At 53.2% G+C, this 121,896-nt stretch overlaps 2 protein-coding genes across 4 annotated transcripts; one reads left to right on the forward strand and one right to left on the reverse strand.

The window, feature by feature from the left end:
- The first annotated feature begins 25,916 nt into the window (after nt 1–25,916).
- ZCCHC24 (zinc finger CCHC-type containing 24) lies at nt 25,917–86,431 on the forward strand. Of its 2 annotated transcripts, XM_082853909.1 has the most exons (4): nt 25,917–26,319; nt 38,531–38,731; nt 75,541–75,705; nt 83,770–86,431. In XM_082853909.1, the coding sequence occupies exons 1-4, from the start codon at nt 26,074–26,076 to the stop codon at nt 83,881–83,883; spliced, it is 726 nt and encodes a 241-aa protein (XP_082710035.1). In that variant the 5' UTR covers nt 25,917–26,073; the 3' UTR covers nt 83,884–86,431. The 2 variants fall into 2 exon arrangements, with proteins under 2 accessions (XP_082710035.1, XP_082710036.1); XM_082853910.1 differs by lacking the exons at nt 75,541–75,705; nt 83,770–86,431 and adding an exon at nt 59,377–60,246.
- Nucleotides 86,432–92,608: 6,177 nt separating this feature from the next.
- PPIF (peptidylprolyl isomerase F) lies at nt 92,609–105,322 on the reverse strand. Of its 2 annotated transcripts, none has more exons than XM_082854688.1 (7): nt 105,099–105,322; nt 103,820–103,850; nt 103,182–103,270; nt 101,322–101,418; nt 100,706–100,781; nt 99,262–99,388; nt 92,609–92,767 (listed from the first exon to the last, which is right to left on the reverse strand). In XM_082854688.1, the coding sequence occupies exons 1-7, from the start codon at nt 105,285–105,287 to the stop codon at nt 92,624–92,626; spliced, it is 753 nt and encodes a 250-aa protein (XP_082710814.1). In that variant the 5' UTR covers nt 105,288–105,322; the 3' UTR covers nt 92,609–92,623. The 2 variants fall into 2 exon arrangements, with proteins under 2 accessions (XP_082710814.1, XP_082710815.1); XM_082854689.1 differs by lacking the exon at nt 92,609–92,767 and adding an exon at nt 95,555–95,765.
- Between the last annotated feature and the right edge of the window lie 16,574 nt (nt 105,323–121,896).

Below are 121,896 nucleotides of genomic sequence, written 5' to 3' on the forward strand. Positions count from 1 at the left end.
CAGAAATAGGTCTGAAGCTGCTGCGGTGGTCTTCCAGAGCCTGCTCATCAGTGTTGAAGAAGTAAAAAGGCCAAAGAGACAGTTACCGCCAAGGAGCCGAGAGACTGGGCGCTCTTGGTACTTCTTGAATTCGTCTACGGAAGGACATCTTGATTGATTCTAGTTTTTGGCAACTACGAATAAGGTTGCTATAAACATTTGTGTGTAGGTTTTTGTGTGGACATAAGTTTTCAACTCATTTAAGTGAATACCAAGGAGCACCATCTCTGGATTAGATGGCAAGCCTACACTTAGCTTTGTAAGAAATTCCAGACTGTCTTCCAAAGTGGCTGTACCATTTTGCATTTCCACTAGCAATAAACGAGAGTTCCTGTTACTCCACATCCTCACCAGCATTTGGTGTTGTCAGTGTTTTGGCTTTTAGATAATTCCTGGTACCTCGTTATTTTAATTTGTTAATTCCTAATGACATATAATGTTGAGCGTCTTTTCATATGTTTATTTGCCATCGTATATCTTCTTTGAGGAGGTATCTGTTCAGATCTTTTGTCTATTTTTTGGTTTATTTGTTGGTTTTCTTTCTTTTTTTTGGTTGGTTTTCTTATTGTTCAGTTTTACGAGTTCTTTGTATATTTGAGATACAAGTCTCTATCAGATGTGTGTTTGGCAAATATTTTCTCCCAGTCTTTGATGTGCCTTTTCCTTCTCTTAAGGTACTGAGCTTTTATTATTATTATTATATGTTTAACGTCTAATAGCTCGTTTTTGTTCTCTGGATCTTCTTTTTAATAGTTCCTTCTTTTTGTTTCATGTATGGAATAATTCTTCTCATCTCTCTGAAAATATTCGTGATAGTTTTTCCTGAAGTGTTCCTCTCCGCGCAAGCCTCTGTTTCTCCCAGGTTGCTTTTATTTCTTAGTAGAGGCTCTCCCCAAAACAACAGGTGATTCTTGTCTGTGTTCTTGTCTGAGGAAGACACCAAAATCTGACTGTACACTCTGTGTATGTTTGTGTTTTGGAGGTAGGGGTGTGTGCTTGGTGACTGTGGGCTTCTCTGTAGGGTAATCAGGCCAACATTTTTTTTTTTTTTTTTTTTTTTTGGTGGTACACGGCCCTCTCACTGCTGTGGCCTCTCCTGCTGTGGAGCACAGGCTCCGGACGCGCAGGCTCAGCGGCCATGGCTCACGGGCCCAGCCGCTGCACAGCATGTGGGATCCTCCCAGACTGGGGCACGAACCCGCGACCCCTGCATCGGCAGGCAGACTCTCAACCACTGAGCCACCAGGGAAGCTCTAGGCCAACATTTTGTTGAGAAGCCTGCCTACCCAGTCCTTGCTGGACCTTGTAAACATGGCTACTAGTCGTTTTGGATTTGAGTGGGGGAAGAAGACCGGCAGTTTCACCATCTAGTAAGTAAACTTCCATTTCATCCCTATTTTTAACACTCTACACCCATCTGTGTCTGCTGTCTTCCTGTCTGGATATCCTTATTTTATCTTCTCCAGATAGTGAAGCTTCAGGCTTCTACTGAGGTGCAGAACAGACAGTCCCCCACCTGTGTAGTGAGGGAGGGAATGGATCTGGGGTTAAACTGCTTCTTAGACTTTTTTGGGCATAATACCTTGAGTTTATTCCAAAGGAAAATTTTCATTTTCCCCAAGTGTTTTAACAGTCTACAAGAATAATATCTAATGTCTTTTCATGTTATTTGTAGGCTTAAATTTTAAAATCAGAAGTGGTGATACTAGACAAGATGTAATTTACACTAATTTCTAATAATCTTCTTTTAATGAGAATTTGATATTATTATTTTGTCACCCTAAAATGAGATTTTACTAAAATGTATACTTTTCTATCACTTGTTCATCCAAAGATCCAGATTTTTACCTTCAATCTGTACCTATAATGAATAAACTTGAACAAAAACTTCTATCAGAAAGTATTTCTATATATTTTATTTTTAAATTAATTGTTATTGGAGTATAGTTGATTTACAATGTTGTGTTAGTTTCTGCTATACAGCAAAGTGAATCGGTTATGCATATACATATATCCACTCTTTTTTATATTCTATTCCCATATAGGTCATTACAGAGTATTGAGTAATGTTCCCTGTGCTATACAGTAGGTTCTTATTAGTTATCCATTTTATATATAGTAGTGTGTATATGTCAATCCCAATCTCCCAGTTTATTCCTCCTCCTTTCTTTCCCCCTCTCTATATTTTAGTTGAGTAGATTCTTCAAGGCGTTCTAGGTTCTAGCTAGCATTATCTAGCCTTTATTGTTTCTATGGATTTAAAAAATAAAGTTTCTATTTAGTTTTCATGTCTCCTTAGGCTCCTCTTAGGTATGACCATTTCTCAAACCTTTCATGTTTTTTAAAATTATCTTTACAATTTTGAGAAATACTGTTCAGGTACCTTGTAGAATGTCCTTCAACTGGAATCTTTTTGATGTTTCTCTAGTGATTAGACTTGGGTTATGTGTTCTTGAGAGAAAGACCACAGAGGCAGAGCACCATTCTCATCATATTATATCAAAAGGACATGATGCCAACATGGCTTATCACCGATGATATTAACTTTGACCACCTGACTGGGGTACTGACTGTCAGGTTTCTCCCTTCTAAAGTGACTCTTTTCACCAGCTCCCAATACTGTCATCTTCGGAAGGAAGTCACTACGCACAACCCATATTTAAGGACTGGGGTGTTAGGTTCTACCTCCTTGAGGGCAGGGTATCTACATAAATTATTTGGAGTTCTTCTGTACAGGAGATTTGACTAGTCTCCTCTGCTTGTTTATTTAATCATCATTTATATCAGTATGGGCATTTATTTTATACTTTGAGTTATAAATCAACACTACTTTATTTAGTTGCTCAAACTGTTCCAACTTTGGCTGTTAGGAGCTTTTCCAGTTGGTGCCCTTGTCCTTGGACAAGGTGCCCTTGGTGCCCTCACCATTGCGTGTGCGTTATGTATGTGCGAGCACTTTCTTACTTTTCCATCCCAGGCTTCTTTGTATATTTCCTGCCCCAGTTCTAGAACCAGCCATTTTTGCGAGGAGTCCTGGTTCCTTTTATTGGAGAGAGGTATTAGAAACCAAGATCTGGGCGCTGGGTATGTTCATTGATACTGGGATGTGGTAGCTTCTAGGCTTGCTCAGCTGACAGAGCAAAAATTGTATGTGTGGACACTAAACCATATATATATACATATCTATAAATAGTTCTATCTGTCACCATCTGTATGGTATCTATACTAAGTGAAATATAAATTCCTACTGTTACCTCCCACTCGAATCCATTAAGAAATGGATCATCCTAGCCTCTTCTTCTTACTTGTTTGTAACCTCCCACTCAAACGGTGAGAAACCAGTCTCCATGCATTTACCGAATTATTCACTTCCACTGCACATGTATAGCAGTATCAGAACTGTTAACCTGTGAACTCATGGGAAAGCGTTAGAGCGCAACTAGAATAGAGTGATTATGTACAGTTTCTTTTGCCTTTAGTCTTGGTTCATTTCCAAAGTTACTTAGGTCAGCAACTTCTCCCCACCCCCCTCCCGCCCTGGCCCCTTTCAGTCAGGCTCATTTATACATTTGCAATAGACTTAGATTGTTTTGTCCATTAGACATTCCATCCTGGGGTCTGATGACCTCCTAAGTGATTTTTTAAAAATTTTGCATATGTTAAGTTTCACTGTGCTATAAAGTTCTATGGGTTTTGACAAACGCACCATTACATTACCTACAAGACAGTTTCAAAGTCCTTAAAAAAATCCCCAGTGGTTTACCAATTCATCCCTCCCCTGCTTCCTGGCAATTACTTTCTCTATAGCTTTGCCTTTTTTAGAATGTCATATATTTGGAATCTTACAGTATGCAGCCTTTTCAAACTGGCTTCTTCCCCCTAGCAATATGCATTTAAGATTCACCCGTGTGGAAATTCCCTGACAGTACAGTGGTTAGGACTTCATGCGTTCACTGCCGAGGGCCCGGGTTCAATCCCTAGCCTGGGAACTAAGCTCCCACAAGCTGCACAATGTGGCCAAAAAAAAAAAAAAAAAAAAAAAAATTCATCCATGTCTTTTCACAGCTTCATAGCTCATTTCTTTTTATCATTGAATAATATTCAATTGTATGGATATACAATTTTGTGTGTTTGTTTATCCATTCGCCTATAGAAGGGCATCTTAGTTGCTTCCAGTTTTGGGCAATTATGAATAAAGCTGCTGTAAACATTTGTGTGAGGGTTTTTGTGTTGGTGTAAGTTTTCAAATCAGTTGGATAATTAAACAGACTTTTAACCGATCATTCCTCTTTTTGGCTTCACCTTCACACCCACTTCCAGAGGAAAGGGATGTCTTCTGTTTCCAAGCCTGTGAGGGGTTCTGCAATGTAGATCGACTTGCTTCTTGGCTTCCTACCTGCCCGTTGGTGATTCCGTTCCCTCTGGTCTGCTAAGTCATTTACACTCTCTCGTCAGCTTTCCACCCTGGAAAATTATGTTGCATAATCCCCTCTCCTTGTCCTATTATTTTTGTGGGTTTATATCTTGACCTTTTTATTGTCATTTTAGTGGGACGGAGTGAACACTCATGTCAATGTTCAACCCACCAGTTTCGGCCAGAAGTATCCCCCCTTCTTTTCTCAGAGGCAGAGATTTGATCTCCGTGGGGATGTAAAGTCAGGGCTGCTGTGACTCCAGTCCTGTGGGAAGACCCTCTGCTCCCAAACTCTCTCCCAGTGCCCGTCCAGTCAGGGCCTCAGTCCCAACCCCCTGCCCTTAACGATCCCGACCTCAGGGCTTTGAAGGCCCGAACCTGTCGGGAAGGGAGGAGAATTGGCTCAACATTCTGAGCTGGAGGCCTCAGAGCAAGGTCATGTGTGGATAGGCTCAGCCTGGGAAGATGACACAAATGGTGGGACAGGAGGAAAGGGCAAAGAGAGCGAGACCCCACGAACAGACTGGAACCCAAACATTTTCTAGTCCCTGTTTGGTACGTCCACCCTCACCTCCCTAACAAACAATGCCTTACAGCGAACCTTCAGGGGGACGTGACAGAGGTGATGAAGCCAACAAAGAAGGGAAGTCAGGGTTACAGTGAAGCAATTACATACTTGGTCATTGAACAGTCACCTCCCTCTGCCCAGCCTCTGATATCCTTCACCCTGATCTCTTTTCTCTCTACCTAGAGTGACTTCTTCCTTGGTGATTCCATCCCCTCAGAGCCCTCGCTCATAGCCAGGATCCTAAGGCCTCCCCCATGTCATAGCTCCAGCCACAGTCCCCTTCCCGAACTCCAGCTGAGTCGAGATGCCTTGCCCTGGACGTACCATGGCTATCACAGCCATGTATACCCTGTGCCATGCTTTCCCTCTTCCTTTCAGAGCCCATCATCTGTTTTGGGTTTCCTAAAGGTTCCTCCAAGTTTCTGGTTCACTTCTATATCTTCTTCTTATTTCTGAAAACTGTGATGTATTTATTTCGTAGCTTTTAAATATCTTTGCAATCGTTTTTTAGGTCTTGGGGTGAAGGGCTATGTGACATGAAACTTGAAAGAACAGTTATCTCCTTTGCTGGAGTTCGTCTTTGAAGGGTCCCATGGTATTCCTTCAGCCCCGAAACCATCTTAAGATGGGTGAAAGTCTGCCTTCTTTGGAAAAAGATGTTTCCCAACCTCTTATGAGAGCAAAGTTCAGGGTCTCACAAGCACTCGGAAGTTTTTCTTACTTTATTTTATCTCTCATTCTTTCTCCTACATCATCTCTTATCTTTCAGAGGGGTTAAGAACAGCTTCTCAGCTCTCTGGTTTCCCTTTTGGAAAATGCACTGGAGGTTTTGTTACCATGGGAAGAATGGGATGAAAATCTGGTTCCTGGGATGACTCCATAGCTATTTAACCAATTACCAGGGGTTTATGCAACGTTCTCACTCTCCCCAGGCCAGTGTCAGTAAAGCTTTACTGCCTATGGGTAGAGCCCAGACGCCTCATCCTGTAATGAAAACCGTTCAACGTTTGTGGCATTTCCCTTATCTTGGGGCTGAAAAGAGTCAGTAGAGGTTAAGAGTATGGGCTCTGCATTCAGACCGCCTGGGTTCCCATCTGACTCTGCCACATACTTACTGTGTGACCTTGGGAAAGTTACTCCACCTCTCTGTGCCTCAATTTCCTTCTCTGCAAAGTGGTGAGTGATGGTAATACTAGTATGTGCCTCATAGAGTTTTTGAGAAGACTAACTGTATTTACAAGTGAAAAGGGCTCAGAACAGTGCCTGGTGCTGAGAAAGAGCTGTCAGCTACTATTATTACCTCCCTGAATCCCAAGGTAGACCCTCTCCAATCAGTCTGAACAACGCCCTGTTCTCCTCCCCCACTCTGAACTTCTGTTCACTAGTGTCTTCAAGGGCACAGAATAAATTCTCTTTCTTCTCTGTTCTCTCTTTCTCCTTCTTTTCCTGCTTCTATTATCAGTTATACCTATGATTTACTGACCATTTGCTACAGACTAGCTACTTTTCAAGTGTTATTTTTTCAGAACTCACAATAACCCTGAAAGGCTCCTATTTTATGGATAAGAAAACTGAGCCTTAGAGAGGGGAAGTAAGTGCCTCATCCACTTAAATGCTAAGTGGCAGAGATGCGAGTTTAACTACGTCCATCTCCTCCGTCTCCCATGGCAGGTTGTCTCTCCCTGCCTCATTATCAAACGTTCATTGTCCATCACCCCAATCTGCAAGGCCATGCTTGAGGTTATCCACGTTGTGAATCACATCGCTCACCATGCTTTCAGTTGCAAGCAATAGAAAACCAACTCCAGGCGGCTTAAACTAGAAAGGGAATGTGTTGTTCACAAAAATGAAATGTCTAGAGGGAAGGCAGACTTCAGGCACGGTGGATTCAACAGCTCATCAGTGTTCCCAAGGACCCACTTTTCATTGTCCTGCCTTCTTCCATGTCTTGGTCTCATCCTAACACTGGCTCCCGTGTAGCCTCAGGATGGCTGTCAGCAACAATCCAGGTGCCTTAAGCTAGATCCCTTCTCCCAGCCCCACCCCCGGCCCCAGATCCTGAGATGAGAATGTGAGAATAAGTAGTTTATTTGGGAAGATATCCCAGGAAACACTAGTAGACAGAGAAGGGAAATAGTCCATAAAAGGTTATCAAGAAAATTATCTTTGGAAAACTAGAGTGCAATCCTACTGAGGAATTTTGGGGAACTATATATCAGAGTTACCCCACCGAGTGGACCAGCTACTCTGGCCTGTCTTGGGAGCAGGCAGAGGGGGCTCCAGCAGCCAGAAAAAGTTTCCGGCTGAAAAAAAACAGAAATCAAGAGCTGGCAATGGGCTATGGGACAGGAGATACGGGGAGGGCATGGTGTGCACCTGTTACATTGGGTGTGTGCTGCTTCAGTCATGCCCACGGGGACAGGGAGGGATCCTTCCCACAGCCATCACATGGTAGTCCTGGGCTGCCCTCCAGTTTGTCCTGCTGAGGTCCCATGCCCACCCCTGAACCAAAACCTGTGTCTGGGGGAACACTCTGCCCTGGTTGCTTTCATCTTCAGTCCCTGCCTGCCCAGTAACCCATCACTCTGGCAAGAGACGGGGTCATGCTGATTGGCTGAGGCAAAGCAAGGCCTCTTCCCAGTGCTGGGGGTAGGGTCAGTCCCACCAGAACTGCATGGCAGCTGCTCTGGAACGCTGGGAGAGTGGGAAGGATGCTGGGAAGCAAACGGCAATGTTCATCACAGAAGCATTCCCTAGAACAAAAGGAATGGAATGGAAATAAAGCTTGGAGGAGGAGGAGTACTGCTTGAGTTCAGGGCTGGGGGAGGACTTTGAAAGTCACATAGCCTGGATAGGGAGGGTGGGAGGGAGGGAGACGTAAGAGGGAAGAGATATGGGAACATATGTATATGTATAACTGATTCACTTTGTTATAAAGCAGAAACTAACACACCATTGTAAAGCAATTATACTCCAATAAAGATGTAAACCCCCCCCCAAAAAAAAACCCAAGAAAGTCACATAGCCTAATCCACCGGCGTGGCTGCAATTCCCTCCTCGTCTCTCCTCCATTCAAGCTCAGCTGGTACACCTCTAACCACAGGAGCCCGCTCACTCACAGAGTCTCTCGTCCCGTCGGGTGGGAATCTTCCTTTCTCTGTCGTCTCTGGTGTTTCCAGGACACATCTGCTGCTTCTGCCCGAAATCTGAGCCCTACAGGGACGTGTAGGCAGTGATTGCGTTTCCCTCAAGACTTCCCTGGAACAAAGTGACCACTTCCAGGTCTGTCAGCTCAGAGATGGGCTCCAACATCTGGAGTCGGGGGCTGGGGGAGGCCCTGGAGGCAGGCATCTTGGGGCTGGTGGAGCATCAGATGAGTTTCTTTCCTGGAAGCATCAGCCAGTCTCCCGGTCAGCCACAGTTTACTGCTCAGAAACCAATGGCTTCAGTCACAGGAAGGTGCCCCAGTTCCCTCACGGATGTGTTTATTTGGAGGATGTGGCTTCCCAGACACACACATACTCCGCCTGCCTTCCGCCCCTGCAGCTCCCACAGGAGCTTCGACGTGCCTAGCGACAGCCACATGCTCTGTGACTGTAGTTCCTGAGGTCTGGGCTTCTTCCATCTGGCCGCACACATCCAGGCTCCACACCCAGCCCCGGCCCTGACCCCCCGCACCATCTCAGAGGTCTGCAAAGGGTGAGGCAGTACACGACAACGGGAGGAGTCTGAGCTGGAATCAGAAGCCCTGCAAGGAATCCTGCTCCACTAGGATGGGTGACTTTGCCTTTCAGAGCCACGGTTCCCCTTATCTGAAAAGCAGGGAAAGGAACTCATTTGCGGAGGTGCTCTTGGCATGTGAAAGTACTGGGCATGTGCTAGATTCGTACCAGGCACGTGTACTAGGGTGCTTTATTGGTGAGGGCTTCCCTGGATGCGCCTCTGATTATCAGAATCTGTTGAGATGGTTCCCGATGCCTTGTTCTAGTGACTTTGCAGCTTTGAAGACACCAGACGATAACTCTTCCATCATGGAAATACTCCTCAACTCCTACCTTCCTCCAAGATGCTCTCACATATTGCTCAGATAGGTTAGTGGTCTTATCCTCTCCTAATCTCCAACTCTTATGGACCCTATAGAGGACCTTGTAGTTCTGGATCCCTTCCTCTTCTTGGGAGCCATGCCCACCCCATTCCCATGTCTATAGAGGGAGCACCTTGCTGGATTATTACCCATCCTCTGGGTTTCCACTGACCTCAGGAGCTTCCCATGACCTAAACTCGACCAAACAGAATTCTTCTCTGAGATTCTTTTTTTTTTTTTTTTTAATATATTTATTTTTGGCTTCTCTGGGTCTTCGCTGCTGCGTGCGGGCTTTCTCTAGTGGCGGTGAGCGGGGGCTACTCTTCGTTGCGGAGAGCGGGCTTCTCACTGTGGTGGCTTCTCTTGTTGCGGAGCACGGGCTCTAGGTGCGCAAGCTTCAGTAGTTGTGGCACACGGGCTCAGTAGTTGTGGCTCGTGGGCTCTAAAGGTCAGGCTCAGTGGTTGTGGCTCACGGGCTTAGTTGCTCTGCAGCATGTGGCATCTTCCCGGACCAGGGCTCGAACCCGAGTCCCCTGCACTGGCAGGGGAATTCTTAGCTACTGTGCCACCAGGGAAGTCCCTTCTCTGAGATTCTTCAGGTTGGAAGCCGACGAATCCTTCCTTCTCCAAGGAGGAGCTGCTTGCAGCCACATGGAAAACACCAGCTTGCAGTAAGGAAGCAAAGCCGACACCCAGAGAGAAACAGAACAAAAGTGATCTTCGGCCCTGTCTGTCCTACTGCGTAGTGGTGCAGACCATCCTTAAGATACAAGAGAAACGGCCCATTTCCCCCAGCCTCTTCTGAGGTACAGCTAATTGGACTGTGGGTGAACACCTTTGACCTGGGGGAATCAATCCAGAAGCTGGATTCAGTCCTATCAGATTGTGTCTCCTAGAATTGGAGCATGCCGTGTCGGGGTCAGATATTAGCCAGCGCTGAGCTCTTCAGGGGTAGAGCCTTCAGGAGCAGTCATGAGGATTCGTACATAAATAGAGACGAAGAGCATCCCCCGGGGGCTGAGGAGCCTGGAGCAGAGACAGGAGGGAGGCTGGGAGAGTGGCTGCTTTAGTTCCAGACAACTTTCCCTTCCTGTTTTCACACCTTGTGAGTCCTGCACTGCCTGGCCTCAGGCATCACGAGCTATTCCTGCATTTACCAGGCAAATCTTCCCCTGTGCCAGAGCTACTTTGAAAGGGCTCCTGTTCCATGCCCCTAGCTGTCCTTCTTTCAACACAGCCCAAGATGGAGGCAACACACCAGAGTCTGTTCACCCCTAGGGAGCGCTGGAGAACGGATCCCTACAGGACTTGAAAATTTACACCGGGTCTTTTTTTTTTAATTGAGGTGTAATTCACGTACACAAATTCACCCTTTTAAAGTGTACAGTTTAGTGTTTTTTAGTGTATTCACAGAGTTGTGCAACCATCACCCCTATCTGATTCCAGAGCATTTTCATCACCGCAATAAGAAACCCCATACCCCTTAGCAATCATTCCCGGTTCTCCCCACTCTCTCCCCAGTCCCTGGCAACCCCTAAACTGCTTTCTCCCTACATGTAGAATTCCCTGTCCTGGACGTTTCATATAAAATGGGATCATACAAAATGAATTCTTTTGTGTATGGCTTTTTTCACTTAGCAGAGTGTTTTCAAGGTTTATGCTGTAGCATGCAGCAGTACTTCATTCCATCTTATGGCTGAATAATATTCACTTTTTTTAAATTCATTCATCAGTTGATGGACATTTTGGTTGTTTCCACCTTTTGCCTCTTGTGAGTAGCGCTACTATTAACATGTCTGTACAAGTATTTGTTTGAGTACCTGTTTTCAACACTTTGGGGTATATAGCTAGGAGCGGAATTTCTCCGTCCACGTGGTAATTCTACGTTTGACTCTTTGAGGAACTGTTTTCTACAGCAGCTGCACCATTTTACGTTCCCACCACCAACTTCTCCATATCCTCACCAACACTTGCTATTTGCATTTTTTTAAAAAAAGAAATAGCCACCCTGGGCTTCCCTGGTGGTGCAGTGGTTGAGAGTCCGCCTGCCGATGCAGGGGACACGGGTTCGTGCCCCGGTCCGGGAAGATCCCACGTGCCGCGGAGCGGCTGGGCCCGTGAGCCATGGCCACTGGGCCTGCACGTCCGGAGCCTGTGCTCCGCAACGGGAGAGGCCACAGCAGTGAGAGGCCCGCGTACCGCAAAAAAAAAAAAAAAAAAAAAAAAAAAAAAAAAAAAATTCCATCTTAGTGTCTGTGAAGTGGTATTTCATTGTGGTTTTAATTTGCATTTCCCTAATGACTAATGATATTGAGCATCTTCTCACGTGCTTAATGGCCATTTGTATAACTTCTTTGGAGAAATATGTATTCAGATCCTTTGCCCATTTTGGAAAAAAAAAGGGTTGTCTTTTTATTAACGAGTTGTAATAGTTCTTTATATATCCTGAATACAAATTCCTTATTAAATAATAAGACTTGCAAATATTTTCTCCCATTCTGTTGGTTGTCCTTTCACTTTATTTTATTTACTTCTTTTTAAAATTTTACTTTGTGCACAAAAAATTTAATTTTGATGAAGTCCAAATTTTCTATTTTTTTCTTTTGTTGCTTATACTTTTGGTGGCATATCTAACATATACTCAGCATAAGTTCAGGTTCTCTCCATCTGTGGAGTTCTGAATTCTGCCTGAGGTTTGCAAATGTCTTTTCTGTCACTCGTGTCTTAAACAAGTCTATCTGTCTCAGATTACAAATTCCCAGGGGCAGTGACCAACTCTGAAAAACAAGTCCACACTGTGAAATTAATTAAAGCTTTAATGATGATCATGATAATGACCCAGGGGGTCAGTGAGCCCTCCCTTGAGTCTGACCTCTTATTCAAGAACAAATCCATTTCCCCTTCACAGGTTCTGAGGAGGACTGATGTGAAGGCTCCGGAGAAAAGGGAGCCCCTCGGACACAGTGCAGGGGTCAGGAGTGGCTGACCTGCTTGGAGCCTGCCCACTGGAAGCAAGAGTTTCCACTAAGCCTGGCTTTCCACCAAACCAAGGGCAGGGTTTGCTCTGGGATGATGGCGGGGGCTGGGAGTTGGCTGGGTCTCTCTCACTCCAAGAGAGAAAACTGTGCCGCCTGGGCAAGATCAAGTGTCCGACCCTGTCAGCTCTGGCTAAGGGGAGTCACGGATGAGAAGGGCAGACGCAGGGACCTGAGCAGGGTGGCTGCTTGGCCCCTGGTCTGCAGAGGCATCTCTGTGGGCTCTAGCTGTTTTAGGTCGGCCGACTTGGAGCTGACCCCTGTGGGAAGCTTGTGCCTGGGGATCTTCCTAGGCCGTGCCACAGCAAGCCAACCATGAACGAGACACACTCTGCCAGCGGACATGGACCACAGCTGACCCGCCTCAGATTCCGGGCTGCCCACACCCGTGGGCTTGGCAGAACTCACTAGCACATTGCGATCTGGAGTCATCTAGAGGACTCCTACCGTGTGCCTGTGTCAGGACCTCAGCACCGGGCCTGGCACACTGTGTGTGGGTGTTTGGGTCGAGAGTCCAATATCTCTGCTAAGCTCAGAGGCCCTGGGAAGAGCCACCATCATCTCCTGCCTGGATCACTATGGTGGCTTCCAACCAGCGTCTATGCTTCCACGGTCACTTGCTTCTAGTGAAAGTCGGATCTTGTCACTCCACTCAGAACCCTCCAGTGCCTCTGCATGTCGCACCCAATGAAAGCCACGATCCTTACAATGACCCACAAGGCTCTGCATGGGACCCCGTTTCCTCTCGAAACCTTATCACTGTCTACCTTCCTTCTTGCTCTCCTGGGTCCTGCTCTGTGTCCCTTGAACATGGCCAGCCTAGTCCCACCTTGAAGCCTTTGAACTCTTGTTTCCTCTCCCTGGAATGCATTTCCTTCTGATACCCCAAAGTTCTACCTCCTCATTTCATTCAGGTCCTCGCTTGTCACCTCCTCAGAGGGGCTGACCCTGACTGCCCCATGGAAAACTTCGACAGCTAACTTTTCTTATTCTCCTTTCCTCCTTTATTTTTTTTTCTCCTTAGCACTTACGCTTTTTAATGTACTATTTATTTTAATTGCTTACATGTGGTGATGGTTAATTTTGGGTGTCTGTTTGGGCACCCAGATACCTGGCCATACATTATGAGATGAGATGACCATCCAGAAGCACCCTCCAGGGGCTGAATTAAGCAGATTGCCCTCCTCCTTCATCCAGTCCATTGAAGTCCTGAAGAGCATAAAAAGCTGAGTTAGAAAGAATTCTCTCTCTCCGTCTGACCATTTTCTAGCTGGGACGTTGGTCTGCTGCCTTCGGACTCAGACTGCGACCAGAACTTACATCATAGGTTCTCCTGGCTCTTAGAACTTTGGATTTAGACTGGAATTGGATCATCACCTCTCCTGGGTCTCCAGCTTGCCATACAGATTTGGGAATTTTCAGCCTCCATAACCAAGGGAGCCAATCCCTTACAATAAACTTCTCTCTATATGTAGATATTGATGATACACATATAGACGATATAGATATAGACATCTCCCATAGTTCTGTTATTAGTGTAATACAGACTAATACACTCGGCTACTGTCTAAATCCCTCCACTAAACTGCTAGATTGCTGAGAGTAAAGATTTTTGTTTGTTTTGTTGACTGTTTATCCCCAGTGCCTAGAACAGTGCCTGCACGGAGCAGGTGCTTAGTAAAGTCTTGGTGAATGAATAGCTCCTCTCTGGTCTCGTGCTTGCTGGAACCCCACCCTCACCCCAGTCTATGCCCTACATTGTAGCCAAGGCGTCCTGTCAGAAGCACATGCTCAATGAGGCCATTTCCTCCACCAAGAATTTAGTGGCCTCAGACTATGTGATTGTGTGAGGTTCACCAGCATCTCTTGCCAGTCCAGGCCAGTCCAGAGAAGGCTGATGATGGATGAATCCACACTGGAAAATTTCGGGGCGAGTGAGATACCAGGCCCATGGGACCAGTGGGACGCTGACAAGAGTGATTGACAAGATGCACTAAGACATGTAAGGTGGGTGGGGGAAAGGAGAAAAGATGGGAGTAAGTGGAAGGAGAGGAGTTACGGTCAAAGAGAGATGCTTGCGTTTTCCACGTCAGAAGTAAGATGGTTCCGAGTGACATGGCCAGAATATGGCCAGGGGAAGCGTGAGGACTGCAGTGCAGTGGAAGTGATGGTCCCTGGAGATGAGGCAGACAAACAACTAAGAGGGCAGGGTGATGATGGGTCACAGATAATTTGTTGCCCACTTTTGAAAGTGAAAGGAGGCATTATTAATTTACAATCCACACAGGAATGACTGGCAGGAGACTGGACTTTTGTGAGCAAACTGAAATGTAGAGTCGTCCTAATGCTTCGCCACTTGGGCTGATGGCGGGCCTCAGGATGGAGAAGAAAAATCAGTGCCCTAGTATGATGTCATGAGGGACCGATGGGACATGCAGGCCGTTGAGGGTAGAGTGGGGGAACGTGGCATGGCCCATGCCAAGAAGCTCATTGAATGGGGGCTTTACAAGAGGTGGGGAAGCCTGGGTGGGAAGCTTTCCTGGGGAGGGTGAAGAACACAGACCCCACCTCCAGACCTGGTGGGCGGTTTTAAGCTCCAGGATGAGATTTACTTAACCTTGTACGCAAGTCACACTTTTTGGGGACTTTCCCAAGCATTTTTTTCTTTTTTTTTCTTTTAGTCTCATAACTTTCTTGAGAGTTATCTCTTGTGTTTCCTGTTTTCAGAAAGTGAAACCAATGCAGAGTGTGATTTAGGTGACTGACCCAAGGCAAATTGAGGAAAGCCCTGAAGTAGGGTTGCCAGATAAGATATCGGAGGACCCTGAGTTAAATTCGAATTTCAGGTGAACAACGAATTTTTTTTTAGTATAAGTATGTCCCAAATATTGCGTGGGACATACTTACACTAAAAAAAAAAAGTATTGTTTATTTGAAGTTCAGATTTCGGCAAACTTGTTTGTTGTTTGTTTTATTTTGCTAAATCTGGCAATCCAGCAGTAAGGGGAGTGGGTCTGAGTGGCTATATGCATCAGAGAGCATTTTTATTGGCTCAGGAGGCTGGGAGGGCAGGGCTGAGCAAGGCTGAGAGAAGCATGTCCGCTAGAGGAGGGAGGACATTGAGGGGAAGGGGCTCGAAACTGGCTGAGGCAGCCTGTGGACAGAAGGACCAATGGGCTAAGTAAGAAGACCTTTCTGCTCATGACTGCGGACACATGCTCAAGATCAGATAGAACCTCAGAGCCCATAAAGGATGCTCACAACTACTTGTTTTAATTGGATCCTCTCAGCCCTGGGAAGTAGGCACAGCATAGATCCCTATGTCCAAAGCACTGACAAGGAAGCTGAGGTTCAGGGAGTTTTCGTTCAGGTTCTGGAGTCAGGGCCCACAAAGGAAGGGGCCTTAGGGAAAGGCACGAGCTCACACGGGGTGGGTGGGGCAAGCCCTAACACCCACCCAGCAGGCCCTGGGGAGCACGGTGTTTTCCTCCCAGTAAGGGGGCAGCTGGGGCACAGTGGAAAGGGGATCGGCCTGAGAGGGCCATCACTGGGGAGGAAGGGAGAGGCCGGGAGAAGAAAAATGACCAAAGCTCAGGATCTACTAGTAAATGATTAGCCTTCATCAGAACACAGAAACTGTGGACCGTTATTATAAAATAATGAAATGAAATAAAATACAGCAAAAATAAAACACAAGAAAGCAACATAAAATAATGAAACTAAAAGGGATAAAGGCGCCAAACCCTCTGGTAAAGGTCCAAGAGAGCTGGAGTTCCTACAGGCCCAGGCATGAGGTAGTCTCAAGGACAAAACCTTTGGCTACAGACTGGGGAGCTCAGGGCAGCAGGGCACAGTGGTGTCAGGTGGCCAGGGCTGCACACCTCACTCCACTCACCCCCTCAGTGACCTTATGGCATCTCTTATCTCTTTGGGCCTCACTTTCCGCTGACGGGCTCAGGGAGAACATCAAGCTAGTTTCCAATTGTTAGGAGACATGGAGTACTGCTCCCACATGCTGGGGTCAGTGCATTCACTCGCCAACATGAATTGATGCCCTACTGTGTGCCGGGCAGTATGCCGTGTGCTGGGCAAAGTCCCTGTCTGCATCCTGGGGTGTGTGTATGTGTGTGTGTGTGTGTGTGTGTGCGGGGCTGGAGGCAGGGGAGACCCACAATAAATATGTGAACAAATGAGTAGGGAGGCAACGTCTGAGTTGAAGCCTGCATGATCTGTGCAGCCAGGTAAATATTTGGGGCTGAATGGTCCAGGCAGTGGAGATGGCTAGTGCAAATACCCCAAGGGGCAAACAAGCTGAGGGTCATAGAAGAGTAAGAAGAAGGCCGGTGGCCAGAAAGAGAGTGCAGGAAATGAGAGAGAGGGCAGATTCTGCAGCGCTTGTGGACAGGATCAGGGCTCTGGGCTTTTTCCGAGTGTGGTGGAAGCTATTGGAGAATTTTGAACAGTAGTGTAATAGCAGCTGATAGGTGTTTTAAATAGTGGCTTAAGAAATACATGTTACATGAGGAGGGAGGGTAAGCTGGGACGAAGTGAGAGAGTGGCATGGACATATATACACTACCAAATGTAAAATCGATAGCTAGTGGGAAGCAGCCGCATCGCACAGGGAGATCAGCTCGGTGCTTTGTGACCACCTAGAGAGGTGGGTTAGGGAGGGCGGGAGGGAGACGCAAGAGGGAGGGGATATGGGGATATATGTATACATATGGCTGATTCACTTTTTTATACAGCAGAAACTAACACAACATGGTAAAGCAACTATACTCCAATAAGGATGTTTAAAAAAAAAAAAAAGAAATACACGTTGAGGACATTGTGCTAAGTGAAATAAGCCAGGCTCAGGAGGACAGATGCTACATGCTACCACTTATACGAGGCAGCTAACATAGATTCATCGAAGCAGAGACTAGAATGATGGTTGCCAGGGGCTGGGAGGAGGTATTGGTTAAAGGGTACAAAGTTTCAGGTATACAAGATATGTCCTAGAGATCTACGGCACAGCTTAGTGGCTATAGTTAACAATATTGCATTGTTCACTCAAAAATTTGCTAAGACGGTAGACCTTAGCAAAGGGTAGAAGGCTCTTTTCTTTAAATTTAATTTTATTTATTTTTGGCTGCGTTGGCTGTTCGTTGCTGCGTGCGGGCTTTCTTTAGTGCGGCGAGCAGGGGTTACTCATCGTTGCAGTGTGCGAGCTTCTCATTGCGGTGACTTCTCTTGTTGCGGAGCCCGGGCTCTAGGCACGTGGGCTTCAGTAGTTGTGGCTTGCAGGCTCTAGAGCACAGGTTCAGTAGTTGTGGCGCACGGGCCTAGTTGCTCTGCAGCATATGGGATCTTCCCGGAGCAGGGCTCAAACCTGTGTCCCCGGGGTTGGCAGGCAGATTCTTAACCACTGCACCACCAGGGAAGTCCCTAAGTGTTCTTATCACAAAAAAAAGAAAAAAGAAAAAGAAAGAAATACGTATCATGTATTTCTGGTTATATCATGACCAGGTACACCAGGTATATATACCAGTGTATGTTTCTTATGAATGAAACAAAAGTATCACAAAACAATATTTTGTGCAATGTTTTTGATAACAGCAAAAGGTAATCAAATAATTAGGATGTGATGAGCTGTAAGTATTTATTACCTGTGTTTTATTATGTTATTTAATTGTAATATTAAACAATTTAATTTTTAGTAATGTCTGTGGGTTTTGTTTTGTTTTTTTTGGTGTGATATGCGGGCCTCTCACTGTAGCAGCCTCTCCCGTTGCGGAGCACAGGCTCCGGACGCGCAGGCTCAGCGACCATGGCTCACGGGCCCAGCCGCTCTGCGGCATGTGGGATCCTCCCAGACCGGGGCACGAACCAGTGTCCCCTGCATGGGCAGGCGGACTCTCAACCACTGCGCCACCAGGGAAGCCTGTAATGACGTGTTTAACAACTGACTGACAGAATCCCTAAACATGGAGCAGTTGGCTCTGGTGAGCCGGTGTAAGCTGGTCTCTGCACACCGCCGCCTAGGAGCCTTCTGGGCTCTGACAGTCTGAAGGTCCAAGGTTAGAAGGAGCTAGGAGCCCGCTGAGGCCACTCAAGGTGGGCACTGAGCCCACCCCCGACTCCTCAGCCCCACGAGGAATCTTGGCCTGAATCACAGTCTCTGGAAGGAGAGAGAGGAAGGAGTGCAGGAGAGAAGGACTCCAACCAGGCAGGCAAGTGGCAGGAAAGGCTGGCGGCATCAGTGTTATTGTGGGAGCTGTTTTTCTCTGTCTTATCAATGGCAGAGACCAGGGAGAACAATACCCCTGACTAAATATCACTTCATGAGCCAACAGGAAAACCCCCCAAGCGTGGGTCAGATGAGCTGGCTGATCTGGGTGGGCCTGGAATCCTTTCCCAGCCCTGAACTCTCAGGGTCTGCCTGCTTCTGCTTTCCGTATCCCAGTGTGCTGATTACACACGCTGACTCCTCTCAGCCTCTTGTTTTTTTGAAATGGAGTGAACTGCCAGGTCCTGAAGACTTGGGAAGGAGTAGCTGCCTGTCCGTCGCTGTGCAGACCATGGCAGAGCAAGGCCAGACTTCCTGCTCCTTGGCTTCGTGTGTCCTGCATGAACACCACCCATTCTCCCTGTTGGCCTCACTTTGGGAGCCGTGTAGGCACTGAGAATATCACCTCCCTTCAGCGGATTTGGAAACGGAGGTCAGGGAGGTCAGGGAGCCTGCCACAGTGTCAGAAGAACTAATGGCGCACACTTTTGGCAAAATAAAAAAGTCTGAAATCAAGTGTTGCAGAGAGTGTGGACCCATAGGACCTCTTCTGCTGGAAAACATTTAGCAATATCATGTAAAGGTGAACGCTGACGGATCCTGCAGTGCAGCAAATGCACGTACACCAGAGATACTCTTGCAAAGGTAGGTCGGGAGGAGTCCCGCCTGCACTGTTGCAAGAGCCATCAACAGGAGAATTGTTGAGTAAACTGTACTGTAGTCACACAATGGAACAGAGCACAGCCATCTGAATGAATGGGTGACAGTGGCACTCCTCAATGTGATTACCATTTAGCGGTACTATATTAGGTGAAATAAGCACGTCACAAAGATTTCAAACAGTATGATATTCTTTAAATAAAGTTAAACAATAAATCAAATATATATATATTTAGAATATATATATACATATACGAGACAAAACTCTATAAATAGGAAATCAAGGGAATTATTCTACACGCTGATTATCTCTGATTGGGGGAGCCTGGGGGATTGGCTAAGGGTCGACCTCAAAGGTAGATAGAAGATATTGTCAAGGTCCAGGTTTTGCTCTGACCAGCTTGTTCCTAGGGACTTATTATATTAATAAGCAAACAATTAAATAAAAAATAATATTACGGATGGGGATTATGGTTAACACCCTCTGTGTGCGTAGGCTGAGGAAGAAGGGGGAGGTTGGCGCTGGAAATCAGAAGACTTGGCTGCTGCCGTCACATAGTTTTTCAGGCGGACAACTCAAAAGTCACAGACGCAGAAGCCAGGTGATTTTCCTCTTCTAGGTGGCAGTTTTCCTATCGGTAAAATGAGGTTTGGGGACCGGATCATCTTTGAGCGCCTCTCTTAGCTGAGCTAGAGCAGGCTCTGCGGCTATAACAAATAATCCCCCACCCGCACCTCCTTCTCAGAGGCTGAACACCAGAAGGTTTGTTTCTAGCCCCCAACACAGTCTGAGAGGTCCTCCTCGTCAGCTGTCCTGCGATGTGGATACAGGGATCTGGCCTCTTCTGTCCTGGAATCTTTCACTTCCCACCAGCAGAATGGGAGAGAGAAAATATGGAGAACCCTCACCGACACTTGCTGCCTCACCAGAGACATGCTGTTTCTTCTCACCTTCCTGTCACCGAGAACAAGTCCCGTGGCCCCAGCCCAACTGCAAGGGAGGCTGGGAAAAGGAGGGAGGGCATGGATGCGCAGGGAACAGTGACTTTCCCTGCCAGAGCCCCCCGAGTTTCTGCAATCCTCTGAGCCTCTGAGACGTTCCAGGCCAGATTTGACAGTCTCCTGTCTCTGAGTCTACAAACCACAAAGGCTTTCTGAGTTTATTCGTTCATTCCTTAAGTAAACAGTGGGGCTGCTCTGATCCAGCACTGGGTCAGGCAAAGGAGCTCGTCAGTGGCGGTGCTGTGAGGAAGGGGGTGAGAAGGAAGGACTGACCTTCTCACGGTATTATGATGTCATGATACCACGCGAACACTGATAGTCAAGAATAAAACAGAAAACATCTAGTGGGTGTGTGTGAGGGTGGAGGTGGGGGTCGTGGTTACAAAAGGCTTCTTGGAGAAAGTCATTTTTTCGACAGAGTCTTGAAGGGTAAGAGGAGTCTGCTGGGAAGGCTGAAAGAGGGGCTCTTCCTGGTAAGGGAACAGCATGTGCAAAGGCACGGAGGTGAGGAAGGCCTTGCAAGAGTGGGGAAAGGTCAGTGGTTTCGTTTGGTCAGAGGGCAGGGCACACGTGTGGTGTAGGGGTTGGAGGGTAGGTTGAAACTACAATTAAGGTAGAAAGGTAATCGGGAGTCAGAGGTCAAAAGGGCCTTGAATGTTGTGCCCAGTGAGTGTTTGGACCTTATCCACTGGGCAACCATGGAAAGATTCTAAGGAGACAAGGAAGGCCAAAGGCCCCTGGAGGGGCCATTTCAAACCCTCCCAGAGTCTCCATTAGCCAGTTTCCCTTCCATCCTTTGATGTGGACAAGACTTTTCCCAAGACAATGTACAGAGCTCTGCACACTTATCTCTGGGTGAGTGTCTTAACCCCCATCTTCCAACCAGAGGCCCCACAAGCCTACATACATACAAATCAAAGAGCCACTCCCACCTGTGCCCCACAAAAGGACACGCTCACATTTCAATCACTGGTCCCGAGTGACCAGGTATCTTCCTTCTAGCCCTGAAGGCCTGGGGTCTCTCCACGGGGTTGGGGTGGCTAACAGACTATTGGTAAAATGTACACAGCTTGTTTTTTAAAGAAAAGTGGATGCGGAATTGGAAGGAGAGGAGGAAAGTCACTGCTGCCATGGTCCCTATGTGAGGAAGGCCCCTTCTCTGCCCCACCACTTTTCTGAAGGCCGTTCCTTGGGGAGCAGGGGGTCTGCTAGACCTGCCCCTATGACTCCCAGGGATCGGCGGTGCAGGGGCGTCTGCCAGCTTGCCCCAGGCTGAGAACCCTAGGCGTCCGATATCCAGGCCGGTACTCCTCACGCCCACTTCAAGGAGCCTAGCCTTGAAACCGAGCAAGTGCTCTCTGAGGCCTTCTAGGGGCCAGGGCTGTCAGGTGCCCAATTCTTTCCTGCGTCTTGGGATTCAAGCAACCATGGAAAGATTTTACACACGAGGAAACTTCAGCAGAGGATATTCAACTTGCCACTGTCACACAGCGAGGAAGGGGGCAGACTCCAAAGGCCTAGGCACTGTGCGCTGCTCTGAACCTATATGCAGTGGCCGGCTGAGTTCAATGTTCATGGCTCTCCCCACCTTGTGTGGTTCTCTTCTGGTCTGTGAGTGGGGCCCGGAGTGGTCAGGCTGTCTCTCTGGTTTTCCCTTTGGAGCACCGCACAACGATATCTGGGGTTGGTAGGTGCCAAAATCTAGTTAGCATTTACTTAGTCCTATGCCCTGACAACAAGGGGGCTGCATCCACGGGAAGAAGGGGTACCGCAAGCCCACTGGGGTTGAGGGTAGCCTCTTTCTAATTCTGCACAAAGTCCTCATATAGGTCAGAGAGTTCTTTGGGAGGGTGGATATAAGGGATGGCAAATCGTTTTCATCTCCTGGGCCAGCGGCACCCTTAGTGGCAACGCAGAGCGCTGTGTGGAGGTGGAGTCTGGCATCCCGTCTGGGAAGGAGTTCTGCGCTCAGTGATTTCTCTCCCGGGTTGGGGGATGGGGCAGTGGCGTGTGCAGGGAGAGTATTTGCCATTTTGCTATCACTGCTGTAAACTGACACCTTCTGTGTCAACACACAGCCCAAAGGAGCCCAGGGCCCAGCCCTGGCCCAGAGGAGAGGCAAACGTCAGCCTTCCCAGTACGTATCTGCTGTTTTAATTCCTGACGCACTGGCATGCAGGCAGGTTCAAGAGGGTTAGGGGTTCCTTTGCATTACAAATCACCACGAGATGTTTTTCAGTGAAATGAGCAGCAAAAATTTGCACAGGATTGTGAAGTCCCATCTTCTTCTACTCCTCTTTGCCGGCCTTTCAAGCCCAAATTGAAGGCTGATTCCCCCCACCCCATGAAGACCCCTGCTTGCTCTCCTTTCCAAAGTTTCTCCTGCTCTGAGCTCAGAGCTCTTGGTCTGAAACTCCACCAAACACCTATCAGAACTGTTGCCTGGGCAACTTCAGCTGCAGACACTTCCCTACATATTCCCTCGTCCTCCAACCACCAGTCCAGGAAAGTTGAATATTGCTCTTACTGAAATTATTAATACCACACTTCCTTCCCGCATGATGGCTTATTCCCAGCTAGCAAAGCACCTTCCTGTTTGCATCCTCATTTGACCCCATCAGTCACTAACTGAGAAAATTGAGGTTTATAGAGAGGGCCGAGACTTGCCCAAAGCCACCCACCCAGGTTGCTTTCCTCCAAATCCTGTCTTCTCTCCATTGTCCCATTCTGGAGACCACAGGGTGGATGGAGTCCCCAGAAAGGGCAGGGGACAGGGATCCAAACCTCACCTGAGAGTTCCCTCCTACCTGTGGTTCTGAGGACAGTGTATAGGCCAGAGCGGCCATACAGGAGACTGCCAGACCAGGGCCAAGGAAGGGAGAGCTAGATGTAGATTGGATTAGGAGCAGGTGGCTTAGACATCAGGCTTCCTGGGTGACCCTGGGCCACTCCCTTTCCTTCTCTGGGCCATGGTGTGTCCTTCTCTGGGCCATGGTGTGTCCTCCTCTGTAACGTGAAGGCTTGAGATAGGACCTCTGACATTTTGAAAGCAAGGCTTCTCAATGTGTACATGATGGGCAGTGGGGAGGCACAGAGTTTGGGCCTGGACCAGTCTTCTTATCCTGGGACCCAGGACTCTGATACCCACCTGGTCACCCTCACCCATCACCTCCCATCCCACGGGATGTGCTGTCTCAGGGACCTGAGGGGCTGGTGAGGGGCCCAATCAGCTGCTATCCAGGCAAACTGCCTGTCAGCTGCTCAAATTTATTGATCACTAACTGGATACAGAGCCCATGTGTCGAGCAGGTGTGCTGTGGGCAAGGGGAGGGGGAAAAGTACAAAAGCAAAGAAGTCATTCAGGCTTCAATGGGGAGCATAATTTGGCCATCTCTCCATCCAACCATTGACCTAGCAAACATTTTTGGATCGTCTGCTATCTATGTACCAGGCCCTGCGTAGGAACTATGGGGCAGGGATAAGGCGGGTTTGGGGTGAAAAGACCAGTGGTCACCAGGTAGGACAAGCAACCTCACAGCATCAGATCACTCTTAAGGACAGGGAACCCCAGACCAGGTGTCAGACTCATAGTCTCAGGCTGAGAACCATGGCAGAAGGGTTTTGTGTGGCTAGCACTTTGGTTTTCCACATGCCCCATCACTACCTGTCTATTGCCTTATACCTTGTGGTACCTGCTTGGCCCCTAAAGCAATTTGAATTTGCAAACCATACTAGGGAAAAATACCAGCACTTCAACATAACAGGACTACCCTCGTCCAGAAGGAGAGTGGGGGCCAAAGACAGAGAATTCTGGGCTGGTGCTGGGAGACTTGGGGTCTCCTCTGGGCTCCCCAACTTCCTGTGCAGTTGGAAGATGTCCCCTCTCTGACCAGCAATTTTCTCTGTGAAATTTAGGCAAAGTCTAGATCGTTGGTTCCAAATCCTATCCAGCCCCCCACCTTGGAACCTTAAAGATAGTATCGGAGTTCCAGAGATGACCCCAAATGTTTCCAAAGTAAATGGCTATAACAGTTATTCCTAACAAGTGTGTACCTTCTTTTTAAACAAATAGGTTTAAAATATAAAGAGTACTGTAGAGATGTGTCTCGGATGAATAAAAATATTAAGATATGATTGGCGTGTGCGCTATCATTTGTCCTAATAATCACAAATTGTTGGATAGACAAAATCTTTGAAAACCTGATCAAATGAGACAGAAGACAATCCAAGGCGTACTTGCTCGGTGACATGGTTGGAAAGGGTAGCACTTGGTTATCATTGAAGTCCTTTCAGGTCCAAGCATCCACGGATGTGTGCCGATGCCAGTCGTGGGAGAAATCTTCATGGCGGGGATGGCAGAGAGCTGACCCTTATGGAATATCTTCTGATTACTAAACTCAAACTGGTAAGCTCACAAACATGCCCAGAGGTAGGACAGTGACCCTCCGCATCTTACAGAAGAGAAAACAGGTTTATTCGCAGAGGTCAGGCGCCACGCCAAGGCCACTCATCTGGAAGGTAGCCGAGCTGGCACCTGAACGCCAGGGGGAATGGCTCCAGAGCCAGGTTTGAGGTTGGAGAGGCGACTCCGGCCCCCTCCGGGCGCCTCGCCGCTAGGTTCCTGGCGCTGGCGCAGTGCAGGTGCCCGAAGACTCCCCCAGTCTGAGAGGGTGAAGTCCCCCTGGAGCTTCGGGGTGTGTTGGGCGCAGGCGGAGGCTGAGGCGGGGGCTCCCCTCAGTCCCCTCAGCCTAGGGACTAGGCTCCCCTAGTCCCATACTTGGACTAGCTGGGCCGTCCTGGGGTGGTGAGTGGCAGTCGTCTTCCCCAGATCCCCCAGACCCATCTAGGGTCCTGGCGACCCGCAGAAACACCGGGGCGGCCTGGGGCGGGGGGTCCGGGCTGAGGAAAAGGGCGAGAAGTGAGGCGGACCCAGAGCAGAAATAGGAGAAGAGAGAGGGGGAGGGGGAACGAGGGAAGGGGGCGGGGAGTCCTTCCTGGGACAGGAACCCAGGCCCCCCTTGGCTGAGCCGACCTGCAAAGCGATTCTGCAGATGGAAGGAATTAAGTGGGAGGGGGAGGGTCCTTCGATGATAGCGAGGAGAGGGAGGGAGATGTGTGTGTATGTGTGTGTGTGTGTGTGTGTGTGTGTGTGCGCGCGCGCGTGTCTCTGGGCCTGAGAGGGGAAGGAGAGGGAGACACATCAGACTAGACGCAAGTAGAAAAGATGAGAGGCAGAGACAGAGACAGAGTCGGAGACAGATCCATAGAGAAAGACGACGAAACCGACAGACAGACGACGGAACCGACAGACACAGGAGATGTTAGTCTGAGAGAAAGGATAGAGTATGTGGAAGGTAGGAAAATAGGGGAAAAAACAGTGAAAATGAAATAACTGGAAAGGATTTGTAAAGAAAGAGAGACAGAAGAGAGCTGAGAGCAAGGCGAGGCGGGATTGATCAGGCCCGGGCAGCACTGAGCTCCTGTAGGGTGGGGGAGCTGGGTTGGCCGCACGGAGGGGGCGGGGCCTGCTAGGGGGCCGCCCAATGGGCGGGCCCGCACCGTCCTACATATGTAGATGAGCTCTCTTTCCCCGCCCACCCCGCCCCCACACTCTATATTCAATGAGACAGCCAATAGAGAGCGAGGACGGCTCCAGGAGGGGCGGGGCCTCGGAGAACCCCACCCCGGGAGCGGCCGCTGAAGGGGTCAGAATTGAGGCAGATAGCGGTTCGTGGGGCGGGGCGGGCGGATCGGAGGGGGCGGGCCCAAAAGTTTCCTGCCCAACTTTCGCTGCCTCCTTCCTCCGCCCGCGCGCTCTGCGGCTGCAGTTGGGGGGAGGCGGCGGCGGCGGCGGCGGCGGCTGTGGGCTGAGCGCGGGGTCCAGGCGATCGCCGTCGGGGCTCGGGCGGCGGCAGTGGGCGCAGGCTCCCCGGTGCCCGCCCCTCCGCTCCGGGGGGGCGCGAGCGGGCGGCCGGGGGGGGCCGGCACCATCGCCGCAAAATGAGCCTGCTGTCGGCCATCGACACGAGCGCCGCCTCGGTGTACCAGCCGGCCCAGCTGCTCAACTGGGTCTACCTGTCGCTGCAGGACACGCACCAGGCGAGCGCCTTCGATGCCTTCCGGCCCGAGCCGCCCGCCGGCGCCGCGCCCCCAGAGCTGGCCTTCGGCAAGGGCCGCCCAGAGCAGCTGGGCTCGCCCCTGCACTCCAGCTATCTCAACAGCTTCTTCCAGCTGCAGCGCGGAGAGGTGGGTGCCCCTGCGCGCCCCCGCCCTCAGTCGACCGTGCCGGGCCTTTTCGTATCTGCCCGGCTCTTCCTGGCCTGGCCCAGGCCCGGCTCCGTATTGCCCGGCCCTGCTTGGCTTGGCTTCGCTCAGCTCTGCCAAACTCGCCGCCCGAAGTCCCCGGGGCGCCGGGAGCGCGTCACCTCCCAGCTGAGCCCGGCCCGGAGCTGCTCAGGCGCGGGCGGGGCCCTCCTGCCCTCTCTCCCAGCCCGGGGCGCCCTGCTCCAAGGCGACTGGGGGGGCCCGGCTGGGAGGGTGGGTTCCGGATTCTCTCCAGACAGCCGGGGCGCGGCCTGTGCAGGGAGCCCCTTCCAAGTGTCCTTCCCACGCCCAACCCCATCCCCCTCTCGGCCACCGCTGGCTGGGACGGAGAGTGTGGATTCTGCTTCGAGTTCCTCCGGAGGGGCCTAAAATCTTTTCTCCTCCGACTTCGGTGGTTCCCGATCCGAAGGGCACCCTGGAGAGCAGTGACTAGCCCGGAGAATTTTTCTTCTCTTCTCACACAGAGACCCCCAGATACATCCTCCAGCCGCTCGCCCTCCCCCAGCCACATAGGAAGTGGTTTTTGAGGGCCTGACCCCACAGACTGCGCTGTCCCCCGCCCTCCCAGCCTGGAAGGAAATGAAAGGGAAATCCTCTTGAGCTCTTGGGAGGGGGGCTAGATAGGGGGAGAGGTTCCAGCTGCCCAGTGCCTTCTCCAGAAACCTGGGCCGGCTGCTGTTGCAAAGTCTGCCTGTTGGGTGGATTCAGTTACAGAATCGGAGGGGCAGTGCATCTTCCCCCAGCTAGATAAATACACAGATTGCCAGGACCTCCCAGCCCCTTTGAGAGGTCTTCAGAGCCTTCCCGAATACCACCCTCTCTGGCTTCAGCTGGACTCCTCCCGGGCCCCACTCCCACTTACTCCTGCCTCATTTGGGAACTGCAGACACCCTTCTGTGGCCTTCACTCACTCTCCTTCTGGCAGCTCTCTCTGCAAAAGTGCAGGGGGAAGGGGCAGGGGAGAGGACACACACGAGGGGCACTTTCCTTCTAGACCTGGGCACACCAGTTAGTTTCGGGAGAGTCAGAACACTTGACAGTTTGTGGGAGAAGGCCTGTGTGTACACCAGTGTGCTGGGGATGGAGGTGGGGAAGACAGAGGGTCGCCCTTTCTGGCCCCATAATGTGTTGCCCTCTGCCATTATTGACTAGGGGAGACATGGACATGTAAATCGCTCGCCTGAGGCCTAGAGATGGGCCAATGGCAGACCAGCAGAGAGGAGGGCTGGTTGACCTGTGTTGGGCTAGTCAGGCATTGCTGGGGGAGATGAGTCTGGAAAGCACTCTTTGGTGCCAGGCGAGAGCACCTGTATGCCAGAGCTCTTCGTAAACTGTAGAGCACTCTCTCCGCGTGAGGAATTGTTCTTGGCTGGGAATCTTCTTTCTTGTAGGAGTCTTTGCCGCCTCTTCAGGGAATGGCTTCTGTGACCAGGGGCTTTGCAGGACGGTGCCTGGGTCTTGTCAGTTGTTTGTTCTCTTACCAAACATTTGTTGAGCTCTGTGTGGCCCCCTGGGGATTCTGCCAGAGTCTCGCGGGAGCCCCAGGTTAGAAGACAGACCCATGTGAAGGGTGGGTGGTTTCATGGGGGTCCTGTGGGAGCTCAAAGGCAGGAGGGTGACCAGGACTCACGGGTCAAGTGAGAGTCCCCTAATCAGCCTCTACTGGCTTCCCTCTGTTCCCACCCTACGGTGGCTTTGTCCCACCATGTGGGTCTCTGCTAAGATGGCCTGGGAGTTTGGGGCCATCAGGAGTCCCCTGTGGGGGTAGGCTGTTGTGCCTCCTCTTGGAAATTTCTGGCATCCAGGATCCCACCCAAGTCTCAGTGAGACCTGCCTTTTGTCACTTCACTGCTGTTTACCTCGATGTCCTCATGAAGAGGCACATTCCTTTGCTGGGGCCACTGTAGAAGGAGCTGCTAAAGGTTATCTAGAGCAGTGGTGGAAGAAAGTCTCTCACGATCTGACTTTGGAGGAACCCTCGTCTCTGTCTGGGCCTCAGTTTACCTATCTGTAAAATGTAGTCTCTGCTCTCCCCCAGGGTGATGTGTATGGGCTTTGAGAGCTGTACAGGAGAGGATGTGCCTACAGACAGGCTGGGTTAGGGAGGTAAGAGGGGCTTCCTTGCAGGGGCCGGAGGGCTGGGCCTGTTGACTTCCGGAAGACTCTCTTGGCTTCAGACTCACTCGCTCTCACCCCCCACCCGCTTTGCCTCCTAAACCCTCTTGAAGCCCCAGCTGTGCTCCTGGGGACAGGCCTTTCCTGTGTCCAGGGCTTAGCTGGTGACCTAATATGGCTCCAGAATAGCAACTGGTTGAGAGAACAAGAAAAAATACCCCCCACCTGAATGCCACCAAGGGGCTTGTTGGGCAGGAAGCAAGTCGTGTGTGGGCTGGAGGGGACTCTACGAAGGGACCCAGGGGCCCAGGAGCGTCGCCATTCTGTGCAAAGCCTGGCAGGCCCGGTGGCAGTGCCTGCGGATGTGACTTGCATGCTGACCGCTGACCACGGCCTGTCTGCACCGGTCCCTCTGCCAAGGGCCCACCCCCTCCTGCACCACCCCAGGCTGCTCCCACCACAATAGCAAAACACCATGAATGCAGCTGGGCTTTGGGCGGGGGGAGGTGTGAGGACATGGGGGCACAGAAGCCCATTGTGCCCCGGAACCTCAGCTCTGGAAGCTGAAGAAAAGCCAAGGGTTCTGAGTGGAGCACTGGCCCTGGGAGCAGAGGGGGAGATGGAAGAGTTCATGGGCAAAGTGCAGGAGCGGACCCCAGGAGGCGACTCGGATGCCTGTGGGGACCTCTCGGTTTCTCAGTCTGTGGTAAGGCTGCCAGGCCGGAGCACACACAGGTACTCGGCGCAGTTTTTTAAAAGGCCTCTGGGTCTAGAAACCGGGCCCTGTGAACCCCTGTTTCAACCCCTGATCTGTGGCAACAACTATATGTCTTTGGAGGGAAACTTGTGAGGCCCTTGGCTAAGGAAGCCAGATCTTAGAGGGAGTTGGGGGTGGGTGGCTTGGGGGGGGGGGTCTTCCCTGCCAGGCTTTGTTTGGAATTTAAATTCACAGCAGTGTGGGGACTGTGGGACTCCACCTCCAGAAAAGTAGAGTTACCCCATGTTGAGCATTAGCTCTCAGGAACCTCAGAGGGATGCCGAGAGCCCCTCCCGGGTAGTCCCTGTACCCCCTCAAAGGAGATGTAGCTGTCCCACTCCAGGTCAGATGCTTAAGGCAACTGTTTTCCTTCCCTCTTCCTCCAGGGCCAGATGTGGCTTGAAGATGTGGCCCTACTGTCAAGTGATACTTTGTGGAGGTTGGGGGAAGGGCTTTGGGGTCAGATACATTTGGGAAACTTAGCATACTGTCCTTCCCTTGGAAACACACCATGCTAACACAGTAAAGGCTCTGAGAAGTCCTGCAGCACAAAACCTGCTCACCTTTCTTCTTCAACCCAACATTTCGCATACCTATTTGACTGGATTACATTTTTGGCACAGAACACGTGCCAGTGTTCTGAACATCTCCAGGCTCAGAGAATGCTCTGTCAAAGCAGACCTCTTTCTTCAAACCGTAGGAGGCTCTCCCTGGAGCTGTTAACCCAGTTGCCCTCCTGGGTCCCAGTGCTATCTTCTGTAGCACTGAGGACACCCTCCTCTTTGCAGCTCTGGTCTCATTGGAGATTTGAGAACAGCAGCAAAGGTCTCACGAGGCTTACCGGACAGGGCTTCAGGCTCCGGCACACGCAGGGCTGTTAGAAGCCATAGAGGGGTGACCACAGTGTCCTGCTTTAAAAGGTTCCCAGGTATTAGGGACTGTGCTCTCCCCAGGTGCGGCTGAGCTGAGAGGCTGCCTGGAAGTGTAGAACGAAGCCACCTATCTACTCGAGGGTGGGAGTTTGCCTCGCTGGGGCTGAGTGGGCTTCAGGAACTGAAATTTGTTCCCAGCGGCCTTTGTGGTCTGTGTGGGGTGGTGGGGGGCAGCCCCAGGGCCTGGGAGGAATGGCCATTCCAACCCAGCTGGGAGCTTGGGAGGATGCCCAGCTCCCTCTGGCCAGCCCTGGAAAGCTGAGCTCTGAGTCAGGCAAGGGGGACCATCGTTCGACGGCCTGTTGGCTGAGGTGGTCTGACCCTCCCTCCATCAAATTAAGTTGACTGGGCGGGCCTAGACTCAGAGGGGAGACCACACCTCGTGGACCGTCTGAGTCAGGTGGGAGGGAGGAAAGCAGGCAGCATTAGTAATAAGGAATTAGCAGCGGCCGAGAGCCAGGCACTGTCAGCACCAAGAGAAGGGCCCCGTGGAGAAGGCGGCCCTCAAGTAGCGTCTCTTACTCCTGGTGGTGCTTTATTCTTGGCATCTTTTTCTTCGCGGCTCCCATTTTACAGAAGAGAAAACAGGCCTGACAAGTCACCCAGCGAGACAGTGGCAGAGCTAGATCCAGCAGTCTTCTCCATCCCAACTACAGTCATCTCTGTGGCTCGTCCAGCTGGTGCAGTTGGCTTTCGCCTGGATCATTCACTGGACGCCAGTGCAGGGCAAGCAGTAACCAGGGTGTTCTGTCAAGCCTCAGTGTCTTGGATGTTTTGTCCCCGATCTCAAACCTTCTGAGGAGTGATAGGCATTGGTCATGGGTTCTGGGTTTCCTGTCATGTCCTTGCTCCAGGATGGGGCTCTGTGGGATGTGAATCCAATGGTGGCCTGGCTTGGGAGAGACAAAGGAGATGGACACTGAGCACTTCCTAGCACTCCTGTCTCACAGCATCCACTGTGTGCCGCAAACCCATTGTGCAGATGGGGAAACTAAGGCTCTTCAAGAGGAGGAAGATAGTTAGGGACATCTCAGGATGCTTGGTCTGTCATATAAGTGTGTGTGTGCACATGTGTGTATGTGTATGTGTGTATGGTGGTGATGTATAATCTTTTTATTTATTTATTTGTTTATTTTTGGCTGTGTCAGGTCTTAGTTGCAGCATGCGGGATCTTTTTTTTTGCGGTACGCCGGCCTCTCACCGCTGCGGCCTTTCCCGTTGCGGAGCACAGGCCCCGGATGCGCAGGCCCAGTGGCCACGGCTCACGGGCTCAGCCGCTCCGCGGCACGCGGGATCTTCCCGAACCAGGGCACAAACCCGTGTCCCCTGCATCGGCAGGCGGACTCCCAACCACTGCACCACCAGGGAAGCCCAGCACGCGGGATCTTTTGTTGCAGTGTGCGGGCTCTTCGTTGTGGTCCTCGGGCTTCTCTCTAGTTGTGGCGAACAGGCTTCTCTCTAGTCGTGGCGCACAGGCTTCTCTCTAGTCGTGGTGCGTGGGCTCAGTAGTTGTGGCATGTGCGGGCTTATTTGCCCCGTGGCATGCGGGATCTTAGTTCCCTGACCAGGGATCGAACCCGCGTCCCCTACCTTGGAAGGCAGATTCTTAACCACCGGACCACCAGGGAAGTCCCAGGTGTTGTATAATCTTTATTCTGTCCTTCTCTGGCCATATTGGTCCACTTGAGGTTTCTGAAAACAACAAGCACTCCCGTCCCTCTAAGCTTTTGCACTTGCTGTTGCTGCTACTGCTTCTAATGCTATTGACTGTCCCTGTATAACTGACAGATTCCAACTTACTTCTTTATGACACCAGTGGATGTCTCTTCTCCAAAGGCTTTACCTGGCTGTCATGGGGAGCACACCTCCCTCCAGCTTCCGTGTCCCATGACAGATGAGTGTTACATCCTTCTGGTAAAGCATGTCTTAACAATCGGTATTTCGGTGAAATATGTGTCTGTCTCCATAGCTACATTTCAACACTCTGAGAATAGGAATCCTGTCTTTTTCCACTTCGTAATCACAGCATCCGATGCTTAGTCAGTGCCTGGGACAGACTAGGTGCTCAGTTAACATTCACTAGGTGGATGGGTGGATGGATGACTTGGACTCTCTCCTCCTCTTCCTTCCCCAGACTTGTGACTATTGTGAATGCTTTCCTAGTCTCTTAGCCTCTTGTTTTATCGCACAGAAGAAGTGTTTATGGATTGCTTGATAAATTTTAAAGAGCTGACTTGGGAATCATGAAACCCTATCCCTAGAGATAGGGTCCCAGCAGAAGCTTAGGTGTGCTAACAGCTCTTGGCCTTCTTTGGCTATGGACCTCTTTGAGAATCTGAAAGCAGCTCGAATTCCTCTCCTCAGTGCCATGCACATAGCACACAAGTGCATGCACACGCAGAACTCGCATTTGCATGTAATTTCAAGGGGATCATGTCAACAGTGGATCCCAAATCCAGGCCCCCTACTGTAGAAGCTGCAAGCCTCAGTGGCACCCCAGACTGGCTAAATCTTAGGGACCTCTAGTCCTCGAGGTCTTGGATCCATGCTTTCTGCTTTGATGTAGTGAATATATTCTAGGAGCGAGGGGCAGCCTGGTCCCCAGTGCTTATGCTGTAGCTGGGCAGCAGGCACATGGTTGTGAAATGTGAACACCTACCGAGTGAGTGGTGACCTGGGGGGAGCAGGAGGGACTGAGTGGGGATGGGGAGCCTCCCCTGTGTCTGTTCTGCTCTGTCCTGCTGCCACTGTGCTTCTGCATCCCCTGGTCCTTTCTCTCCCCATTTCTCTCTCCCAACTCCCCCTACCAAGGAGAGCACAGCCTGCTTATTTAAATCTGAATCTCCCATCAAGCTCTGGCTGTGTCCAGGGAATTGTGTTTTGCATGCCCTGGGTGAATGGGCCTCTAGGAGGCAATGGTGCCCTTGGGGGTCCGGAGTGGGGGGATTGCCACCTCTGTCACGGTCGACCCTGCCACCTTCTTGGCCCACAGGTCAGCTTTGGACCTTGGAAACAGGAGCAGAGCTGGGGTCTGACTGTGGCTGGGGAAACCCTCGGTCCAGGTGTGGCTTCACTCTCCCATCGGCCAGCTCCAGCCTTGACAATGGCTGTCTCCTTCTGTCCCTGAGCCCAGCCCACATCCGCCCCTGCTTGTGTGTATAGGATGTGTTTGTGTTTGACCCTGCGGGCCGAAGCCCCAGTTAGACCCCAGCGGGTAGAAGAAGTGCAGATCTCTTTGGAGAAGGGGTAGACTCATTTGTGAGATGAATGGTTTCTTGTCCCAAAGAGAGGAGTGTGGGTGTGTATGTGTGTGCATGTGTGTGTGCGCGTGCGCGTGCCTGTGTGTGTGTATGGGGGTGGCTTTTGGGGATAAGAAAGCAGTTGTTCAGCTGATGAAAGAGCCCCCACAGAGCTGAGGCTGGGACCAGAGAATTCCTCCTCCAGGGCCGTCTCAGGCCCAGGGGCAGCAGGACTCAGCATTTGCTTTGGACAGACCTCCTTGGACGCTGCCCACTGCCACTGCCATGACCTTCCCTGCCGGGCTGCTCCCGCCTCTGCCTGCTGTCCCTCTTCTCTTCTTGCACCCATCGCTTCTCCCTCTGGTCTGCTCTCGGAAGCTTCTGCCCACCTGCCTTAACTCCTGCCTCCCCCCTCCCACTGTGCCCTGTTTCTGTCCTGGGGGGGCAGCCAAGGGGGAGCACATCTTGTCAGGTTGAGTCAGCCCTGGAAATCTCCACTTGTGTATCCCAAACCCCTCAACAGAACCACCAACCCCGGGGCCCAAGCCCCTCAAGCAGCCCAGAGAAGCTGGTGTCTCATCTTGCCAGGGCTGAGGGACTTCTGTGCCAAGGAGGGTGGTCCACGCCAGGTGTTTTACTCTGGGTCCCCTTCCTGTAGGGGAAGCCAAGCCTTGGAGGCCATTCGGGGGCTGAAATACAACAGGCCAACAGATCTGGGTGTGACTCTCCTCTCAGCCACATGCTGGCTGTGTTTCCTTGGACAAGTTACACAGCCTCGCTGAGCCTCAGTTTCCAGTTCTATAAAATAGGACCAATAATGCCCATCCAGAGTGTTCTTGTCAGGGATGAGACTAAGAAAGGGAGGGGATCCAGTCAAGTATCTAACTCAAGTAGGATGAGAATAAACTGTAGTATCTTCCCATCTAACTTTCTCCAACAGCCAAGCCAGAACCTTGGAGGAGTTCCAGCAATGGACAGGAATCTGATGCTTTGTTCCCCACATGTGGCATAAGGATCCCACGCTTCCTACTAGCTGCTGGGGTCGCTGACCCAGGGAGGAAGGAGGGGTGGTTTCTTCCCCCAGGCTGGTGATTTGGGCCCAGATTACCCAGAGCCACACACTAGTGGGGCTGCCCACAACCACTGCCCAGAGCAGCTACATCTGAGGTGAAATCACCCTCAGCCTTCGTCCGTGGGAACTCATCTGTCAAGTGGAGCTCCCTTCCCGCCTGTGATCATTGCACACAGGACAGTCATGGGCGTAGGGGACACCAGAAACAGTCTGGTCTCTGGGGCAACGGAGGGTTGCAGAATCTTTGCCTTGGGGGATGTCTAGCCTTGTGGAGAGATGAAGAGGTATCACCGTGTAAAGAGGTTAGAGAGAGACATCAGAGCCCCTTCAGGCAAGGGCAGGGGAGTCACAGGGTGGTCCCCACCCCAGCCTACAGCACAGGGCTATGGCCGGGAGGTCAGGAGGCCCCTGGAGGGGGCTGGGGACTCTGTGGCCAGTGGGGCCTCAGTACCACCTGAACCTGTGCTTTTCACACCGTCCCTTGGCGCCCAGGCCTGAGAAAGAAGAAGGGGTGGGTTCAAGGCCACACCACTAGAGTTAGAGCCATGGCCAAGAGCCCGGTCCTGCAGGGGTTTGGACCCAGAGTGGGCATCCCAGGGGTGGACAGCAAGTGCAGGCCTGGAGGGAAAAGAGCGGTTGCGGGTGGGACAGTAAGGGGAGCAGCTTCGTTGTTGCAGAGTTAGGGGCTGACTGATGAAGGGGAGCCCTGCCCAGCCTTGCCCTCCAGCCACAGACGGCAGGACTCGGGAGAGGCGGCGACCTCGTGGATGAAGTGCCTTCTGTGGACCAGGCTCTGGGGGCATCTTTCAGTATCTGGAACCTGGACCTTGAAGAAGCAGGCTGGCAGAGATCATCAAGTGTGCACTCCTCCCCTGGTCCGTGTTACATTTTACACGTGGGAAACCCAAAAGGCCAGGGCCCTGGCTCCACAGACAGAGGGAGGGAGCTCTGTGTGTCCTGGCCTCTGCTCTGGCCGGTCCCCACAGGCCGTGGAAATGTCCGAGAGACCAACTTGCCTTTCACCTCCATGGCCCGAGCTCCGTGGAGCTTCGGAGAGGAAACAGCTTGCTGCCCCACCTGCCCGTCCAGCCGGCCAGCAAGCAGGACTCCTGGCCCTTAGGCCTGGCTGTGTGCTCTGGTCCGTGACCCCGGGCCTCGCTGGGCCTCAGTTTCTCCATTGTAACTTGAGAGTGAGGTTGGGTCAGTTGACTGTTCCGCCTTTCGTCCTTTCGTGGTGTCGTCTTGAATGGTGGCGGGGGGAAGGGAGCTGGAGCGCCCGTGAGGGCCAGGCCGGAGCACACTGGTCGGCGATGAGGGGAGCTCTGGCCTCGCTTCTCTGACCCGCAGCTGCCTGTGTGACCCTCCTGAGGGGCAAAGCTGTGCCCCATCTGAGGCTATGGGGGGGATGTCAAGCTGCCGGGGAGAGGACAGCCTGCTCGGAGGCCTCTGGCTGCCCAGGGATACCCACGGGGCCACCGTGGGCAGGGGTGTGTGGCCACAAGATGGGGGAGAGGTTTTTTCAGGGTGTAATTAGTTCTCTTCTGGCTCCCACCAAACTTCCCCTTCCTCTTGACAAGTTGCTGCCAAAACAGCCCTGATTCCTGTGGACTTGCTTCAATCTTATCCAGAAAAAAAAAAAAAAAAAGAAAAGAAAAGAGAAAAAAAATAAGAGGGTTGTTATTTGTGAAGTTGCATTTCCCAGCCATGAGGGTGAGTCACACCCTTTGGAGCTTCAAGTTTCTTGTTTGGATGAACTTTTCTCTGGGAGGCTGGGGCGATACTGCCCTCCCCCAGACCAGTTCTGGTGGGGAGAGGTCTAGAGACAAGCTAAGGAGAGACCTTGATAGCTGGAAAGTCCAGGTGCTCCCAAGGCCAGGTAGGGCCGGACAGGTTGTACCTGAGCTGCCCCAGGGGAGCTTTAAAATGCAGACTTGGGCTTCGGGGAGTTAGTGTTTAACAGGGACAGAGTTTCAGTTTGGAATAAAGAAGAATTTCTGGAGGTGGGTTCTGGTGAGGGTTGTGCGATAAAGTGTGTGTATGTACTTAATGCCACTGAACTGCACACTTAAAAATTGTTAAAAGGGTAGGTTTTATGTAATGGATATTTTACTGCAATGAAACAATGCAGTAGATTTTGGGTCCTCATTCCTAGGTGGCTGCTTTGGTAGGTCTGAGGTGGGGCCCAGAAAACTGTATTTGTTAAAAGTGTCCCAGGCCATTCAATACAAGGTTGGACACACTCATCTAATCTGTAGAATGGGGACAGTGGCTCATAGGGCTGTGGTGAGCATCAGCTATCTTAACACGTGTAAAGTTTCCAGCACCAGGGACATTCAAGTGCTCAGTATATGGTACTGTTATCATCTAATCCCACTTCCTTTGGGACCTTCCCCACATCCTTTAAGGTTGTCCAGTCTTGGCTCGCATACCTCCAGGGAAGGGGGACCCTCTGCCTTTCAGGATGGACCATCTGGGGCTATCTAAGAGCTGGAGAGTTGCCCTGAGACTTGATGCAGGTTTGTGTGGGATCCTTCACAGTAACCCTGGGCAGTGGTAGAGCAGAAATGGTCATTAGGACCCTTTGAGTTCAATGCCCAGTCCCTGCAAACTGACTGTGTGTTGGGCCTGGCCGCCCTGGATGTGGTGTCTCTGTCTTTCCTTCCAGATCCCAGGCTGTGGTCTAAACCTACATGGGAGAGAACAGAGGCCCAGAGAGGGAAAGGGCTGGCCCAGGGTCACAGAGCAGGGTGTCCAGGGAGCCAAGAAGAGTGACAGCTGTGTCCTCTAGGGAGGAGTGCCGGACCCCCCAGAGGCGTACATGTGTGGGGGTGGGATCTGTCCTGGTTGGACGAGGGGTGTCTGATCCCCTGGGGCCAGCTCTCAGCTCACCTCCCTGCCTTCCCACACTGAGGGGACACAGAAAGCACTGTCCCTACCCTGGGCTCCTTCTGCCCCATCTTTGTAAGGGAGCCTGAGGCAACTTCCTCTCGGTGGCTCTCCTCCCCTGTGAGCCTGGGGACCCCCAAGAACAAGGCTGTGTTGTCTCTCCGACAAGTCTCCCCAGGGTCTGTAGTTCACTGCTGGGGTTCTTGGACACCTTAGCTGGGGCCAGGTGTGCCCAAGCCCCATGCCCAGGTATGTCATCAGCCTCCTGGGGAAGCTGCCTCTTTCCAGCCTTGGCCTGGCCCCAGGAGAGGGGCCCACGGCCATTCCCTGCCAGCCTCACCGCAGGCCCCACCTTTGCTAAATTCCAGTGTGCCCGGCCGCCCAGAGCCCGTGACTCCTATAAATAGAAGCTGTATACACAGGAGGGGGCCTGGGCCGCATCTACTTTGAAGCCAGGCAAGACATCTGGTTCCTGTCAACTGGAGGTGGGAGAGGTGAGAGAGGTGGGCCACTTCCTCCCCGGGCTTCCAGAGAGCTGGCCTGGGCCGGGACAAGGGCTCCCCGGAACACAGTGTGCACAGGCCTGGGGCTGCAGGAGACCAGGCAAAATGCCGCACTTCAGTCTCCTCTTCTGTACTGTGGAAACAATGCTGCGAGCTGATGTCTCAAGTCACCCCACTAGGACGTGGCAGAGCCCCGGCTCTAACAGGTTGCTTTGTGCCGTGCGTCTTACCCCTGGCAGTGTGTAGAGAGCTATGATCATTGTCATCACCATCCCCATATACTGAGTGCTTCCTCAGGGCCCGGCAGGAGATAAAGGGCTTTACATTCTTGGCCTCACGTTAGCCTCATAGAAACCCTTGGAGGTAGCTATCGTTATTCCCATTTACCGGATGGGGCCACTGAGGCCCCGAGTGGCTAACTGGCTTGTCCTCGGATGGACAACTAGAGGCAGGACTTGAATGCAGCCTCCAGGAAGCTGGAGCCCTCAGGCGGCTGAAGGGTCACTATGAATTCGTGTGTGTGCATGTGCGTGTGCGTGTGTGTGTACGGGCCTGTGGAGGTTCCCAGGAGGCCACAGCGCCGTAAGTGGCCAGGCCTCCAGAGCCCTCACAGCCTCTGTCCCCTGCAGGCGCTGGGCAGCAGCTTGTACAAGAGCGCCTCTCCCTGTGGCTCCCTCAACAACATCGCCGACGGCCTCAGCTCCCTCACCGAGCACTTCTCCGAGCTGACCCTCACCTCTGAGACCCGCAAGCCCAGCAAGCGGCCCCCGCCCAACTACCTGTGCCACCTGTGCTTCAACAAAGGACACTACATCAAGGACTGCCCCCAGGTAAGGCAGCCCGGCCCGGTGGGGCTCAGGGCCCCTGCTGACCTGGGAGCCCTGTGGCCCCCCTTCAGCGAGCGCCTGGCCCCGGGGCTGCTGGTCGCCACCTTTTTGTCCCCTCTGGTTTTTCTGAGGCAGGCTGGCTGGTATGGACGGGACAGAGCCCCCAGCTTGGTGCTGCACTGGCCGGTCAGCAATCTGGGTGGGGGACCCCAGAATGAGGTTCTGGGCCTTCGAGTCCCCCCAGTCGTCCTGCCGAGGTGGGTCCTGTTACCGTGGGGCAGGAGGGGGCCAGCAGCATCTTCACAGCTCTCCCGAGAGCCCGCCGCCTCCCGCTCACAGGGAAGGAATGTGGGCTCTGGGCCAGGGATCCAGATGTGCGCCCCCCTCCCCCAGGCCCCCGCCTCTGCCTCCTCTGCAGCCTGCTCCCGTGAGGGGGAGGGGGCACCCTGCCCGCGCCCTGTGTCCCCGGGATAGGTCTAGGTGAAGGCCTCGGGCACCGTGGGCTGGGTGTCGCTCCCTTGGGGTGGGAAGGGGGTTGGGAGACCAAGGCTTCAGGAGCAGCCCCGTCTCTCACCCGGTGCTTTGCCACGACAGGGTGGGGGTCCGGGGGGCAGACCCCACTCACCAGGCGACCCTGACTCTCTGAGCGACATGGCTTTGGAATCCTGGGGAGAGAGAGGTTAAGAGTTGTGTTAAACACCATACGAGATTATCAGTGAGTTTTTTCTCCCTATTGTTTTTTCATACTTTCCACTGTTTTCAGAACGTGGTACTACTTTTATTTTGTACGTGTAATGGAAATGGAATCCTGGAAACTCAGAAAATCCGTGTAGTCTTGCCCTCCAGATTTTGGCAGCCGAGGGTGTGGCTGGGCAGGGCTGGGTCCCTCCAGGACCGGTGGGAGGTCGAGGTGCGATTGACAATCACCGCTCTTCTCAGAAATGACCGTGCCATGCCTCAGGTCCTGGCTGCTTCAAGCACGGCCGGCCACAGCTGCATCAGTATCACCCCAGAGCTTGTTAGAAATGCAGAATCTCAGGCCCAGCCCAGAACTGTGTTCTAGTAAGATCCCCGGTGATTCAGCCGGTGACCTCAGCCCTCCCCCCAGCCCTGGCCAAGAGAGGCCCACCCACGCCGGACCCACTGATGGGCTGCCCTCCAGATCCGCACTCCCCCGTGCCCTGTCTACCCTCAGTGTACACAGTAAGCAAGGGGCCCTTTGCCTGAGGAGATCCTGGCAGAGGGTGAGGATCTGGTTGGCGCTCAGAGATGTGCCCATGGCCCACCCAGTGAGCCTTCCCCAGCTGAGCCGCCAGCACAGGGGTTGTCAGCTCTCAGGCACTCTGCCTACAGGGCACAGCAGAACTCCACCAGGTTTAAGGAGGAGACAGGCAGTGTGCTAAGTGCTCCAAGCATTTCATTCAGCGCTCACTTCTGCCTGGTGTGCTAAGTGCTTTTAATAGCCTCCTGTTACGGGATGCTTTGTGTGAGTGAAGGTCTCACACTGGACCATCAAGCCAGTCAGTGGAGGAGTGGAGATTTCAACCCCGCAGGCAGGTGACGCTCAGACATAAGCAGGGGCTCTCAGGGGCTCTGAGGAGGTGTGCTCGTGCTGGGCAGACAGCCTGGGAAAGCTTCCAGGAGGAGAGGGGCTTGAGTGGGGCTGGCAGGTTGATGGGACAAGGGTGACCAGTATCCAAAGGCAACAGATGATGAGTCCGAGGTGGAGGGATGGCGAAGGTGTGTGTGTATTTGCGCGCGCGCTGCGCTCTCCCAGACGGGGCCAGAGCTCTTCCCTATGTGAGGGGTAGGAGGGCCCCTCTCCTAGGTGCCTCTCACTTTCTAGCACTGTGCCAACCACGGTCCTTCCTTTATATGGGTTACACAGCGTGTTCGCTTATCTTGTGCAGGGCTCTTAACTCTGCGGCCGAAGTAGGAGTAATAGCCCCATTTTACAGTTGGAGAAACAGAGCCTCAGAAAGGTGGCGTGCTGAGGAGAGGGCAGAACCCTGGTCTTGGGGCCTCTGTGCTCTGTTTCCTTGAGCATCCACACGGCTCCAGGCTGAGACTTCCATGGCCTGTGGAGCTTGTCTCTCCCTCGAGCTGGTAGAGCCCCTCTTCTGGCCCCATCTCAGACTTGGTTCTATCCGGGATTCCTGCAGACCCAAGGATCTCCCTTCACTCTTCATGAGGGTCACCATCCGTAAAACGAGGCTAGTGAGAACACTAACACAGAAGACCGCTGTGAGGACTCAATGAAGTAATGCATGAAAAGTGCTTAGCGCAATGCCTGGCACACAGTCAGCCCTCAATAACTGTTGGCCAGCATTATTTTTATCTCCCTTGCATCACAATGCAGAGTGCACATACTTAGGTAAGTCTTTTAGCAGAGGCTGGAACATGACCACAGGCCCCGGGGCCATGTGCTGGGCTCGATTCATCTCTGCCAGCCCAGGTACCATACAGGACGACAGGTGCTTAGTACAAGTCTTCTGGAATGAAGGAACAGGTGGAAATCTTTGTTTCAAATGAACTATTATGTAAGAGCTGAGCATTTATAATATTTAAAAGTGAAATGCTTATTTTTGGTAACAGCTTTAATGAGTTATAATTCAACCATTTACAATATACAAGTTGATGATTCTTCGCATATTCACACAGCCGTGCAACCGTCACCACAATCAATTAAAGAACATTTTGGTCACCTCAAAAAGAAACCTCATACTCTTTAGCTATCACCCTCTGAACCCCCATCTCCTAACCTCCACTAATCTACTTTCAGTCTCTGTAGATTTCCCTATTCTGGACATTTCATATAAATAGATTCATATAATATGTGGTCTTTTGTCACCAGATTCTTTCACTTGGCATATTGTTTTCAAGGTTCATCCATGTATAACATTTATCAGTTCCATGATTCGGGCAGTATTCCATCCTGTTTTATTTTCTGGAAGAGTTTGTGGAGAATTAATATAAATTCTTCTTTAGATAGTTGGTGGAATTCACCTGTGAAGCCATCTGAGCTTGGGCTTTCTTTTGTGAGTAGATGTTTTTTATTACTAATTGAATCTCTTTATTTGTTATGGGTCTATTCTGATTTTCTATTTCTTCTTGTGTCAGTTTCTGTAGTTTCTGTGTATTTCTAGAATTTGTCCATTTCATCTAAATTATCTAATTTATTGGCATACAGTTTTCATCATATTCCCTTATAATCCTTTTCATTTTGTTTTATAGTGTCCCCCTCTTTCACTTCTGATTCTTATAATTTGAGTCTTCTCTCTTTTTTCTATTGGTCATTCTAGCTAAAGGTTTGTCAACTTTGTTGAACTTTTTAAAGAACCAACTTTTGGTTTAGTGGATTTTCTCTATTGTTTTTCTATTCTTATTTCCTTACTTTCTACTCTAACCTTTTAAAAAATTGTGGCAATATACATATAACATAAAATTTACTATTTTAACCATGTTTCAATGTACACAGTTCAGTGGCATTAAGTACCTTCACATTGTTGTGCAACCATCACCATCGTCCATCCCCAGAACTCTTTTCAGATTGCAAAACTGAAACTCTGTACCCATTAAGCAATAATTCCCTCCCCTTCCCTCCCCCAACCCCTGGCAACTGTTATTATACTTTCTGTCTCTAAGAATTTCACTACTCTAGGTACCTCATATAAATGGAATCATACAGTATTTATCCTTTTGTGACTAGCTTATTTCACTTAGCATCATGTCCTCAAGGTTCACTCATGTTATACCATGTGTCAGAATTTCCTTCCTTGTTGAAGGCTAAATAATATTCCATTGTGTGTGTGTATCTGTGTGTCTGTGTGTCTGCCTCATTTTGTTTATCCATTTATTCATCAATGGACAACTGGATTGTTTCTACCTTTTGGCTATTGTGAATAATGCCGCTATGAACATGGGTGTTCAAATATCTCTTTGAGTCCTGCTTTCAATTCTTCACTCTAATCTTTATTATTTCCTTTCTTTAGCTTGCTTTATGTTCAGTTTGCTCTTCTTTTTCTAGTTTCTTGAGGTGGAAGGTTAGGACACTGATTGTACATCATTTTTTTAAAAATTAAATGTGGGTGTTTATAGCTATAAATTTTCCTCTGAGCTGCATCCCATAAGTTTGGTATGTTGTGTTTTCATTTTCGTTTATCACAGGGCATTTCTCCATTTTTTTTTGCGGTACGCGGGCCTCTCACTGTTGCGGCCTCTCCCGTTGCGGAGCACAGGCTCCGGACGCGCAGGCTCAGTGGCCATGGCTCACGGGCCCAGCCGCTCCGCGGCATGTGGGATCCTCCCGGACCAGGGCACGAACCCGTGTCCCCCGCATCGGCAGGCGGACTCTCAACCACTGCGCCACCAGGGAAGCCCTCTCCATTTTTAAAAGCTATTTCCTTAATGGTTGCTCCAGGGCTTATCTTATACCTCTTAGCTCATCGGAATGTGCTTTAGATTTATACTGACTTAACTCCAGTGAGAAATGTTACTTAACTACAGTATAGAAATGTCACTCCTTTGTAGCTCTTTACTTTTTTCCTTGTTCTTGTGGCATTACTGTTTACATATTACAACTATGTATGTTACAAATTCAACAATACTTGTTATAATTATTACTTTAGTTAACTTTATGTGTTTTAGAGAAGCTGGGAGAAGAAATGAGAGCAATTATATATCCATAGCTTATGTCAGATTAGCCTTCTTATTTCCCATTTCCAATTCTTATCATTTGTTCCTGCGGATTCAAGTTACCACTTGGTGCTCTTTCCTTAGCCCAAGACAGATTTTCTCCTACCCACCTCCTTTGTGCTATTATTGGCAAATGTACTACATTTCTATGTTACAGGACAAATAAGACAATTATATACATATTGTTTTATAAATTGCTTTTTTTTTTTTTTTTTTTTTTTTGCGGTACACGGGCCTCTCACTGCTGTGGCCTCTCCCGCTGCGGAGCACAGGCTCCGGACGCGCAGGCTCAGCGGCCATGGCTCACGGGCCCAGCCGCTCCGCGGCATGTGGGATCCTCCCGGACCGGGGCACAAACCCGTGTCCCCTGCATCGGCAGGCGGACTCTCAACCACTGCGCCACCAGGGAAGCCCTATAAATTGCTTTTTGAATCAGCTAAGAGAAGAAGAGAAATCTGCACTTATCCTGTCTTTTACAATTACATAACCACCTTATCAGTGCTCCTTGCTTTTTTCATGTGTATTTACATTACTCTCTGAGGTCCCTTACTTTCAGCCTGAAGAAGTTCCTGTAGTATTTCTTGAAAGATTGGTGTGCTAGCGGTGAATTCTCTGTTTTTGTTTATTTACCTGAGAATGTCTTTATCTCACTTTCATTTTCTAAAGATTTCTTTGTTGGGTATAAAATTCTTGGCTGACAGATATTTTTAAATTTGAGCACATTAAATATGTTATCCCACTGCCCTCTGTCCTCCATTGTTTCTGATGAGAAGCCAGTTAATATTATTGGAAATCCATCGTAGATGACATGCCATTTTTTTCTCGCTGCTTTGAAGATTGTCTCCTTGTTTTAGCTTTCAGCAGTTTTACTGTGATGTGTCCATGTTTGGATCTCTTCATCTTTATCATTCTTGGCGTCTGTTGAGCTGATTGGATGCGTTGATTAAAATTTTAAATCAGATTTGGGAAGTTTTCAGCCATTATTTCTTTGAATAACTTTTCTACTCCTTTCTCTCCTCTCCTTTTTGTGGAATGACTTTTAAATGGTCTAATGCTTTTAAACTCTTAAATGGTCTAACTGGGGGTGGAATGTGCAGAACACTAGGCCAGCCCTGCCTGGGTCCTGAAGCTGCCCATGGAGCCCCAGGCTCTGAAGAAGGTAGCAGTGAAAATGTGGTTAAAGCATTCACTGCCAACAGCCTGGGTAGTGGGATACAGGAACCAGAAGTTGGTAACCTGTTAATTGATTGTTTTCCAACCTTAAGGGTGGAGAGAGGTGTCCAGAGTTCAGCTCATCAGACTGATGAGGCTTCTCATAGGTACCAGGTGCAGTGCAAGGGGATTGGGCACTACAGGAAGAGGGGTAGCCCCAAAAGCAGAGGCAGAAAGTGCTGGAGACAAGTTCCCAGTGTTGGTGAAAGGCAGCCCCTCTTTGTGGGGTGAGGCTGTGCCTGGGCCAGGGTCTTTCTCCAACCAATGTCAGCACTGGCCCAAGAAGACTGGGACTCAAGAATGTCTACCATTCAGCTCTTGACAAATCTGTCCCTGTTGCTGTCCCCACACAGTGTGCCAGGTGTCAATTCAAGGGTAACAATAATATGAACAACAATAATAATAGTCTCTCAGCACTGAGTTTACCACTGAGCTTAGTGTGTAATATGCATTAGCTCTTTTAATTGTCTCAAAAACTGTATCAGGTCAATTGCCAGATGATAAAACCGAGGCCCAGAGAAGTTGGGTGGCTTGCCTAAGGTCACACAGCTAATGAACAGCGAAGCTGGAATCGGAACTCAGGCCTTCCTGATTCCAGAGCCCATGCTTTTTAAGTTAGATTCTACCATCAGCTTTAGCGTCCAGACTTTGATCTCCACCATCCTTCTCAGAAAGGTTCTTTAGAAAATGGGTTGCTGGAAATAAAGAGGGACAAAGACAATGCGGGCAAAAGCCATATCAGGCCTGGTCTGGCCAAGTCATTGCGTCTTGTTAGAGTGGACCGCTGGTCCAGCCGCAGGGTTTCTGTTGCCCCAGTGCAGTCAAGGGGGCCACGGGTGGCTGAGGCTGCCAGCTCTGGTGACTGCAGAAATCCCAGGTGGCTGTAGGGGCGTCAAGGGTGCTCTCTGTCAGGCCTGCCTGCAGGGTCACCTGTGTGTCTCATGCTGGCTGCTGCACACTGGTGTGGCAGGACCTGTTCCGCGTCAGCCGCGCTTGCCTGCATGGGTATGTGTGTTTGTGGTGGGACCTTGGCTCACTGCCACATCCGTGCCCAGCACACACAATCTGCCAGGACAGAGCTGGGCCCAGCACTCAGTACCATTGCCCAGCCTTTCCTGAGCTCCTACTGTGTGTCAGGCCTGTGCTGGATAAAGCTCTACCTTCGTCCTCAGTGGAACAGAGTGGACAACAGAAACGCTGTTGACCATTTAGGGTGACCAGGGCTGCGGTTAAGGTTTGCAGTGAGATACCAGCTCTGCCTGGGGGTTCATGGGAGACCTCAGAGAGGCGGCGTCTGAGTCTGGAGCAGGGAAGGTTTCCAAGGAAGCATGTAAATAGTGGGAATTTGCCTTCCGGGAACCCCGAGCCCTTGGCAAAGGCTAGCACTCTGGGTGCCTGAGGGGAGGGGTGGGAGATGTGGCTGCAGCAGGTGGTCAAAGACCTGTGTGCCAGGCTGCACAAACTTGGACTTTCTCTGGAGGGCAAGAAGAAGCCATCCAAGGCTTTTAGGTGACATGCTCGCATTGGCATTTTGAAAGCTCATACTGGTGGCAGTTGGGAGGCCCGGCTGGAAGAGGCAAGAGTGCAGACGAAACCAGTCTAGGAACGTGGATAGATGATAAGACCAGATATAAGACAAGGGCAAGCAGAGGTTGGAGGTGAGGGGACAAATTCCAGACATGATGAGAAAGTAGCATCTGTGGGGCCTGGTGAGCAGGCAGGGGAGGGGGAGAGGGGCACAGTGTCAGGGAGGGCTACCGGATCGCTGAAGGGGCCACCTGGGCCAGTGGGGTGCCACTACCTGGTATGAAAATACACCTGCCTGAGAAGGTAGGCTCCTGTTCATCTCATCATTCAGCAGACATTTGTTGAACGCTACTATGTGCCAAGCACGTAGTAGGCCCGTGAGGATGCCACCGTGAACAGACCGGGAAAGCTTCCCACTCTCCTGGAGCTTATGTTCCAGTGGGCGAAGTCAGACGATAAGCACAAATCAGTAAGAAAAGAAGGAGCTGTGACACGGCAAGGAGTGCCCTGCCGAATATGAGTGCTCTGACCTAGAGCGCCAGGCTGACTTCTCTGGGAGAGACAGCAGGCACGCTGAGGGCCCACTATTCTTTCAGGGGTCCACAAAAATGTTGTGATTTTCATTTATTTTAAAACCAGAAGAAAAAAATGAAAGTAATAATAATGAGTATATAATAATGAATCCAGCCTGGGTAATATTTATTTTTAGACCAACACAGTCATAAAATAGAATTTTTAATCACTCTTTATGGAGGAGGGGGCCCACAAGTGTCTTAATGTGGCCTTGAAGAGTGTCTGGGCCTGCTTTGGGTCAGGTGACCATTGCAGGCCTCTCTGATGGATGATAGAATGTGAAAACCCCACATACTACCTTTCTCTGAAGCTCAGACAGGGTTGAGGGTCCATATGACGACAGTAAGGACCCTGATGTTAGTGAAGGGACATCTTGTTAAGGTCAAAGGAAACAGCTTCAAGTTTATAACCCCAAAACCAGAGTTCAAGTTCCAGCTCTACTATTTACCAGCTGTGCAACCTTGGATAAGTCACTTAACCTCTCTGGGCCACCATTCCTCATCTCCAAAACATGTCTGCTGTTTGGGGCCAGTGCAGGGCTCCCTGCCTTGATGGCCCACTCAGTATCCCTTTAGGGATGGAGACTGGGGTACGGCTGGGGAACACTTTCCCTAAGCCCTTTGTCACCCTTCATGGTGCTCAGGCCCAGCCACACCCAGCTGGCAGCCCTCCATCAGGCGCTGAGCTGGGAGCAGGAATTCTCTAAGCCCTCAGCCTCCACCACTCCCAAGATATTCTTGGGGGGCTGGTTGCCCCTTTGAGGGAGGTCTGAGGGGTGTCATCACCTGTGTCTCCTGTGTCCAGCTAAGGACCGGGCACTGTGAGGGGTCTGGGGAAGGTCTGAGCCCAGGGGAGCTGCCATTCCTGAGTCAGCATGCCCAGGGCTGCTAATGAAATCCAGATGTCAGACGGAAAACAATCATCGCCCCCACCCATCTGGCAGCTCGGGTTTCTTGGAGATTGCAAAAGAAGAAGAAAAATAGAGCAGTGAGAGAACCCAATCCTAGAACAGCTGAAACCTTAGAGGTGGGATGTGAATAGTTTCAGGGTCTTGCTGGGGGAGGGGCAGGAGGCAGGGGGAAAGTGAAGGCCGGCCCAGGTCCCCCCCTGTCCCCATCCCAGTCTCTGCAGCCCCTGGACCCCAGCTCTTGCACCTCTACCCAGGCCAGAGCAGGCTGGTCCCTGTGGGGTGTCCAAAGGAGGCAGGGAGGGCCATGGCCCTCAGCCCATGTCTGGCCTCTGCCTGGGGTTTCCAACCCCTTGTTGTGGCCCTGACCTCCCTGCAGGCCTGGGTTTCCTATGGGGCCACAGTGGCTGAGCCTGGGGAGGGGACAGGCAGAGAGGGACTGAGGGTATGCAGGATTTCCTGTGCAGAACCTCTGGGCAGGGACCATTGATTAGTTCAGAGACATCCATATACTGATGGGGAAACCGAGGTTTTCTCACGGCTCTGGCCAGGACGACAAGTTATGAAAGATTAATAGTGGGAGGAAGGGAAGGAGAGAGGGAAAAGAAAGGAAGAAAGGAAGGGTGGGGGGGGAGAGAAGGAAGGAGGGGAGGACAAACAGTGTCATTTTACGATTCCAGTGAGGAAGGACTGGGCCCAGGGCAGGTGGCCTGCATCGTATGTAACGAGTGTCATTGCAGGGGCTTGCTCCGAATCTTGGGGTCTGGGCTCTGATATTCCAGTGCTCAGCACAGAACCTGGGATGTTGTGAGCGCTTGGAGGATATTAGCTGGGACGGGTGTTGATGGGGATGATGTAGTGCCTGCTAGTTGGTGTCGGTGCTGGTTTTGGGGTGGTCCCCCCAAACCCTATGTTGTGACCTCGGTCTTTCCTCCTTCCCCTTCCGAGGCCCTCACTTTGTGGCATGGCGGTTCCAAGCATAGCCCTTAAGCCAACCCGCCTGCATTCAACCCCCAGTTTGACCATCATTATTGTTATGCCTCAGCTCCGCTGTTCCAAACTGGTTTGAGAAGTTCTAGAGGTCTAAGAAAACGTTTCAGGATTGTGGGGTCATCCGAGAGGGCTCTGATCCCCCCATCCTACCCTCATCCCACAGGATGGGCTGCCTCTGGGGTGGGCTGCAGGAAGGCCATGTGATGAGGCTGGGCTTCCTCAGGCGCCTTGGGATGGGGGCTGGGACAGGCTCTGATGACTTTGGGTAATGTAGGTTGGCTTGAGGGATGAGAAGTTAGGACCTGGGTCCTGGAGGCTCCACTCTACCCAGGGTGGGTGCTTTGGGAGGAGGGACGATGGGCCATGGCTGGAAGGTGTCAAGTGCCACCTGTGGGCTGTCAGCTCCCCTCTGGCCAGGCAGAGGGATGGACCCGCCAAGTGCTTGCCCTGGCAGAGACAAGTGGGAGCAGCTGTTGGGAGGATGGAGGGACAGGGCGTGGGGGCTCGTGTGGCAGTCACTTTTACATCCTTCCTGCTGCCCCAAGCCTGGCAAGAAAGAGTCTGAGAGGGCCAGTTTCACATCCTCAGCTGCCAGTTCTTCTTTTAAATGGACCACAGGTGGTGACTCAGGGTCCCCAGGAATCTCGCCATGTCAGTTGGCTTCACCTTCTGAATCAACTGTCTCTGGTCTCTGAGGGACAGGGATGTTGGCAGAGCCTGGGAGCCAGAACCTGTCCCTGGTCCTTTAGCCACCTGCAAGGCCTAGTGGATGGAGGGCTGGAGCAGAGCAATTGCATCCTTGTGCTGAATAGCTCTCAGGTGTCACCTCCTCCAGGCAGCCTTCTCTGATTTCCCCTTTCCTCCAAGCTCAAAGGGACCACCCTCCCAAGTCTCAGTGAGCTGGTCTCAGAACTCACTTCTGCCCTTCCCCAGCTGTATCTTTGTGTATGTTGCACAAGATCACCCAGGCATCTGTGAAATGGGCTCACCCACTTCTTGGGTATTAGTGGGAAATGTGTGGGCAAAGCAGCTGATACTGTACTTGGCATCCCACAAGCGCTCAGTCAATGGCAGCTCTTGTTAGTATTTCTCGCTAGGTTGCTGGGCCTCCATGAGCCTTATCTGCCCTCATTTATAAAGGGAGGCTCACGAGCCTGGCTTTATGGGTTTGATGTGCGGTGGGTGAGAGGCAGCCTGGGATGCCACGGGCCCTGAAGCCTCTTTTTTCTTTTCCCCGCCCCACCCCGGCCAGGCCACTTAACCACACACTCAGGTGCACCGTGCACCCGGGGCCCTCCAGCTTCTGTGCCTCAGCTCATGCCGTCCCCCCAGCCTGCAGTGCCTTTCACTAACCTCTTTTTCCCACCCCCCTTTCAGAGCCCAGCTTGAACTCATCTCCCTGGAGATGCCTTCCGCAGCCATTCCAGGCCCACCAGCTCTCCTCTGGAGCTCCACTTTCCATGATCTGCACCCCTATCCCAGGACCTGATTCTAGGGCCTTTGATGGCTTCTCACCTGTCCTGCCTCCCCACCTTGTCCCCGGACGACAGGTGATACCCGCTCATTGTATGGCTCTGTGCCCTGCCCTGGTCCTAGAGTGTGGCCTCAGCCTGGGCCCCAGGAGGTGGTCTTGGCTATTTGCCATTTGAGCTCTGCTGAGACTCTCACACCCCAGGGCTTTGCCTGTGCTGTGCCCTCGGCTGGTAGTTCACTCTCGTTTCTCCATCTTCCCCTCCAAGCTCAGCCCAAATGTGCCCTCTCCCGTGAAGCGGCCTCCTGTGCCCCCCGCCTGGCTCCTACCCTGCCTTGCTGAGCCCTGCCTAGCCTGGGGCCGATCCTCACACAACCGTCTCTCCACCTCCTGGGTGCCTACCCCAGGTAGGGTCTGTGTCTGCTTGGCTGGCAAGAGGTCATGGGCTTTGGGGTCAAAAGCCTTGAGCTCTTATCCCAAGCCTATGGCTCAGTAGTTGTTCAACTTTGGCCAAATTGGCCCTGCCCCTGAGCCTTCACGCCCCCTGAGTGCATGAAATAGGGTCAGCCGTTAAGCCCATCAATCAGGGCTTCTGTGAGATCCAGAAACAATGGGACAGGCAAACCCATTTTGAAAACTATGAAGTTGTACTGTTTGCCCCACTGCCCAGTGAGCAGGCGAGCACAGGCCCTGAACGCAGCAGGCGCTCGCAAACTGTGCTGAATTGCTTAGAGGTGAGCAAGCGGGCTTCTAGGCTGGGTGTGAGCCCGGAGGTTGCCGTGGCTCCTGCCCTCATCTGCTGGGGGGTCTTGGAGGCACACCTCGATGGCAGCAGGTTCCCTTCCCACCACATCTGGGTGGCCCCTCGGGATGGAGCCTGCACCCCATGGCTTGTCTGGGGTGAGAGGTGGCTCAGTCTCCGGGTTCCACGACTCGTACCATCGACCTGGCCTGCCTTTAAGATCTGGGCTTCCTTCCTCTCACCCCTGCCCCACATCTAAGGTTTGGGCTGCAGAGAAATCAGGCAGCAGATACAGGGAAGTTGCGCCCATGGAGCGGGGTGGGGAGCCTGGAGAAGTGCGCCCCCCCATGCCTGGCCTGCCAAGCGCCCCCGTCTCATCATCTCATAGAAATGCTCCCTCTAGCCTGGGCGTGTCTGCGGTCCATCTGTAACGAAGTGTCACGGAGAGGTTAAGCAACTTGCCCTTGCTTCCACAGTCGATTAGGATCAGGCCAAGTCTGTCTGATCGCAGGACCCAGCCTTTTCCACTGTCTTCTCTATCCTTGAGGACAGCCCCATCCGCCAGGACACGCGGTGCATCTGCTGTGCTCTGGCCCAGGCAGAAATCAGGCTGCGGGAGGCTTCCTCTCTGCCTTGCACCTGCACTTTGTGCGGGAGGTGAGTGTCTCTCATCCCACAGGTTAAGGAGAGGCGTGTCCTCAAGCACGATAACAAGGGGTAAAAGCAAACACAAGCCCAAACTCCCCTCCACCACCCGCCCGCTGCCCTGCTCCTTGGTGGGCAGTGTGAAGCTTAAACAGGGCCGTGGTCTCCTCCCCCCACAGGCCTTCTGAACCCTCCCATTCGCCGGTCCCTCCCTCCTGTGTGTTCCCAAAGGACCCTCGCACAACCAGCTTAGTGTCTTTGTCTTCTCTTTTGACTATGATCTGGGGCAGGGTCAGGGTGGGGGGAGTGGGCAGGAAGTCCATGAAATCACTAGCACAGTGCCTGGCGCATGAAAGTGCTGCTTCGATACTGTGCCCCCAGCATCTGCCGTGGCACCTGCCGCAGAGCCGGGCCATCATATGGAGATGGTATTAACAGTACGGTAGCTGACACTTACAGGGAGAGTTCTCTATGTCCCAGGCTCTGCTCTAAGCACTTTACACATATTGACTCGTTTAATCCTCACACCAGCCTTCTGTAGGCTCTTATTATCCCCATTGTACAGAGGAGGAAACTGAGGCACAGAGACAGTATGTGACTTGCTCAGGGTCGCACAGCTCGGATCCAATCCCAAGCATTCTTGCTTCAGAGTCTGTGAGGGAGGAAGGGAGAAATAAACAAGACTCAGCTGGGAGGTGGGAAGGGAAAGGGAGGCAGGGAGTGAATGTTGGCCGAGCGACCTCCGTGTGCCAGAGCCCACGCTGAGCCCTGGCGCATCCTCCACGTCCTCAGGGATGTCAGTTCTCCCAGTGTCACACGAGAGCCAAGGGCAGGGCGAGGATTTAAGCCCAGCAAGCCTGGCTGTGTAGCCTGGCTGATTCCTAACCCTCTGGTCCACCAACCGAGGCCACTGAGAGCCAGCTCAGTAGCCAGCACAGCTCAGTGAGGGCCCCCCGGGGACCCTCAGGAAGCCTCAGAGCACAGGAGCTGTCTGGCCTCTGCCTCCAGGCCCACACAGTTGAGTGGAAGGCAGGACAGGGAGTTGCTGTGTCAGGCCACTCATTGCCAAGGCGTGCGTGGTTCTGACCAGCCACGGAGGACGAGTTTAGAGGAGGCACTGTAGCCAGGTGGGTGACCTTGAACAAGCCCCTTGCCCTTGCTACACCTCAGTTTCCCCTTCTGTGCCATGAACCCAGCGATATGTATCCTGTCTGCCCCTCAGGGCTGCTTTGTGGATCTCATGAGCTAACAGAGCTGGAAATGAATTGCAAACCAAGCCAGACAAAAGTAAAGGGTTCTTAGGAATAAAAAATTTTTATTTATGAACATCTAAAGGCTTGCTTCTCAAAGTGTGGTCCGCGGACCAGTAGCAGCATCCGGAGCTTATCAGAAATGCAGGACCTCGGGCCCCATCCCAGACCTGCTGAATCGGAATTGGCATTTTCACAAGCTCCCAGGTGATTCGTGGGCATGTTAGAATTTGGGAAACACTGGTCTAAGGACCATCTGGGTTCCTACTGCCCCATTCCTTGAGACTGCCTTTTGGGTTTTCTTTCCGTAGCCTATTAGGGGTTCTTGGCTGGAAATCCCCCATCTCGTTGGAGGATACACTCTGGCCCAGCAGGACCCCTGCCCTGCTAGACTGCTTAGGAGCTGTGGGCATATCTGATTAAAACTGCAATCAGGCAGAAGCTGTGGAGCCTCTGCTGCTCTGGCGGGCTCTGAGGAGTGCCACCCCCATCATTTGTTTGGGAGTTCAGCTCCCACAGGAATCTGCAAGGCCAGCCAGACCTGCTACAGGGACTGGGGAGAGGGGCACCCTCAGCTGAGGTGCAGGAGGACTGGGGATTTCCTCTGAGCAAATAAAGGGCATTTGTGCCCAGATAGGCTCCATCTTCATGCAGGAGGGCAAAGGGCTAACACTGCAGCTGCAGTGTTTCAGGTCAGACAAAAGAAAGAACTTCCCAATTGATTGAGAACAATCTGGCTAAGGCTGCAGAGGGCTCGCATTCCCTTAAATGTGTGGCCATGTTGGGTGAGGTCAAGAGGCAGAGGCAGAGGCAGAGGCAGAAAGGACTCCCAGAGGTTCTCTGTCCAGCCTCTGCCTTGAGACCGTCTTCACTTAGAGAGGTCAAGGAACTTATCTGCGGCCACTCGGCGTGCTAGTGCAGCAGGGACTCCTGGCCTCTGACTCCCCATTCCTGGGACCTTCCTTCATCACAGGCCTCCCTGGAGGCTGGGGATTGACCTTGATGACCTCCACAGTACTCCTCCAGCCCCCCTGGAAACCACCTGGAGGACTTCAAGCATGAGGGTAGGGGGAAGGGAGGGGCTGGCTTTGTGAGCCTAGCAGTTTCTGTCCTGGCCTGCTTGGTCCCCAAGACCACTGGGGATGCCCCTGGAGCAGGGGGACTCTACGGCAGACACAGAGAGTTGGGCACAGGGTCCCTGGAGCCCAAAAGGTCCAGGTGGAGGTAGAGCACGGCCTGAGGGGGCTGACCTTGGTGTAGAGGCTAGAGACCACTGCTGTATGTTCTGGGCCAGCCACTTGCATTCTCTGTTTCCCTGTCTGTGATAAGGTGGTGAGGTTTACCAGATCAGTGCTTCTCAACTGGGGCTTCACAGCAGAATCACCTGGGGATTTTTTTTTTCTTTAGTTTGGTGTTGGACATTCTGATTCAGTAGATGCAGGGTTGGCGTGGCCATGCCCATTGGCCATGACCATGGGCATGCTTTCAGCTCTCCAGCTGATTCTGATGCACCTTTGCCCACGTCTGAAGGGGAGCTCAGGCAGGTATGGGGGAGGGCCCCTGCAGGTGAGTAAAACCGTCCTGGTCCTTCTGAGGTCCTGGGGATTCAAGATTAGAAGGTTCCATGAGATGGAAATGAACATTCCAGGAGTTCCTGCTTCCAACACTGTACGAAGTTCAATCCCAGATTTCTTAGATCCTGTGATTACCAAATTTTATTATTCTGGGAAACGAGGCTTCCCACGTGGGGTGATACTGACACTTGGTTGTTCTGAGTTTGTCAGGAGTCTGAGGTTCCTGTAATCATTCCATATCTCAATGGTGGGATTCTGAACTCTCCCACGTTTTCTGTTTCAACGTGCTGTTATTCTTGTTCTTTGAAATGAAGATTCTCCATGTCTATGATTCTAACACATTATTATTCTGAATTTTAGAGATTAAGAATCGAAGCTATTACGGTGCTAACATTTTTTAAAATTCTAAATTCAGTAACTCTGTGATCCGTCATTCCATCCGGGCTGTTGGCCGCCAAGACCCAGAGCCTGGCCTTTGTCTCCCCCAGACAAGGTGGTGATTGTGTAAGCTTGGATGCGTGCCCCCTCCCCTGCTTGGCCTGGATGGCCTCTCTGGGGGGAAGAGCAGGGGTGGGGAGAGCAGAGACCCCACAGAGCTCTCTCTGCTCTAGCTCTTGCTCTGTCACTATCAGTAGAGGAGTGGAAGGTGGAGCAAGGATGAGGGGCGTGTTGGACCGCACAGCAGGAAGGGCTATGGGTTAGGTATGTTGCAGCATCCCTTGTTGGCTCAGTGCATTGGCCCTGTCTCACAGCAGAGCGGTCAGTTCCCAGAAGGTCAGCTGTGACTCAGACATTAGAGGTTACTGCATCCAAAGCATCTCCTCTAAACCCACACACACCCTGACTCCAGATGGGAAAACTGAGGCCCAGAAATAGGAGGTCACTTGCCTGGTAGAGCTGGTGCCCAAACCCAGGCCTCCTCACTAAGCGTCCAGCTCCTGCATGTGTCTTCCATCCCGTCCTTCTAAGGCCTTGCTTTTTGCACAGAATCATCAACCTGCTATAGCAGCCAGTCAACTTTTGGGTCCCCCTGAAGGGACAGGGACCAGTCTAGCGACTCAGGATCCCACATTCACAGCCTGTAGCCTGGTGGATTTCACCAGGCCCAAGAGCGGCTCTCCCTGCCCCACGTGACCTCCCCTGGCTGTTTCCTGCCGGCCAGACCACACCGTCTTCTGTTTCATTTGCCCCAGGACTGGTGCCACACGCGCCAGCACACGGCAGGGTCAGAGACCAGGAAGAAGAGGGGGAGCCAGGAACAGGCAGGTGTAGGTTGGGGCCGCCACCTACTCACCGTGTGACCTTGAGAAAGTCCCTTCTCCTCTCTGGGCCCGTGCGTTGCAACTCCCAGTTACTGTAAGGATTACACGAGACCCTGTATGGGAAAACCTGATGTGCTAGGAAGGGGCAGAGGCCAGCCTCACCCACTGCCAGTTCCTCATGCTCAGCAATGAGCCAGGCTCTGAACAGCAACTTGTGTTTGTTGAGGGAGACTGAGTGGGTTTATTTATATTCGCTGAGAGGATGAAATTTGGGATTCCAGAGACTTTCCTGGATTTTCAGAAAGTTGGCAAGATAGAGGGGAAAGAGTATAAAGGCCTCGGGCATGTGAAATTTCAGACAAGCGTCCATATAATGCCGAGGAAGGCGACGAGGTCTGCCTTTACTGAGTTCCAGCTGTGGCCAGGCACTTTGCATTCATGAGCTCATGAGCTCTTCTCAACTCCCCACCCGATGGATACTGATTCCCACTTGAGCGATGGGAAACTGAGGCTCAGGGAGGTTTAGAAACCTCCTTAAGCTCTTGCCGCCGGTAATGGCAGAGCCAGGATTCGAACCCAGGTCTCAGAGCTGCACAGCCAGAGCTCTTTCACTTGGCACTTGGCTGGCTGAGAGGATGTGGGGTCATGGGATAGACAGTGGCCAGGGACTAGAAAGACATTTTCCAGGAGAGATAAGTGGTTGCATTTTTCTCTTCCTTCAGCATGATTCTCCCAGTTTTCCATGAAGTTATTTTGATGGATTTGAGAAATCCAGAGCTGCCTGTGGTTGCCCAGCCCTGGACCTCCCCGACCTCTCCCTGGTCCACTGCAGCTTGTAGAGTTGGGTGCAGAGCGAGGGGCTGTGTGCAGCCACACACGTGGCACACATACCCGGAGCTCCAAGTGTGCGCCCTGCACACACACACCCCTCTCCAGTATGCGGTGCGCATGCCCGCACAGAGGCTCTGCCGCTGCTGGGCCCCAGGGCGCTGCCAGGTTGATGGGAAGCTCAATGAACACGCCTCCCTTGGGTCCCAGACAGGTTTAAGGAGCCTCTGCTACCCTCTTGACCACCTGCTTCCCTGTCAGTTGACTGAAAATGGAGCTGGCGCCTCATCTTAAGGTGTGTGCCCCGGAGAAACACCTGTGCGTGTCCTTCCTTTGTCATTCCTTTGGGCGCTACGTGAGCACCTGCAGTCTGCAGACACGTGCCCGCCCAGGCTCAGTTCAGGGCCCAAGCTCACTGCCCTTTCGTGGGCAGAATAAGAAGGCTTTGCTCCATGGCCTTCACATGCCAGTCTCCCACACCGTTCCTTCCACTCCCACGATTCTGACCTTATGGGCTGCTGGGAGTGAGGCAGGGGTGGGAGAGATGGGCCAGGACCCGTAGGAGCACATGTGGGTGGGCTTCAGGGACTGGAGACGCTGGGCTTCTGGGGGGCTTGCCTTGGGTCCCTGAACTGAGTACTGCCCTGGTGCCAACCCTGGGGAGGAGATGTGCCCTCCTGGGGACGTGGCTGGTATCAGGTGGCATGGTGCTCCTCTGGGGTTGAGAGACCCTCACAGGGAGCATGGCTGGGTCCCAGGGCTGAGAAGGTGCTAGGAGAGCTTCTGGAAGTGCCCTCCACTCCTTCCTGTCTGCATCGGCCTCAGGCTTTCCCCTAGCACTGGACTTGGATTGGGGACATCTGAGCTCTGTCCTGCCCCTCATGGGCTGTGTGATGCTGGAGGTCCCCTTGCCTGCCCCGGAGACCCTGCTAATCACCTGCTGGACCACGGAGAACCCAGGGCACCTTTCCCTCCGACTCCAGCTTCTTCCCCTTCCTCCTGAGTTTTATCCCTCTTTAAGACTCAGCACTTTTTCCATTGACTCTTCCTTCTGGGCTCTGAAGAGTCGTTCCAGGGCCTAGGAGGCAACTCGAGACTGTGGGCAAGCCTTGAACCTGAGAGCTCATGGCCCGGCGCTTCTAGCTTTGCTCCTTCCTGTAATGAGAGCCTTTTGCTCACCTGCAGGGGAGTGTGTGTGTGTGTGTGTGTGTGTGTGTGTAATTGCAGCACCACACCAGGGTATCTGGCTCCCCCTCCACATCAGACCTGTGGGGGCCCCTCCCCCGGGGGGCAGCTTGTACAGGCTCAGGTGACAGGTTTATGGGCAACTCCTGACTTCTGAGGGCAGGGCCCTGGGAAGGAGCTGGGCAGGTAGTTATGACGAGGCTGTCCCATCCATCGCTGCTGCCTGCTGCCCAGTCCTCCTTCCGTCCATCACCTCCCCCTGCCCCGCCCTCCCCCAGTTAGAGCCAGGGCTGTCACCAGCAGAGGGGGGGACCCTGGCCCAGCCCTCACAGCCAGGCCGGAGGGCTGAGGCTTGACCCCTGGCTCGCCCTCCCCCAGGGCCACCCCAAGTCCTGTGGACGGTACCTCCTGTCTGTCTTTGGAGTCCCTGCACCTTTCTCCTCTCTGCCATCCCTCCCCAGACCATACCATCGCCTCTCACTAGCCATGTGGCTGCAGCCCCCAAGTGTCCTCATGTTCCATGTGCCCCTCCCCCATTCAATCCGTTCTCTAAACGCAGCCAGAGACCTCTTGAAACGCCAGGCTGACCTTGCCACCGCTGGTTTTAAACCTTTCCCTGACTTCCCTTGACTCCCACGCTAAGATCCAGCTCGGCAGCGTGGTCCCAGGGCCGGTGTGGGCTGGCCTCCGCGGGCCTCTAATCCTTAAGCCCTCCACGCTTCCTGCCATCCCAGCCCTTTGCGCAAGCTGCCCGGCCCACGTGGATCCCTGTCTGCTTTACCTTCACCTGGCTCTTCCTGTACTTCCCGGGGCCTCCTCCCCAGCCACCCTGGCCACGTGCCCCCAACACACAGGGCTCTGCTCTCCCAGAGCACATCTCTCGGTGTGTAGATGGATGTTCAAGTGTGTTACTTTTATCTGTTCATTTAGCATGTCTTTGTGGAGTGCCTACAGTGTGCCAGGCACTGCCCCAGGCACCGGGGACAGTCCATAGCGAACAGGAAAGACAAGGGAAGAATACTGCTCACGCGGTGTGTGACGACCTACGGTAAAGACGCAGGTGCAGATGGGTGCGCTGTGGTGTTAGGTTGTGTTCAGAAGGCTTGTTTGGGACAGTCTCCCTGAGGCAGCAGCAACTTGAATAGAGATAGATGAAGCAGGGAACGAGCAATGCGGAGAGATCTGGGGGAAGGGCACTCCTGGCCGAGGGGACAGTAAGAGCAAAGGCCCTGAGATGAGGCGAGGATGTGCTTGGCCTGTCTGAGCAACAGCGGGGGCGCCAGAGTGGCTCCCCTGACGGCTCCGGCTCAGAGGCAGCGCTGGTTGGGAGGAGAAGGGATGAGGCAGAGGGGTGAGCACATCCCCAGCTCCGCTCTCCCTTCTCCCGCCTCCTCCCCCAGCTGGGCAGCCCTCCCCTGGGGGACATAGATGGGTGCTTGTCTTGAGGGTCCCCCTCCCCTCTCACTGCCCCTCAGAACACTCGGCGGCAGGGACAGGAAGTGTCGGCCCTTGCCTCCCAGCTGCCCGGGTGGGACGCCACTGAGCCGGCCAGCCTGCCCGAGGAGGGACAGAGGCCCTATTGAGCCCGCTCTCCGGACCGGCAGGGACAATAGCCACACTGAGGACCAGGAACATCGGCGGCATGCTTGTTCAGGAAGTCACCAGCCTGCTGCCTGCCCCCCTCCCCATGCCTCCCCTGCCCGCCTGACTTTCTCCTCTAGCTACTTATTTCAGGATGATGGTCATGTCCAAAATGATCACTTTGTCCTTTACCTCCTCCCCAGAGGCTCCCTGCTCTGCGCCAGACCCACGCTGGGCCTGAGGATGAGAGCGGAATCCTACACGGTCTCTGTCCCCGGGGAGGGGCCTGGGAGAAGGCAACAGCTCACAGACTGAGTGGGGTACCTCAGTGCTTCCTACAGAGATGCACAAAGTACAGGGGGCAAACTGCGACCCAGGGGGATGTCTGCCAGGAAGGCTGGCTGGAAGAGGAGTGTTTCTGAAACCATGTGGCACCGGCGGGGCTAGACTAGCATCTGTTACAGGCCCAGAGGTGGAAGGAAGCAGTGATTTCTGCCGTAGGGCAAGCCAAGGCTCATGCCACGCCAGACTCAACCACTGTCTGCTTCTTCAGCCCGTGTGCTGTCTGCTTGTGGAACATTTGCACAGGAAGGATCTTTGGGGATCGCCTAGGCCTGGAATGCCAACACAAGTCCTGTGTGTCCGTCACCCCCAGCCCACGGCCATGTCAAGGCAGATAGCACCAAAATTACATTATTCTTGCCTATCAAGCTAGGATGCTGCCACAGCATCTTTCTTAACAAAGTGCTCCGATAGCAAGTAATTGGACGCGCAAGATGAAGTATTTGCCTTTCCTGTCATGTTCTCATTGACAGATGGGGAAACTGAGACCCAGGCCGCGAAGGGGCTTGTCCCACGTCACAGAGCACATTGGTGGCGGCATGCTGGGGCCGGGGTAGGGGTGGGGTGTGTTAAGAAACACCCACCTTAGAATGTAAATTGGTGCAGCCACTGTGGAAAACAGTATGGGGTTTTCTCAAAAAACTAAAACTAGAGTTGTTATTGATATATGACCCAGCAGTTTCTCTCCTGGGTATATACCTGAAAAAAAGCAAAAACACTAATTCGAAAAGATGTATGGAAGCAACCTAAGTGTCCATCAACAGATGAGTGGATAAAGAAGATATGGTTTTATACACACACACACACACACACATATACGTACTACTCAGCCATTTCATAAGAATGAAATTTTGCCATTTGCAGCGACATGGATGGACTTGGAGGACATTATGCTAAGTGAAATAAGTCAGACAGAGACAGACAAATACAGTATGATATCACTTATATGTGGAATCTAAAAAATACAACACGCTGGTAAATATAACAGGGAAGAAGCAGACTTGCAGATAGAACAAACGGGTGGTTATCAGTGTGGGGGGAGGGCCAAAATAGGGGTTGTGGGGTGGAAGGTACAAACTACCGGGTGTAAGATAGGCTCAAGGATGTAATGTACAACTTGGGGAATATAGCCAATATTTTGTAATAATTGTAAATGGAAAGTAACCTTTAAAATTTGTATAAAAATTAAAAATAAAGACACGCCCACCTTACCGTTTAAGTTGCGAAAACTTGGAGGCTGGGACAGACCCCACAGTAGTGTTTCCCTCTCTGAAGACGGGATCCCTGTCGGTCGTCTCTGTCGTAGCATCCCATTCCTTCATAGCTTTCATCATGGCTATAATTATTTGAATGAGATACTTGGCGTTTCTCCTTTCCCACCTGACTGGAAGCTCGTGGGGTCCGGCATCACATCTGTCTTGTTAACCGCTCTGCTCTGGTGCCTCATAGATAGTGGGTGCTCAGTGCATATGTGCTGAGGGCGTGAGTGGAAGAGCTGGTGGCAGGCGGGGTAAAGGCACCCAGTAACTGTCCCCGTCTCTTCCCCACTCCACGGCTGGCTGCTTGGCCCCCACTGGCCTGCAGAGGACAAGCGGGCCCCTGGGGGCAACGTGGGCCAAGGCGCCAAGCTGGTCAGATCCATGCCAGTACATGGTAAGCAGCCAGCCCAGGCGGGGTGGTACCTGAGCTTCCTGGGGGGAAACCGAGGCCTGGGGAGCCACCGTAATACAGGAGTCTTGCCCACTGAGCGGGAGCTGGGCTGGCCGGTGCCTCCTGACTCCTTGCCTGGGCACCCAACCTGGCCACCGGCCCCCAGGTCTGTAGTTCCGGGGCTGACTTTTCCTGACAGCTGGGCCCCTTGGGATCTATGTGTGCCGGGGCCAAAGCAAACAGCGGTGGGGGGTGTGTGTGCGGCAGAGGGCTGCGGGGCCCCAGTTCCTTTGCTTTCCTGAACAGTCGGGGGCCAGAGCCCCCGAGCAGCCAGGCCCCCTGCTCCCTCCATTGTTCCTTGTGATGCTTTCCAGATGCTGAGGAGTCACAGGCTTGGGGCTGGGCCAGGAGAGCCAGGCCAGCCCTCCCCCAGCACCCCACCACCAGTTCCACTTTTAAAGGGATGGCCCTTCTCCTCACCTTGGGCCGTTGTCCTGCTAAGCCTAGCAGCCTCGCTGTCCTGCATCCAGACCAGTTGCTGGGGTGAGGAGCCCTGGGCTCCATTCCCAGCTCCGACCCTATCTTCCTGTGTGGCTTGGGCTAGTTACTTGCCTTCTCTGTGCCTCTGTTTCCTGGGCTGTAGAATGGGCATGAGGGGAGGGGGCAGTGTGGAAAGGACAGTAGGTGATTGACACTCCTACTTTAACAGACTGTTATCAGTATCACCTAAGGCAGTTGTTCCCAAAGTGGGTCCCTGGGCCAGCAGCCTCAGCGTCACTCAGGAACTTGTAGAAATGCAGATTCTTATGCCCACCCCAGACCTGCTGATTCCAGAGCTCTAGGGATGGGGCCAGCAGCCTGTGTGATAACGATCCCCGCAGATGGTTCTGATGCACGCTCAAGTGTGAGTAATAACCTGTGCTCCAGAATTAAGAGCTTGGGCATCTGGAGTCAGAAAGATGGAATGTGGACTTCGCAGCTCTGTGGCTTTGGAAGTGAGCCTTGGTTTCCTGGTAAGGAAAATGGATGGATATTGCTATACTGTGTGTGGTGGGGTTACTGGGCTGATTAAATGAGACAGATAGCACATAGCTTGGTCAGCCCAGCTCCCACACCAGAGCTCTTCTGGGACAAACGCTCCGTGAGGGCAGGTCCCGTGCCTGCCTGGCTCACACCACCGTCAGCACTTTAAAGGAGCTGCCTCAGAACCCTGACAAAGGGGCATGTGAGCACTGCTTCCCCTCACAGGAGTATAGTGGGCACAGAGTGCACGGGATGAGCCGCAGAGGGGGCCGAGAACAGAGTGGTCCCTGCAAGCAGGAGCAGTCAAGGAAGGCTTCCAGGGGGAAGTGCAGCTTCCACGGGATTTTGTTGGGAGATGAGGTATGCCAGTTAGTGGGAGTGGTGTGCAGAGGTGGTGTGAGAACGAGTACCACCAGCCGGCCCCCCTCCTGTAATGGGCACATTCCCCTCCCCCCCTCCTCGGCACACGAGCAGGTTTATTGTTACGGGGGGCTGCCCACAGACAAGGGCGAGGACACCCCGGAAGGTCGGAGCTGGGGACCATAGCAGAGGTGCTGTGGTGCTCTGGGAGTGAGCCAGACCTGGGTTTGCATCCCAGCTCTGCTGCTTCCCAGCTGTGTGACCTCAGGCAAATCTCCCAACCTCTCTGTGCCTTGGATTCCTCATCTGTAGGGGTTGTAGGGAGGATGGAATGGCTGGTGAAGGTAACACTGCACGTGGCAGGAGCTGTAAGGGTTTTACAGCCGTGCCCAGGGAGGGTATTGGACCATCTGGGGCTGTACAGCGCAGCTCCGTCCTCCTGACTGCTACAGAGCCCGCTGTGCTGAGCACCCCTGCTCTTGGGAGACAGTGGGGGAGAGATGGTTTTGCACACTTTTCCTGCCCCTGGGTGAAAAAGCAAGGTCGACTGCAGCCTGGGCTGTGTGGGTGGGAAGTGCCTGGCTTCCTCGCCGTGACCCCCTAGCAAAGTCGCAGAAGGGCAACTCTTCCTTTGCCAGGCCCCAACCCTGAAGGGGAGAACACGGGTAGATTTGTGCCATGGTCTGCTGCCCTGCAGTGACCGTGAGAGGTACACGTATGCCTGTACGCACACAAACACACATGCATTTACAGCCACGTGCACCCTCCACCCCAAGGCCCGTTCTCTGAGTTTCAGGACCAGCCAACACCGTGGAACCATGGTAAAAGCGGGCAGACGCCTGGGCTGGCCTCCAGGAGCCTCTTAACCCCTGCTCTGCCCAATTACACTTGCCACAGACGACCTTGAACCCAGTCCACAGCCTTCTGACCCTCACTCGGCAGCGAGGGAGCTGGATGACAGCCAGGTAGACTGGGATCAAAGGCCTGCCACTGACTTGCTTTGTGACCTTGGACAGGTGACTTGACCTCTCTGGGCCTCTGTTGCCTCATCTGGAAACAGGGTCACGATGAAGCCACCTACAAGTCAGGCGCACGGCCAGCGCGGCGCTCAGTGGACACTCCCCACGGGCGGTTCCCGCCTGTGGCTGTCGCCATCTCCTAAGTGTCTCAAACTCCAACGCTCACCTGATGAAAGTTCTCAGAGGTGGACAGCATGCTTCCCTTCCTACCCCCTGTGAGCCGAGGAGGAGATGGAGGCCCAGGGAGAGGAGCAATGGATGTGAGGACAGAGCCGAGGCTGGAAGCTGGGCCTGCAGCTTCTCACCAGGCAGCCGTGGGAGCCTCAGCCCCAGCTCCTGCCAGAGTGGCCCCAAACTGCCGACTTCAGCGTTTCATCAGCCAGGACAGATCAGATTTCTGTTCTGGCGCTTGGCCACCCTCCACACCCTTCCCCCATCGCTATTTTTGAGCTGAGTTCCCCTGTCCTCTCGTCCCAGGGCTGTGACCCTCACACCCAAAGCATCACTGTAGGCTTACCCACCGCCTTCCTGCCCCCAGCTCTGCCCCCAGGACTGGTACAGAGCCTCCCTCTAGCCAGATGGAGCTGGGCTGGTTACAGCCACGTCCAGCCGGGTCATGTCTGGCCAGGCCTCACCAGGGATGGCCTCAGACGCAGAGCCAGGGACCAGACTGTCTGTGGAAATGGCGCTGGTGGCCTGAGGCGGCCCTCCAGGGTGCTCAGCGCAGCCCAGGGGGAGCGTCCTCGGAGTGAGCCAGCCCCAGCATTGCCACCTCCTGCTTGCGTGACCCCGACTCCGGCCCACACACCTCACCCATCACCGGCACTGCCCATACCACTGTCCCCTCCAGCTGTCGATGTGCTGTGAGCCCCACCCAGGGTGCCCCGAGGAGATGTGGAGGGCCCTGCGTGGCCCCAGCACACTCAGAGACTACTGGGAAACAAGACCGAAGAAACAGCAGTTTTCAAAAGTTCTTTACATTCAGGATGAAATCTCTGGCATGCTGGAGGCCGGGTCAGGGCGGGACATGACCCACAGCCGAGCGAGTGGTGCCGACCACAAAGTCCCCTGGGAGTGTGGGGAGCCAGGGCCTTCTCTGGGGTAGGCGGTGGGAGGGCTGTCAGCTAGCGCTCGAGCCTGGGACTCAGAGTGGCGTGAGCACCCTGAGGAGGGCAGTTAACCCTGTCTGGGCTGGGGGAGGCCGGGGCGGGTGGCCTTGGAGCGTGGCCCTGGATACATGAGCGTTCACCCGGTGGAGAAATGTTCGGGGCGGAGGTAACAGCAAAAGCCAAGGCATGGGGGCAGAGCGGGGCATGTCCTTCGCAGGAAATGGTTTTGTTGTCTTTGTTGGAGCACGAGTTTTGTAGGAGGGAGCAGCAACGATGAAGGTGAGGTCAGCTGGGGAAGGGTCCGAAAGCCTTGAGTGTTTTACCTAAGTCTGGGGAGCCTGGCCATTAAACTACCTGGGGGTGACTCAGCCTGGCTGGACCCGGGCTGTGGCCACGGCTGGGGAGGAAGCACAGTCGGAAGAAAGGGTTTGCTGGGTGAACAGACCACCCAAACAGGGATGAGCAGGGACCCGGGAACCCGCTCAGGAGAACAAATGGTTTTCAGGGCTGCATCCAGCTCTCGGCCAACCGCACGGTGGTTGCAGGTCTTCCGTCCACCACATCCACTCCCTATGGCGGTGGCAGGACGAGCGATAGCTGTCTCCCTCCTCAGTCACAGGAGGGGAGGAAAACCCAGGCCTTTTGCAATCGCTCTGATTCGGATGTTTTCCACCCCTTTGGACGCCCCCCCCCTTCCCTTCCCGCCCCTGAGTTCTGATCCGTGCGGTTTGCTAATGGAGGAAAGCCAGAAGCAGGAAGCAGATAGCTTAGGGAGTGGCTGTTCATGTGATTACAAAGTCTCTGCTTTCCAAAAAGTTTTGCCTCAGAGCAATTCCAATTGCCTGGCCTTGGGGTGGGATTCGGAGAGAGGGGTTCCTGTGGTGGGGAGGGGCTCCTAGGGGCACAGTGCCCAGAGGCCTGTGGGGTGCCAGGGGCCTCCACACCGCTCTGGGTCCTGGAGGGGCTTCTTGGCCTCTGTTGGGGCGTCCCTCCTGTATCTGTTTTCTCCTTCCCTTTTGGTTCGTTTCCCTGCTTCCTCTCTCCCCTCGTCTGTCACTCCTCCCCCCCGCCTGCCCTCCCGTCTTCTCAGTCTCCTGGCTCCCTACCCCTGACTCCTGACTGCTCTGCCCCTGCCTCCCAGCCTCCCCCTGTCTTCTCCTCTCCATCTCAGCCCTTTCCCTGTCTCCACACTTCCACTCCATGCCCCCTCCCCAGGGTTTTCCTGAGACCTTTTCCTGGCACTGTGAAAGCGTCATTGTTCCCCTGCACTTGGACAAACCCTAGTGTTGTGGAATCAGGATGGCATTTTTGCGGTGGCTTTGGGCTGGGAATGGGCCGGGGCCGGGGCCGGGGGGGGGGGGGGCAATGAGGAGGCTGGGCCTTCTGGGCTCATGCTGGGCTGCGGCAGGAACCCAGAAAAGGGGAGGGGGCCTGGGGGAGGGGGCCAGGACGCCTGTGCTCAGACAAGGGGGCCCTTGAGACTCCGGAGGAAACCCAGGGGGACCTCTTGCCGCGTCCTTCCTCCCTCCCAGCAGCCTGCAGGCCACGGGGTCCAGCCCACCTGTCCCTCTGATCGCCTGCTTCCTCTGGGGCCTCCGCCGAGCCCGCAGCTGCCGGGACCAGGCTGCAGAGGCTGAAGCAGCCCTCCTGCCCACCTCCCCGGGCCATGTGTGTGGACACGTGAGTGTGGAGGTCTTTGGAGGGCGGCTAAAGCAGTGTCACAGGGCGCAGGGGAAAGAGAAGCATGGGTCCGGGCACTGAACAGGCTTAAGCCCGGATCCTGGCTCCAATGCGGGCCCCACCGCTTACTGATTCTGTGACTTTGGGCAAGTGCTACCCCTGTCCCCAGCCTCAGTTTCCTCATCTGTCAGTAGGGTTCAGAGTGCTGATTTCATAGGGCTGTTGCATTGATTAGAGATCATTTCACGTGTCCTGCATTGGCCCCATGCCTGTCACCTAGGAGGACTGGGTGAAGGGCAGCCTCTGCCTGAGGACGTGGGGCCAAGAGTGTTTCTGCAGATGTGAGTCTGACTTGGGCCGGAGCCTGAAAATGTGTGTCCGAGGGTGTCTGTGACAGGTGTGGACCACGCTTGGTGAAAGGGTCACACAGGGCTGATCCCTTTGGAAGGCCCCAGACTGTGAGAGCATTCCTCATCTGTCTTGCTTATTTCCATATTCCTGGAATGTTCCACAGAGCCTGGGGCAGAGCGGGTGCTCAATAAATGTTAGTTGAATGAATGAATAATTGCAGTGGTAGCCAAGGGTCGGAGCTCAGAGGTGGAGTCGTGGTCCTAGGAGCAGGCTTGTTCTCTCATTTTCCCACAACCATTTCAGGAGCGGTTGTGCATGAGGTGGGGGGGTGTTGCTGTGGTGTCAGCGGACCGGGTTCAAGTCTTGGCTCCACGGCTGTGGGGCCCTGCACAGTTTGCTTGGCCTCTCTGGGCCTCTGTTTGCTCTCCCATAGAATGGAAGAGCTTTGGAGTGACAGGTTGGCAAGTGACTGGCCCACAGTAGGTGCTCATGAAATGTTAGCGCCCCAGCTCCTACACTCGGCAGATGAAGTTCCAGGTTGGGCCTGGGAGAGCCAGGGCTGAGCCCCGGCCTCTGACCGCAGCCCCTGTTTACTCCCCATGGGTCCAGGCTTGAGGGGAGACACAGCACGGAGGGCAAGGGGGGTACCTGTGGGCCTGAGGAAGGGGGGCTCAAGAGAGGAGACTCTGGGAGAGGGGCATTGCCTCCTCCAGGGAGAGCCCCCAGCCCTTAGAAAGGGTCCCCAGAACCCTCTTGGGCCTTCCAGGAAGGGCCAGCAGGGACGCACAAAGAGTCCTGGGCCCTTCATTCTCTGGGTCTTCATCTATGGAAAGGGCATCTCAAACCCAGGGCTCTTTCCCTCTCGACTCTAGGCCAGGATAACCTCGGCTGCCTGGCCACAGGAGAGCATGCAGACAGGGGGCACAGGGATCCAGCAAGGAGCCCGTCTGTTCCTTGTTTCCTCCCTCGCTTCCCTTGGCTCGGCCAGTGCCTCTCAGCTGGGCGCACTGTGGGGTCAGCCTAGCGTTCCCTGGCAGAGTGGGAGCGTGAGGGCGGCTGCCAGGCTCTCCTATGGGCCTCAGGGAGGAAAGTGAGCCTGCCCAGTGGTCAGTGCCACGCTCATTCGAGAGATGGGGAAACTGAGGCCCAGAGAGGGGAAGGGATGCCCCCTGGGCCACCCGGCATGCCAGGGTCTGTGACAGTAGCAACACTTTGCTGTTTCTCACCATCCTGGCTGGATGGGTTCCTCATCTTAATATCGTCTTCGCACACTGCGGGGCAATTGAGAGGATGGGCTTGAGTCAGCGGCCTGGGTTCAAGTCCAGACTCTACCGCCTGCTGATAGTATAGCCTTGGGTGAGTTACTTAACCTCTTCATGCCTCGGTGTTCTCATCTGAAACCTGAGACTAAGCATACTTGACTCATAAGGTGATTGTACAAAGGGGGTCTGGCTCTGACAAGACACCCAATGAGTATGGCTATTACTGTGTCCCAGAGCTTGGCCAGGCACAGGCAGGCAGAGGTGGTGTGGCCAGGGCTGGGGCTGAGGCCTGCAGCTGGGGCCCATAGCCAAAACCGTGATCCAGAGAGCAGAGGCCATGTGTCCTGGGGCAGAAGCCAGTGTGGAGCCATGATGCACAAGGCATGGCCTCAGGTCCTCAGCACCCCACCTCACTGCCCCCTCCTGGGCCAGCGTCCCTGGGATGCTCTCCTTCAAGCTACCAAAGATGACAATGTCATCTCCCTGCAAAAAAGACTCAATCTAGGGACTGCCCTGGTGGTGCTGTGGTTAAGAATCTACCTGCCAATGCAGGGGACACAGGTTCAGTCCCTGGACCAGGAAGATCCCAATCCCACCTGCCGTGGAGCAACTAAGTCTGTGCGCCACAGCTACTGAGCCTGCGCTCTAGAGCCCACAAGCCACAACGACTGAGCCCACGTGCCACAACTACTGAAACCCACACACCTAGAGCCCAAGCTCCGCAACAAGAGAAGCCGCTGCAACAAGAAGCCCGCGCACCACAATGAAGAGTAGCCCCCGCTCGCTGCAACTAGAGAAAGCCCGCGCACAGCAACGAAGACCCAACGCAGCCAAATAAATAAATAAATAAAAATTTTTAAAAAAGACAGTCTTAAAGGGGCCAAGAGGAAAACAAACTTCACTCTGAAGCCTGACTCACTACTGGTGGGACTTCAGGAAGCAGGGGCAGGGAAACTGATGGGCACAGTGACCAGCCAGACTCTTATGTCATGTGATAGGTGTGGATACTTCCAGCTGTCCTCAAAATTGAGGGAGCAAATGGGATCCAGGGGGTGGGAAGTCCACTCCATGGCCGGGGGGGCGGGGAGGGCAGCTCTACGGACATGAATGTGGTCCAACAGAACCAGCAGCCAGAGGTTGGCCATTGCCTGGCACCCAGGCCCCAGGGGACAAGTATGGACAGAGCTGCCATCTCTGTCTGGTTCCCACCACCTTGGAAAAGCACAGGGCTCCCCCTTGTGGGCAGGAGGGGCCTGCAGGCCAGGGAGTCGGCTGATGCACCATCATAATTTTCTCCATCAAAGTCATACCTACTCATTCAAGACAATTCATTAATTAGAGCAGAGCATCCTGTCTCCTGGAGGCAACCTCTGAACACTTCTGACTGATCTCCTGCCGGCCCTTTCCTTGCACATTTTTCCTTTTTACAGTTTTACTCTGAGAGCAGTCTATATTCAATCGCTTATCCTGCTTTCTTTTTAAAATGTTTTCCCAAACGCTTTTTTAAAAACCTCATAAATATTTCAATGGCTTTGTTGTCATTTGTCCAATGGGTGTAACGTCATTTAGGGAACCAAGGCATTAGTTTTTTTCCACCCTGTCGCTGTCATAAACAGGGCTGTGATGGATATCCTTGAACATCCCTGTGGTCTGCACCTCTGATCTTTTATTTCCTTAGGATGGTCGCCCAGATATAGATTTGCTGGGAGGGAAGGAATGGAACTTTTAAAGTTTGAAACCTTTACCAAGTTGCACTATAGAAATGCAGTAGGAAATGTACTTGTTCAAGCCCACCCCCAGCAGTGTCTGAGTGTTCCCTCTCCACACCTGCCTGGTTGGCCTTCACCAGCAACAAGAGTTGGGAGGATTACAGAGCTGAAGTGCCCTCAGAGTTACCTGGTCCAATTGTCTGACCAGGGCAAAAGTCCCTTTGGCAATGTCCCCGATAGTTGTTCACCCAGTCTCTGCTTGCATACCCCTAGTGAAAGGGAGCTCACTACCTAGCATCCAGCCACAAGAAATCTCATGAGCCTTTGGGAAGAAAGCACTGAGCCATCCTGAAAAAGTGCCCAGGTGGTGTCAGCATCCTCTACATCTCTCCCCAAGCTGCTAGCTTGCCCGGATGTCTCCTTCCGCTCCCTGCCCAGCTTTGCCCTGGTTACTCCCTGGCACAAGTCCTCCTTCCCACCACCATGCCAGCCACCATCTCTCACTTGCCAGGCTCCCCTCCATGGTGATTCTAGCCTGATCTGGAGGTCAGAGGACCTGATCCCTCGTCCCAGCTCAGTCCCTGATTTGCTATGTGTCCTTGAGCAAGTTCCCTGGCCTCTTTGGTCCCCAGAGGGCCTGTCTGTACTAAGAGGGCTGGCTTCTGAGCCCCACTGAGCTTTGCCTGAGCTCCTGGCAGTTGTGATTTCCCAGAGGGGTGTGTGGCAGGGACCCGGGTCAGGAGAGCCTGGTCAGGCCTGGCCTGCTTCCCAGTCGGGATGGGCAGTGGTCCCTGCAGGGCCATTGGTAGTCACTGTCTGCTTCATGCTGACGTTTATGAGAAGAGGCCATGCCTTTCTGGGAGGAGAGGCAGGGGGAAAGTGTGGGGGGGCAGAGAAGCCTTCTTTCTGTCAAAAATTCCTACTCCCTTTGGCCCTGCTCTTGTCTGTAAGCGTAAGAATGATGGGACTGAGCCCTTCCGGGAAGCTGCTGCTCGCTGCCCAGAGCTGCCTGCTGGCCTGCCCTCCCTCCATCCACTGCCTCTCTGCCCCTGCCCCACAGGCATCTCTCCCCTCTGACCCGTAGGAGGGCAAAGCCACTGGGCTAGGCTGAGCTGGAGGCCCTGGGGCCTGGGGGGATTTCTTCTCCTGAGCACAGGCCTCAGCTTCATGGTGGGGACACACTTGGGGGTGACAGACAGAAAGGGCGTAGCCTTGTGGAAAAGCCTGCTGGGCCTGGCCTCCTGCCCCTCACATACTGGAAACTCTTTGGCAAGTGCTTCCCCTTCCCCGTGCCTCAGTTTCACCATCTGTTAAGTGGGTGATGGTACTCCCTGCCCCACAGGGTTATGGGGAGAGTTGAATGGGAGCCTGACAGGCCGTGGAGCTGTAGCACAAAGCCTAGCTCACAGGTGGTCCTTCATAAAAGTCTGTTCTCTTCACTCTTCCCTTTGTCCTCTGCCAGCAGCATCCCCAGAGCTTCCACAGCCTTCCTCTACCTTTATGGCTCCCCCTGAGGATTCCAGAAGGTGAAGACACCTAATGCTCTTCTTATTTTACTCGCCACCCCCCACCCCCCGGCAACACAGGGGTGGTGAGCCCACCCTCTACTCAGGCTTCCCTCCCATCTTTGGGACTTTCCTCTTACGGTTTATGCCCATTGGTCTCAGCCCCAGCCTCTGTATCACCTGGAACACATCTGCTCCCTCTCCCTGCACAAGCCCCAGAAGCGAATGCTACTGAAATCACTGACGGTTACTGAGCACTTGCAGTGTCCACCCACCGAGCTAAGACCTTCATCTGCGTGAATGCATCAAATCCCTCCAACGGCGCTGGGAAGGCTGGCCCGTTATCATCATCCTGGCTTCCTGTGGAAACCAAGTCACAAAGAGGTTGCATAGCTTGCTGAAGGTCCCCCAGATAGTCACAGGCAGAGGTAGAATGCCACCACTGGCATCTGGCCCTGAAGTCTAAGATCTGAGCCACGTATCATGTGGGGGGGTGTCAGAGCTGGGCCCTCCCCGTGCCTGGCCTGACAGCAGTGTGGGAATGGTGCGCTGAAGATGTTTGATACTGCAGGAGCCTGGAGCCCCTGTCCCTGCCCAGAAGCTCCCAGTCCTTGATGGAAGGCTCCAGAATGTCCAGGTTTCTAATTACATGGTGTGGTGATGCGTTCCGACTCACCCCCTTGCTCTTCTCTCACCTCCCTGCTTCTCCCTTTGGTGCACATGCTGTGTCTTTTTATTTGTGTACCTTTCCTTCCTGTTCATTTCTGAAGCAGAGACTTTTTGGGAACTGAATTGTCAATCTTGCCCCAATCCTCACCCTTCACTCTGCTGAGTGTCCCGAGATGCCTTGACCCCTGCCCTTGGACCCGGCTGTGTGAGGCCAGGTGCCAAGTCCTATCAGTCTCTGAACCAAGAGGCCTGCAGAACCAGATCCCAGAGTGGGTCTGGCTGGTGATGGCCCCCACATTTCCCACTTCAACCAAGAAGTCTCAAATCCTACCATTAGTGAGGCACCGCACGCCTATCCCTTGTCCCCCTTTAAAATGTAAGTGCCTTTAAGAACAGGGACCAGGAAACTGAGTTCATCTAGTACTTTATTTCGGGATTACTGCAGAACTGAGGCTGTGTAAGTTGTGGGTACCAGGCACCAGGTAGAAAAACGTGCCACCAGAAGTGGTTGGGTCACTGCACACCCCGTATCTTGAGACCAGCACAACTCGAAGTGCCTTCAGAGTCATAGGTGGCCTGTCTACTGCAAATTGACTGGACCCTGGGCCCTGGCTGCACGCCGAGTGCTCCCCTTGGCGTAACTAGCCTCTCTCATGGACCTGACCAGTGCCGAGAGCCAGCCCTGCCTTGGAGCTCGGTCTTCTCCCCAGGATATCATGGCTTCCAGGAAGGCCAATAACGATGCAAAAGACATTAGGCAGTGGGCCCAGAAGACCAGCACGGCGTTGTTGTCACTAAGTTTAGATTTACACATTCAGCACGTACGTCCATTTCTAGGGTTTTGTCTGTAATTCTGGTAGGCTGTCACCAAGTGGTGGTAATGGCGGCTGGGCAAGAAAGACGTGATTACTGAAGGAAGAAATTATTATTTTATATACCGCTATTGTTCTATATTATTAAATAATAATAATTAATACTCCTGTTCGATTTGCCAGGCATTGTTCTAAGTGTTTTACCTCACTTAATCCTCAGAACAGTCTTTCGTGGTAGTTCCTATCATTAATCTTGTGAAGTGACTCGCCCAGGATCACAGAGCTAGGATTTGAATCCAGAGTCTGGTGTTCTTAACCTTTATACACTACTTCAGAAACAGGCAAATACCCAGGGAAACATTACTATGGAAACAGACCACCTCGTAGACCAGTACTTCTTAAACTTAATAGCGTATGAATTCTCTGGGGCTCCTGTGAAAATGCAGATTCTGATTCAGTGGATCGAAGATGGGGCCTGAGATTCTGCATTTCTAATGAGCTCCCAGGCAATGCTCAGGATGCCAGTCTAGGAATGACTGATAGTCACAGTGTAGTGCCTGCATTTAAGCCGGCCTCAAACTCAAATCCTGTGAGTGCTAAGCAGGTGACATGATGCAGGGCGCAGTTGGTCGGAACAGAGGTGACACGGAGAATGCACTGCAGTCGGTCTGATGGGGCGGCCACTCCTTAACCTCAGCTGATCATCACCAGCAAGGATTCTGGACCAATGTGGTCATATTTCTATGTGAAATCTCGCACTTTCAAATAATGGGGCAACAAATTCAACTCTCTAAAACACTAGGCAGCTTGTACATGAATGTTCATAGCAGCATGATTCATAATAGCCAAAAATTAGAAACAACCCAGTGTCTTTCCTCTGATGAATGAGTAAATAAAATATGGCACGACCATATAATGGGATATTATTCGGCACCAAAAAGGAATGACATACTGATACATGCTGCAATGTGGATGAACATTAAAAACACTACAGTGAGTGAAAGAAGCCGGACACAAAAGGGCAATTATTGTATGAGATGTTGAGAGTAGGGAAATCTATAGAAAGAGAAAGTAAATTAGTGGTTGCCTGGGGCTGGGTATGGTGAGGAAGTGGGGGGTTGGATGGTGAGTGATTGTTAATGAATACAGAATTTCTTTGGGGGAGTAATGAAAAATGTTCTAAAATTAGACTGTAGTGATGGTTGTATAACTCTGTGAATATACTAAAACCCACTGAATTGTACACCTTAAATAGGTGAAATGTCGGGTATGTGAACCATATCCCAATAAACCTGCTTAAAAAAAAATACCATATAGGAGAGAGCCAGTTTCTTTAATATATAAAGTGCAGTTACAGATCAACAAGAAAAATACCAAACCCCAGCAGGAAAAAAAAAATCACAAAGTATATGAACTAACAGTTCACAAAGGAAACACAAGTGGTTCTTAAATGCAAAAATTCTCTCTTGGGCTTCCCTGGTGGCGCAGTGGTTGAGAATCTGCCTGCCAACGCAGGGGACACGGGTTCGAGCCCTGGTCTGGGAAGATCCCACATGCCACGGAGCACCTGGGCCTGTGAGCCACAATTAGTGAGCCTGCATGTCTGGAGCCTGTGCTCCGCAACAACAGAGGCCTCAATGGTGAGGGGCCCGCGCACCCTGATGAAGAGTGGCCCCCGCTTGCCACAACTAGAGAAAGCCCATGCACAGAAACGAAGACCCAACACAGCCATAAATAAATAAATTTTTTTTTAAAAAGGCAGAAGACAACATATTTAAAAAAAAAAAATTCTCACTTGCTCATAATACATGTCGTACAAGTCAAAGCTACTCTGAGAAGATTTTCTACCTCTTAGGTTGGCAAAGATGAAAGCTCTGTTAGGGAGGAGACGGGACATTAAGTTGGTACACCTGCAGCTGGAGGCGTGGAGGCGGGTAGTGGCAATTGTCATCTTTAAAAATGAAAATTGTGCATACCCATCAACCCAGCAATTTCACTTCTAGGAATTTATTCAACAAATGTACTGTCACCTGTGCAAAATTATATATGTACATACACACATATATGCAAAGTTATTCATAGTAGCATTGCTTGTAATAGAAGAGTGGAAACAATCTAGACATTTGCAGTAGTGATGGGAAAGCACTATGAACCTTGCATAGATTTGAATACTGTACAACCCTCAAACACAATACAGCAGCTCTGTTTATACTGATCTGGTGGAAAATATTATATATATGTCTGAGATATATTATTAAGTGAAAGGGGAAGATGTAGAACCAAGTATATAATCTGTCTCCATACGAGTGAGGGAAAAGAAAGGATGCACGTACGTATGTATATGGTGTATGTGTTTGTAAATGGAGAGCCCATCTTTGGGGTGGTCTAAAGGAAATTCAGATAGCCACCAGGTAAGGCAGCAGATGGCTGGGAGCAGGGGTGAGGGGAGACACACTTTCGCTGCTTACAAGGTTGTATTCTGCCTGCGTTGTCTCTTCAGTAGCCATTTAAACCACACCACCCAGGGCCAGAGAGCACCTGTGTGAGGTCATGTGACCACCAGCTGCCCCTTCATGACAGCAGAGCTAAAGGAGTAGTTCCTAGCCACCATCGAGGACTTTGCTCCCTTAAATCTAAAAGAGATGTGCGCCACTCACCACCTCCTCTGTTCTCTGTCCCCACACGAGTCTCCCAGCCTTGGGCTTCCCATGTGTGCTCTGAGGGTGACTCTGGTGTTCTCTGGACTGAGGACAAAAGGTATCTGGCACATGGGGACACAGGGCATGAAGGCTGAAGAGGGAAACCATGAGGACCCCTGTGGGGCACCATTTTGACCTGTTGGATCCTAATCCCTGTGTTTGCTTCCTGTCCTCTAGGCACGCCCCAAAGGCGAGGGTCTGACCCCGTACCAGGGCAAAAAGCGCTGCTTTGGCGAGTACAAGTGTCCCAAGTGCAAGAGAAAATGGATGAGCGGGAACTCCTGGGCCAATATGGGGCAGGAGTGCATCAAGTGCCACATCAACGTGTACCCACACAAGCAGGTGAGCCGGGCGAGGGGCGGGGGAGCGGGAGCAGGTGAGGCAGAAGGACCAGGGGAGGGGGAGCTTTTCCCTTACTGAGCCTCAGACGATGGGGATGGGACCAGATTTATCCAAGTTAGCCCTTTCTTTCCTTGTCTCGTAGGAAGTGGGGGGGGGGAGAGGGCTTGTTTCTCCAGGAAGGGAAGGAAGATAAAAGGGCAACTGTACGAAGACCCTGAGACCACAGACCCCAGTGAATTTTGAAAGTAACGAACTGCAACCATGACACAAAGAGGGATACGCAGGCGGCGGGATGCTGTTGGAAAGTGCATTTTGTTGGTTCTTCGCCCAGTTGGCGCATGTCTACAAGGTGGATACTGGGTGCCAGATACTGTGCAACGGGGCTGGTGGCCAAGGCCGGCCTGCCCTGCAGGGAGGGGGTTGAGGCAGCTCGTCCCAGGCAGCACTCACTTACTGCAGGCTGCAGAGAGGAGGCGGCATTTACTCTGGGGCCTGAAGCAGGGGAGGAAGCTAGACCTGTCACCAGAGGGAGGATGGTCATCTTGGGAAGAGGGTACAGCAAGTGCTAATGCCCTGAGGCTGTTGGACTGGAGATGCTCAAGGCTGAAAGCTCAGTGAAGGAACAGGAGAGTGGAGTGGGAGATACGGGAGAGCTAAATGGAGCAGTCACCAGAGGAATTCGGGGGGCCCTACAAGGAAGCCCCCAGCAACAGGGCTTTCAGCTTCATTTTGAGATGATTGCTTTGGTTGTGTGTAGAGACTGGCCTAGAGGGGCTGGGAGACTGGGGAGACCAGCAGGAAAGCCATGGCCATAGTCCCGGGCGAACCGAAGGAGGTCTGAACTAAGGTGGTGGCTCTGGATTTGGGTCCAACACAGAGCATCACGGGGTCAGATGTGAAAGGTGAGGGGGGCCAGGAATCCAGGAATGAGAACAATCACACTCTGGCTTGAGCTCCTGAGTGGATGGAGGTGGTCGTTACCAAGGTGGGCAGCCTGGGCTGGGGGCAGTTGGGATGGGACAGAGGTGTTCTAGATAAAGGCAAGAGATCTCTAATACATGCTACATTTGAGATGTTCCTGAAAATCCAGGTTGAGACGTCAAGAGGGCAGTTGGGGTTGTTATTCTGAAGCTCGTATGAGAAGTCAAGGTGGTTCACCGGGAATTGGGTACCATTGGCCTAAAGGTATTTAGGGAATGATGAGATTGCCTGCAGAATGTGGGTAAAGTAGCGAAGGGATTCCCCAGACCATGTGTTGTGGAATCCCGGCATTCGGAGGTCAGATGGAGGAGAAGCGTCCAGCGAGGAGGGGGACCGAGGAGCGTGGAGTCCTGGGGGTGGGAGGGTGGCAGCACAGGTGGTGGCTGGTGCGGAGATGTCGGGTGTAATGACCATGGAGAAGGGCCCTGGAGGTTTGGTAATACGGAGGTGGTCCCGAAACTTTGGAGGGCATCACTTTTACCTGGAGGACTTTTTGAGCTGCCACCAAGCTCTGAGAACCACTGAAGCCGATGCCCTTTAGGTCGGACGTGAGGCGGACGGGAGATGTTAATTCACAGTGGATCTGTTGGCCAGGGCAGTGTCCATGGTGGTGGAGGTTCCCTGGGCCAGGCCGCAGAGGAAATACCTTCACTGTCCACTTTTGCAAAGGGCATTTATTGTGGAGAGAAGCAGAGAAATGGGACAGTAGCTAGAGTAGGGACGGTGGCGTTGAGATGGGTGTTCTGAAGATGGGAGAGCCTGGAGCACATTATAGGCAAATGAGAATGACCCAGAAGAAAGCAAAAGGCTGGTGATAAGGGGACAAGAGGGAGATGCCTTATCATCAGCCCGGGAGGGAGGGAGGTGGGGGATGATTGGGGAGGGGCGTGGGTTTGATGGGGCAGAGAAGGGGGACCTCACTTCCAGGGCTTCTGTTTTCTCAGTGAAATGGGACATGAGGTTTTCAGCTAAAAGTCAGAGTGAGGAGGGGTGTGGCGGGCTTGGGGAAGGACAAGGGAGGAAGTGAACCTACTAGAGAAACATAGCCGGACTGGCAAGCAGCATGCCAGCCCAGGGGGAGCTTCAAGATCATAACTGTCACCCAAGCCGTCAGCCCGGTTCTGTGACTTGGCCAGTAATGTTCACTGCACAGGTGTGGGCCAGAGATGGTGTTACAGGGGTTCGGGGACAGAGGTGTGCCAGTTGAGTGTTTCAGAGGGAAGAGTTCAAAGAGTCAGGTGTGATGTTGGAAGAGTGTGGTCCTGGGCTGTGAGCTGGACGGCTGGGAAGGGAAGCCAGAGGGGCCCTGATGGAGAGGCGGGGCCAGGACTGGGGGGAGTGCGGGACCCGAGAGCCGGACAGAGAGCAGGTTTCTGAAGGCCAAGTCCAGGCTCTGGCTGAGGGGATGGTGGGAGGCACGGTCACTGCTGGTGAGGTAGTTGGGGTACGGGGAGCGCGGGTGGGGCGAGCCTTCCCTGTGTAAGCTGAGTCACCAAGACGGATGGCAGGAGTGGGGCGGGGCGGGGGGGGGGGCAGCAGAGGAGGCCACAGGGAAAGGGAGGCAGGAGGATGGGGGAGTATCCGCCGAGGCAGTGACGTCAGGCTGAGCTCCGAGGGGCAGTGGAGGGTCAGCAGACGAAGGGGGTTGGGGTGGGAGTGGCAGAGAGGGGAGGGTGCGCTTCTGGTGAGGGAACAGCACGTGCAGAGTGGAGAGGACAGGGCCCAGCCGAGCACTGGAGGAGCTGAGGGGTGAAGCAAAGTGCGGAAGGAGGGGCCGGGCTGCCTTGGGCTGGCTCAGAGGCCATGGCATGGAATTTGGTCTTTATCCTACTAGGAGCATCTGGGAGTTGTCCAAGAGGACTCTTGTGGTTGAAACATTTTGTGATTTTATGACCCTCGCGCAGGCCTCCTTTGCCTCTGTTTGCAGACTCTCCATCCTCCTGCCCCCAAGGGTTTCCGTGGTTCCCATCACCCACACTGTCGCACACAGGCAAATAGATGGGAAGCTGGCCGTGCAGCCCAGTGGACAAGGGGCTCCTTAGTGCAGGGGGCCTGGCCCACAACCTAATGGCCCCAAGGGAGACACCAAGGCCCTGGAGCGCCGAGACAGGCTCGATGACCCAGTGGCTGGGCACAGGGCACGCGATATGCACAGAGTGTGGTAGGAGCATGTCGGGGCTGGGGCTGAAGGCGGGCAGTGTGAAGGAGCCACGGCACCTGCATCCTGAAGTCTTCCTGGCAATCCCTGAGCTGGTCTGGAGCCCCGGTTCAAAAGCACCTCCCCAGATGTCTGACTGTCATCACGCTCGCCCTCGTTGAACTCTGCTCCCCTAGGGCCCTTGTGCGTGGCCCGTGCTGTCAGAGGGGTTCCTACTTTCTCCCGTTGGACACACATTGTTGACGGCTGCTCGCCAGGTCTGTGCAGGCTCTGAAGGAAGACGAAGGTCAGGGGGCTGCCTGGCTTTCCTGGAGCTTCCTCTGCAACCCAAGGGACAGGATTCCATCAGACAGGGTTAGCAACTGGCGTTCAGAGAACTCCTCTTCTGAGTCGCAGGTGTGGTCACCCTCCGGGTGCCGTTTGCTGAGCCCCTGCACACCCTTCATGTGTGCTCTGCCCTCAGACCGGGTGTCCTGTTCACTGGGAGGGAACGTGCAGTCCTGAGAAGCCACGTGGCCTTTCCAGGGCCCTCAGGTGGAAGTGGTGCCTTGACGTTGAACTTGCACCTGTGTCTGGAGCCCGGCCCTGAGGCCAGGCAGCCCTCCGTTGGTGTCCCAGCTCGCGCCCTCTGAACCCGGTGGGCTGGAGCAAAGTGCTGGGCTGGGCTCCGAGCACAGGAGAGAGGAGGGGTGCTGTAGGTGTGTCTCAGTCACTGGAGACTGGCAGGAATTGGGGAAATTGTGACAGCAGTGTGCGGTGGCCAGGCACTCCTCTGCGTATTTTATACCTTCATCCTCTCAGCCACCCCATGAGGTCAGCTCTATTGTCTCCCCATTTTACAGAGGAGGAAACTAAGGCAAAGGGCATAAGTGACTTACCCAAGGTCAGTAGAGAGAGAAGCTGGAACTCATGAAGAGGGATCAAGTTTGGGGCTGGAGGAAAACATGGAACCTGGAAGGGACAGATGAGTGGCCTGGGGGAAGCGGGGGCAGGGGGAACAGCAAGGGCAGGTCAGGGTGGCTGGCTGGGGAGGGGAGCTGGGAATGGGCCAGTTCCTGCAGTGGCTCAGACGTATGGTGCTTGGGGCTGTGCTAGGGTCTGGGAGGCTCAGTCCTTATGACTCTCACACCTCTGTGACCTAATCAGAGAGGCAGGGCCCAGGCCATGCACCCAAGCCCACCAGGACCCAACTCTCCACTGTGGCTCCAGCCTCCTTGGCCGCACCCCTGTATTGCCGTAGCACCCCTTCCATGATGCCGGGCCGTACCCCCATCCCCCAGGCTGGCAGTGGCCTCTCCTGCTTCGTCTCCATCCTGCGAAGCTCAGTCCAAGCACAGCCTCCCTGACCATCACCTCCCCGTCTCCACACTCAGGATCAGAGTCTCTCAGGCCCAGTGAGGAAGAATCTTCCAAGTGTGTGTGGCTCTGCTTTTCCTTCTCCTCGTCATTCAGCCCTTGTTTGTTGAGCACCTACTGTGTGCAGCGGGGAGACTGAGGCCCAGAGAGAAGATGGGACTTGAGCAAGGTCACTCAGCCAGTCAGGGGGGCCTGGGACCGGGTCTCCCCTTGCCTCACCCCCAACCTCCTGTCACAGGGCTCTTCTCCCTCAGGGAAGTGGCAAGCTGGGCTGAGGGCAGAGCGGGGGGGTGGCCCTGCCGAGCTCCCCAGCAGTCAGGAGCCTTTGAAGAGCTGAGAGGAGGGGCTCAGAGCCTCTGTCCCCCCATACTCTCCCTGCCCCCCACGGTGGAGAGGGGTTGCTTTATTTCTACTGCGCCCTGAGCTCTGACCTGTGTGGTATCCATCTCCTGAGAACCCTCCACTTCCCCTCCCCTCCCTCCCCTACCACATCTGTTTCCCGTCAGTCTCCAGCTGCGGCTCCCCCCTGCCAGCCCTGCCCCCCATGAGAAGAAAACACTAATGGGCTTTGCCTCACTGCGGGGGGTGGGGATGGCCCTGGGGTGATCAGTCCCAGCTGCTGACTGTTTTTCCCTCGCAGAGGGGAGTCGCCTTGACAGCTTCCCCAGCTCCTCCACCCAGTGCCTGGGCAGGGCTGAGCCAGGACCCGTGGAGGGAAGGGGCGCTGACAGGGTCATGGCCAAGGAGCGGGGATGGCCAGGATGTTGCAAGTGCATTTCCACAGGGACTCAGCTGATTCCCCTGTTCCCAGCCTGCTCCCTCTACATAATAATAATAGCAATAATACATGATATTAATACTGATCAACACTGCTCTTTATGTACCAGGCACTGTTCTAAAAACTTGGCATATATTAACTTATTTACTCTTCACAACAACCCTATCAAGTAGGTACCCTTATTAGCCTATTGTGTAGAGAAGAAAAATTGAGGCCCCGAGAGGTCAAGTGACTTGCAAGAGGTCACACAGCAATTATAGAGTCTTACAGAACTTTTTATGGTCAGAAACTACCTCAAGACAGTCATCTCATTTACTTCTCTCCCTATCACACGTACAGCAAATGTTATTAACCACCCCCCCAGCCCAAGTTACAGAAGGGCAAGTTAAGGTTCTAAAGGAGAACGTTCTCTCCCAATAGCCCTTGGCAGGTAGGTAAAGCTGCAGGCCTCTGGCAGGGCCTTTGACGTCTTGGAGCCTCGGTTTCCTCATCTGTAATTTATGAGGATGATAAGATGCCCCTCACAGGACGTTAGGTTGTGTGATTTATGTGGTGGTGCTTTGCAAAGTGTAAGCCACAGGAAGCAAGGGTGGTGTCGGGCCTGCTTGCTCTGGTCTCTCCGGCCCCACTTGGAAGACGGGTTCAGGGAGGGGCTTGGGCCAGCATGAAGAGTCCGGGAGGGGAGCTGGACATCAGGCTGGGTTTGGTCTGGGGGAGGGAAGACCTCAGAGCTGCTCACATCGGACCTATGGGAACCAGCAGAGAGTCTGCATGGCCCCTGTGTGGCTGGGATCACTGGGATGGGCGTACAGGGACCCAGACTTCAGCCCAAGATCGTGAAGTGCAGGCAATGGGCTGAGCCGGTGAGCTCAGCCGCCAGGGAGCTCTCCGGCGCTGGGGTGTGTAGGCCATGCCCTGGGATACTGTAGGTGTGTATCAAGATGTCTGGAGGGCAGGGGATGTGACCTTCCCAGGTCTGTCAGCTTGGAATTGTGGCTTCAACTTTCAGTGGCCCTCTACCAGCTGGTATTCCCCTCCTATTAGTAATAATAATAAACAACATTAATAACTTTTATGTGCTAGGCACTTTCTATTTGTGATCTCCCTCGAGTTGTAACAACAGTCTCGTGAGAAAAGTGTTACTGACATCTCCTTTTACAGATGAAGAATTGGAGGATCAGAGAGGTCAGGTGGCTTGCCCAAGGTCACACAGCTCATAGGTAGTTTGAGTCCAGGTTTGACATGAAGCCAAACTCTTTCTCCTTTCCCCTGGCTAGGAAAGCCAGTCATTGAAAGCTTACTGAGATGAAGCCAAGGCTCCTGCCCTATTTCCATGTCTTCCCAGTGTGGCTTTAGGCCTGGAAGCACAGGGATGGGCTTTACGACCCTGGATCCGAACCCTGCCCACCCACAGTCCATACACTCGCTTTCTAGAGCCCTCTGACTCGTCCATTTTCTGCTCTGAGTGTCAGCTTCAGGCCAGGCACTGCATAATCAGGCAGAAAAGTTGGTGCGCTACTTTTGAGCAGTTTGCAGCCTGTCCAGGGGGTAGCGCTCATGCTCAGCTCCCCTCCAGGACCATTCTGGGTCCTGGTCACTGGCACCAAGGCTCCCTTGGCCCACACCAGCCTGCAGTTCCTGCCCCCTGTCCTCGGCAAGTGGCTCCCAGCTGGCCCTGATCAGCTTCCTTTGAGTTCCCCCGAGTCCATGCAGAGGACCCTGCTACAGGTAGGGGTTCTGGGCTGGGGCTACGGCTGCCAGCCAAGAAACCGTCTGCCTCGGGAGGTGTGCCTAATAACCTCCGTACCTTTTCCAGAGAAACAAGCTCGCTTTTGAGAACCAGGATGCGAGGTACAGAGGGAGCAGGGAAGCCCCCTGTGTGACAGAAACGTGCTTGTATGTGCCAAACGCCAGTTTACAAGCATCTAGACATCTGACTCCGCCCTGCAAACGAGCTACAACAATGGCCCACTTTACAGATGTGGAAACCGAGGCTCTCTGAGGCCACACTCTGAGTGAGTAGCCTCAGAGGTCTGGCAAGTCACCTCCCTTCTCTGGACCTCAGTTTCCCTGTTCAGAAACACCTAGCCACTCCACTAACGAGGCAGGGGCCCTGGGATGTGGGATGAATCAGAACACTGGCTGCTGACGTCACAGAGCTAAGGGCTCGCTTACCCGAAGCCTGAAACACTGTGACCCCGTCCAGGTTAAACTCCCCTTGAGTCTTGAGGCCGCAGGAGCAGGTGTGGTGGTGACAAGTGGCCTGGGAAGAAGCAGTGGATGCTGGGAATCAGGAGATGCGGCTTGGGCCTCCCTTGCGCTGGGCCTCAGTTTCTTCGTCTGGATAATGTCTGGGCCCCGCTGCGTTGCCTCCGTCTCGGGCATTCGTGAGCTTCAGGTGGTGGCTGCCCAGAGAGTACTGGCGGGGGTGGAGCTGGGGGGCAAAGAGGCAGGTAGACCTGGGGCTCTGTGTGCAAGACCTCCTCCCAAAGCACTGACCCCAGCCCGAGGCCTCAGCCTATGCCTCCCAGGATGCAGGACTCAGGACGCTCGTGTTGCCTGCAGCAAGCGAGAAGCAGGAAGGGTCCTGGGCGCTTTGGGAAACCACCTCAGATTACAGACGCCTGCGCTCTCTCTCTGGGCCCTCCCTGTCTGTCTCCCTCCTCCTGTCTGTCTCGAGCACTCTCTGCCTCTCTCCGCATCTGCCCCACTCTCACTGCTCCTCTGGTATTTCTTTCTTTCCGCCCCCTCCTCCCCACCCTTGGGCCCGCTTCCTCCTTCCTCTCTGCAGAGACCCCTGGAGAAGCCCGATGGCCTGGACGTGTCCGACCAGAGCAAGGAGCACCCCCAGCACCTGTGCGAGAAGTGCAAGGTGCTGGGCTACTACTGCCGGCGCGTGCAATGACCCGGCCGCCTGCTGGGCCCCGCCGCCCTCCTGCCAGCCAGAGAAGACGCCACCCCCCTGCGTGTCCCCTGTGTGCGCGGGGGCGTCCTCGCAGGCTTACAGGTCTAGGGGGTGGGCTCTTGGCTCATGTATGTTGACAAACAGTGTTACTGACGTAGCTGCGCCCCCAGAAGGCCGGGTCTCTGCGACTCTCTACGGGGGGCCCTGGGTCTGTGTGGAGGGAATAGGGCAAGCAGAGGTCAGCGCACAAGACCACACAGAGCCCTTGGTGTCCCCGCAGGCTCTCCTCTGAGACTCCCTTTGGGGTGAGCAGCCTTGTATTGGCCACGAGTGCACTAAATTTACTGTGAATCCCAGAGCCTGCAGGGGACTGTCTCCCCAAGACCGGCCAGGCCGCCTTTTCCCACCCAGAACCTTCCAGTTTGCCCTGTGTGAAAAGCCACTCTTAGAAAGCCCTAATTTTCTGTCTAAGTCAGCACTCATGGCAAGCTGACACCTGTTCTCGCAGCTGCTGGGGAGCGGGCATCTCTGCCCCCTGCCACTTTGAGCCCCAAACCTGACCGCCTCTGCCGTCACTGGCATTGCACCTGGGCGCCGCACCCTGCCCCCCACCGTAGACCCAGAGGTCAGGCACGGGGAGGCACTGAATGTTGGACAGTGTTCCAAGGTGTGACCTAGGGCACATCAGGCAATGCCTCCCCCCTCTCCCAGCACCTACTACCCCCACTTGCTAGGATTTTGTCAGCCCCATTCCCTTCCCCTCTCCCTCCCCTCCCACCCACGCTAGGGGGCCACCCCCTGATGGAGGCTACAGGACCCAGCAGGGAAGCCACTCTGGCAGGAAGGACACAGGCCAGGCAGATCAAAGACCCCGGTTTTAATGCTGGCCTCACCACCGACACACTGTGGAGCCTGGGAAGGATTCTCATCTCTCTGCTTCGCTACTAGTTAAGTGAGAGACTGGCAGCGGAGAGCCGAGAGGCCCGTTTCTGTTCTGATGTTCTGGGATTCAGCCTGGCTGTGTGCCATCTCCTGGAGCAGAAAGCTTTATTTGGACAGTATCCCCAGGTGCCGTGCCCCCAGTATCACCCGTCAGTCGGTCACTTAAGAAGTCATGCGGAGGGCTCCCGTCCTCCCCTGTCGCCCCTGCAGGCCCAGCCCTGCCTGCTGTCCCCTACCCTGCAAACGTGAAGGAGGGGGTTACCCCCACCCCAAGACAAGCTACAGAACCTCTCGTTTGCAAAGTGGGGATAATGATTCCTACCTCCCGAGGTGGGGGGAGGCCTCTTGGCGTTCACACTGGTCAGGGCGACGTTGTCCTGGCTAGTGGGGGGATCGCCTTCCTCTTTGCTCCCTCCCCAGTGAGAAGTCCTATTTTTATTGTCGTGTCACCCTTCCTTTCTCCCAGGGGAACCGGCTGTCAGAGCTGGGTCACTTGACTTTGTCCCAACATTATGCCTCTGTGGAAAAAAAAAAAATCAGACCACGAAATGGGCCTGAAATTCAGTGTTTACCACGGCTCAAGGACACCCAACCCGTGTCCAGTTGCCTTTTGTTTTCAAATGAAAATGCTTTGTACAACTGAGGAGTTACAGCAAAGTGTTAATCAGGGGTCCAGGGAGTGAGTCGAAGAGATGGAGTGAGTGCATTTGCAGCCAGAGGGCTGCAGCGTAGATTTGGGCAGGGAGGTGGGGGGGGCCATGCCCTCTGAGCATTTAAGAAGGGTGTATTTGCTCCAGCCTGAGCCCTGTAGCGGCCTCCCTCCGGCCTGCCCCTGACTGTGAACACGCTCACCGCCCACTGAGGAATCCCTCCCAGCTGCTCCCTGCGTGCTCCAGGGTGTCAAGGTGAGCCAGAGTCACCCTGTTCCAGGGCTCTCTGTCCCCAAGGAGAAGCTGTTACTGTCAGTCATCCTAGTGCCCTGCTAACGAGAACATTCGCAGTGGTGGGCAGTGTGCTGGTCTCTGCTGCAAGGACCAGGTCTCGACCCTTCCAGGGACCTGGCTCCACAGGGGGACCTTGGCCTCAGGTACCTGGGCTGCAGTCATGGGGGAAGCCCACACCTTAGAAAGAACCCAGGCTCCAGACCCCTGGAGGCCAGGGCCTTCCACAGGCCAAGAGGAGAAGGGATATCACCCCAAAGTGACCTTTGCAGTGGGTTTGTCCAGCTGGCAGCCCCCGCCGGCAGCCCCCGCCATCTGTGCAGAGCTGGCCACCGCAGGGGCTGGGCCCTCCCTATGAGGCAGCCCTTCCACACCGCCCCCTCCCGCACTGTTTGGCTGAATTTGGGAGCTCTGTGTGCTCAGCGAAAGCCACTGCTGTCCAGGCTGGTGCTGTGAGAATCAAGTGCTCAGAGGGCCTGGGCACCCAGGAGACAAGAAATTGTGTGGTTTTAGTAGGTTCAAAGGGACAATCGCTTGCAGTTAGTAGATCTAGCGATCCAGTTGGGAGAGAACGGTGTTTACCCCATAAGAAGTATTCAATAGTTCTACTTGTGAATTTGTATTTATTTTGAGTTATACTTGACACAGAATTCCTTTTTTTTTTTTTAAAGAAAAAATACTATGTGTGTATTTTGAAACGAAAATTCATGGATGTTAAAATTTCTGCATGGTTTCCAATGTTTCTCACAACACTGAACTTGTTACTTTCTCCCGAAAAATCTTCACAGTGATTTTTGTCTGTATATATTTGAGGGCTTTTTTAAAAAAAAGAAAAAGAAAAGAAAAATATGATTGCCTGATTTTTGAGATTAAAGTAAACAAAAAGAGAGGCATTTTCAAAACTTCAGAGCTTTCAGGAGGGCAATAGAATATCAAATGAAGATTTCTGGAAGTATTTTTTGCAAACCTTCTGGTTGAGCTGCGAGAAAATATTTATGGTGAGAACTATTCTCTTTTTCCTGTTGGTTTGTTTTGGGGGGGTTGATTTTTTACTATGCTTTGGTCTGTAAAAAGTCTGCAACTGAATTACATTAAGAAGGAAATATTGTCTACATAGATTATTATATGAAGTTGGTACATAATTCTGATGAGGTAAAAAAAACTTTGCAATTCTTTAAGCCATATTATTGTTATTCTCTGTTGTTATCCCTGGATACAAATATCAGTATTAAGTAGCCAGCATATTATTCAAGTGCATAGACTTATTATTAATATGTTCTTGTCCTGTATTTATACATATGTGTATTTGGGAAAGTACTGCCTTTTTTTAAGGGAAGCTATTATTAGATACTTAGTGAAAAGGGAATGGTGAGCCCTTCGAGCCTCTTCAGCTGAGGATAACACAGCATTATAATCCATTCTCTTGCACCTTCTTATTATTATCTTGTTATTATGGTTATTAAACTCGTGGGGGGCAGGAGCGTGCCTGGGGAGGAGAGGGCGTGTGACTTACTAGCCCCACCACGGTCGGCCAGCTCCAAAGATGGTCTCCTTGGCCTGGTCCAGGGCTCCCGGTCAGCAGGGCCCAAGGATGGAAGAGGGAGCAGGAGGCGGACTTCTCCAGCCGCCCCCTTTGGAGCTTTGCCATCTGAGCCATGCCTTGGTGCCCTATGCTCTTTGAACTTGGATTTGTCACCCAGAGCCCTTACACCTGCCCTCCAACATCTAATGGACTTGAATCTACTCTAAACGAATATTTAATCCAGCATCACTACATCGTAGCCCAGTGTGACAACTAACCCTGGAGTTTGGGAGGCGTCCGGCCTTCGGGGGAGTTCATCGCTCTCTGTTGCCAACCTCACCGTTCGACCTCCTCCACTCCTGTGTGGTGACCCTGTCCGTGTCTGTATCTGTTAATACGTGTGTGTCCAGCTAAAAAGACAAACAGAACCCGTGGGCCAGCTCGGAGGGTGCGTGGAGAAGCCTCCCGACCTCTCCCGAGGGCCGCCCTCGGGATGGCATTCCGTTGTGTGCCTTATTCCTGGAGAATCTGTATACGGCCTACCTATAGAAATATAGCCTTTTCATGCTGTATTAAAAGAACTTTTAAAAGCAAGAGAGGCTCCTGGGTGTCCTTGTTTACACGGAGCATCGGTAGGGAGCTGAACGTTTTCACAGATTCGGGGGTGCTGAGCTGGGTAGGGGCGGCTTGGGGCTGCCCTTCCGCTCTCCCGCGTCTGGAATGTCTTGTCCTGGCCCTGCCTCCACCCAGCCCCCCTGTCCCCAAACGGACACTCTCTCCAGGGCGAGGGCCCTCCCCAAGCGGGGCCCCAGACTAGGCAGGATTGTCGGCACATTAGGTCACAGTTAGCTCTGCGATGAGACTGCTGGTGACCATATATAGGAGTGAATCTTCCTCGGAGACAGCAGCCCTAGGCCTCGCAGCTGCAGCTCCCACTTGGCCCTCTCGCCAAGACAGGGATTTGGGCCTCAGACGCTGGGCATCCCACAGTGAGCAAGCTCAAGTGTCCAGGGCGTCCTGGACAGTCCCCAGGGGAGGAACAGAGGGCCCCTCTCCTGAGCAAGGGCCTGTCTGGGCTGTCTCACGGTGGCGCTCGACCGGGGCCACAGACGGGAAGTCACGGCTCGCAGGGCCTGGAGCCCCGGCGAAGCAGGCCTGAAGGAGCCACCTGCATACGCAGCCCTGCGGCCCAGGAACCGCGCACTTGTGGTTCTCAACCTGGCTGCTCACCAGAATCGCCTACGGGAGCCTTGGTCCATCCCAGAGACGCTTGAGAAACCGGCCTGGGTGTCCTCAGGTTCTTAAAGTCCCTGATCAGTCCGGTGTGCACGGCTGAGAAACACCGGGCTTTGAAATGGTCCTCAGGGTCCTGTGGGGTGGATGGTGATGGCCGGGAGGAGGCCGTGGGCAGGGGGCGTCCAGCTCACTGGGAGACATCCCATCCTCGGCTTCAGCCAGTTGCTGCCATCTAAGAACACACCACCTGGGGCGGGGTGGGGAGTGGGGGGGCGACTAGGCTGTTATGTGAAATTCTCCAATTTTTAAACTTTGGCAGTTAGTTTATTAAATAGCCAAACTACATGTCTGTGGACCAACCCATGTCTCCATGCAGCCCCTGAGATGGAGCAGAGAAAACAAGGTAAGTCCTCGGCATCAGGGATCATGGATGGGGGAAGGGTGGCGAACAGGCAGGAACAGGCTCCCAACTCCAGGAGCAGGACCCCTTGTCTTCTTTGGGGCGCACAGCGAGTCCTGGAAGCCATCTAAGCCCTTTCCTGCTTATTGGCACAAAGGAAGGACTCACCTCCGGGTGCCTGGCCTCAGGCCGCATGAAATGGCGGGCAGGGCCAGAGTTGGCCTGAGCGCAGGTGGGTGTCAGTGAAGCCAAGCAGTGAGCAGAGAGGGGACCCAGCCCAGCAGAGTGGGCGGGGGAGAGAATAAACACTGCCACGAGGGCCTCTCCACCCACAGCCCAGGGAGGGCTGCGCTCCTGGTACAGGTCTGAGGACACAGAGCCCATCTGTCTCAGTGGCCTGTGCCCCACGGTGCCGGCTTCCAGATCAGCCCTGCCTCCCCTGGCTGGGCGACCCTGGGCGGAGTCCCTGGCCTCTCTGAGCGCCGGCTTCCGCAGGGATACTGTGCAGATAAGCCGGCCCAGTGAACACAAGGCCCAGCACACAGCTTGGCACCTGGCTGGCGGGTGGCAGGCCAGGGGCTGTGGATCTCTTGCTCCCACTGTCTGTGGCTCCGGCCAGAGGTCACCCAGGGAGTCCGAGGGGGTGCCAGGCCGCCAACCCAGGAACGTGGTTCACTTGCTCACTGGCTGAGTACCCCCTGTGCTGGGGCTGAGGTGTCAAGGTTAATGTTCGATTTTCTGCCCTTGTGTGTCGTGTGCATGCACCCGTATTTGTTTAGTTTTGTTTTCCGTGGAAAGAAAACAAACCCAAGGCAAACACAGCCTGCATTTCGACATCTGCAGCCGTGGAGACCAGTAATTCCCCTGGACAGGAAGGATTTCCGGTTGGACCTAATGTCCATGTCCAGGGGCAGCCGGCGGTGGCTGAGAGCAGAGAGAGCAGAGTCCACAGCGGAAAGGGGTGTCGGGGAACCCAGAGGGGAGGGCCCAACTCTGGGTCCACCCCTGCCCGCCCTCCTCGAAGCTGGTGTCCTCCGCCACCCTAACCCCACATTTGAGGCCTCCAGAGGCGGGGGCTCACTTGAGGTCACCCAGTGGGAGGTACAGGATTTGAACCCTGAGTTCTTACCTCCCAGTGCCGTGTGTGGTTCAGAGGCAGAGCTGGGGCTCGGCCCCAGGCAGCATGCTATGCCCACAGTTGCAAAGGTGGGGCAAGGAGTGAGGGCCCCAGGGGCGGGGGTAGTCTGGGGGGAGAGGCAGCTCCAGCCCGGGAAGGCCTTGGTGTAAGGAACCAGGCACGGGGAGGGGAGACTGGACAGTGCCTCAGATCTGGGGGCCGGCGGGGGGAGGCATGTGGGTTCAACCACTCCCTCTCCCACCTCAGCACCAAAACCCCTGGGGACTCAAGGGCTCCTCGTGGGGCCCAGACAAGGCTCCTAGCACCACCACCTTCTTGGAATGTGTCCTTACCTGTGAGCTGGAGCAGTTGGGACCCACTGCAGGCTGCAGCGGACGCCGGGCTGCAGCGGAGGCCCTGTGCTGGCTGCTTCTCCTCTCCCCGGCTCCCGCTGCCATCGGGCTTCTGCCCTGGGCCCTGGCCACAGGCCCAAGTCTCTCCTGTTCCTCTGGCCTTATGTGTATGCTCCTAACAATCCTGGCAGGAGCCAGGGCAGAGACCGATATGGCGGGTGGGGAAACTGAGGTCCAGGGAAGGCCCTAATGCCCCAGACTGGCAGACAGGTCCTCCGCTGCACCCTCCCATCTCCACGCTCTGTGCTTTTTCTGATCCCTACCAGAGACTCCAAGTGGATTCCCACCAGCGCTCTCAGGCCTTCAGCAAGGCACTAGGGGCGTCTCCTCGGGGCCTGGGTGGGGAGTCAGGCCCCTGTCTGCCCTCAAACAGCTGGGCCCTGGCTCCGCACAAGGTCAGGCATCCAAACGCCACCCCAGAGGCTCCCTGGCCCGCCTCCCACATGGTGCTGAGAGAGGAGACACTTTCTACTTGTGTGTGTTCCGCTCCCGGGCAGGAGACGAGCTCAAGGGAGGTGCATGGGGCAAGGTAGCCGAGGGCGCCTCCAGACCCGACCCCGCACACTCCCAGCCCCCCACCGTCCGTGTGTCTGCAGTGCCTGTGTGGCCTGGTGCACCACAGGGTTAAATGTGGAATAAATGGCCAACGTCCAGTGCGCCAGCTGCTGTGCTCTGTGATCTACATGCATCATCATTCTTGATCTTCACCACGACCCTGTGAGCTGGGTGCTGGGATGAGTACCATTTCACAGAGAGGGAAGCCGAGGTTCAGAGAGTTTGAGTGACTTGTCCAAGATCATACAGCTAGAGAAGCAGAGCCCCTCCCTGTGCCCCCTCCCAGTGCCACTTCCCACCCCTCACCCCCCAGTGTCAGGTCCAGGGCCTAGTCCCTGCCTCTGGCAGCTGTGCCACCCGCCCAAGACAGCCAGCTGGCGGGGCTGTCCTGCCCTCAGCCCCCAAATCCCTGGGCCCCTCACACCTGCCCAGCCGAACCCGCCAGCCTTCCTATGGTAGCCCAGAGCCAATAACCACCTAGTGCAGGCTCCATGGTGGTTACCGCGGGCTTGTGCAGAAGCTGGAACTCAAGCCAAGCCCCCAACACAGCCCCCAGCCCCCTTCTACCTCTATCCTTGAAAACTTCCCAGGGGGTCCCTTTCCCAGTTGCAGGGGGAGCCCAGCTCCTACCTCCACTGCCTCCAGGGCGAGCCAGGCTGGATACCTGTGCCTTCTCTCCCTGGCGCTCAGCCCTCCCCCGCTGGAGCCCTGTATTCAGGCCGGTCCCCCTTCCACATCCTCCCTCTTGGTCCAGGAAAGGAAGGGGGTCTTTCTCCCACCCGAGCCCTCCACCCTGGGAGCTGAACAGCATCCTCCTCTACCACCCGCTCAACATCCCCCCTCCCTCTCTGGTCACTCCTGGAGGTCAGGGCTCAGCCTCCACCGGCCCTCCACACCCAGCTTCTGTAGCCTGTGGGGTAATTTGGGGTCCAAGTCCTGCCTCGTTCATCCAGGATCATGGCACCTGCCGCGACCTCCATCTCGGCCTCCCCACTGTCATCCTGGCAAGGGCTCTGGGGTCAGATGGACTGGACACTGAACGGCAGCTTCACTACTTACCAGCTGTCATCCTGAGCTGAGAAAGTCGCCTCCCCCCCTGAGCCCCGGGTTCCTCCCTTGTACAATGGGAATGGTATTGCCTGCCCACCACCTGAGGGTCACTGTCACGATTAAACACCTGGGACATGCTTAAGAACTTTTAGCTACTGCACTGTTCATGGAGGGGTGCCAGTCCCCTGGGCCTGTGCTGCCTCTGAAACGCTGCCCCCCAGCTCCTGCGGCCTCCCCCTCCCCCGGCCATGATTCTCTCTCTGCCTCTGCCTCCTACTTGTCAGGCCCTTGAGCCATGCATTCTGGAAACTTCATCCCAACCAGGTGGTAGGAGATGAGGAGCCTGCGCCTTGCCCCCAGGAAGGGGCTTTGATGTGTCTGGTCCTTGGCCTGTAGGCCTTTCCCCCTCCCTCTCCACGCACCCACATCGTGTTAGCTCAGCTCTGACTAGGTTTCTGCCTGAGTTTCCCTCTTGTGCTGCAGCAAGGGACCTTTGCCTAGCATATAACTGGTCCTCCTCTCCCTGGGAACCTGACCCAGCCCCGCCCCACGGTGGAGACTGCTTCAAACAGTTTGGCCCAGATCTCTCTCCTCCGACATCCTTGCCAACTCAAAATCCCCCAGCTTTCCTCTCGCAGGAATCGGCTGGTCCCCTGCTGCCCTCTGGTGGCTAAATCTGAGAACTGCGACTTCCTGCCAGCGGCAAGCCTGCATAGGGGACAAAAGGGGAATTTTTTGTTGTTGTTGTTCCCAAACCTGAAATGAATCCTGATCTCCCCAACACAGTGCTATCCAGGCCTCATGCACCTTTACTTGAGTAAAACTGTCAAGTGGTAATATCTGGGTTTTCCTTTCTTGATTATAAAAATAACGCATGCACAATGTGAAATGGAAACAACACAAAAATAGGAAGTAGGATGTGAAAATTCTCAGTAGCTGAACCTCTTCCAGAGACACCACTATCCAGAGTTTGGCCATATCCTTCCCTAATCTTTTGTTTGTACAAATATATTTGTGTTTAATGTACACACACACACACTAACCTAACAGGATTATACTCGACATGCCGTTCTGTAACCTGCTTTGTTCTCATCATCATCTTTCCCTGTTAGCACAGAAATCTGTTTCATTGGACTAACAGCTGATTGTACTCTTTTGTTAGGTAATGTATTTATCCATTCCCTATTGAAGAGTACGGGCATTCTTGTTTTTAAAAATCAATTCTTTTGGGGGGCTTCCCTGGTGGCGCAGTGGTTGAGAGTCCGCCTGCCGATGCAGGGGACACGGGTTCGTGCCCCAATCCGGGAAGATCCCACATGCGGCGGAGCGGCTGGGCCCGTGAGCCATGGCCACTGAGCCTGCGCGTCCAGAGCCTGTGCTCCGCAACGGGAGAGGCCACAACGGTGAGAGGCCCGCGTACCGCAAAAAAAAAAAGAAAAGATAGATATGGGCTTCCTGGCAGTCTGGTGGTTAAGACCTCACCCTTCCATTGCAGGGGGCACAGGTTCAATCCCTGGTCGGTGAACTAAGATCCCGCATGCTACACAGTGTGGCCAAAAGAAAAGGAAAAAAAAAAAAAGGTTAGATAATAACAAGTGCTGGTGAGGCCATGGAGAAATTGTAATGATTATACATTGCTGGTAAGAAGGTAAAATTTTGTAGCCACTTTGGAAAACAGTTTGATGTTCCTCAAAACGGTAAACGTGAAGCTGGCATTTAACCCAGCAATTCTTACACTATATGTAAAGTGGTACAATATTATTTTCAGGTAATCTGTGATAAGTTAAACTATATATTGTAAATCTTAGAGAAACCACTAAAAATATAAAATGAAGGATTAAATCTAATAAGTCAGTACTGGAGGTAGAATGAAATCATTTGGGAGGAAAAAACTCTATCCAAAAGCAGGTAAGAAGGGAACAAAAACCATATGGGATAAAGAGAAAATAAATAGCAAGGTGGTCAATTTCAATCTAACTATATTGATAATTAAGTTAAATATACGTGGCCTAAACATTTAATTGAATGGCAGAGTTTGTCAGATTGTTTAAGAAAGCAATGCCACCACTTATGAGTCCGTCTCTTAGCTCTAAATCCTCCCTTCGTTGCCCTGTTTGTGATACTGTAACAGTTCTCTCTTACCACCTGGAATTATATTAAGCTTTATCAATAGAGGGCACTGGAGAGACACTTTGTTCAGAGTTCTTGTTTCCCTTTAGTAGGTTAACCTATGTTATGGTCAGTAATTTGTTTTTTAATTTATTTTTGGCTGCGTTGGGTCTTTGTTGTGCGCGGGCTTTCTCCATTTGCGGCGAGCGGGGGCCACTCCTCACTGCAGTGCATGGGCCTCTCACCACGGTGGCCTCTCCTGTTGCGGAGCACCGGCTCCAGGTGCGCGGGCCTCAGCAGCTGTGGCACGCGGGCTCAGTGGTTGTGGCACACGGACCCAGTTGCTCCGCGCCATGTGGGATCCTCCTGGACCAGGGCTCGAACCCACGTTCCCTGCATTGGCAGGCGGATTCCCAACCACTGCGCCACCAGGGAAGCCCCAGTTAATAATTTTTGATAATAAACTTTCCCTGTTAGAATTACTCTGTTGTTTCTGTATCCTGTCTGGACCCTGATCAATAAAGAATTGACACAGGCAGTGGTCCTAGGAGATAACCCCACAAAGATGGGATTTCGAGATTTGTTTGGCTGTGCCCTTGGGCTTGAAGGCAGGGCTGAACTACCTGCCAATTGGAAGTGGGATGATGGTAATTTTTGGCATGCAGTGACATCACAATTAATCATGCTGTCACCTGTGGTTAAGCGACGAGAGAAGCATGTGCCTTGGGAGGTCAGGTGGCTGTACACTTGACAGTTATGGCAGTATCGATGGCCAGAAGGACAATAGTGTGGGGTCAATTATTTTGAGCATGCTTGACTGTTTACCAAAAGACGATAACAAACTCATGTCTTTTAATTCTCAGCTTACGTTAAGGTCTGAGAACCAGAAAGCTTCCGTGACACCTCTAAAACATCTCTCACTTCTTGTAGACCCTAGACTGATAATCACTTAAAATCAAACAAAAATTTAATTGTGCAGCTTGCTGAATTACAATAACATTTGAATTCACAGTCTCACTAAGTTTTTCGTGTGAAAGGGCATTGGTGGGAAAGAGTGGGATCCTGAAATTCGTAATGGAGACATCTGTTTGGGTCCAAATGAAACGAACAACTTGAATCCTCCAGTCACTCCATGCCTCCCTTGCCTGTGCAAGTAGCTTGCCCTTCTGTGTCTGAGAAGAACAGACTTCTTTGTCTGAAAACACTGTGGTAACTTCAGCTGGGACAGGTGCTTTGAAAGGCAATGCCCAAGACCCACCAACGGGGTCAAATCTCAGCATTTTCCCAAGGGACAGGACTTCAGAAAAACAGCTTACACACCCACAGAATTCTGAGAATTTACTAACACATATTTTTAAGCAGATTTATTGAGATATTGTTCACGTGTCATACAACTCACCCACTTAAAGTATATAATTCAATGTTTTTTTAGTATATTCACAGATATATGCAACCAGCAGAACACAGCATGGAACCAAGACTTTCTCTATCCGCCCTGTTCCAGTGGACCTTGGACATGGATCTGACTCGCGGCCTCCAGAAGCTATTCATTGAGAAATGTTCTCCAGTCTGGGCCCACCAAAGCCAGACCCTCCTCCTGATGAGAAATGAACCGAGGGCTACACCACGGGAACTCCCCCCCTGAAAGGCTTCTCCATCGGCTGAGGCTTTGGGAAGCAGTTATGGAAGAGCACAGCTTCCCACCAGCCCCCACGAAGCCTGGGCTGCACAGGGTGCCCTACCCACCACCCAGACTCCTCAAGTGAAGCATCTTTTACGAGCGGCGGAGCATCCAGGACAGATGTTTCAGCGCGTCGGCAATGACTCGAGTGGTCTGGTGGTCTCCCTTTTCAATCTTGCCCCTCTGGCCTACACTCAAATTCTTAAACTTTAGTTGAATTATTATTATTTGGAAATTCAGATTCCTAGATCCCACCCTCAGAGACTGGTATTCAACAGGGCTCGGCCGCGGCCTAGGAATCTGCATGCTTTCCCAGCACCCCATGATTCCTAGGAGAAGCATTGCTTTAGGCCTTAGCAGACCTTGGAAACATTTACTGACATTCCTCATCACGGGGCAACATTCTATAAAGCCCAGAAGCGTGTTAAATTCTCCCACGTCTTCATACATGGTACACGAAAGAAGTCAGACACAAAAAGTAAATCTTGTAGGATTCCGTTTACACAAAGTTCTAGAACAGGCAAAATTAATCTACAGCGATAGAACAGGTGCAGAGGTGTCTTTCTGGAGAGATGGAAATGTTCTATAACTTAATTTGGTGGTGGTTACTCAGTGTACGAATTTGTCAAGTGACTGATCTGCACACTTAAAATGTGTGAATTTTATTGTATGTAAGTTATACCTCAGTGAAGTCATTTTGAAAAGCTATCATGTGTTGTCTCATAAAAATGCTATTTCAGATATTTAAACACATGGTGAATTTACATGGCGTCACATATGATTCCATCTGTGAGAGCACGCGTATGACTCACTGCTTCCTTCATGCATTAGCACCGTGTACCAGCAAGAAGTCAATATCCTATCTGTATATTACACAGGCTCCCGCTTTATGTAGTAAGACCAGTCTCAGGCCCTTGTGCAAGAGTTCTGGGAAGAGAACTGCAGGGAACAGCCCCACCTTCAGGAAACTGTTTTTAGGAAATTCCTGCATTCTTTCTTCCGCTAGCCCACACTAGACTCCTCTGCACGGATGGACACACACACACACGTGTGCGTGCACACACGCGTGCGCACACATACGCACACGAACCCACGCACACACACACACGCACGCACACGTGCTTCCTCCTCATTGGAAAGGAAATGCTCTGTGAACTAAACACAGGCCCCACATGTTCTGTGACCCCGAGACCCCTCAGAAGTCACCAGGGGGCCAGTGGGCCACACCTCAAGGAGCTGACCCTCACACTTGTCAACAGCACCACTGCCTCCCTAGAGTCCCCAGAGGTCAAGAGGAAACTCCACTGGGACCCAAATCACGGCTTTGACCTCAGAAATCAGAAGAGCTCTGACTGCGTGTGATCTGAGGACAAAGGGGTCTGTGCATCCCGAAAGGCCTCCAACAGAAAACCCTCTGGACTGGCAGGTCCGGGGTTCTAGCCCCTGCTCTGCCAACTGACTCACGGGGTCACCTTGGGCAACCATGTCCCCTCGCGGGGCCTCAGTTTACCCGTCTGTAAAATGCTAGTTGGAAGGGTCGAGCCACAACCCATTATTATTTGGCCTAGGATCCCATTCTTCAAACGAAATCCCTTTTAGAAAACAGAGGGTATTGATGATTCCAAGGGGGTTCAGGGGCCCTTGCCTGAGGACCTCCAAGACTCTTGAGAACTGTTTGAAAACTGTTAGGCCGGCTGAGTTCCCAACCCATGTAGCTGAACTGACTTCATGGAAACTCTCCATGACTCCAACGACCCAACTCCAGCCATGACCCCGGAGTGACTACATCTATCTGTGACCTCACATAACTCAGGGAACCCCATATTCCAGATGACCCAAGTCCAGTCACTGTGACCTCAGAATGCCTTCCAGGACCTGTGACCACACATCATCAGACTCAGGGAACTCCAATGTGAGGCAATGCTAATTACACTGTGATTCTTCTGGTATTCGGACTGTGCCTCCCTTGGCTGTTTAAGGAAATTTTTAGCCCTCCTCCCACCCCCCAAATCTGCTCTCCCTGTGAATTCAGAAACACCTGTAACTTAACTCCAAATTTAAACGGCACATCGAGGGTAGTAAAGTCCACGTCTAGCCCGAGATAATCACAGCTCCTCCTCCTCTAAGACCCAGACACACAGGAAATATTGTCCTCATCACTCCAGAGCCTTATTAAGACCGTGTGCCAGGGCCCGTGCTGTGCACTTTACACAGATCACGTCTGACCCTTATCACCCTGTGAGGTGCGCACTGTTACCCCATTATACAGCTGAGCAAAACTGAGGCTCCGTCACCCAGAGGCGGCACAGGGCTCTGATGGGCTGTGAACGCTAAGACAGTCTGTCTGAGTCCACTTCCTTGTCTGTTAAGCAGGATGACGAGAACATCCTCACAGGTTGCTGGGGGGATTGAGAGTCCACGGAAAGGCCCTCCGTGGAGCACTGAGTGACAGTGGTAACAATAAACGTCAGCTCCAAATACTTGTTACAGACACTGCTTCCTAAAGCACGGACCCCAGTCTTTCATAGAAAACAGGATTTATTTTCACATTTAAGCTCAACACAAAGAAATGTTCCAGAAGTATATTGTGTATATAATCAGTAGATATAATTTATAAGACACACAGAAGAAATCAAAGCCCACCAGGGAAGACACACGGACTTCCTTCCAGAGCACACGGCACTTACAAGTCATTTCTGTTTTCAACTGGGGAATTCACATTGACTAGGCACAGCTTGCAGTGGGTCTGTCCCCAGGTTCAGCTGATTCTACCCCCATGGACTCTCCCCAAACACAAGAACAGCAAACCAATGGGATTCACAGTGACTGGGATAAAAGGTCGCAGCCGTGGCACCTTCGCAAATGCCCAGACTGTGCTCCAAAGGCCAAGCTCGTGGCCTGTGCCACCAATGTCAGGTCACACCACAGCCTGGGGTAGTTAGTGCCACAGCTCCAGCTCCAGGGAGTCTTGCTAAATTATTCCGATTAGGAAGACGACATTAAACCGCTATTACAGCCCTTTACAGCAACCGGCTTTCCCCCTTGGCCAAAGGAAAGGCAGAAACTGCCTTCAGAGCTAACCCATAACCACCCTCAACGTCCAAGGCACAGGTGAACTTGGGCCGGGCGATCACGGGAGACGCCAGACGAGGAGCAGGGACACAGTGTCCGTGATGCGTGTCCAGAAACAGGGCGCTGGGGAAGATCAGGCACTGGGGAAGCAGCCCGGTGGGTCCTGTGAGGTCTGACATTCCTGAGAGGACTTCCGGAAGCACAGAGCAGGTGGAGGGAGCACAGGCAACTCCAAGGGGCCCCTGCGCTGGGAGCCCGAGGCGGCCGCCTGGGTGAGTCAACTCCCTGTTGCCAGCAGCTGCCGCTGGCCTAGAGCCCTGGCCTTGGCGGGTTAGCTCACCTGGCCACAGTCCGTGATGACAATCTTCTTGGATGTCTTCCCACTCTTGGAGCCGAGAGATTCTATTTTCTTCACGACATCCATGCCCTCTTTGACATGGCCAAACACAACATGTTTGCCATCCAGCCTGCGAGGAGAGGTGAGCCAGGTAAGCAGAAGCGAGGGTGGTGCAGTGTCGCCCAGGGTCACAGCCCCTTGGTCACGGGACTACTTACCAAAAAGAGCAGTTCTGAAAGGAACCCACACCGAAAGGCTGGCCCCACCTCTCACAGCTCGGGTACCGAGCCTCGCTGAGCCCCCCCGAACGCATCAGAGGACGGCTCCCTCCCAGGCTACGTTCTGCCTCGCCTGCTGTGTGACCTAATCCCAGGCCACTTCACCTGAAGCCTGGGAACCTCACCTACAAAAAGCGAATTATTCTCGTTCTGCACAGGGAGATAAAGGGATATTGAACTACTCTGAAGAAATAAGAGGTCTGTGTAAATGGAACTATCTTAACAGTCATAAATTCTGAGGTGAGAGCCAAGATAATACGTGTGGTGAACCGATGCGAGTCCCAAGCAGCTCTCAATCCGAGACAGTCCCAAGAACCTAAAAGGCAGGGCCAGCAAGGCCAAAACTGGTTACACCTCAGGATCCACCAGGGGCTCCACGGAAGCAGGGCAGGGCAGAGCCAGCAACAACCTGCCCACCCTGACATCCACGGCCCTCTGGCTCGGAGGGTAGAGACCACTAGTAACCCCCACTACCCAGGTCTCCCTAAAGTCCTTGGAAATGGGCTTTATTTAGTCTTAGCTCCAGGCCAGCTGCTGTCCCCTCACCTCCCTGAGATGCCTCAGGGCTAGGACACAGGGGACTTTGGGCAGAGAAACTTACTAGGTAGTGGAAAATTTACCTGGGAAACATCCCTAAAATACAAGGGCATTGGGAAAGAGGGCTCTAAGGGGCTGGGAGCTATTTGCAGGCCCACGCTAATGCCTGATGAGAAGTCCGGTGTGATATCCGAACGTCTCCTGCAGCATTTTCCAAGGTGCATTCCAAGGTCAAGTAAGCCAAGGAAACAGCGGGTTAAACCAAGAAAACAGGTTTCTGCCACAGGCCACCTTGAGGCCTAGTGTGTTCCGCAGCATTTCCCAAATATATTTGGTGAAAGAATCCTTTCCTCTCTGTGTGTGTGCGCGCGCGCGCGCGCACATGTGCACAGAACACACTGAGAAAACTCCAGCTGACAGTAACAACGGGAAGCTTAATAAAGACAGTTACAAGAATAACCCAAATTCTCCCTCAATCCTTTCACAAACCTTCTCCTTCTCTCATACAGACACACAGCCTGGGTGAGGGCTACTGTCCCACAGCAGAGTCCAGCCTCAAACTAGCTTTCCCCTCCAGCTGCAAGGCCACCCCATCCTCCCAGAGGGCCTGGAGCCAGGAGCAAGCAACTCACCAGTCTGTCTTTATGGTGCAAATGAAGAACTGGGAGCCGTTAGTGTTGGGGCCTGCATTTGCCATGGACAGGACACCTGCAAACACAAGCAGGATGACCAGGCTGCCCCGAGGAGGCATCTCACACGGGAGTCACTCAGATGAGCAGATGGGGAAAACCACATCGAAGATGCTTGAGCCAGAAGATCCTGGGGCTCAGAAGAGGGAACCAGGGCCCAGAGGACGCAGCTCCCCAGGGCCTGTCCGCCTCTGCCGCCACGAGAGAAAAGGGCCTCGTGGAAGCTCTCAGTGGTAGAGCCGGAGCAGGACCCCCAGCCCTGAACTCTAGACTTCCCCATGTCGCGCCTTGGGTCTGACACAACGCTGGGGTTTTGCTTAAAGGCTCTCTCCCCCAGGTTCTCAAAGGAAGGTTCGGTTTTGAAACTGAGAGCTCAGAATGAAAAAGCTCTAGGAAAACCCAACAAGCCCACCCAGAGCATCGAAGGAAGGAAGGAGCAACGTCAGATATGCAGCAATCATATGGGGCAATCAGGCTGCAGCCTCCAGGCCTGCTGGGATGGCAGAGGCAGGGTCATAGCTCGGGGCACATGGCCCCGGGACTGGCGACCTGCACTCACCTGGCCCCTTGTGCTTCAGTTTGAAGTTCTCGTCAGGAAAGCGGCTCCCGTAGATGGACCTCCCCCCTGTGCCGTTGTGGTTGGTGAAGTCCCCGGCCTGCGAGCACAGAGCATCGGCTGAGACGTCGCCACCAGAGTTGGCAGAGGGGTGCCACTCCAGCGCTAGGACGCAGCCCCCAGCCCACCCAGGGCCCACCCAGCCGGAAGCCCTCAGGCAAAGAGGTCAAAAAACATCCAACAATAGAAGGACTAATACAATACTAAGGAAAATAAGCAACAATAAGATAAAGCTTAGATATTTTCTGCCACAATAACTACCCTGGTTTCCGAATGATTCATTTTTGTCTGAGCGAGTTTTTAAATGATCCTTAAAAACATCTCGGCCATTCTGAGATGCTTCTTAGTGACCTAGAATTTTCTACCCACAACTCTTGCAGGGTAAATAGGGAGAAAACCAGGAACCCTCATTCCCAAGTATGGTCTGTGGGAAGCGGCAGCAGCCAGCAGAGCCAGTTCCCCACACTGAGTCCCCCTCCCTGTCCCAGCATCTCCCCTTCACCAGGCCCAGGACAGAGCCCAGCCAGGGCTGGCGTCATTCCTCACAGCTCGCCTGAGGCTTCCATGCGAGCCACGGCCAGAAGAGCCCAGGGGCTGCCAGCTGCAGCAGAGCCCCAGCCCCCGGCCATGGTCACGTTGCTGTTTTCCTGAGGTGGGATCCTCAGGTGACACGGGTGACCTGACCTGCCCGGCTGAAGCATCCCCAAATGCCAATGTGTCCCCAGAGAGGGACGATTCAAAACCCTGGCCTGGGCGTCCCGGTGCTACCATCCCATGCCTCCGCGAGCCCTCCAGCTTTGGAGTCTCTGCCCTTGCCTGCTGTGGTTCCGAGGAAGACCCTAGCCCGGCTGGGACACCCACTTCAGCTCCTGCTTCATCCACAGCCTCGGGCAGAGCCGGGAGCCGCCCAGCTGAGAGCCACGGGGCGGGGCCAGGCCTGTCTCACAGCCACAGCCCTCACCCCTCCCTGAATTTGTCACATTCAACCCACTGCCACTCACCACGATGTGATGACAGCCACCAGGTCGGGGTGGAGGGAAGGGGGGAGGAGAATTCCAGGCTGAAAGGACTTCAAAGAGGTCATGACATCCATGCCCCTGCCTCTAGGTTTTGCTGGCCTCAGACACTAGCCCCTGTCTTAGCAGGGTCTGACCTCACACAGGACAACCCCCAGCATAGCTCGGGTCCTGGCCCCGGGGGAAGTTCTCGCTTTCAACACCTACCTGCAAAACATCTGACACAGCAAAGCTAATGCTTTTGAAAAGAGGCAGAACATATGACTAAAGAACAGACTCATTTAACTGGGAAAGATGCCCTTCTCTGGAAAGAGGCTCCAAGTCCAGACCTGTGTGTTCTTGTCTGTGCCCAGTCTCCTCCCTCCTCCTCCTCTCTAGCCTTATCTCCCATGCCAAGTGCTCAGTGGGACACACTGTGGGGCATGGGCAGAGACTGTCTGAATGTGCTGGTCCTCCAAAGCCTTCAGATCTAACCCTGAGCACATCCACACTCCGATGCCTGCTCTCCCGCCGCTGCTTCACTCTCCCGACCCCGCCAGGCAGGGCCCGTCCTGCCGCCTACCCTGTTGCTTAATTCCTGGGGCAGGGAAGGCTCTGTGGCAGCCAGGAAAAGCTCCGGCCTCTCGGAGTAAGAGGACAGGCCGAGGGAGTGACCGCAGCTGCCCTCCATTCAGTACTTTCCAGGCACATGCACACTGGTTACTCCTCATGAGAATCCTCCGAGGCGTCCCCGTCACTATTCCCACTTAGAGAAGAGGAGCCCAAGGCAGGGAGACGCCCCCGCTACCTGGCACATGAAGGATGGAATCACTCTGTGAAAGGTGGAGCCTTTGTAGCCGAAGCCCTTCTCCCCGGTGCACAGGGCTCTGAAGTTCTCTGAGGGTTGAAGGAAGAGGCAGGTCAACAGGGCCAGGCCTCAACCCAGGGGCCACAACTTGTTCCATCCGGCGCCCTCTCTACCTACGCCCCGCCGGGACATGGAAAGACCCCCGCCCCTGGGTCTGCGCTGGCTGTGTGACCTGGGACAAGTCATCTGGCGCCCTGACTTCAGTGTCCGAGCACTGTGGCAGGAACACATGCTCCTGGCTGTTCCAGCACCGGGTCAGCGGGGCAGGGAGTCCAGGCAAGGGCTGCGAACCCACCAGCCTGCCCCGTCGGGCACCAGGAGGGAGGAAGTTGTCCCAGAGGAAAGGTATGTGTATCTTCTCCCGATTCAGAGGCTGCTACTGGACAGGTGGGCGGGGCCGACCCTAAGGCTCCGAGAGGACCGTGGCTGCCCCAGGGCACTCGGCAGCTGAGCCACACGCGGACTCCCATCTAGTCACGGTTCTCACGCCCCAGCTGCTCTCACCACCCCACCCGCCTGGCCTTGCCCCTCTCCCTTCCATCCAGACTGGACTCAGAAGGCCCTGGGCCCTGACTTACCTGCTGTCTTTGGGACGACATCTGCCTTCAGCTGTGGGGAGAGAAGAGGGACAAGACGGTCAGTCCAGAGGCAGGTGAAAGAGGGACCCAACCCGCACGGTGGCCCAGGAGAGGGGAAAGCACATTCCTGTCACTCCCAGCCCTCCGTGGGAGGCCACCTAAGCAGCTATCGTTTCTGCCGGCTGCTTCCTGAACTCCAGGCGGGCAGGAGGCGGCCTCGATTTCCTAACTTGTCAGAAGAGATGCCAACACCATCCCGGACTACTTCTAGGGGCAGAACTGGCAGAGCCACTTCAGCTGGGCCCAAAGCATCAGAGACTCAAGGCCTGGAGAGAGGGCGCTGGGGAGGAGCCAGTCCAAGCTCCTCAACGGGCAGATGGGAAACCGAGGCTCAGAGAGAGGCAGGAGGGGTGGGGGAAAGGGGAGGCTGGAGTCCCATCTAAGCCTGCCTCTTGCCTCCCAGCTGCAAGAGCCACACTGGCACCAAACCTTTAAAATAAAGGTCTTCTCCATTTTCCAGAAGAGTCAACTGAGGCTTAACTGAGGCCCCTTTGTTCAACATGGGCTTGAAGGCTACACCAAAGCTTCTCCTCTGTTACCTTCCGGACTACTAGGTATGTTTCTTGCTCTGTTTTTCAAAAAGGCCCGAAGAGCCAGGGCAGACGCAGAGTGTCACCTCGGAAGGGTGGCTGGGGATGGAGTTGTGGCGATGAGCTCCGTGCACACTGCCCCGACTCCAGGAGCTCTATGCCTGCTCTGGTGGCTGGAGCCCAAGGCCGGGCCAGCCGCCCTGCTGGGAGAGGAGGAGGCCCGAAACCACCTTTGCTACGCCGAGAGCCCAATGGCGAGGGCGGGACTGGGGCCCGCTCCGCCTTCTGCAAGGGCCACAGCGTGAGCGCCCAGCCGGGCCCGCCGCCCGGACCCCGGAGGCCCCCGAAACCCATCTCGAAGCTCCGGGCCTAGGATCCCGCCCCGTTAAGTCTCGGAGCCCCTCCCGACCCCGGCCAACGGGGCGGGCCCTCCTAGCCTACGATCTGACCTTGAGCTTTCTCCTCCACAGGGGCCTCCCTCCCGCCTCCACTAGTCCAAAGTTCTGAGGGGAGGCCTGGAGAGACCAATCTGATGCCCGTCCTTAGAGATGGGGAAACTGAGGCCCAGAGCCCAGGAGCAGGAAGCAAGGTCACTCAGCGAGCCAGGCACAGCGCCGGCCCGGGGTCCAGAGCTCTTCCGCGACCGTCCCCCACGCCCAGTCCAGCACGGTCCTGTCCGGTGGTCTCACCTCCAGCACCACGCGGCCGAGCGGCTGCCCGTCGGCGCCCACGTCCAGGTACACGAGCGGGTTCCGGGAGGAAGAGGACGGGTCTCGGGAGCCGCTGCTGCAAGCGCGGGCCGCGGGTAGGCGCAGGTGCGCGGAGCGCGGGCCGGAGAGGGGGCCGAGCACACGGGGGCCGCAGCGCAGCGCCAGCATCGTGGGTGCGGGTCCGGGCAGGAGAGCCACGGGCCAACAGACTCCAGAGGCGAGGGTCACGGGCGCCCAAAGGGCGGAGTTAGCCGCAGCGGCGTGCAGCCGCCTTTATTGGCCCAGCCGGCCTCGTGGCCCCGCCTCCATCCCGCCCCCTCCGGCCTGACCGCGGGCGGCCCCTGCTGGCCCCAGCGGACAGCGCAGCCCGGCCGGTGGGGCGGTGGGGCGGTGGGGCGTGAAGTCTTCTGAACACACCCCAACCACGGCCAGAGACCTGAGGGGCAGACAAGACTTCGCAAAAGGAGGCCGGTTCCATTTTGCGAGGGTCCCAATAGATGAAAAAAGGGGAAAATCCTAAAACGTGGTTAACTCCAAAATACGAGCATCCATATGTTTTCATTGAATATAACAAAAGTCTACGTTTGAGACTTTTGTACGGCTGCCCCTCGCCCCATAGGCCCTGTAGACAGACAGGCGGACCAGGAGAGACCGTGGCACTGAGAGTCAGTCAAAGAAAGGTGGAGATGAGAAGCGGGATTAGAGCGAGAGGTGGCAGGCAGGCACCTCCCATGGTGACCACCGGCCTCCTTGTCCTATCCTGGGCTTGTCTCCAGATGCTTCTAGAAACCAGTGCCTCTTCCAGACTCAGCCTGGGCCTGTCGTGCTCTTACCAGGCCCCCAGTCCTCCACCAGGACTGGGTCTGGCTCTTCCTCCCCGACCCCATAGACTGACAGCCCTGATCCCCAGCAACCAGGACAGATGGCTGCTAGCTCCCCTCCCACCCCCACTCACCCCAAAACTGCACCTGCAGATAACATACCACAGGGACCAGTCCAAGGAAAAGCAAGAAGGCAAGACAGGAAGAGAAGGGGAACTGAGCGGGAGAAACCACAGTGAGGGGGATTTACCCCACATGCTGAGGTGGGCTTCCCAGGAGCCTGGGGGCATGGGAGGCCCACAGGAAATGAATGACAGGCAGGGGACTTGAGAGAGCATCCGAGCCAACAGCTGCACTCTCCGTATGTGCAAATGAGGCCCAGAGAGATGAAGGCACTGCCTAGAGGTAGGGGAACCCTGGAGTCTCTGCAGCCAGCCTCTGCCAGTCCTCCCAGACCTTCTGGGCCTCAGTTTCCCCTCTGCAGAATAGGGGGTGGTGCTAATCCCTACCTTGCTTGTTTTCCAGGTCTGTTCCAAGGATAAAATGAAGAGAGAGAGGACTTTGTCAGCTGTTAAGTACTGTGCCATGAGCATCAGTGATGGACAGAGTCTAGATGGTCTTTTTTTTTTTAAACCTCTGATTCTTTTGTGTGTGTATGTGTCATTTTTTTTTAATTTTTAGTTTTGGCTGCATTAGGTCTTTGTTGATGCATGCTGGCTTTCTCTAGTTGCGGCGAGCAGGGGCTACTCTGTCGTGGTGCGTGGGCTTCTCATTGCGGTGGCTTCTCTTGTTGCGGAGCGTGGGCTCTAGGCACGCGGGCTTCAGTTGTTGTGGCACGTGGGCTCAGTAATTGTGTCTCGTGGGCTCAGTAGTTGTGGCTTGCGGGCTCTAGAGCACAGGCTCAGTAGTTGTGGCCCACGAGCTTAGTTGCTCCATGGCATGTGGGATCTTCCTGGACCAAGGCTCGAACCCGTGTCCCCTTCATTGGCAGGCGGATTCTTAACCACTGTGCCACCGGGGAAGTCCCGTCCAGATGGTCTTTGCTCAGGGTTTGGGGCTCAGTCAGTAATGAGCCTCAGCTGCAGGGGCTCAGAGTTCTGAGGGGCCAGAGAAGAGGGTGGGGTCTGGGCCTTGGAATCAGGTGGACTTCAGCTGGGACCAGCTCTAAACTGACCTGCACCAGGCTCTGAATTGACTCCTGGAAAGGGGTCAGGAAGCAAAATGCTGACCCAAGCCAATTCAAGGGGTCAAAGTGTCTTAACCTCATGAGAATGCTGGCTTGACCCTTTTCTGGAAGTCCACAGTCCCCTTCTTTATTCCTGGCCCAGGAGGGGCCTGCACTCAATGATACTCCAGCTGCATCCTGGAGCCCAGATGCTCCCCAGGTCCCAGCCCAGGACGGGGCCTCACTCTGTTCTGGGGAATGGCTTCTCCTTTTTTTGTGATTGTGCCCTGAAGTAGAACAGGCCTGAGTAGGAAGCTGGCTTGCTCCCTGCCCCATCTGGGCCCTCAGCACATCTCGCAGATACTCCCCTGTATCAGTGCGTACTGCAGATTCAAAAGAAGAAGAGAGGAATCACCCCACATATCAGTTCCAGGCCCTTGGCTCACATAGCCCTTAGCTACGCCAAATATATCAGTGGTCCCCTATTGTCTCTCAAGCCGGCTCCTGGAGGGCCTCAGTTTATCTCCCACCCAATGGAGTATGAGCAGCCCTAACCCAGGGAAGAACTGCTTTCATTCATGTAACCACTTTAGTTCCCAAAGCCCTTGCCTAGCCCTTAGCTTGGCTGCTCTCCACTGCAGCCTGGGAAGCAGTTCCATTGCACAGATAGGGAAGCAAGGCCCCAAGAGCTGGGGAGTGAGTTGCCCAAGGGCAGAGTGCTGGAGCTGGGAGGAATCTGTCTGACTCCAGGATCAGGGTTTGCATATGTCACTATCGTTGAGGAGCTGGTAATTGGGACAGGGTGGGGAGGGCAAGAGAGACAAACCTTGGACAGACGACACAACAGTTAGCTGGGGGACTGTGGAACTCAGGGGACAGGGGAAATTGTTTCTGCCTAGGGGGTCAGCCTGGAGACAACTGCATTTGAGGGGCAGAGACAAAAAGATGCAGAGAGGAGATTCCACAGGGGGAATAAGCCAAAGCCAGCCCAGAGCTGGGAGAGGTCAGGTCATCTTCAAAGAAAGGCTACAATATTGACCATGAGCTGAAAGCTTGGCAGGGGAAGGGGCGTGGCAATCACAGAAAATCCTGAAGGCCAGGCTGAGGTCTAACATTGTTGGGTAGTACTGGGGAGCCAGGGATGGTGCAATCCTTCATCCCCACCATGTTACACCTTCTACCCTCTTTGAAAAATCAAACATCATCACTCCCTCTTGCCTGAACCAGAGAAAATTCCGCCTTCCCCACAGGCTCAGCTGTGAAATCATTTCTACCTGTGCTGACCTCAGTGGCATCAGGAGCAAGGACTGTCTCTGGGCTGAGCCATGAACTGGAACATGCCCATCCCCAGGTGAGACGGGGTAGGTGTCACCACTCAGCCTCTATGGCTATTTATAGACTCTGTGTCATCCTCAGAAACGGCAGTTTCTCTCCACTCAGCCCGAGTGGCTTCTTATCGAGGGTGTTAATGGATTTCATCACTCAGGGACCCTGTAATGCCATCTTTAGGCCTCACAGAGCCAAAGAACAGTCAGGACATGCTGACATCCAGCGGTTGCAAACTCATATACCGGTTGGGGCCAGGCAGAGACACACTGGGGTGAAGTGTGCTGGGCAAGGCTATAGGGAATACGTGGACGGGGGACTGTGTCCAAACACCACAATTAAAGGGGCAGCTCCTGCCCAGGCCAGTCAATTTTTGTATGTGGACAATGGGTTCAGTGTAGCCAGATCTTTTCATTTTTCAATAAAAACTAAAAACATTATGTTTAGTGGAAATCTCCCAACTTTTAAATGTTGGGAACTCATTTTGAAATAAAATTAAACCCTGAATGAGCCCTAAACAACATATTTACAACCTAGCTAGGGCCTCTGAGCCAATAGTTTATAAGCTCTGATCTCCACTGTGTAAATGAGAGAACTGAAGCTCAGAGAGGGACAGAAGCTTGCCCATGGTCACACAGCCTCAAAGTACTGGAACTGTGGTCAAACCCCTCTCTTCACACTTGCCAGGGCCCTTTCTACAAGATTCACTCAGCAGACATGTTTTCAGAGCACCTACTAAATGCCGGGCCTGAGCCTTGCCCTCAGATACAGAATACCTCCGGCCTCTCCCAGGCTGCCTGTGTGCCGGGCAGGGGTGAATGTTGTGGTCGCCATAGGGTATGAAGTTACAGGGGTCCTGAAGAGCCTTCCAGGAGGGGCTGGGAGTGAAGGAGGCCCTGCTGTGGTCATGGGGTGGGGTTTTCATGAACGATCAATGCCAGTGTCTGTCCCTGGGACAATGTGCCTTAGGTAGGAGGCCTTGGACTCCATTTCTCTTGGTTCCATCTGGGGGACTGGGGTCCAGGAGAGCATGTGTCATGGGAAGCTGACAGGGAGCCCAGAAGAGAGGTTCTTGGGTGAGAACCCAAAAAGTGAACCAGAGCCTGCTAACAGGCCACCGTGATCACGTCATTCTCTGGGGGAATTCCCCCGAGGCATTCCCAGGCTTCTCGAAGTCATTCTCAATGCATCAGCCTCCCTCTGCTGCTTCCAGGAAACATGGGTGTGTCTGGTCCTGAGCATGGTCTGAAGCAGAGCATTGTGGGAGTCAGGAAGAGGTGGGCAGGGGAGGTTTCTCTCAAGGCCCAGGGTGGTGGTGGGCACAGTGAGCAGAGAGCGGCCTCAAGGGGGAGGTCTGGAGAAACTCCTCTTCAGAGTCCAGCTGGGCTTTAAAGGTCACCTGTGCAGGGCTTCCCCGGTGGGCGCAGTGGTTAAGAATCCACCTGCCGCGATGTAGGGGACACAGGTTCGAGCCCTGGCCCAGGAAGATTCCCATGTGCTGCGGAGCAACTAAGCCACAACTAGTGAGCCCACGTGCCAAAACTGCTGAAGTCCACGTGCCTAGAACCCATGCTCCGCAACAAGAGAAGCCACCGCAGTGAGAAGCCCGTGCACAGCAACAAAGACCCAACGCAGCCAAAACTAAATTAATTAATTAAAAAAATAATAATAAAGGTCACCTGTACAATCCAGGCTGCTGTGGGCCCCTGGGGAGCAGCCAGCAGGGCAGGACAGGGCTCACCCCCCAGCCACCTGGTCACAGAGTGGAGCTGAGGAAACACGCTTCTGAGTGTACCTACTGTCCACTGTGATCTGGGCAGCCCTGGGGTGACTGCCGCCCAGCTGGCGCCTTGACTACAACCTCCGAGACACCTTGAGCCAGGGCACCCAGCTAAACCACGCCCAGACACCTGACCCACAGAAAGCCTGACATAATAGATGCTTGTTGCTTTAAGCCCCTCGGTGTTGGGCCATGTGCTATGCAGCACAGATAACTAATAGACAGATAATACCTGTAGCACCTTGCACCCAGCCAGGGCCCTTTAAAGCCCAGCTCTGACCCCATTGCTCCACACACAGCCCGGCACTGACCTGCCATCTCAGCAGGCTTGTGTCACCAGCAGCTCTTGGCAAAGACCTCACGGGCACCGTCAGGGACAACCGGCCCTGAGAGACAGGCCTGACAGGTCTTGGTGAGGATGTGGACCGGGCTGCTGTTTTGTTTTTTGGGGTTTTTAAAAATTAATTAATATATTTATTTTTTTTTTTTTGCGGTACGCGGGCCTCTCACTGCTGTGGCCTCTCCCGTGGTGGAGCACAGGTTCCGGACGCGCAGGCTCAGCGGCCATGGCTCACGGGCCCAGCCGCTCCACGGCATGTGGGATCTTCCCGGACCGGGGCACGAATCCGTGTCCCCTGCATCGGCAGGCGGACTCTCAACCACTGCGCCACCAGGGAAGCCCTGGTTTTTTTTTTAATTAAAAAAATTTGGGGGCTGCGCTGCACGGCTTGTGGGGTCTTCGTTCCCCAACCAGGGATCGAAACTGGGCCCTTGGCAGTGAGAGCATGGAGTCCTAACACTGGACCACCAGGGAATTCCCAGGGCTGCTGTTTCTGTCTCACTCCTCTGAAGGAGAATGCCTGAAGCCTGAGAGAGAGAGGGAGTTGGGTGGAAGCCCTTGGCGAGAGGGCCTGAGCTACGGTTTGGCCAGGGCATGCCGGTGGCCTCGGGGAAGGAACGGTACCTCACTTGATGACTCCGTGCTGGGCTCTGAACTAAGCACTTCCTAGACACCGTGTCTAGGAAGGAGGAGGAACCTCAGGAGGAACCCAATCCTCAGGAGGAACCTGCAAATCGGGGATTATCCCTGTCTGACAAATGAAGGAATAGGCGTCCAGAGAGGGTAAACGATTTCTCCAAGGTCACACTAGTGTGAGGTGGAGACTGGAATTCTTCCCAGTTCCCCTTGGCTCTGTGTCTTCCTTCAGGAGTTGGTGGGCTGCAAGTGGCATCTCTTAGGTGAATTATGCCAGATACCATCCCTTCCATGCAGCCTTTCTTCCAGCTAGCCTGACACTGTGCTTGGTGATTTAGACCTGAAATCTCATCTAGTCCTTGTGATAACTCCGCAAGGGAGAGGCTTCTGTCCCCACATGATGGTGACAGCTCCACGCCTGAGCGGGGAGGCAATGACTTACTCAAGGCCACACGGATAACAGGTGGCTGAGCAGGGTCTGACCCCAGGTCTCACTGACTTCAAAGCTTGTGCTGTCCCCCCACTGGCTGGGCCTTCTTGCCCTAGAGAATCTACCATTGGCTTTCAGCCCTGCAGGGGTGGCGTCCGCTAGCACAGGTGAGCAATGTATAAACACGGGCACAGAGTTTATTCACGCAGTCCCTGCCCAGAGTCAGCAGGAAAAGGAGCCACCGGCAGGACTCAAGAGCTTGCCAAGGAAGTCCAGGTTAGCCATCATGCACACCCCACCCCCACCTGTGCTGACCAGCCCAGGTTGGCATCATTATCCTAAGGAGGGGCCCTCACTGCCAGGTTCCCCAAAGGTGGGACTTGAGTCCTTGCTAGGACTATGCTGCTGCTTGGGCAGCCCTGGTCTGAGCTCTGGTCTCTGCTCGATGGCTGCAAGGAGACAAAGAGGCCTGCAATTCTGCTGTCCCTTTTCCTCTTTCTGGTCTGTTTGTTGCTCCTGTTGACCTGTGTAATTTTCTTGAATCTGTTGGCTTGACCCTCAGTCTCTACTACCTAACATTGATACCTCTTCCTCCTCCATTTCAATGAATCCCTTCGAATCGACATCACTTACCCTCTGTGTAATCAAGATTGCCCACCATTGATGCCACGTGTTGGTTTTTTCTTCCAATTAAGATGAGCACTATAGTCTTAGATGCTTGATAACAGTAAGAATAGCCATCATTTACTGCACACTCAATAAACTGCACATGGTAAGAATTTACATTTTTTCTTTCTTTCTTTTTTTTTTTTCAGTTGTGGGATCTTAGGGCCCTGACCAGGGATTGAACCCAGGCCCTTGGCAGTGAGAGCTCAGAGTCCTAACCACTGGAATGCCAGGGAATTCCCTACATTATTTCTTAATCCTCCCATGGCCCTTAAGAACAGGTACTAGTGTAACTGCTCTTTAAAAATCAGGTCTCCAAGGGATTCCTTCGTGGCGCAGTGGTTGAGAGTCCGCCTGCCGATGCAGGGGACACGGGTTCGTGCCCAGGTCCGGGAGGATCCCACATGCCGCGGAGCGGCTGGGCCCGTGAGCCATGGCCGCTGAGCCTGCGCGTCCGGAGCTTGTGCTCCGCAACGGGAGAGGACACAGCAGTGAGAGGCCCGCGGGCAGAGGTTATGAAAGCTGTCCAAGGTTACAGGGCCTTCTCTGGCGTTAAGTAAGTGGCCGAGCAGCCTGTATTTGGCCCAGCTCGGCCTAATTCCAGAACTAATCTCCGTTGTCACTGAATTTTAGTACAAAAGGTCAGCAGGTACAGGTCAGGCTGGGAGAGGCCTCAATTTATGTAACAAAGATCTCAGATATTAGATGAGCAGGGGCTTGGAAAATTGATAGACTGGCAGGCTGTGTTCCTAAGACAGTGTGTCAGTATCACATGCCCTGGTACTGGGCTGGCCCGAGCACATCAGGAGATCACAGTGTCGGCCTCAGTTGCACGTGGACAGGCCCCACTAATTCAGCAGAAGACGCAGCCAGGAAGTAGAGCAGGGGACCTGGGGAATCAAGGGGACAGCTCTAGCAAGGCTGTTCACTAGAGAATAGGGTGGGCACGATGCCATCTCCAGAGTGATGAGGACTGTCACAGACAGAGAACACAGTGGGGCTCCCTTGGCCCAAAGCTGGACCAGCGGGGGCCAGATCGGGGGTAAGAAAGCTTTCTATCAACCAGTGATATCACATAATGATACTCTGAAGTAGTAAACTCCCCGTGACTGGAGAGATGCCACAGAGAGGAGTCCTACTCAGGGTGGTTGGTGGACCAGGTAACCCATGAGGCTCTGTTCCATTCTGAGACTCTGCCATTTAGACCCCAAAAGTGGAGCAGCTAGGGGGGAGCAGAAAGAGCAGGGCGCAACCTCAAATTCATGGATTGGCATGTTGGTGAGTAACATGTAACATGAAACCATGAGAGGCAGAAGAGAATCCTGGTGTATGGTTACCGGTTTCGAAGTGGTCAAAAGCTTGGAAGCAGAGAAGCAGATGGGAGGAACTGTAAAGAAAGATACAGAACTGTTTTGAGGCAGGCATACATTAAACATCTGCCCTCCAAAGGCACCGTGGGAGCAGCGGGGCAAAGTGACCTCTATTTCTTTCCCAGGTATCTCTTGCTCTCCTTTCCCTCCATGCTTTGGGGCAGACAGTCTTCAGAAATAATGACGAAGAAATCAATACTTGGCTTTGAGGTTTCCAAAAACCCTCAGGATACAGCCTGTTGTTTTAGAAAATGTGCATGATTGCTCATCCAGTCTTTCCACAAGACTTTGATCCACCCCCAACCAACAAAGGACTCTGGGGGCTGGAGGAGGAAGGCTGTGGAGGGGAAGCAAGTAAGTTTAGACCCATGGAGGGACATGAGAACCTGCAGATGAGCTTGGGGAATCCGGAAGCAGGGACATTTTGAGCCATGTTTCTTGAGTCCAAGAAAGGAACGAGAACCCAGGCTCCCCTTTCCCGGGTGGGTCTAGGGCTGGGTGTGTCCAAGCAAGTGAGTCCCCCAGCCCTCCTCCAGCCATGGTGTGGCATAAGGAGCAATGAACATATTTCCTGGGGAGTGATGCAGTAAGTCTGAAGACCTGGAGGTCTTGTAGTTGAATGAGGAGATCATGGTAGGGCATGGACAAGAGTCAGATGGATATAAGGATGTCAGTAGACACCAAGGGATCAGCAAAGACAGCTCTGACAGATGCCCTGACTGCTATTTTGGCACTCTGTAACCTCCAGGAACTTAGAGGCAATGCTGAGAGAAAGGATGGGGGAAGGGTCTTCCCCAAATTACTCAGATTGCTTCTGACATTTGGGCCAAAATAGGAGCTTGAAAAAAGAAATTAACTTATAGAAAAGTAAATTTAGTTGTGTATCTTGCATACGTGGGCTTGTGGACCAGAATTCATAGGCATTACATGATTAAAGAGCTTTCAAACAACCAGGGAAAAAATCAATGTGGTATGTGTAACTTTAAGAGAAAAATTGTTCATGAAAATTAACGAGAAATACGTTAGCATCTCAACAGAAAACACGTAGAGGAAATGATTAGGCTGGTCACAAACTGCAAAATAGAAATGGCCAGTAATCAGAAGAAAAAGGATGTTCGAACGCACTGGAAGTTGTGGAAGGAATGTCCACGAGAGCTATGGGATATCATTTTAGCACCATCAGTCTTGTGCATCGGTCCATCATTTACCCCTAATGCCTTGTGCTTTTTTGTGGTTCTCCACCGTGGCCCAGCCTCCCTTCCTGACTGCCTCATATGGCAGCCACGAGAAGGCGTTGCTCAGATCTCCGTCTGCAAGGCGTGGGGTTGGCCCAGGCTGCTCGCCTCTGAATCCATTCTCACGTCCACCCCTGAGCCACATCCCTGCAAAAGACTGATTGAGTTTGGAAGGGGTGCTACGGCAGCCCCTCTCCTGTGAGACGCGGACCCCTCTGATGGTCGATTTTGGCTAGAGGATTCCATCCCACCAACCCTCCTCCCTCCCCCCTGCCTGCTTCCCTCCCTCCCTCCATCCTTCACTCAAGGTCAGACTTGACTGACAGTCTGACAGCTTTCCCATCCTCCCCCTTCTCCTGTCCCATTGCCTTTCACAGGTATTTCCCTTAATACATTTCCTTCCCAGCGAATCCTGGCTTGGCATCTGCTTCTTAGAGGCCCCTGACTAACACCCCCTACACAGACTGGGCTCTTACCTCATGGGTCCACTGCCGCAGATGTAGCCTCTTCCCTCCCTGAACAGCGACAGTGTTGCTGTGTTCTTAGTTAGAATGTTGACCTCACCAGGACGGCCAAAGGGGATTATAGTAGCAATGATGTCTCAGATTCCGCTCTACCTGCTGATCAAGTCCTGCGACCTTCGGCAGCCGTGTCCCCTCAAGCTCCCCTGCCCCTTGCCAGCTGCGAGGTATCACGTGTACCCCCGAGCCGGTGTGCTCCTGCTGAGGGCTGTCTCTGCTCTGCCTAGTGCCCCCAGCAATGCACCAGAACCCCATGTAAGTGTCTGGGCAGACCTCCCACTCACTCCTTTGGGGTTTCATGTTAGTTTGCCAGAGCTGCCATAGATACTCTAACAAAATACCGCTCCACCACGGAGCTCCATACTCTTGCCCGCTGCGGGCGCCCCACGGCGGCTGTTCCCCTGGGCATCCTTGCAGCCGCGGGCACCCTTTGACACAGCCTCCTGGAAGGCTGCTCTCTCTGACGGTAGGCTGTCCTTGGGCCGTGTCTCCTGGTTTCCTGTTGATCTCTCCAACAACCCATGTAGTTCTGCCCAGGCCTGGGCCCACCCAGCAGGAGCCCCAACGGGCTCAAGTGGCCAGACCGGCATATCCCACTGTGCACAGTTGTTGCTGCGGCTGCCTAGAGGAGTGTGGCCTCCCAGCTCACCCCACTCCTTGCCAATGAACCGAGAACTCTTTCCTGAAGGGAGAGCCCAGGGCGCCCTCCATGGCTGCTGGATCATTAAGACAGGCTGCTTTCTGGTCCCTCTGCCCAAACTGCGTCTGGAGCCATCGTTCTAAAACACACATCTCTCCCTTGTGAAATCCACTGATAATTTCCATCTCCTCCAGGATAAGGAGCAGATTTCTGAGTTGACCGTCAAGGTCTCTGCCCTCCCACTTGACACCGTCCAAGGCTGCACCCACTTTTTAGGGACATGGGATTGGGAATCAGGCAGCCTGAGCTCACACCAGGGCTCCCTGCTGACTATCTGGGTGGTCTCAGGGGACTAAATTGACATGGTTCTTATTAGAACAGGAGGTTAACAATGGTTCCGCTTATGAGTTTTCGACTTTACAATGGTGTGAAATTGATACACATTTGGGAGAGACCATACTTCTAATTTGAATTTTAATCTAGCTATTTATATGTGTTGTGACCATCCCTTGTGACACTGGGCAGCCACAGCTCCCAGTCACCCACGCGATCACGAGGGTAAACAGTCAATACACTGACAGCCATGCTGTATCCGTACAGCCAACGCTGCTTTTCACTGTCAGTACAGTATACAATAAAGCACATGAGATTCAACACTTTATTATGCAATTGGTTTTGTGTTAGATGATTTTCCCCAACTGTAAGCTAATGTAAGCCTTCTGAGCACATGTAAGGTTGGCTAGCCTGAGCCACGATGCTTGGTAGGTTAGGTGTTTTTAAATGCCTTTCGACTTAACGATATTTTCAACTTAAGATGTGTTTATGCGGACATAACCCCATCGTAAGTTGAGGACGATCTGTACATCCTCTGCAGGTTGTTGTGGGGTCTGATGAGATGCTGCAGGTCGAGCACTTAGCTCCCTGCCTGGCACAGAGAGAGGGTGGAAATGATCTTTTCAGCTCAGATCTGCCTCTCAGTCAGCACGGCCACAGAGCCCATGAAGGACTGACTTCAGGTCAGGGGGTCTCTGAATGAAGAATGAACGGAAGGGCCACCCTCAGGCTCTGTCTGCCTGTTGAGGGATCAGAGAGGCGGGTCCAGTCACCCCTGGCAGGAGTGGACGTGGTCCCCTGAGCCAGACTTGCCAGAGTCACCTTGAGGGCTGAGCGCCGGCAGAGAGGTGGAGGGAGCGAGAGGGAGGGGGTCTGTGTGTCTGCGGGTGTGTGTCTGGGGAAGGTCGTGTGGCTGGGGCTCCGGGCTGCTCGCCCTCCCATCCTCAATCCCTGTTCCAGCCCCATCAGGCGCCGCGGTTGGACGGCTGCTTACTGCCCAATCCTGCCCCCGGCCCGCAGGCCTCTCTCCAGGAGGCCTTGTTTGCTGGGGCTCCCGAGTCCCGCCTGGCGCCAGCCTGGCCCGCTCAGCTGTGCCCCTCCCCAGGGCTTTCCCCACAAGCCATCTCCTCCAACAAAGAGCCAGTGTCGTCGGGAGGGCAGGTGCTATGCAGGCAGGATGGCAGCCAGGCCTGCAGGATTCTGGGCAGTCAGATCACAGAGGAGTGTGACCAGGGTCTGGCTAGTCAGAGCCAGGGCTGGCAGGCTCTTCAATGTTTTCGCTGGTTTTGAGCCACTGCCCCAGAAAGAGTTTGGGGAGGGAGGCAGGCATAGGCTTGGGCTGGGGAGATGAGGTATATTTGCCAAGTTGGTGGCTACAGGTTAGATGAGGGCCCCCCAGGACGGGTGTAAATTCTCTACCCTCCCCACTATTGGCCCCAGGCCCCAGCTCAACCTGGCACCAGCAGCAGAGAGCTGGAGTCCACCCCCTTCAGCCAGGAAGGAGACCACGCGTCTGCACAGCAGACTATTGAAACCCCTGGTTGGGCCCGCTGCCCACTTCTCTGCTGCTAGGTTGGGCCACCTGCTGGTCCCACAGGGCCAGACTTCAAATATCCATAGCTGGCCTGTCAGCCCTGGGGAATGGGTCCCCACCCACCGACAGGGGGACGGTTCTCTGTGTATAGGCTGGTCACAAACAGGATTTAAGCCAACGGTGGGCCAGGGCTGCTGACTATCTCAGGCCATATCAATAAGGGCCAAGTACCTAAAATGAGGGAGGTGAGAATCACCTTTGCTATTTGCAGCTCACACTTGTGGGAACAGAACTATTTCCAGATATTAGAAGTGTCACAGAACAAAGACAAATAAATGGATGTTTCAGAGAGTAATGAATGAAAGCTACTGATTTTAGGACAGCGTGAGGATAAATAGAAATCTGTCAAGGATTTCATGTAGGTTGTGTTTTTCCCACCAGATTATAAGCTCCTCAGGGGTCTTGTTCATCTCAGTAATTCCACCACCATCTGAGTCTCTGACTCCCTGTCATCACTCAGCTCACAGTGATGGCAAGAAACACAGGATAGACCAGTGGGTGGATAGATGGATGGGGGATGAGTGGGTGGGTGGATGGATAGGTGGGTGGGTGAACTGATATACAGCCAACTTCGCAGACAGGGCTGGCTGAGTAATAACTGTCTGAATCCTGCCCTGGGAGGAGGCCAGAGAGAAGCTGCCCTTATCAGCACAAAACCTAGGCTTCTCAACGATTTCTTACAGAGGATGCAAAAGGCACTAAAACATAAGAGATGGACAACTTAGCCTTCGTTAGCATTAATAACTTCTGTTCAGCAAAAGACATCAATAAGAAAATGCAATAAAGAAGTGAAGCCGTATCTATATGTGATGATGGATGTGCAGTAGAATTATTGTGATAATCATTTCATGATGTATGTAAGTCAAGTCATTACTCTGTACACCTTAAACTTATACAGTGTATGTCACTTATATCTCAATAAAACTGGAAGAAAAAACCCACAAAATTCAAAACTAGATAAACTAAAGAAGTGAAGCCACAGACTGTGAGAAGATATTCACAATGCATACAACTGACAAAAGTTCATATCCAGTAATATAAAGAACTCTTATAAATCAACACAGAAAGGCAAACAGCCTGGTATACAGTGGTCCAAAGACTTGAACAGGCATTTCACAAAAAAAAGGTATCCAAGTAACCCATAAGCATATGAAAAGACACACCGTATCATTAGTCATTAAGGGAAAGCAAATTAAAGCCCCAGTGAGATAGCATTATACAGCCACTTGGATGGCTAGAATTAAAAGGTTGGTGAGGATGTGGCATAGCTGGAAATTTCATACCTTGTTTGTGGGAGTGTATAATTGGTACCATCACTTCAGAAAACTGTTTGGTACTTATCTACTAAAGATAAAAACATGCTTCCCTATGACCTAGGAGAAATTCCACTCCTAGGCATATATCCAAGAGAAATGAGTATGTACATCTGCACAAATACTATATTTGAACGTTCATAAGAGCCCCGAACCAGAAACAACCCAAATGCCCATTAACAGTGAAATAGATACACACGTTGGAATACATCCATACAATGGAGTACCACCCAGCAATAAAAAAGAGCCAACCTACTGGTACATACAACTACATGGGTGAATCTCACAGACATTGTATTGAGCAAAAAAAAAAGCCAGAGTGTCTACTGTATGATTCCATCTATAAGAAGTACAAGAGTAGATAAAACTAATCTAAAGTGAGAGAAATCAGATAGCGGTTACTTTTGGGGTCAGGTTAGCGGGAAAGGGGTGTAAGGCGCCTTCTGGAATTCTGGAAATGCTCTATATCTTGATCTGGGTGGTGGATGTATGTGTAAAATTCATCAAACTCTACATTGAGGATGTGTGTTTATATTATAGTCATTATATTATTATGGTACACCTCAATAAAACATTTAAAAAAATACATCCAAGTTTCCTTGGTTCTGGAAGAATTCAGTGCACCTGCCTGGACGTGGGGTAAAGGGAGAAACCCAGAGGGAACCCTTTCATGGCCCTTCAAATATGCACAGTTCTTGGGACTCAGTAAATCATCTCAGAGGAATTTTTTGAGAAGAGACGGAGTCCTTGGTGATGCAGGGGCTGGGTCAGATGACAAGGAGAGGATACTCTTAAGGGAAGTCCAAGGGGTGGGGGAGATGACGACAGAGTGACACACAACTGGGACTTTCCTGCCAGCTCCGCCCCAGGCCATCACACACCTTACCTGCTGAGGCCCACAGAGGGAGTGGGCTGGGTTTCTGTGCCTCCCCACCCTCCTGTACCGTGTTCCGAGGCGTAGGGTAACTCCTCACCAGCTTCCCATCCACGGTCTCTGGGAGGGAAGGGTCTGTGTTGGCCACTGCACCAGCGGCTGCCTACCCAGCTGAAATCAGAGGTGCATGAGAGTGTAACCGAAAGTGGGGTCCGGCTGCTCACCACTCGAAAGCCAGTAAAGAGGCAAGGTTAGTGGAAAGGAAAGTTTGCTTTATTTTGGACGCTGGCAACCCCGGGGGGTTGACGGGGGAGGCAGACGCCTATCTAAAGGCCAATTCCGCCGCCACTGACAATCAGTGGGCAAGAGCTTTTATAGGCGGAGGGAGGGGGCTACATGAAGAAACAGCACAGTCAGCTCTGACAGTCATCTTGAAATTGGTCGTCGGTGGTCTGACCAGCATCATCTTGATTGCTTTAAGCACATTTAGTCTTCAGTTCCAGGGTCGTTCTTTTCCCATTTCTTTGAGGCCCATTCTCAGAATTGCGGCAGCTTATGTCGCGGCTACAGTCTGGTCATCACGTAGTTAACTTCTTCCTCCTGGGAGCGGGGGTTTCAGTATCTATAAGACAGCTCACAGGATACGGCTCAGAATATTATCTATAGCCCTTGAGCAGGAACTAAAGGTCCTTGACTGTGCTTACTGACTAAACTGTTATTATTTGGTCTCTTTTGAGGGATTTCCTTTGTTTCTGCATTTTCTCACTTCTCGGATTAAACTTATTCTTTGGCTAAAGTTTTCCCACAGACAAAAGGCAGCCTTAGGACATGGCGGGCATGGACCATAGGGTCCTGCTTCATTTCAGGAGGAGGTGGGAGAAAGACAGGCCTTGAGCTACTCCTCTGCCCTCTGGGACCTTGGTTGCCTCCTTGGTTACATGGGGAGGTTGGGCGAAGTTCTGATGGTTCCCTGGGCGCCCCAAACCACTCATGAGCTGAGGTGGCCTGCCAGGCCTGCACCCTCCTCTCCATAGTGCAGCAAGTACATCTGGAAAGCCCCAAGGGCCCCCCTCTGTGGACCTCACAGAGCTGAAGTCATCTGAGCTTCTTCTCCCATGAGTCAAGGAGCATCACAAGATGGTGACACAGGTGGCAGCTAGAAGCCCTAGGGATGGAGCGGGAATAGGCTGATGGCCAAAGCGTCACAGGTACAGAGAAAGGAACCCAAGAGTCACACTCGTCTCCTTCCTCTCCCCACTGCCCCCCTCCTGTCAATCAGGGGTGTCCTCTCCATCCTGCTCTATCAACCTCCTTAGCATCCCTCTTGCCCACCCTCCCTCCTCATTCTACGACCGCTGCCCCAGGTCCAGGCCACAGCCCCTCACCTTAGAGACTGGAGGAGACCTCTCCACGTGCTCCAGCCTGAGCGCCTCAGTCAAACCTCCTCAGTGCTTCCAGGAGGTGCCCCCCACCCCACCCCCAACTTTATTCAAGTATGATTTACATTCAGTGAGATGCACGGATCTGAAGAGTAGAGTTTGAAGAGCTTTGACAAATGTATAATCCTATGCACCCAAAGCCCCAGTCAAGGTATAGAACATTTCCATCCACCTGGAAAGTTCCCTTGTGCTCCCTTTCAACCAGCCGTCCCACACGCAGAACAATCTCTGTTCTGATGAGTTTTGTGAGTTCTTGAATTCCACATACAATGGAATTTCATAGTAATTATGCAC

Source organism: Leucopleurus acutus (genome assembly GCF_964270905.1).
Source record: "Leucopleurus acutus genome assembly, chromosome: 14".
NCBI classification, from domain to species: Eukaryota; Metazoa; Chordata; class Mammalia; order Artiodactyla; family Delphinidae; genus Leucopleurus; species Leucopleurus acutus.

Coding starts and splice junctions, on each gene's coding strand:
- PPIF (XM_082854688.1), bottom strand. CDS start 105,287: ATGCTGGCGCTGCGCTGCGGCCCCCGTGTGCTCGGCCCCCTCTCCGGC. Junction 103,851..105,098: donor TCGGCCGCGTGGTGCTGGAG/GTGAGACCACCG, acceptor CTCTCCCCACAG/CTGAAGGCAGATGTCGTCCC. Junction 103,271..103,819: donor TGTCGTCCCAAAGACAGCAG/GTAAGTCAGGGC, acceptor TTCAACCCTCAG/AGAACTTCAGAGCCCTGTGC.
- ZCCHC24 (XM_082853909.1), top strand. CDS start 26,074: ATGAGCCTGCTGTCGGCCATCGACACGAGCGCCGCCTCGGTGTACCAG. Junction 38,732..75,540: donor ACATCAAGGACTGCCCCCAG/GTAAGGCAGCCC, acceptor CCTGTCCTCTAG/GCACGCCCCAAAGGCGAGGG. Junction 75,706..83,769: donor ACGTGTACCCACACAAGCAG/GTGAGCCGGGCG, acceptor TCCTCTCTGCAG/AGACCCCTGGAGAAGCCCGA.